This window comes from Podarcis filfolensis (assembly GCF_964270895.1).
Source record: "Podarcis filfolensis genome assembly, chromosome: 1".
Classification (NCBI taxonomy): Eukaryota; Metazoa; Chordata; class Lepidosauria; order Squamata; family Lacertidae; genus Podarcis; species Podarcis filfolensis.
The window spans coordinates 121560180-121695813 of NC_139604.1; the positions used below are offsets into that span (position 1 = coordinate 121560180).

Genomic DNA, 135634 nt, shown 5'->3' on the forward strand with positions numbered 1-135634 from the left:
TTTGTTATTGGTTTCCTATGCAGATTTAAGATAGCCATGTTGCTCTTGCTATAAAAGTGAAAAGTGAAATAAAACCTAAAGCTTTTCCTCTTGCAGAAACTGATGCTGAGGCAGTTAAGGGAGGCTATTCAAGGAATAGTTCAGAGGGCATATTCCTCATTAATCACCCCAGCCATGTTCAACAAGAAGTATTAAAATGGACAGGAGATGTACACAGGAACCTTTTAACGAACACTGGAAAGGAACTTTGTGGAATGAGACTTACAGAGCAATCCTCACCTCTCCTTGAAGGTTGGGTGAAAGAGGTTAGGTTGGAGTGAAAGCCCCCCTCTGATGGTGGAAAAGAGTTTTGCTAGGTGGTGCAGCAAATCTAACCTAGAGGCCCTTGGAAAACCCACTGAAAACTCTGTAGTCACAGATCTATTGTTTCCAGTGTTTCTGCTGGAGGTGGAGGAGAAAAATCTGATATTTTGGAGCGGCCTTGGGCCCACCAGATTCAAAATCCCCAGTGGCGTAGCGTGGGTTGTCAGCACCTGGGGCAAGGCAAGTAATTTGCGCCCCCAACCCGTGGATTTGCGCCCCCTAACCCATGGATTTGCCCTAACCCCAGATGTTGCGCCCGGTGCGGCCGGCCCCCCCTGCACCCCCCACGCTACGCCACTGAAAATCCCCTTGTTTCCCTGAAGGACTGGTGCCAGTGAGGGGGTGGGGAGAGCAAAATAAATGAAAAAATAGCACAGTGGGGAAACAAGCAACACCACACACACACACACACACACACACACACACAATTTGCACCCTGGCTTTCAGGGACTGGAGTGTGCACTGGGGGGGGGGGGGCGACTAGAGTCTGACTCAGGAGAGGGGGGCAGTAGTCTGTGGGGAACTGTACCAGCCAGGAAGCAAGAGTTGGAGGCAGGGGGAGGTTCAGAGCTGGAGGATGGAGCACAGGATGGGGAGGAAGAAGAGGTAGGCCAAGAAAGCGAAGGGCCAGGTGCTCCCCCACCCTCTCCTGCACCACTGTCTCCCAGAACCAGGAGCGGACTGAAAAGGGAGGAACAGAGGAAGCTTCCATGCAGGCGCAATCTCTGGCTGCAGGCACGCAGCCCATTATGGGAAGGTACATAAACTAGAGGAGGGGGAGTGGTCCCCAGTAGCTGCACATGCTCCATAGAGTAGGGTTACCAGACGTCCCTGGTTCCTGGGGACAGTCCCTGGATTTGCAAATCTGTCCCCGGGAAACGTGGCAGCAGCAGTCTCAGCAGCCCAGAGCCAGCCTGCTAGTGCAGTTGGCTCTGGCTGGCTTCAAGAGCTGCTCGCTGCCACCACCACTGCCAAAGGAGAACCAGGGACATCTGGTGGTACAGATCTCCCGCTCCCTTCCCCCTTTGTTTTGACAGATCAGAGGAGGCTCGGGAGTCACAGGTGGGCGGCCGTTGTCCAGGAGGGGCGCAAGGCGTGTGGTTTTTCTGCCAGGTAAGGTGCAAAGCGCTTATTTTGCACCCTGTGAAACATAAATGCGCAGAGTTTTCAAGAAACTGGGCAATGGCCACCTGCCTGTGACTCCCGAGCCTCCCCCATCAGTCAAAACAAAGGGGGAAGGGGAAAGGAGATGGGGGAGGCTCGGGAGTCGCGGGCTGGTGGCCGTTGCCCAGTTTTTAAAAAACTCTGCGCATTTATGTTTCACAGGGTGCAAAATAAGCGCTTTGCACCTTTATACAATATGCATGTGTACTTGAGCCCAGGGTCTTTTGCCTCACCATCCCCACTACTGACTCCTGTTGCTACTCAGCTTCAAAAAAAAAAAAAAAAAAGTGTCCCCGGATTCATTGAAAAACACCTGGTAACCATACCATGGGATGTGGGTGGCGCTGTGGGTTAAACCACAGAGCCTAGGACTTGCCGATCAGAAGGTCGGCGGTTTGAATCCCTGCGACGGGGTGAGCTCCCGTTGCTCGGTCCCTGCTCCTGCCAACCTAGCAGTTCAAAAGCACCTCAAAGTGCAAGTAGATAAATAGGTACTGCTCCGTCAGGAAGGTAAACGGCGTTTCCGTGCGCTGCTCTGGTTCGCCAGAAGCGGCTTAGTCATGCTGGCCACATGACCTGGAAGTTGTATGCCGGCTCCCTTGGCCAATAAAGCGAGATGAGCGCCGCAACCCCAGAGCCGCTCATGACTGGACCTAATGGTCAGGGGTCCCTTTACCTTTACCCATACCATAGAGCAGTGACCAGGGAATAGCTGCCTAGATGCGAGATTGGTGTGTGTAGGTTTTCAGAGCTGTAGAAGCGACTTTAAATGTCAGCTTTGACAATAAAGAGCTAACTCTCTGTCCTGTGCATTCCTTGGTGGGGAAGTGCCCTTGGCACTGGCTGGGGCAAGCTATCACAGTTTTGAAGGTGATGTAGGCTCTGTGGTGGATCTCACATACGCATTTAGGATCGTTCTGTCCGTAGCAGGAAAACCTTATAGAAGGATCTCAACCGTGGGGAATGGCTGTGAGGAACCTCCATTATAATCCCACCTCCAACTAATTATGGAGAAGCAATGCCTAACTGGCCCTACAGAGGTCTAGCATGTGAGCCGCCATCATTAGATCAGGACGTGCAGAAAGAAAGAAAGAAAGAAAGAAAGAAAGAAAGAAAGGCAGAATAAATCCCTCTGGTTGCACCAAAGATATGACAGCAGAGATGCGTGGCTGTTCTCTGCATGAAAATGTACAAGCCAGCAGTGATTCAGCTCTAGCATGGATAGGAGCGCACAGGTCCCTGGCAGTGAGGTAGTTCCTATCTAAATGCCTTTATTGGAACAAACTTAAAGGTCACCCAAAGAGAAGCAACATTATGAGTTCATTAATTAAAAGTTTTAATCTGGCTGCGTTTTAAGCATGTAAAGAAGCGGGGCAAATAATGCTGGTGGAAAAGATGGGGAAGGAAGGAAGTTCTAGCTTGCAGTTTTGTAAAGCTGTGCACCTGCAACATTTTATTTTAGAATCAATGGACTTTGAGAACTTGTTTTTCCTCCTACATAGCCCACATTTAGTCTAGGTCTATGGCAAGCTTTTTTTTTTTGCCCCTGGAAAGTGCTTCTTGAGAAACTAGTTCATTCCAAAAATAAAAGCTCCTCGCAGAAGGATTCTACATGACTGCAGTGTGTTCATCTGAGAACAAATGTAGGTGGTCCCAGCTATGTGTGTGTTTATCCGCACCTGAACACCCTGCAAACTTCCTGGAACAACTGGGACATCCCAATTTTTTTCTCCTCCTGTGAGATCACGGCGGCTATTTTGCGCGATTTTGCGCTGCAGTCTCACCCCGAGAAAAGCGCCTTTGGGGCTCCATGATATTGTGCAGGTCACATGACTCGTGCGGGAGCACAGACAGGAAGACACACGTCCTAATTTTGAGGCTGAATGTGTTGGAGGGTATGCCTCTGCCGAATGACATTGTGGGTGGGCGCACACCAAGCTCACAATCGCCACTTCCATCTTCATTCACCTGGGCCATGTGCAGAGAAGGAAATGAAACAGATAATCTAACCAAAGGGAGGGTTTGCAAATGCATAACAAGTAACCACACCCATTTTTTGGACATCAGGATCTTCTTCTTCTTGTTGTTTAGTCATTTAGTCGTGTCCGACTCTTCGTGACCCCATGGACCAGAGCACGCCAGGCACTCCTGTCTTCCACTGCCTCCCACAGTTTGGTCAAACTCATGCTGGTGTTGGGATACTGCCGGGAAGACAGGCAGGCATCAGGCAGGCCCCCAGTTGGCTCCAACCACCGGCCGGCAGCCGGTCTCCCTTGGAACAGCATCAATCAGCGACACGAGCCTCAGATACGTTTAGAGACCCGTGCACGCTCTATCAGCAGGTGTGTAAATCTTCTCACAGCAGAAGAGGCGGACAGAGAAATGTGTAAGCATAATGTACAGCATTTTATTCAGCGTAGTTCAGGAACAGAGGAAAACATGTCTGCTTCCCTTTGTCTCCAGCAAAACAGCAGTAAGCAAAAGCAATATACAAACGGAAGTTCCCAGCAGATCTGTGCTGGAAGTAAACAGGCATGTGACACACAACAGTCATGCCCGTACCTTTTTAAGGTGGAATGGAACTATTATCTTAACATCTGGTAGCTTCGAGAACGCTGTCCAACAGAAAGTAGCATGTTGAGGATGAGCACGAGTGATTCTGAATTGAGAAAAACGATATTTTCGGGCTACAAATGGTTTCATGTGCACACAGCCTAAGTCTTAAAATGGATTGGTGGATTTTAAAAAGACATAGTCTGTTCACCATTGTGTTCTCCTGCTCCTGTTCTTTTACATGTTTATTCTTTGCATTGTTGGCCCTTAATGTTGATCACGCACTGCAGCTGCAACCCCTATGCACATTGTCTTGGTGGGAGTAACCTCAACTGAAATCAGTGAGATTTACTTAGCTTCTGCTATGTATTAATTGAACATTAGGCCTTAAGCAGAAGAGCTGGGTTGTTTTTTAATGATTCCAAAGTCTGTGCCGAGTGTACTTTTGTAATTGGGCGGCATGAATGACACCCAATCTACACTGTCCTTGGTGTAGCCTATAACATCACTGAATCTTGCCAGTGAAGGGTGCAGGAGCAAAGCTGGGTCAAACATGCCTCTGAATATATGTGCATAGGATGGGGTAGGGGAATATAAATAATTCTCCCACAAGATTAACATAATGTCCCCTATCCCTATTCAACGGCATTCAACACTGTAAATATTCTCCTATTCAATAGTGCAAATAGGAACGGCTTGCCCATTTAACTGGCAAAGTGTACCTATTTAATTGGTACAACATATTTTCCGTGACCGTGTGTGTCATCCGGCCCTCTGCCAAATTTCAATGGAACAGGGAACTCTTCGGTGACTTGCAAACAAGTGAATTTTGAAGTGCCACTACTGTTTCCTGCAAAAGTTATTTTTTTTAGTAGTTAAGAGTGTCAGACTAGGACCTGGAAAACCAGGGTTTGAATCTCTACTCAGCTATGAAGTTCCCAGGGTGATCTTTTTTTTTAAAAAAAATATTTTTTATTAACAGGCCAATCAAATCACATTAATTCCAAATCACATTAGTTCCAAATTATACAGCCAATTTTTAAAAATTTTTGTTGGGGGTACCCATACTTCGAGCTCCGAAAGGGATCCAAACATCACTCTTGCTGCTGCTTTAATTTCACAGTTCTGTCCAGTTCTGTCCAGATAGTCTCTTTATTATTTTCCTCATCTTCTTGTTGTTATCATATATTCCTTTCTTTGTGATCTCTGATAGTCTCCATAAGCGGGTTGAAAACAAACATATCCTGTGCGGGTTTTACACTCTCCAAGAGCCATATCACATAAAGGACAGACGCCATTTCCTCACCTCCGTAGAGAACATTGCTCCCTGGGTGATCTTGGGCCGTTTGCAGTCTTTCAGCCTAACCTACCTCGCAGGGTTGTTGTGATCTATTCCAAGGATTACCCCTAGACAACTTAAAAGCAGAGGCCTGATAGAGCAAAATTTACATCCCATCAGGGCGCTGTGCTGAGTGCAGATTATTAAACCATACCACCTTACCCCAGCAGTCTGCTTACTTTAATTTTTCTCTTTTTGCTGCTGCAGTCAAAAATCAGAAAGTGCCAAGGCTCAGTGTTTCCAATGGCTGCGAGGTGTGTATTGTGTCTTGGGAGACGATGGAAGAATGTGCCTTTGTAGGTGAAGTCAAACCGTTGAAGAGGTAAAGCCTGCTGTGGCTGCAGAGGCTGATACAGGAGAGACATGTTTTGTTGCAGCTGGGGCAGATGAAGGTGTCCGGTTTCTCTGGGGCAGATGCACCATGGCGCTTCCTCTCTCTGTGTTCCATTTATTTATTTTCCATTACGTTTATTCTCCCATGTATTTCCATTTAAATTACAGTAATTCTTTCTAAATCTGCATCTACACATATAAATTAGTATATGCACATTTTATGCGGACCTGTAACCTCTCTATTACGATGGGTAGGCATCATTCTTGGCTGGCAAGGTGCTAATACTAATTAAGCTGTTCTGCTCTTTAGCAAACACAGCTCCGATGACCCCATCGCTCTGTCTCTTCCTCCCTGGTGTGAAGTGAGACATGCCTCCAGGGGTATTCCAAGGTTAATTCAAGGAGCAAAGGGAATTAATAATACGTTTTAGTGATTCACCTGAGCCATGGTGGAAACAGGCATAGAGAAATCTTTCCCGCTTTCGGTAGGCTTTGATCTGCTTCGGGGAGCTGAAGGCAAGCATCCCTTCTGCAGCCTGTTAAAAAGTGCCGGAGGTATCCAGGCAACATTCCTGCTCCGGAGCTCAGAGAAAAAGAAAGCTATCAAGAAATATCTGCTAACTGACAGAGAGTACAGATGTGTCCCTTTGCCTGGATTGTCCTCTTTCAAGTCCCAGTTCAAGGGAGCAGTGGGTGTGGAAGACTTCAACTGCTGGCACTTCCAGACCCTTGCTAGTTTGGGGCAGGATTCAATCACATGCCAGCAAATTCACAATTAAAGCTGACGTGGAGCTTGTGCACATTTATTGTGTGTAATAATTGAGGCTGTAAAGAAGGTGATGGTAGGTGTTGGGTCTCGAACCTTTGGTGAGTTAAGGACTTCCCCTGCATGCGAAGACAGGCTTGGGTGGATTGAGCAGACGGGACTGTTATAAGAATAGAAACTGCTCCTTTTCCATTATGAGGTACCCAAAGGCCTATATAGAGTCCTTTTTTAGGTTGTCTATCAGTAGGAGAAAATAACAGAGGCCAGCCAGAGACTATTGAGAAGCAAAGCAGCTAGTAAGCCTGATCTTTATTAACTGTTGCAACAGGGTGCTCCCCCACACGCAGGAGAGAGGAGGAGGACCCAGAACTAAGGTGTGCCCGCCCTTTATATAGACTTTTGGAATTGCCCACCCTCAAACTCCAGACCATCCCCAGAAACATCATACCTACATCACAGAAAAGGCGGTCTACAACAGAAATCTGAGCGCGTTGTTTATCTCCTGTCTGGCAAGTTACCTGATCGCATTATCTGGGTTTTGGCCAGTCTTTCGTTATTATAACTACTTAATTCCTGAATCTACGTCACAGGTCACAGGCTCACCCTGTTCATATTTTGAATGTGCCCTTAAGACAGGATTTGTGAGGACAGGATTTGTGAGGAAAGAGACAATGGGGAGGTTTCTCACTTTGACCTTGCAGAGAAATATCTGAGGTCAATTTGTTCAGGACCTTATCTATGGGGTTTCAAACATGTGGTTTATATACAGTTGTGAATATATATATATATATATATATATGACCTTAAAATTCTTATAACAGGACCAATAATGGGTCCTTTGCTCCTTTGCACTAAAATGAATGGGCCCGAATAATATAATTACTCCTGCCCCTGTTCACTCATTCAAGACATTGCTATTCTCCTTCATTATTCAAATGAGGAAACAATCTACAGGAAACAGGACAACAAAACAATAAAAATTATCACAAAACCAGAACACTACCTTAAAATGCCTGCTGGGACAAGGAAGTCTTCATCCATCATGTGCCCGAAGTTCAGCAAGGAGGGTAATGGCAACCTTACGTACGTAAATTGCATGATTTCCCCAGAGCAAGACACATAACTTTGGTTTTGCCCAAAGATGAACAGCAGCGCAATAGAAACCTGAGCTTAGAATGCAGGGTCACGCTGCATTAACACTCCCCAAGATTTTGCTTTTCCTTCAGATTTCCAGGAAAGCCCCAAAGCCCAGCACAGGGCAAGACATGTCTCTGTCTCTGCCAGCTTCCAGCACACAACAACAACAACAACTCTGGCTACTGTTCTTCTTCCCAGGGGAGTTCAGGAAAATGCCTGCCCCTTTTCACTTGGCTCATTCTTTGAGATGCTGACGAGCACATAACTGGCCACCTAAAGCCATTACAAAGGGACTAGTTGTCAGGCTTCCCTAGGTTTGTAAGGGTGACAACAGTCACGAAATTAAAAGACACCTGCTTCTTGGGAGAAAAGCAATGACAAACCTAGACAGCATCTTGAAAAGCAGAGACATCACCTTGCCAACAAAGGTCCGTATAGTTAAAGCTATGGTTTTCTCAGTAGTGATGTATGGAAGTGAGAGCTGGACCAAGAGCCAATGAGAAAATGGATTTGCCAGGTCTTCCCAGATGGGTACAATATCATGAGTAGTGAACCTGCTGTGAATCTGCACCCACCCCTTTTTGGGCAAACCTATAAGCTTCCAAATGGTTTTCCCAGTAGTGATGTATGGAAGTGAGAGCTGGACCATAAAGAAGGCTGATTGCCAAAGAATTGATGCTTTTGAATTAGGGTGCTGGAGGAGACTCTTGAGAGTCCCATGGACTGCAAGAAGATCAAACCTATCCATTCTGAAGGAAATCAGCCCCAAGTGCTCACTGGAAGGACAGATCCTGAAGCTGAGGCTCCAATACTTTGGCCACCTCATGAGAAGAAAAGACTCCCTGGAAAAGACCCTGATGTTGGGAAAGATTGCAGGCACTAGGAGAAGGGGACGACAGAGGACGAGATGGTTGGACAGTGTTCTCGAAGCTACTAACATGAGTTTGACCAAACTGGGAAACAGTGGAAGACAGGAGTGCCTGGCGTGCTCTGGTCCATGGGGTCATGAACAGTCGGACGCAACTAAATGACTAAACAACCACAAAGGGTTACCCAGGGCATCATCCAGACTGACCCCCACAACTCCTAACAATACATTTGTTTGAAAGAAAGTCAGAATCTGTCCCGTCTCGTGGTACCTAAAACTATTATCTCAAACAGCTCCCCACCACCACCTCCAGCTTTCCAGAGTCCTTTGAATCTCCCTTTGTATGCAGTGCATTTGGAGAGACGACTTAATACTCCATTTAAGAGGGTGAGGAGGGGGGAACTGTTTGAAAACAACATGGATTCCAAGGGGGCCTATTAGAGAGGCATTAAGCAGCAAGACGAAAAGGCAACGCTTGCATCTGTTCTTTGGTAAGCTGTAAATCGCCCGGCCTCCTCCAGTGATTGGCAGAGTTCATGGTTTGTTGGGTAATTATTGCCCTGCATTAGATGCTAAGCTGCTAAATAGTTTCATTTTGCTTTGTAAAAAGGAAAGCCCCCCCCCCCAATTGACAGTGAGCGGCTAGAGAGCAGTTCAAGATGAATTGTGGAGCAAAATAAAACAAAACCCGTTCCTTAATCAGGTAATAGTAATAGTAATAGTAATTTATTATTTGTACCCTACCCATCTGGCTGGGCTTCCCCAGCCACTCTGGGTGGCTTCCAAAAAAATATTAAAATACTGTAATACATCAAACATTAAAAAGAGGGCTGCCTTCAGATGTCTTCTAAATGTCAGGTAGTTGTTCATCTCTTTGACATCTGATGGGAGGGCATTCCACAGGGTGGGTGCCACTACCAAGAAGGCCCTCTGCCTGGTTCCCTGTAGCTTAGCTTCTTGCAGTGAGGGAACCGCCAGAAGGCCCTCAGCGCTGGACCTCAGTGTCTGGGCAGAATGATGGGGGTGGAGACGCTCCTTCAGGTACCGAGGTCTTTGGTCTTTCAGATTTCAACAGCGCCCTGTGCAGGGCCAAAATTGGACAGCCCTACAGCCCCTCGCCTTCTGTTCTGCTCAATTCAGTAACTACGCTATAGCTGAAATGCCCGGCAGTGCCCTCTCGTGTTGGCGCCCGGTGCAGTAGAACCAGTTGCACAGCGCTGAATCTGCATCTACCTTAATAGTAATTCAGTGCAAGCTTTAAAAGAAAACTAAGGACCTTTAGGAAGGTAGAAAGCTGCTTTATAATGAATCAGACCGCTGGCCTATCTAGCTCAGTGTTGTCTACACTGACTGGCAGAAGCTTTCCAGAGTTTCAGGCAGCAGCCTTTCCACAGTGTCACCTGGAGAAACTGCAGATTGAAACTGGAACCTTCTGCATGCAAAGGAATTCTGGCCCTTTCCCTTCTCTCCCCCTCCCCCCCCCCCCCCCGTTTTTGAGGCCCTGTCTCATTGGCTGCTGAGTACAGTGTCACAGTTTTATCAACTATAGCCAGGGTGGCCACTTTCTCCTCTGGTGGCAGCAGCCAAGAAGGAATTGAGACAATTGTGAAAGTAGCAGGGGATGTCCTCTTTTCCCGGACACCACAGCTCTGACTTCCCCATCGTTGGTGACTTCTGATATTACCTGTATTTAAAACACACACACACACACACACACACACACACAGAGAGAGAGAGAGAGAGAGAGAGAGAGAGAGAGAGAGAAACAGAAAGAGAGGAAAAGAGGAATCTGCCAACTCAGGTGTGCCAACTCTGTGGGGCTGAGGGCTCTACAGCCCCCACAATGTCCGCTGGGATGGGGCTCAACCTCTTCCCCCAACCTTGAGGAGGCCTGGCGGGATGTTGTCGTGTGCTGTGCAGCATCAGGAGAAGCTGTGCGGACCAGCGTGGCTTGGCACATGAATGCCGCATTGGGAGGAGGCCAGGTCAGGCCCCCCCCCCAATGTTGGGTGCAACTCGACACCTGTGAGCTGCCTTACACCTAATCGGATCACTGTCCCAGCTAGCTTAGTAATATAGACCAGGACATCATCATCGTCATCATCATCATCATCATCATCATAATTTATTATTTATACCCCACCCATCTGGCTGGGTTTCCCCAGCCACTCTGGGCGGCTTCCAAAAGAATATTAAAATACTGTGATACATCAAACATTAAAAGCTTCCCTAAACAGGGCTGCCTTTAGATGTCTTCTAAAAGTCTGGTAGTTGTTGTTCTCTTTGACATCTGGTGGGAGGGCGTTCCACAGGGCGGGCGCCACTACAGGCAGCATTTGTGCAGATTTCAGGCTGGGGACAATCCCAGCTCTACTGGAAGATGCCGAGAACTGAAACTGGGACATTCTGCATGCAAGGCAGTTGCCTTTTCACTGAACTACAGCAACATGCATTTTCTGTATCGCATCTAATTGCACCCTAAGTTAGTAACACATAGCTGTCAACTTTTCCCTTTTCTCGCGAGGAATCCTATTCAGAATAAGGGAATTTTCCTTAAAAAATGGGAAACGTTGACAGCCATGTATTAACAGCTTCAGTCAAGCAAAGTGGCCCAGATTTTTTAAACACACAGGAGAGAGAACCCTCTGAATCCAGAGCGTTTTGTGAACATTGTTTCAGAACAGACAAGAATAGCTGCAGCAGCAACAAGAACAGGGCTTGCGTGCAGATAACATCAGATGCCATCTAGATTTGTCAAAATTTGGCATCCCTTGCTATACACACGCCTGCAAAAAGTGCATATGAGTCCATGGGGGGGGGGGGGAGAGAACTGGATGGTTTAATGAGGTTGCTTCTAATTTTTCCAGGAGTTACCACATAAACCTAGTATTAACGTATTTTTCGCTCTATAGGATGCGCCCGACCATAGGACGCACCTTGTTTTAGAGGGGGAGAACAAGGGGGGGAAATTCTCCCCCTCTCTGCGCAGCGCCCCTTCAGCGAAGCGGCAGGAGAAACGGAGCCCCTTCCATTTCTCCTCCTGCTTAGCTGAAGGGGCGCTGCGCCTTAGTTGAAGGGGCACCTACCCTTCAGCGAAAGGAACCCGAAGCCTCCGGAGTGCAGCCGGAGCTCCCGCTGCGCTCCGGAGGCTTCAGGCGGCTATCTGGAGAGCAAGAGGGGTCGGTGCGCCCTGACCCCTCTCGCTCTCCAGGCTTCAGCGAAAGCAACGCGAAGCCTCCGGAGCGTGGAGAGAGCGCTCCCACTGCACTTCAGAGGCTTCATGTTGCTATCGCTGAAGCCAAGGAGCCTGCATTCGCTCCATAAGACGCACACACATTTCCCCTTGATTTTGGGAGGGGGAAATGTGCGTCTTATAGAGCGAAAAATACGGTAGCTGAAAAAAGGCAAGACCATTGCCACAATAAACCAGCTAAGCCCAGTCTGCACATTCAAAAGCTTTTTCTTAACTACCACCATCAGTCGGTAGAGCACAAGACCCCTAATCTCAAGTTCGTGGGTCCAAACCCCACATTGGGCAAAAGATTCCTGCACTGCAGTGGGTTGGACTAGATGACCTTTGTGGTCCCTTCCAAATCTACAATTCCACGGTTCTATTATTTCAGGCTGCAGGCATTACGGTGCATGTTAGAATGCTCCCAGGTTTAAAGCAAGCAAGCAAGCAAACTACTGCATATAAATCCTGGCATTTCAAGAAACAGTAATCAGCTTCTCCCTTCTCCCTGCCATGTTAATTTTCTGCACGTGAGGCAGAGAGTTCTTCTCCCACAGGAGTGCAAAGACGCAGTCCTTCCCTGCATCCTATTACTCAGGAAAAGCTTCACTGCTTGATCCTGCCAACTATATAAACTGGTCCTTGCAGTCGATGGCAAGGGTTGTCTTCTGATCACCAGTGGTCCGCAAGCTTCTATTCATGTGGTCCACGATGTGTCTTATATAAGAAATACTTATAATCTGGATTCTATGGAATTCAAATGGCAATACAGTAGGTTGCATGATAAGAATGCAAATATAATATAAATATAAAGAAGCAATGCAAATATAATTGAAGATGGCCCAGCAGCATTTAGCACAGTGCATTGCAACTGCTCTTAACGAGCAGGGGAAAAATAATAATTAAGTGGTCTGCAAAAACCTTCAGCGATTTCCAAGTGATCCGTGGGGGGCAAAGTTTGGGAACTGCTGATCTCTCTGTGTGTGTGTATTCTGGGTGTGTGCCCCCTCCTGCCCCCCTAGTATTTGCATGCTAGAAGAAAAGGTCAACGGGCTCCTGTGTATTTGCCAGCATTGAATTACAAGCTGTTGGGATGCAGTGTGAAAGCAAGCACATTATTCCCAGCTTTCCACCACCACCACCTACAAGGAAATGGGCTGGCAGCAAGAGCGGTACAGATTGCTTACAGAGCCATGCAGCTCTAAAAGTCACATCGATTTGCTGCGAGCTACGAGGTGACACCCACATCCGTTGCCAGTGTAAGCTCAGTTTGTGGGCCGGAAGGCCAAAACAATGCAGCCCTGCCTCCTTCTTTCCCCACTTCTCCCTTGCACAACAACCCCAGATGCAGCTTCATTGAAGGCTGAACCCGGAGAGGGGCCAAATCTTAAAGCATCCTCGGAGCTGAAGCAAACAACACCGTTTTGCTCCAGGGAGGAAAAGGAGTACGTGGGGAAACTTGCAAACAGGACCAGCTCAAACGACACATCTTAGAATAGAGAGGTTGCATATGTGTCATTCCTTTAAATCTCATCTGCCTCCCGAAAAAAATTTGGGAACTGTAGTTTGTCCCTCGCAGAGCTACGATTCCCGGCACCCTTAACAAACTACAGATGCCAGGAGTCTGGAGTGCTTTAAAGACATGGTGTGGACGTAGCACAAGTTAAACCATTGATCTATCCAACTCAGTATTGATTACACCAGGGTTCGCTGACCTTTCTGAGTCCCGGGACATATGGGCAGCTTCCGTTCTGACTTGAAATGTTCATCTTGGGCTACTCAGAATAATAATAATAATAATAATAATAATAATAATAATAATAATAATTTATTTATTTATACCCCGCCCATCTGGCTGGGTTTCCCCAGCCACTCTGGGCGGCTTCCAACCAAATATTAAAAACAATACAGCATCAGACATTAAAAACGTCCCTAAACAGGTTGTCTTTTAAAAGTAAAATAGTTGTTTATTGCCTTGACATCTGCTGGGAGGGCATTCCACAGTGCAGGTGTCACTACCAAGAAGGCCCTCTGCCTGGTTCCCTGTAACCTCACTTCTCGCAGCAAGGGAACCGCCAGAAGGCCCTCAGCGCTGGACCTCAGTGTCTGGGCTGAATGATGGGGGTGGAGACGCTCCTTCAGGTATACAGGACCGAGGCTGTTTAGGGCTTTAAAGGTCAGCACCAACACTTTGAATTGTGCTTGGAAACATACTGGGAGTCAATGTAGGTCTTTCAAGACTGATGTTATGTGGTCTCAGTGTCCTCTCCCAGTCACCAGTCTAGCTGCTGAATTCTGGATTAATTGCAGTTTCCGAGTCACCTTCAAAGGTAGCCCCACGTAGAGCGCATTGCAGTAGTCCAAGCAGGAGATAACGAGCATGCACCAGTCTGGCAAGACAGTCCGCGGGCAGGTAGGGTCTCAGCCTGTGTACCAGATGGAGCTGGTAAACAGCTGCCCTGGACACAGCTTCAGAGCTGTCGAAGCGACTTTAAATGTCAGCAGTAGTCCAAGCGGGAGATAACTAGCACATAATGGCAAGAAGCAGCTGAGGGGAGTGCCAGCCTGCAATGGTACCCACCTGAGAGGTGTCGGAACTGCGCTCAGGTGTGCTCTGGCTGGAAAAAAGAAGCAGCCCTGCTGGGAATCCAGGTGTGGATCTGTAACATACAAAGATGTCCTAGCAGGCACTCTCAAGTCTAAGGTCATGCGTTGTCTTCCAGGTGCACAAACAACACCATTCCTGCTACAGGCTCATTGCGTGGCAAGTCCCCTCCCCCATGTGAAATGAAGACACTGGACACATTATTTAAGGTTAATGGGCATAAAAAGGCCACAACTTTATTGATTGCAGAATTGAAAGGTATTGGCCTTAGGCATTGGCTCCTTTCGACTACCCGGCATGGAGACCGGGAAGGGTTATCCACAAGCCGTGGGAGTCCTGTTGAAGTACGCCAACTAGGATCCCACGGGTGTCACCGCTCAGGGGCGTGCCGGGGGCCCTTACCTCCCTAGGTTTCGGACAAGGCAACGCCCCCCGGAGTCCTCTACCGGACTACCCTTTTCATTGGGGGAAGGTGATGGCGCTTCCTTCCCCCCATTCATTTGCATAACAATTCAACCCCCTGCCAATGCCTAACCGCCACTCGAGCAAGGCTCGCCGCCAATACCTTCAAACCTGCAACCAATTCCTAATCCCTGCTATGATGTCCCCCAACCAAATATCGTTTCCAGCATCTGACAGATGCACGCCATCACGTCTGTAGAGGGCCTCGTTGCTGTACTGGATGCTTGGGTGGCCAATGACGCACCCGCCCAGAGCCACCACTCTACACTCCACAGCCCGCCGCTCAGCTGGAAAGGGGAAAGAGGGCGGTCCCCGGGCGTGCCTGGCCTTAAATATGCTAGGCCCCGCCTCCCCAGCCCGACGATTGGCGGGCAGGGTCGAAGGCACGCCCGGGGATTCCCTGTTCTCGCGGGGGCAAAAGGCCAGCCCCCGCATGTGTGGGAGGGGTTAGCCCGCAACCCCCTCTCTTCCCTAAGCTCAGAAATGGCTTTCCTAGGTGGTTTCCAGGCTTTTCAACTTCCATTTACTTTGGCCCACAACATTTGCACTTCTAGAAAGTGATGCTTTTATACGGTGGCTAATTTGCCTGCTAGATTCCCTGCTTGTAGTTTCAGGCCTGCACTATTCAACATTTATTGCGCTCCAATGATGGGCCAGCTTCTAGGAAAATGGAATGATTATTTGTCATGTTTGTATTTAAAATTTATCAAGTTACCTTTTTGTTATTCTCTCGAGGTGTATGGTTTTTTTCTTTTTTAATGTCACTCACATAAAATGAGCATTAAAATGTTTAAGGTGCGTAGACCAGCAGCACATTAACCCATGATCTGGTGCTTAAAGCTATTTTTGTATTTATTGTTAAATGTACGTCCTACCCTTCCTCCCCAAAGAGTCCAGGGTGGCATTATAGAGCAGCACAAAATCACAAAGAAGATTTCATAGGCAGACACACTCTAGGGATAACCGTTGTAGCGTACGGTTACTGACTCACACTTGTGTGCATGAAAGGGTTAACCTGAGCCCTGCGCTCAAGTTGCCAATGTGGGTGTGGCTTAGCAGGTTCTCAGCAGCCTCTGCTGCCACCCCCTTTCTCTCTCTCTCTTTGTGCTTCCTGGAACAAGCAAGGAAGGAGCCATGCAGCCATAGTTCCCTGGCAAGTGAACTGAATCTCTCTAAAGAAGATTTTAAAGCCTGTATCTTTGCTAACCCAAAGATTGTATTATCCTTTTTGTAAGGAAAACAAGTTATTTTCTTTTAAAAGTTGTTTGGAACTGTATTCTTCTTTATTTTTCTGCCAGAGGATGGAAATTTGTTTGCTGAAAACTTGGTGAGTAAAACATTCACATATGCAAGGCTAAGTGTCTGTGATTTATTCTAGCCTAAGTATTTTCATGGCAGACATTTGTTTAAAGGTAGATTAGGGGAGATATAAATCTAACAAAGTTTTAACGTGCTTCAATCAATCATCATTGTGCTTAAACTCTGCTACTGAAGAGTAGGCTCTCTATTCCAAATCTCTTAATCTGACCCCTATGGACTAATGTGGCCATGTGTCCTATGTGTCCTGGTTTAAAGATCAATAATCCGAAAATGAGAGATCAAGTGGGTCTTGAAATTACATCAGCTGTAGGCAGCTGGACAGCAGACTGGGGTGGGATTCAGTCACATTCTGGCAAATTCAGGTTGCACAGTTATAGTTGACTGGGAAGTCTTGCACAACAAACTCATTTCTCCAATAGATCGGGTTTTGTGTTTGCTTTGCAGAAAGTGAGTGAGGGGGAAATGCACCAAAAAGGATGGGGTAACACTTGCTTTGAGACAGCATCATCTAACCTCTCCACAAACAAATCAGGATGATGAATCTTCGTTAAACAGCCAACATCACCTAATCTCCCTGCGAGCAAATGATGATGAACGCTCAATACTCAGATTGTCTGGAAATGCCCCTGGTCACAGTCTTCCCCACTTTCTAATCACACTATAGTAGTTATTTTTCATCTGCATCTGGGCATATAAATTACCATGTGCATTTTTTAATGGAAACCTGTGACCCTCTTTTTTGATAATGGGTAAGGGGCCACTTTACTATTTTAATCAGTTTCAAATGCATGGAAAAGGGGTGGCTGGGTAAACTCATTAAAAGTTGCAAGAGATGGAGTCCACAATGTTATATCCAGGGCTTTTTTTCTAGCTGGAACTCGCCAAAGCTCAGTTCCGGCACCTCTCAGGTAGGCACCATTGCCATATATGAGAATGAGGGAGGCCTTCATGATGAGTTCCAGCACCTTTTATTCGAGAAAAATAGCACTGGTTATGACTGAATGGGACGCGGGTGGCGCTGTGGGTTAAACCACAGAGCCTAGGACTTGCCAATCAGAAGGTCAGCGGTTCGAATCCCCGCGACGGGGTGAGCTCCCGTTGCTCGGTCCCTGCTCCTGCCAACCTAGCAGTTCAAAAGCACCTCAAAGTGCAAGTAGATAAATAGGTACCGCTCCGGCAGGAAGGTAAACGGTGTTTCCATGCACTGCTCTGATTTGCCAGAAGCGGCTTAGTCATGCTGGCCACATGACCCGGAAGCTGTATGCCAGCTCCCTCGGCCAGTAAAGCGAGATGAACGCCGCAACCCCAGAGTCATCCGTGACTGGACCTAATGGTCAGGGTTCCCTTTCCCTTTCCCTTTTATGACTGAATGCCCCATAATTTATATAGCAGATGGACATCAACATCCTGAGCAACTCCAAGGAGATCAGCCAGTGTCTCCAAACATATGCTCAGCACTCAAACCATTGCCTGGAAAAGAGAGCAACTTCTGAAAGTGCAGAATCTATATTTACAATGGGATAATGACCCTATAGCTTAGCAACCACCTTGTGAAACAGGTTCAGCTGAGACACAGCTGAAGAAAAGTCATCCAGGGAGTTTAATGCTGAGCAGATTTGAACCTGCATCCCCCCAGTCCGACATTCTCCACTCTGCCACACTGGCTGTTCCCAAAGAGGAGGCAGAATGCCCATTTCAACATACGGTTGGTGTTATGTACTGAGTTGAATAGGATGCAGAATGCAGCAGTCTGATTGGTTCTAGAACAATAGGATTCAAAATGCAGCAGTCTGATTGGTCCTAGAACAATAGGATTCAGAATGCAGCAGTCTGATTGGTCCTAGAACAATAGGATTCAGAATGCAGCAGTCTGATTGGTCCACAGGAGCTACCCAATCCAGCTCCAGGTGGAAGGGAATCCGCAACCTGATTGGCCTACAGGAGAATCCTGGAATTAGCCAATCACGTGGGGCCCATTGTGTAAATAATGTATATAAGGCAGACATTCTGGGGGAACTTCCATTCCTCCTCACCACTATGGGCTGAATAAAGAGCATGAAATCCACTCTCGACTCTGAGTATATTTTAGTTGGGCAGCTATCTTTACAGCAGGGATTGCCAGCTCAGCAACCTGCCAGTACCTCCAATGGCACCTGTGAACAGTCTCCGTAAATGTCGCCCCAAATATCCATAATGCACATGAGACTTATTGCTTTTCCTGCTCACTTTCTGTTTGCATTCGCTATAATAATAATAATAATAATAATAATAATAATAATAATAATAATAATAATTTATTATTTCTACCCCTCCCATCTCAGTGTCCAGGCTGGATGATGGAGGTGGAGACGCTCCTTCAGGTATACTGGGCCGAGGCCGTTTAGGGCTTTTAAGGTCAGCACCAACACTCTGAATTGTGCTTGGAAACATACTGGGAGCCAGTGTAGGTCTTTCAAGACTGGTGTTATGTGGATTGGTGGCTGCTCCCAGTCACCAGTCTAGCTGCCGCATTCTGGATTTGTTATAGTTTCCAGGTCACCTTCAAAGGTAACCCCATGTAGAGCGCGTTGCAGTAGTCCAAGCGAGAGATTACCAGAGCATGCACCACTCTGGCGAGACAGTCCACGGGCAGGTAGGGTCTGTTATGTACTGAGTTGAATAGGATCCAAACTGCAGCAGTCTGATTGGTCCTAGAACAATAGGATTCAGAATGCAGCAGTCTGATTGGTCCTAGAACAATGCAGCAGTATGATTGGTTGGCAGGAACCACCCAATCATGCTCCAGATATAAGTGAATCCACAACCTGATTGGCTTACAGTAGAATTCCAGAATTAGCCAATCATGTGCAGCCCATTGTGTAAATAATGTATATAAAGCAGATACTTTGAGGGGACATTCATTCATTCCTCCTCACCACTATGAGCTGAATAAAGAGCATGAAATCACTTTGCGACTCTGAGTATATTTCAGGGTCTCAGCCTGCGTACCAGGTGGAGCTGGTAGACAGCTGCCCTGGACACAGAATTGACCTGCGCCTCCATGGACAGCTGTGAGTCCAAAATGACTCCCAGGCTGTGCACATGGCTTAGCCTCTCTCCTTTAAATATGCCACATTTCACTGAAGGCCACAATTCAACAACCACCTTCCCATCTGTTCTGAACAAAGAAGAGGCACAAAGATCTTCTCTGTGTGAGCAAGTACAGTAGAGGCCGATATAGGTGCCTTTCCCCCATTGTTGTGGTGGGGGAGCAACACATGCCTGCACTGTTTTGTGGCCCTGAATTTGAGCTTCATTAATGTGTAATATTGACATTTTTGGATCCCCTCCAAACTGTGGCTCTCTAGGATGTCAGGCAAGGAACATTCCCAGTCCTTCCTGGACGTGCCAGGAACTGAACGTGGGATTTTATTGCATGAAAAGACAATATTTTACTAGGCCTTTCCTGTACCTACAAACTGAACGTTGACTGTCAGTTCTGAAGCTGACTTATTCTTCTTGCATAAAGGCAGCAGACTTGATTCGTAATAATGGGTTTGTTTGGATGCCTTGAAATAACGTCATCCTCTGTGTGATGGTGATGGGTAGATTTATTTATTTATTTTAAAAAGAGAAAAATATGCAAATATCTTAAGACTTGAATAAATAGGAAGGCAGTCCACCAGATGTGGTGGAAATGTCATGGTATTCTAGCAAAATGTCTCCAAAATCCGTCTAGTCTGTTAGAAACCTCTGAGGACAAAACTCAACCTGAGTAAGGATTCTCTTTCAAATGACATCTCAATTATTTCTAATACCGGAGGTTTAAATCTAAAGAAGTTGTTTTCAAACTTTCTTGCTTCAGCTCAGGAAACCATTCCCACATCTAATTATCTGTACCTCTGCAATAGAACTGCCACATCCTGCAGAGGAGCCTGGGAAGTTTTCAAGACCAGAGTTCTTCGATCCTGGGTCCTGTGCTGTGGGATGTTGTTTACTCAGAAGCAAGCTTTGCTGGGTTGATGGGTGGCTTACTCCGAAGTAAACGTACACAGGATCGGAACTCTAGACCTGCAGATCCAAATGCATATAGGAGGTACATTTAAAGAAGATTGGGAAATGTTTATTGAATATATGGGGGAAATTGTGTACATTTGAAAACATGGGCAGCATTAAGATAAATTCAGCAGTGTAAATAAGTTTCGATGGATGTAATAATGGAATACTGAATGGTTTAAAGGTAAAGGGACCCCTGACCATTAGCTCCAGTCGCGGCTGACTCTGGGGTTGTGGTGCTCATCTTGCTTTACTGACCAAGGGAGCCGGCGTACAACTTCCAGGTCATGTGGCCAGCATGACTAAGCCGCTTCTGGCAAACCAGAGCAGCGCACAGAAACACCGTTTACCTTCCTGACGGAGCAGTACCTATTTATCTACTTGCACTTTGACATGCTTTCGAACTGCTAGGTTGGCAGGAGCTGGGACCGAGCAACGGGAGCTCACCCCGTTGCGGGGATTCGAACTGCCGACCTTCTGATTGGCAAGTCCTAGGCTCTGTGGTTTAACCCACAGCGCCACCCGCGTCCCCACTGAATGGTTTAGTATGTATAAAATATGCAGAGATTTATGTTATGCAAAATGAACCATGCAAAGAGAAGAAGGGAAATCATTGATATTTTGAGGTTATTTAAATGAATATTCTAAAATGTAAATCAGAAAATTTAATAAAAATTACAGAAAAACACACAAAAATGCATATAGGAGGGAGGGTTGCTTTAACTCATGGGTAGGCAAACTAAGGCCCGGAGGCCGGATCCGGCCCAATTGCCTTCTAAATCCAGCCCACAGATGGTCCGGGAATCAGCGTGTTTTTACATGAGTAGAATGTGTCCTTTTATTTAAAATGCATCTCTGGGTTATTTGTGGGGCATAGGAATTCGTTCATTTCCCCAAAAAAATATAGTCTGGCCCCCCCACAAGGTCTGAGGGACGGTGGACCAGCCCCCTGCTGAAAAAGTTTGCTGACCCCTGTATTAGGGGGAAGTGTGCACCCATATGATGTACATAAATGCATTACCTTAGGCTTGCAAAAAATGTTCAGATTAGGATGAATACGTGTATTAAGAGAAATGTTTATAAATTTTCATTATTTCCCCCCTTAAAGTTTGCAAACTGATGTGGAAATTGGGTGAACTGGATTGGAAATCTGAGAAAAACCAAAATGGAATAAACTGATAATTTAAGATTCTGGCTTCAGTACCCACTAAGTCATGGGTAGGCAAACTAAGGCCCAGGGGCCGGATCCGGCCCAATCATCTTCTAAATCTGGCCCGCGGATGGTCCAGGAATCAGCATGTTTTTCCATGAGTAGAATGTGTCCTTTTATTTAAAATGCATCTCTGGGTTATTTGTGGGGCATAGGAATTAGTTCATTCCCCCCCACCCCAAAATATAGTCTGGCCCCCCACAAGGTCTGAGGGACAGTGGACCGGCCCCCTGCTAAAAAACTTTGCTGACCCCTGCTTTAACTCTTTGCCCCCCCATTGTCCTGTTTGCACACAGCCTTTTGCACACCGCCAATTTGCAATGGGATGGAAGTTTCCATTGACATAAATGGGGCGGATTCTTACTGGGGTCATGATGGGACGAAGAGTTACATGCACTGCACCTATGAATGGTTAAACGACGATAACAAAACTGTGTGACAAACTTACAAGCACTGAGTGCTTAGGTGTGTTCTGCTTGTCCTGGAATTCAGCAAGGATCCTGGCACCCGCCCTGACTTCAATTTACTAGTCCACTTTAGCCCAGTCATTATTAATATTACTAATTTCTCTGCTTAGTGTGTCGCAAAGTGCTTTCGGATTAACTCTCTCCCTAATCAAAACAGTTCTGTGAAAAGTGGTCCTTAATATAGACTCTGAACAAATGCTTCCGTAGGGGGAGCACGGCAGCGCTCACGGCAACCGCCTGGAGAACGTGGAATGGATCCCACCGAGAAGATCCAGACCGATCCCTCTCTTTTCTGGCCTTTTGGAGAGGGAGGAGGAAAGGCCGGCTCCTTCCTGGTAGGATTCAACTGCTTAGCATTTGACTTGTTTTCTAATATTTTATTTTGCTTACTTTAAATGTTATACCACACTTTACACAAGCCACGCGCATGTGTGTGTGCATGTTTTGCAAGACAGAGTTTTTAAAATGCACAAAATAACACAACCCTTAAAAATACATATCAAATCACGAAAGAACAATTACTAATAGCAGCAGGTCTATCCTGCTCCAAACATTTGCTGATAAAGTTGTGTCTTAAAACTATAAAATGATGGTGACAAATGCACCTCAGTAGGGAGGTAAAGTAAAGGTAAAGGGACCCCTGACCGTTAAGTCCAGTCGCGAACGACTCTCGGGTTGCGGCGCTCATCTCGCTTTATTGGCCGAGGGAGCCGGCGTACAGCTTCAGGGTCATGTGGCCAGCATGACTAAGCCGCTTCTGTGGAACCAGACCAGCGCACGGAAACGCCGTTTAACTTCCCACCGGAGTGGTACCTATTTATCTACTTGCACTTTGACGTGCTTTTGAACTGCTAGGTTGGCAGGAGCAGGGACCGAGCAACAGGAGCTCACCCCGTCGTGGGGATTCGAACCGCCGACCTTCTGATCGGCAAGTCCTAGGCTCTGTGGTTTAACCCACAGCACCACCTGCATCCTAACATACAGTGGTACCTCGGGTTAAGAACTTAATTCGTTCTGGAGGTCTGTTCTTAACCTGAAACTGTTTTTAACCTGAGGTACCACTTTAGCTAATGGGGCCTCCTGCTGCTTCGCCATCACCACACAATTTCTGTTCTCATCCTGAAGCAAAGTTCTTAACCCGAGGTACTCTTTCTGGGTTAGTGGAGTCTGTAACCTGAAGCGTCTCTAACCCGAGGTACAACTGTATTACCATTGTAGAGGCCTGCTCTCCCCTCCTGTGGTTTCCAGCCACTGGTATTCATAGAAACACAGACAGGGATGCCAACTTGAATAAAATATTGGGGGGTGGCCCAAGGAAGACCCGCCCCACATAATCCATCGCGGCACCCCCCCCCATCTGAATGCCAATGCCCATCAACCTTGAGGGGCGCGGGCGAAGGGACCTCAGCCCCTAGGAATCGGCTGTGATCACAGAAATGGACAGTTGGAAGGGGCACCCAGAGTCATCTAGTCGACCCCGCACTACAGGCACCTGAACTAGGTCGTCCATGGCAGATGGCCAACCAACCCGTTTGGAAACCTCACAGGAAGGAGAGCCCACGGCCCCTATCCTGGGAGTCTGCTCCACGGTGAAGCGGCTCTTGCTGCCTCCAACTGCGGTGGCGGAGGCGAGCTGTCGGGGCTAGCAGTATTATTATATTTATTGGGTTTATATACCGCCTTATACCCGGAGGTCTCAGGGCAGTAATAATAATAATAATAATTTTTATTTATACCCCGCCCTCCCCAGCCAAGGCCGGGCTCAGGGCGGCTAACAAGCAATAATAAAAACAAGTTGAATGAATACAACTTAAAAACAAGATTAAAATACAACATTAAAATATTGAAATGTAGCCTCATCACAGGAGGAGAAAGGAAAAAGAAAGAAGGGGAGGGAATCAAGTTGATTCTAAGCCAAAGGCCAGGCGGAACAACTCTGTCTTACAGGCCCTGCGGAAAGAAATCAGATCCTGCAGGGCCCTGGTCTCATGAGGCAGAGCGTTCCACCAGGCCGGAGCCAGTGTTAAAAAGGCCCTGGCTCTGGTTGAAGCCAATCTAACTTCCTTAGGACCCGGGACCTCTAGGGTGTTGCTATTTACGGACCTTGAGGCTCTCCATGGGGCATACCGGGAGAGGCGGTCCCGTAGGTACGAGGGTCCTAGGCCGTGAAGGGCTTTAAAGGTCAAAACCAGCACCTTAAATCTGACCCTGTACTCCACCGGGAGCCAGTGCAGCTGGAAAAGCACTGGGTGAATATGCTCCCATGGCAGAGACCCCGTGAGGAGCCTCGCTGCAGCATTCTGCACCCGCTGGAGTTTCAGGGACAGCTTCAAGGGCAGCCCCGCGTAGAGCGAATTACAGTAGTCAAGCCTGGAGGTGACCGTCGCATGGATCACTGTGGCCAGGTCGGGGCGGGAAAGGTAAGGCCGTCGAGAGCCCTCTGCTCCCGGAGAGAGAGGGGCTTGGGTGCCTTCTTCCAGTCTCCACGTCGGGGAACTTCGCCAACCCCAGCAGCCTCGTCCGCACTCGCTACGAAGCGCCCGGCAAGAGACGGCGTCGGGTGGAGAGGAAGAGGGCGCGCCGGGATCGCCAAGGGAGGAACCCAGCCCAGACGTGGGGCTGCCGCTCGCCCGAGGGCTCGCCGCCGCGCACAGCTCTGCCCCCACCCCAGCCCGAGGGTGGGGTTTGCTCGCCTCTCCTCCGCCCCAGCTCTCCACTCCGCCCCCTTTCCTGGAAGTCTCCGCGCTGCTTCGCGTGCCACGATCGAGGCGCAGCGGCTGCCAGTTTTGCGCGGTGCCCGGTGCTGCGCGTGAAGAGTCGTCGTCTCCCGCTGGCTTCGCTGCTCCGGAAGGCTGCGCGCCCCGCGCTTGGATCGCCGCCCCGCGCCTCCTAAAGCTGCCTCGCCGATTCTTTCCGCCTCGGCTGCGCGCGCGCGGAGAAGGAGAAGCAGCAGCAGCAGCAGCAGCAGCAGCAGCAGCAGCTGCGACGGCGGCGGCGGCAGCAGCGCCTCGGATCTTTGCGCCGCGGACAGGTAAGCGCAAGAGCCGCGTGGATTGCGCCGGACTTGCCTGGGCAGCGGAGGCGTGCTGGTTTCCCGCGTCTCTCCCCGCCCCAGGAAAAGGGGATCGCGGTGGCCGGGTACGAAGGAAGGATGCCGTCCCGGCTCCCGAGGGCTCAGGGAGAAGGGGGAGCGGTGGGGAGGGGCAAGGGAGGGGGACAAGGGGGCCGGGAGGGAAAGGGTGCTGGGACCCGAGGCAGGGGGAGGCAGGAGGCAGGGAGGGATCCGCGTAACTGTCAACGTTTCCGGATTCCTCGCAAGAAAAGGGAAAAGTTGACAGCTGTGGATCCGGAGGCAAGACGAGCGGGGCAGGAAGAAGCGAGTTACAGTTGAGGGGCTGGAAAGGAGGCAGGAAAAGAGGCATTCATAGAGTTGGAAGGGACCCTGAGGGTCATCTAGTCCAACCCACTTCAGTGCAAGAATATGCAGTTTTCCCATATGGGGATCGAACCTGCAACCTTGGCATTATCAGCCCCATGCTCTAACCAACTGAGCTATGCAGACATAGCTGGAGGGGAAAGCGGTAGCTGTTCCTGGCAGGGCTATTTTTCTCTAAAAAGAGGCGGCGGAACTCACCATGAATCCAATCACCCTCGTTCTCTTAGAATGGCCATGGTACCCACCTGAGAGGTGCCGGCACTGAGTTCCTGTGAGTTCCTCCTGAAGGAAAAGCCCTGGTGCTTGGCATGCAGAAGGTCCCAGGTTCATTCCTCAGCATCTCCAGGTGGGGCTTGGAGAGAAGCCTGCCTGAGACCCCGGAGAGCTGCTGCCAGCCAGTGTAGGCGATACTGACCTAGATGTGACTCGCTATAAGGCAGGTATGATATAATGATCCTACTGCCTGATCCAATGCCGGGGGTCTCCCAACATTTGCTCCTGGGAAGCTCATAGGCAGGACACAGGGGCAAGAGCTGTAGCCTCCCCTCACCAGAGCTATCCTTTAGATATGGATATTCTGGTTCACCTGTCTCTGATAATGTTACCTGCAGGTGATTGTCTGGCCCTTTAAAAACAGCAGCAGCAACAACAACAACAACCCTGCGCTGTTGGCCCTCTCTGGCAGCAGCCTTTGGAGCAGGGGTGTGTGGAAGTGTAACAGTGCAGAAGGAAAAAGCAGAGATGGGGAGCAAAAAGAGTAGGTCATAAGCCACATTTACTCCAAAGTAAGCCCTGTTGATTTTACCGGGACTGTCTTCCAAGAAAGCATGCTTTGGATGGCGGCTTGAGGGGTGGAAGGAACAGAGGTGAGGCGGTGGAAAGGATGAGGTAGAAGCAGAAGAATCATAGAATTGTAGAGTTGGAAGGGACCCCTGAAGGACATCTAGTCCAACCCCATGAAATGCACGAATCTCAACTACAGCATTCAGGACACTGGGGGGCGGGCATCCAAACCTCTGCTTCAGAGCAAGCACGGGGGCAGGTGACTGGGGAGCACAAGGGCAAGAGCTGAGTCTGGGCTGATGTAAGGTGCAGAAATTTGAAGGAACTGTGTAGAGAACTGTGCATAGGTTCAGGAGAGCTAACCTGGAGGTTGCCAGGAGCTTTCTCAGCAAATGCCTTTAAACCCAAGCAAGCCCCCCCGCTTCCAGTAGTCCCTACTCCAGGGATGGGCAGAAGGTAGATTGGGATGAACAGGTAGATCTCTGCGTGTTTTGCAGTAGATTGTCAAGGGCTGCTGACTTTCGACTGATTAACATCAGCAACAGCAGGAAAAAGAAGGTGCCCTTTTCCCCTTTAAAGAAACAAAGAGCTCTTCTGGGCTGGCTGCTATTTTTGGGTGGGATTCAGCCATATACTGGCAAATCCAGGTCTCTCCATGGGCGTTGATTAGGAAGTCTTGTGCAACAGACCTGCTTTCCTGAACAGATCAGGCTTCTTGCGATAAGGAAAGTGATGGGAACATTTACTGGCACGCATGGGGGAACTTTGACGCCATGGGTCCTCTTACCTCTGCACAAACAAATCAGAAGGAATGCTCCTTAAATAGCCACCCTTCGTCCGGAAGTGCTCAGAGGAGCAAACGGGAGCGGGATTGTGACTTTTGTGCAAAAGGATGAGTGAGCCCTCTTCAGTTCTGGTTCCCAAAACTTGTTCCTGAGCTCAGGAAGGTGTTCAGAGGCAGTTGGGACATTGTTTTTCTTAATTGGATTGAAGCTGGTTTGAAGGGCGGGGTGGGGTGTGTGTCAAAACACTAGAAGGGACCCCAAGGGTCATCTTGCCCAACCCCCTGCAATGCAGGAATCTTTTGCCCGACATTCGAACCCAGAACCCTGAGATTATATGTCTCATGTTCATAATGACTGAGCTATGCTTCCCAAACCAGCAATAGGAGATGCCTGGATGCAGAATAAACAGGGAGTTTGTACTATATATCTTTTGCACCCGGCTCGAGTTAGTGAATGTAAGAATAAAGGAGGGGGGGAGAGAGTAGATCCAAAAAGTGATAGAATTGGAAGGGATCCCAAGGATCATTTAGTCCAACCCCCCCCACAATGCAGGAATATGCAGTTGTCCCACATGGGGTTCAAACCTGCAACCTTGGCGTTATCGGCACCACGCTCTAACCAACTGAGCTATGCCCAGGGAAGTCAAACACTTACCGTTTTGGCAAGCACAGATCGGTGGCAGAAGGAAGACGTGCAGCCGAGAATGCAGAATGTCAAGACTGAACCGGGGGGGGGGGGGAGAGGAATAAGTGGCGAGGATATGAAGGAAATTGGTAAAGAACCAAGGTTAAGTATCAACAGCAGAACTAGCACCACACATGCATGATGTTAAACAGTAGCTGTTAAACCTGTGAGTTAGGATCATTTTTGTGGTCAGGGATTTTCTTTGGGGAGTTAAATAGGAGGATCTGGTAATTTCCCTTCTCCTAGCACTTACTTTCCCAGAAGTTAAACCAGGGTGATGCCTTCCTCTGGTCTATCATAGGGGTTTGTGTCTTATGTAGAGCAGTGGTGAAAGGTTTTAGGAGAAAGTTAAGATTTCAGCGTCAGTTTGCTAACAAGAATTCATTGGCACGCTGCATCGCCAGCCGGGAACTGGCAGTGCTGTCCAATACATGTCTATTCAGAAGCAAATAGAATTTAGCTCAACAGGGCTTAGTCCCAGAACAGTATGTTTAGGATTGCAGCCTGCGGCACGGAGGAGCAAACAGGGGTGTTGATAATGGGAAGGAGAGAGGAAGAATGAAAACACTTGTGGCTCCTAGCTCCAGTTTTTGAGTGCAACCTTTTATTTGTGGAAATAGGATGGGTATATGGAATCGTAGTCTAATCTACAATCTGCAGCTTTTCGCCCTCAGTCACGAAACATCCTGTGTGTTGCATGAAGCGGAAAGAGAGAAATGGTAAAGATTTGCAACAGACAACCCAAAAGGGAACAAAAATGACGGTAATAGCAAACTGGCTTCTGTAAGTGTCGGAGCGAGCAACTGCTGTCTGCGTGAACATCAGTGAAATAATTGCATGTCTCCAATTTGCCATTATTGATAGTTTGCATAGTACTTGCAAACTGAGCACAGAGAAGTTGTAACTATAATTATCAGCTTGTCTTGCGTGTCCCAGCTCAGGAGCCCCCAGAAGGCGAACCAAGTCTCAAAGCGAAGGATTTGCCTACAGAACTATTGGAACGCGTTCTGCAGTTGCAAAGCCAGGCTGGCTGCTGAACATATCCAAAAGGGACCCCCCCCCATTCCAATTCTGATTCTCTGTATTTGTGTGATGTATGGGTTTGTAAGCACGTGTTTCGCTCTCAGGCATGTTCGGTTTCAGTGCGAGCACCTAAAAATGTACATGGGTGAAATAGTCCACAATGTGATGTGGCAGATCCTAGTACCACGTCTTTCAGGTTTAAGGCCAAGGATGGTGACGGGAACATATAAAACAGCTTTCAGCAACCCTGTAGGGCATTTGGCTTCAACTCCAGACTGTATAAATCTTTCAGCCCCAACCAGCAACAGTCACAGCGTAGCCTAAAAAAACAAACCTGGAGAACACCTGGCTGGCGAAGGCTGGTGTAAAAGTTAGGGATGCTGCTAGTAGCATCCTTCCAGCCGCATCTTTTTTGAGCCATTGTTTAGCATTGGTACTTTGCAAATTGCACACCCGCCTCTTCCTTAGCCTTGTGAAAGCAGAAAACGAGTGGGCGCAGATTCCTGTGCATTGTATTATGGCTGCTTGGAAAAGGCATTGTGCTCCTTCCTGTAAGTGCTTGTGTACCTTGAGTACATAATATCTGAAAGAACAAATACAAGCACATAAAACTCCCTTACACCAAGCCAGAGCTAGGTCAGGCATAGGCAAACTCGGCCCTCCAGATATTTTGAGACTACAATTCCCATCATCCCTGATCTGTTAAGTAGAGATGATGGGAGCTGTAGTCCCAAAACATCAGGAGGGCCGAGTTTGCCTATGCCTGATCTAGGCCAGTAGTGTCCACTCTGGCTGGCAGCCATTCTCTAAGGTTTCAGAGCTCGTCTTTCCCACCTGTACCAAAGTGCCTGCAAGTGCATGACAAGTATGTTCTCCACCGCCATTCCACAAAATGAGGAGGGTTACATGCATTGTATTTGTTAGAATGTACTGCCAGCAAGAAATAATGTGCAAGGAGTGGTTTCTTTTGGAGGGGGGGGTGGCAGTGGGAGAGAATATTAAGCAAAGTGTTTGGCAATAATGGTGGTTGCTCTGGAAAAAAGTCTCTGTGGTTGCATCAAGAAAATGTGCTGCCCAAACATCCTTGATGAATGACAGCAGTGTTTAAAAGATGGATCTTTGAATGCTAGGAATGCGAGAAACCTGAAGCTTTTACTTCTCTCGAGTTTCTTGCTTTGGCTCACTCTGTGTTCTCAGTTCATGTCTTTGGAAATTCCACACCATGTCTCTGATATTTCTGCTTTTCTGAACCACCTCTGAGTTTGCAGGTGTTACTTGGCCAGGGGCAGAGCTGTACATCTTGCCGCAGGTGGTAAAAGCAGCACTGCCACCCCCATCCCTCACCCCCATTGTGAACTCGGGGGGGGGGGGCGCATTTGTGGCAGTGGCACTAAATTGCCACCTGCAACATGCAGAATATATATATATATATATATATATATATATATATATATATATATATTGCTGATTGATGCATTTGCATGGTGCAGAAGTGGCTCCTAAACTAGAAGCTACCAAAATATTATTATTATTATTATTATTATTATTATTATTATACTAGAAATCTCTCTCTCTTGATCCCCCCACATTCCACTCTTTCAAAAGCCCCCACCCCAGTTTTGTTCAAGAGCCCCGGGGGGGGGGGGGGACGGACAGACGGACGAAAGGAATGTGGTTTTTTTGCCCAGCTTCCCATTTGCTCCCTGCTTTGCTAAGACTCACCAGGCTGTGCTCCAGGGCCCTCTAGTGGGCTGCTAAGGAAGCAGCGGCGATGGCAGGAGCCTGCCAGGAGGAGGAAGTGATGGAGCAGCGATAGTGCCCCCCAGAGGAACAGCATCGCCAGCGCAGCCTGCGAGTTTGTAGCGCCCGCTCTCAGCCTCTCTAGCTGGTCTCAGTGGCCCAGCCAGGCACTGCCGGACACTGCTGTTGCTGCTGCTGGCAGGGAGCTCTGTTCACTCCTCCCCTCCCCTGCGAAGCTCCTGCCAGGTGCCACCTTGAGTGCTGGCACTGATGGGACCTGCCCATCAGTGAAGACATGCAGTGCTTGAAACCGACTGCGCCTTGCTCTCCCCAGCCTCGAGCTCAGTGCAGTGGCGTAGCTTGGGGGGTGCAGGGGGGGCCGGCCGCACCGGGCGCAACATCTGGGGTTAGGGCAAATCCATTGGTTAGGGGGCGCAAATCCACAGGTTAGGGGGCGCAAATTACTTGCCTTGCCCCGGGTGCTGACAACCCACGTTACGCCACTGGCTCAGTGCACTGCCTGCTGTGGCCACACAGCCAAGCTGAGGATGGCCTCTCCCCTAGATGCTAAAGCGGAAGTCTGCTGCTGGATGGGGGCGGATGAGGGGGCAGTTTGCACAGTCTAGGAGTCAGACACTCAGAGTTGAGCCCCACCAGTTGCACTGGGGCTTCCGCAGAGAGGTGCCGGGGGATAAAGAAGCAGAGCAGTATGCTGGTTGTTTGCCATAATCAACACTAATAAGCAGCAGGGTTGCACGCCTCCCATGCAATCTGGTGTTAGTCCTTGCTAGAAAGGCTGTGCGTTCTTCTTTAGTCTACCTGCTGCGGTTCAGGGTGGGGCGGGGGGAGAGCCAAACTGAGAATCCAATTTAGTGGCGCTAAGAAATGCCGCCCCAGAGGCCGCTTCAGCTGCACACTTCCAGGTGGGGAACAGGGCAGCACTTCCGCAACAAGCCAGTAATCTTGCCACCCCCTAACATGCCCCCCCCCAGCAATGTGCCCGCTTTCACCCTCCCAGACCTAGCACTATTCTTGGCTTCCTTCCCTCCTTCCAAAAAACCAGCAGCTGCACAAACTGACATGCATTACAGCAGTGGATTAGCTTGCGGGTGTATCCCGTTGAAAGCAGTGCCGTGCAGAGATGCACCTGGGTTTAAATGCATGCTCTTGTGTGTACATCCTGCCTCTTTTCCCTCCCACTCTTCTCCACTTGGTATGTATAGGCAGTGCTTTTTTCTTTCTAAAAAAAATGTTTAGGGACACGGGTGGCGCTGTGGTCTAAACCACAGAGCCTAGGGCTTGCCGATCAGAAGGTCGGCGGTCTGAATCCCCATGAAGGGGTGAGCTCCCATTGCTCTGTCCCAGCTCCTGCCAACCTAGCAGTTCGAAAGCATGCAGTGCAAGTAGATAAATAGGTATGTGGGTGGCGCTGTGGGTTACACCACAGAGTCTAGGGCTTGCCGATCAGAAGGTCGGCGGTTCGAATCCCCGTGATGGGGTGAGCTCCCGTTGCTCGGTCCCAGCTCCTGCCAACCCAGCAGTTCGAAAGCACGTCAAAGTGCAAGTAGATAAGTAGGTACCGCTCTGGCGGGAAGGTAAACGGTGTTTCTGTGCGCTGCTCTGGTTTGCCAGAAGCGGCTTAATCATGCTGGCCACATGACCCAGAAGCTGTACGCCGGCTCCCTCGGCCAATAAAGCAGATGAGCGCCGCAACCCCAGAGTTGGCCATGACTAGACCTAATGGTCAGGGGTCCCTTTACCTTTACCTTCATTTTTCTCCTCATATTGAAATACTGCCCCTCAATGAGGCCAAGCTTAGATTCACAAAATGTTTAGGGTATGCGTACCCCTGCATACCCCCAGGGAAAAAAACTGTGTACAAGACTTTAGGCATCTTAACCGCTGATCCTTCCCACAACTGAAAGTAAACTGGGTAGAACTGGGTGCAAGGAAGGTTTGGGGAAATGTTTTTTACCACACCAGGGTCACCACCACCACAACTATGTCACAAATGGAACCTGGCAAATTACCACGGCATCTATGTTTAGCGTTCATTTGTTCCACCTTTTTCCCAATTCTTCAGAAACGCCAAAGGCTCCAAATTCAGTCAGCCCAGCAGCGCTCTCTTTCTCCCTTGCAGTTAACCTGGTGGTGTGAAAAAAAAAGCAAGCCTCACCCCCGCCTTCTGACATTTTCCCATCAGGTTGGCAAATTTCACACCTACAATTACATTTATAGAAATAATGAATCCACTATGCCCTGTAAAACTGGCAGCAACATTCATTTCTGGTTGAAGGTATGAACTTTCTCCCTGTTTTGACAAAGTCCCCCCCACCCCGTGATATTCTCGAGAGGAAGCTGGTAAGACGTGGGTTGAGCGAGGTAACTGTTAGGTGGATTTGTAGCTGGTTGACTGACCAAAGCCGAAGGTTACTCATTAATGGTTCCTCATCATCCTGGAAAAAGGTGATAAGTGGGGTCCCGCAGGGTTCTTTCCTGGGCCCCTTGTTGTCCAGTGTCTTTATAAATGACTTGGATGAAGGAAGTGAGGGGATGCTCATCAAATTTGCAGATGACACTGAACTGGGAGGGGTAGCTAATGCCGCAGAAGACAGAATCAGAATTCAAAATGACCTTAACAGATTGGAAATCTGGGCACAAGCTAACAAAATGAATTTTAATAGGGACAATGTAAGGTTCTGCACTTAGGCAGGAAGAACCAGATGCACAAATATAGGATGGGGGACACCTGGCTTACTAGCAGTACAGGTGAAAAGGATCTAGGGGTCTTGGTGGACCACAAGCTGAACATGAGTCAACAGTGTGATGCAGCAGCAAAAATAGCTAATGCTATTCTAGGCTGCATCAACAGAAGTATAGTGTCCAGATCAAGGGAAGTAATAGTACCACACCTGGAATACTGTGTCCAATTCTGGGCACCACAATTTAAGAAGGATGTTGACAAGCTGGAAGGTGTGCAGAGGAGGGCAACCAAGATGGTCAAGGGTCTGGAAACTAAGCCTTATGAGGAGCACTGGAAGAAGCTGGGTATGTTTCACCTGGAAAAAAGGGCTTGAGAGGAAATATGATAACCATCTTCAAATACCTTAAGGGCTGTCATATGGAAGATGGAGCAAGCTTGTTTTCTCCTGCTCTGGAGGGTAGGACTTGAACCAATGGCTACAAGTTGCAAGAAAGGAGATTCCAACTAAACATTCAGAATAACTTTCTGGCAGTAAGAGCTGTTCAGCAGTGGAACAGACTCCCACGAGAGGTGGTGGAATATCCTTCCTTGGAGGTTTTTAAGCAGAGGTTGGCTGGCCATGATTCTATGACTGCCAGGCAGAAAAAGCACTGTAAGAATGTTCCCGTTAATTTGCGCAGATACCTGCTTGCATTTTCACTTCCTCATGTTAGGGAAAAAGCTAGCATTTCCCCTGTATGCTAACAGGCTTAGGGGAGTTGGGTGGGTGGAGGATTAAAACCCAATCCCTTAAATTGCAATAGTTTTGATTCTGCTGGACATAAGCAGTGAGAACCCATTTTCTATATTTTGGAGTGGTTTTAGGAATTGTCATTTTCATGCCATTAAGGGAGTGTGATTGAGCTATTGCTGGCTGTGCTGAGCACACATTTCTTCTCTCCCCCCCCCCCCACTGCTATCTCCGGCAGTTGTTTTGCGGAGTTTAGTAACAGCACCAAAACATGCACAACTTTGTGAACAAAAAAAGATTGCTGATGCCGCTGTTCTTGAGATGGGAGAGTTGCGGTTGGTACCACACAACCACTGTTAGGACATAGGAAGACACCTTACACTGGCTGCGTTTGCCTGTAATGCTGAGCCAAGGTGGGTGGTTTGCTTAAACCACAATGTGCAAGAGTTGCATGTTGGCACATGCAGTTCAAGGGCTTCTCTTTGCACGATTCTCTTCCTCCAGCTGGAAGGAAACAACCAACCAACCAACCAACCAACCAACCAATCAATCAATCAACTGGCTGTCTGATGTCTGAACCAGCATTTGTGCCTTGCTTCTCTCCGAAATCCACAACCAGTGGGAAGCCAAGAACAAACCTTGGCTTCACATTGTGGTTTGGAGAGTAGCAAACCATGAATGTTGGTTTGGATGTCATGCTAAGTCCAGACTTACTCCTGGATGGGCTAAGGGAAAAGCGGAATGGGAGCACTCCAGAGCTCAGTCATGCAACATCATTGTTTAAACCATCGTTAGAAATTCAGATATATAAACTAGGCACCGAACGGCTCCTTAAACCAGGGTTACAGTCGCCAAAATGGAATGCCTAGTTGCCGTTTTTCAGCCAGACGGCTCAAAAGTCAATACAACTTCAATACTTTTGGTTCCTGAATTTCGTTCCAATTGCGCAGCTAAAAGATAACGGATAGAATTATACAGGATGTGTTGCTAGTGTGTGGAAACAGTCGAGATCCAAGAACCCCCAGGCATGCACGCCAGACGGTGACAACGTCAGACGCCATCCTGACACCCGGGCATCTTCACTTGGTGTGAAATGCGCCTTGTGCCCTGGCGAATTTTGAACCTTGGTTTAAACCAGTGTTAGTCAATGTGCAACTCTCCAGGTATTGCTGGTCTCCAGGTCTCATCAGCATGGGCAATGAATCATAGAATCATAGTTGGAAGGGAGCATGAGGGTCACTGAGTCCAGCCTCCTGGAATCTTTCACCCAACATGAAACCCACAACCCTAAGATTAAGAGCCTCGTGCTCTGCCAACTGAGCTATCCCCAAGGGTCAGGGGTGACTGGAGTTGGAGCCCCACAAAAAAATTCTCTTTTGTTGATTCTCATCTGTAACCCTTTATTTCGATGTTTAGCAAGTGGATATTTTGTCTAGCTGGTAATGATGTTTCAAAACGTGGGATTTTCATTGTATCTTTGTAGCTGTTTTCCATGCGCAGCGTTTGTTCTGAGTCTTAAGACGATGCCCTAATTCGTAAGGTGTTTTACAATGTGGGATTTTGTTGTACTTGATCTTTATTGATGACGTGTTAAGATATGTTGTAGGTCACTTAGAGATCCTCCCCTCTCTTAAAATGCAAGCAGCAAATAAATTCCTAAATAAATAAAAATATAGTCTGGAAGGTACCACGTTGGCTGCCCCTGGTTTAAACAAACCACGTGCCACGACTTAGCATAATAATAATATTTTATTTATATCCTGCCCTTTCCAGCCGAAGCCGGGCTCAGAGCGGCTAACAACAGTAAAATGATACAACTTTCTAAAATCATTTCATTATAAAATCAGTTCAAATCAGATTAATGGCAACCATTGGGCTAGAGTTCTGTGAGGACTGCCAAAGGAGGGGGTCAGACTGTGCCTTGGCCAAAGGCCTGGTGGAACAGCTCTGTCTTGCAGGCCCTGCGGAAAGATGTCAAGTCCTGCAGGGCCCTAGTCTCTTGTGACAGAGCGTTCCACCAGATCAGAGCCACGGCCGAAAAAGCCCTGGCTCTGGTTGAGGCCAGCCTAACCTCCCCGTGGCCCAGGATCTCCAAGATGTTTTTATTTGAAGACCGTAAGGTCCTCCGTGGGACATAGCAGGAGAGGCGGTCCCGTAGGTACGAGGGTCCTGGGCCGTATTGGGCTTTAAAGGTCAAAACCAGCACCTTAAACCTGATCCTGTACTCCAGCGGGAGCCAGTGCAGCTGGTATAGCACCGGGTGAATGTGATCCCGCAGTGAGAACCCCGTAAGGAGTCTCGCCGCGGCATTCTGCACCCGCTGGAGTTTCTGGGTCAGTCTCAAGGGCACGTAGAACGAGTTACAATAATCCAGTCTGGAGGTGACCGTCGCGTGGATCACAGTGGCTAGGTCAGGGTGAGAGAGGTAAGGAGCTAACTGCTTAGCTTGGCGGAGATGAACACAGCCACTGATTCAGACCATTGGTGTATCTAGCTCAGTATTGTCTGACCAGAGTCTTCCCCAGCCTGATCTGAAGATGTTGGGAATAAATCTGGGACCTCCTTTATGCAATGCATGGGCTCTTATTGTCTTGTTGACTTCTGTCTCCAGCCTTCCAACTTAGCAGCTGCCACACCTGGGGAGTGGAGGGCCCCTACTCTTAAGTCCCTATTTACCTGCACTTACAAAGCCATCCCTTAATTTGCCACCACTGAGTGATAAATCGTTTGACAGAAGCCGGGGATTGAAAGAACAGTTTTCTCGACTGAAGTGCCTTGAAGCGGAGGTGGAGGAAGGGAGCAAGGAAACTTGTGCGTTGCCCGCCTACACGTAACCTGGACAAAGGCAGCGTTTTATGTCCCTTAGCTTGGAGAGCAAGACATTCAGTGCTTGGTGGGAAGAAAGGGGAAAAATGTCACACAGCACAGCCTTTTGAGAACCGATTCCTGCCCCCGACACACACCTCCGAAAGCAAAACAGAGCCTAGACGGCTGATTTTGGAGTCAATATTATGGGTACAGAGGACGCTGCCTGTGGGTTCTGTTAAGCAACAGTCGTTTTGCAGGCACACCCCCACCATGCAGCTAAACTGTTTAACACAGATTCAAATGAATTAACCTGTGCAACTGATGAGCCCACTTTTTTTACATGGATGTATGACGGTGCCTTACATAAATGTATGAGTCAGGCCACGCTGGAAGCAGATTAGATAGACCTTGATAACTCTCCAGCTCAGCGTGGCCTCCTTGGACTTGCAACGACTCTCTTAAGCTCTGCTAATGGGGATATTTTAATTGGGCATGCTGGGAATTTTGCTGAAGATCTCGGAGTTCGTTTGCTCTGCCTCTGAGCTGCTGGACCCATCGCCTTTTCAGCTGGGACAGATAGTTGGTTAGATGCAATCTCCAATACCAAGGCGCCAACCACTGGACATTATTATTATTATTATTATTATTATTATTATTATTAATACCCCGCCCATCTGGCTGGGCTTCCCCAGCCACTCTGGACGGCTTCCAACAAAATATTAAAATACAGTAATGCATCAAACATTAAAAGCTTCCCTAAACAGGGCTGCCGTCAGATGTCTTCTAAAAGTCTGGTAGTTGTTCTCTTTGACATCTGGTGGGAGGGCGTTCCACAGGGCGGGTGCCACTACCGAGAAGGCCCTCTGCCTGGTTCCCTGTAACTTGGCTTCTCGCAGTGAGGGAGCCGCCAGAAGGCACTCAGCGCTGGACCTCAGTGTCCGGGCAGAACGATGGGGCTGTGTGTGCCCATCTTGAAACTGAACAAGCTGAGGTCTCAATACGTGGAAGGCTATGGATTCTGTGAACTGCCCTGAGATCTTATTATGAAGGGCAGAATATAAATCTTTTTCTTTTTTTAATACATGGCTGCCAGTGTTTCCCCCCACCCAACATTTCAAACTTTTGTTGTGGGTTGGAGTTGAATTTCTGAAGAGGGTTTGCATTCACTATCTTACCTTATGCTCATTATTCCCAGCTTAAGCCCTACAGGAAACTGGCACCGAACGATGCCTAGAGTGGAGGAATTGAAAAATAAGCGATCCTGCCAATTTTGTCTAATCATGCGCTATCTGTCTCTCTCACCTTTAGCTCCTTTCTACTGAGAGTTTTTTTTCAAACTTCGCCTGGGATTCAAGAATCATAGGTCCAATTTTGGGATTGCCAAGCCGCCTTGTGGATATAAGTTGCCATCCTTCCTAGAGGAAATGGGCAGTGGGGTGGGGTGGGGATGCCTCTGCAACCCCCCCTTCAGGCATGCATGCTCATTTACATGTGCTAATTGATTTATGCAAGGAAACCTACTTAAAAGAAACTGTTGTGCGAGATGTAAGAGCAGGGAGGGGAGCTGTCAGAATAAGTACAAAACAAGCCAGGTGGCAAATCAATGGTGTCTGCTTCTTCAAACGCTGTTTGTTGAGGATGATTCTAGTCTCCTTTCTGATGTTTAAAGCCTTAGCATGGCTAGGGATTCAGGTACCATGAGGAACGTCCAACATCCTGGCTATTTAGAACATCTGTGGAGGAGGTCCTTCCCTGGTGCCCCTGTCATCCGAAACCTGCTTCAGGTGTTCTCGAAATTCAGGAATCCCTGGTCCCCATCACTTCTGTGAGTTGCAGGGCGTCAGCTTTCACTCGTGGTGGGTTCCTTCACTACGCAGAACTCTTATTTCCCAGAGTTCTCCATTGCAGAGAGAACATCTACAAGTCCTGGAGGATCCGTGCTTCTGACAGGTGGCCTTCAGCTCATGGACGGCAACGGCAATGGAAGGGAGAGGGGACCAAGCTGGCATGCTCCTTGCTGAGATCCTCTCCTGGATTAGAAGGCTAGAGATAAAGCGGGATGCAGGTGGTGCTGTGGGTTAAACCACAGAGCCTAGGACTTGCCAATCAGTAGGTCGGCGGTTCGAATCCCCGCGACGGGGTGAGCTCCCGTTGCTCAGTCCCTGCTCCTGCCAACCTAGCAGTTTGAAAGCACGTCAAAGTGCAAGTAGATAAATAGGTACTGCTCTGGCGGGAAGGTAAATGGCGTTTCCGTGCGCTGCTCTGGTTCGCCAGAAGTGGCTTATTCATGCTGGCCACATGACCCGGAAGCTGTACGCCGGCTCCCTCGGCCAATAAAGCGAGATGAGCGCCGCAACCCCAGAGTCGGTCATGACTGGACCTAATGGTCAGGGGTCTCTTTACCTTTACCTTAGAGATAAAGCAAGTGGAGACCAGAGTAAGGGCCTTTTCAGCTGCTTAGCCTGGCTGGATCAGGCGAAAGGCCCAAGTCGTCCACTGTCCTGTTCTCACAGCGACGAACTGAATACATATGCGAAACCCACAAGCCAGACTTGCAATGGGATATCCTCTAGGCAAAAACCCTTCTTAGCCTCCCAGACTTTGGAATTATTTTTCGCATACTTCTTAAACACCGATGGTTTTATTGTGCGATGATGATGTGACTGTGTTGTATGTATAGGCACTTTTAGTGCTTTTGCTGTTTGCTTATGAACCTGCGCAGGTCAATATATAAATTCTCCCAATAAATAAGGATAAAGATAAGCAAACAAATAACTCCTGATAATTTTCGAGGGGAAGATAGGAGCACAAGTGCCAGCCTCCTGTGTGGCAGTACTTTGTCCTGTTACCATAGCAACCGCTGAGCCTCCTTTGCATAGGGCATCCAAGTTCTGCGCTGCTCAGTAGGCCTCGTACTTCTGGCAGGCCATTAAGCAAATCAAGCCTGGTGTCCTTTGTCGTATTTCAGGTGTGCTCATGGACTGGTTTGAATTTGGAAAAGTTGTGCCTCTTCTTGTCAGCATCTGTCTTTGCCCACAGCCTGTAAACAGAACGTCTTCAAGGGAAAGGCACCTTTCTTGCGAGGAAAGCTCGAGAATGAGATGGGCTTGGCTGGTGAGGAAGGGCAATCTGTCCATGCTCAGAGGCGCTTCTCGGTCTGTCCATCAATCTCTCTGGCATGGGGGTGTGCGTAAGCCCAACCAAATTAATCAAACGAATTCCTATTTCGCATTTATTTATTTATGAAAGTATTTATATACTGCTTATAGTGTGGTCTGGTAGAAATCAGCTTCCTGTTTCTTCCTGGGCAGTGCTTTCTTGAAGGCATTGTCTAACTACTTTTGAAACTTTAAAAAAGAATTCTACCAAAGAAATGGGCGGGGGTGGGGGGGAATAAGGCATGGTTTTATGATAAAGCTACACCAAAAAGCAAAAGCAAAAACCATTTGCCTAGGACTCCCAATGCCAAATGAAGCGCAGGATCGTGACCTTAAAACCACACATCAAGTTGCAATAATCTAATGGTGGCAGGCCTGTCATTTTCAGTTCATTCTCTTGCTTTTACATTTACCTTCAGCACATGGGCTACAGTTTCTTGCTTTGGAACCCACAGGGCTGGGGTTTTTTTTTGTTCATTAACAATTTCCTTTCTTTTTCACCCCATAGTCGAGTGCAGCCTTTTCTGTGCAACTGAACTAACTTCCGAGACACTACATTACATTGCTCTGTGGTAATCCTTAGTACATTGGAAACTCGGTTTAAATTGATTTTAGCTTTTTGTAAAAAAAAGAAAAGAAGAGAAAAGAAATCACAACAAGACATCCACCAATTCCTTATAATGGTACAAACCTAACCATACATACATTGTTCGGAATAAACTCCCATAGAACAGAGAGTACCTATTATAACTGTAATCTGTGGGTTCAGTCTGTAGTTAATTGCAATGATTGACAGATGTCCCATTAAATTTTAGCGAATTGCACTCTAACCCATCTGTCTCTTTCCCTGTGTTCCTGCTAGAGCTGAGTGAATATTGCCTACCCATATTCAATATTATTTTTGTCGCTGCCATAAAATGCTCTCTGCTTTTGGCATTTGTTTATTAGGTGACTCACAATATTGGTCCAAGTTGGTCTGCGTTCTGAATTGCACACGGTCAACAACGATGCGACGGCACCCACCATTGTCGGTGCGGCATGCCGTATGCTGTCTTGACCCATGTGACTTCTTTTCTGGTTCTCGCTGACTTAATAAAGTTCTGCATTTACGTGCAACTATATGGTGCTTCTTATGGTCTGTGCAGGTGGAAGTGAACAGAGTCAGGGGATCCTGTGCCCCAGTTGATGGAGTGGCCTGCTCTGCGGCTTTCAGGTCTGACAGAGCAAGAAGTGTTTTGGTTGAGCATGGGGAATGAGCATTGCGTGCATATAAGGCCAGGTTGTGGTTGATCCAAGCAAAATGTAAGCGTAATACAGTGGTACCTCTACTTATGAGCACCTCTGGTTACGTATCCTTCGGCATACGCATGCGGCAAACCTAGAAGTATTTTTCTGGGTTTCGCCACACGCGCATGTGCAGAAGCAGTCTACTGCGCCACTCACATGCGCAGAACAAGCACCTCCGGTTGTGAAAACCTCAGGATCTGACCGGAGCTCTGGAACAAATCCCATCCGCAACCGGAGGTACAAATGTCAGGAGTTCAGCCTACACTCGAGTAGGACCTTGGCGGAGACACATGCATGACTGGCATGTTCCCTCCCTCCTGGTCTTTCGTTCGGGAGCTTCAAAAGCTTTCTTCAGCCCGAACATCTCAGCGACCGATGCCAACCGACACCGGCACACTTAGGGATCCGCAGAGTCTTCGCGCCTTGCGTGACAGACCTCAGCAACTCAGCATTTTGGCTAATCTACTTTATTTACATATAAACACACACGGAGCACTGCAACATGGCTCCCTCTCTCTCTAGCAACAGACAGCAAAGAGAAAAAGAACAAAGGACAACAGTCCCACTTCACGGAACACAGTGTCTCTGTCACTTCCCACTCTGTGGAGTCAAAACATATACCATCATGTGAAAGACAAAAATCCCATGACTGCAATCATGGAGCAGGAATTCTAACAACCACTGTATGCATGTTTCCTGGGTAGGAGGAATGGCTGGTGGAGAGGGGTGCTGCTGTGGACATCTCCTCTCAGCAGTGGTGTTGCTCCTTCATATCTGGATGGTGGGGCAGAAGGCAGAGAGGTCATGGTGGCTCAGTTGCACCAGCAGAGCCAGTCTTTGTGACCAAACTGTCCTAACCTTGCTACCACCCCACGCCCTGACGTCCCAGTTAACTGTAGGCAGCCAGGTGGTCATATATACAGCAGCACCCCTCCCCTCCATCTGCTCCAACCGTTTCATTGGATTGCATGAGGCTTATTCCAATGTAACTGTGCACATAGGATTACAACCTTACAGTGCAATCTTACACGTGTGATACGGAAGCGGTCTTTTCACTAGTGACACCAGTATTCTGGAAATTTTCCAGTAGTCTAGAAAATTTCAGCACTCCCTGCTGAAATACGAGGCGTCATCTCTATTGGCATTCCGCCGGCTTTTGAAGACACACCTGTTTACACTGGTCTCTCGACCCGAGTCTCTTGTTCTACTCGCTGTATTGTCTTAATGGGATTGTTTTATTGTAAGCTATATTTACTCGAGTCAAAAGCGCCATTGAATCTAATGCACACCTTAATTTTCGCAGCATAATTCGGCCTCAAAAGGTAAGCATTAGATTCGAGTAAATATGGTATTTTGGATATGGATGTTTATATTTTAATGCTTGTGTATTTGGCCTTTTTACTTCTTAAACCACTTAGAAGTCTGATTATATTTCATTGCCCATTGTTGTAGACGCCAAGGACACAACCCAGTCAAAGATTTCAGGACTTCAGTGGGGGATGGAAGTACAGTGGTACCTCAGGTTACAGACGCTTCAGGTTACAGACTCCGCTAACCCAGAAATAGTACCTCAGGTTAAGAACTTTGCTTCAGGATGAGAACAGAAATTGCACAGCGGCAGCAGGAGGCCCCATTAGCTAAAGTGGTACCTCAGGTTAAGTTTCAGGTTAAGAACGGACCTCTGGAATGAATTAAGTTCTTAACCCGAGGTACCACTGTACTGAACTTCAGCCAGTTTGTGCCCCAAGATTTTAGGAGTATGTATCACCAGTGAACATACCGTATTTTTCCGTGTATAAGACGCCCCCATGTATAAGACGACCCCTATTTTTTTAAACCCAAAATTAAGAATTCAGTTATTTAGCTTTTTTTTGGGGGGGGGGAGAAGGTCACTTCCGCCAGTCACTCACCTGCCTGCCCGCCACTGCCGATCGCTTGCCACAGCCACTGCCAATCGCACACTTTGCCACAACCACCAATTGTCTGCCCTCTCGCCGCCACCAACAGCCCACCCGCCCACTTGCCACAGCCGCCAATCGCCTGCCTGCCTCGCCACAGCCACCAATCGCCTGCCCAATTGCCACAGCCGCAGCCAATCGCCATCAGACCTTGCTGCAGCCACCAATCACCCGCCCAGTCACCGCTGCTGATATCCTGCTTGCTGCTGCCATTAATCGCACATCTCCCCTTTGCATTCACTATCCATGTACAGTGGTACCTCGGGTTAAGTACTTAATTTGTTCAGGAGGTCCGTACTTAACCTGAAACTGTTCTTAACCTGAAGCACCACTTTAGCTAATGGGGCCTCCTGCTGCCGCTGCGCCGCCGGAGCACGATTTCTGTTCTCATCCTGAAGCAAAGTTCTTAACTGGAGATACTATTTCTGGGTTAGTGGAGTCTGTAACCTGAAGCGTGTGTAACCTGAAGCGTATGTAACCCGAGGTACCACTGTATAAGACAACACCCAACTTTTGCCCAATTTTTTTTTTAGCAAAAAGCATTGTCTTAGGCACAGAAAAATACAGTAATTTGCTCTTTTCTTGCCGTAAATAATTTGCCTCTGTAGCTTAACTGTGTGGGATGAACGAAATGGAACATTATTTGCTGGTCAGGGGTCAGGGACAGGAGAGAGAGAGAGAGAGAGAGAGAGAGAGAGAGAGAGAAGCAGACATTTTGGAATCTCTTCTGCTTCTTTTTCTCCCCCCTCCCCACATTTTATTTCCCTCCCCTGTCTTGACAATTGTCTGGTCCTTGCTTATGTTCTGAAAGACTTGCCCACACAGCCTTCTGCTCGGGGGAAACCATGTACAGACATTTGGTCGTTGCACTTCAAGCTCAGTAAAGAACAGTGAGCAGCATGCATCTCTGTCTGACGGAATGGGAACATTTGCATTTCTAAAACCCTGTCCAAAATTAAAATGAAATGAAGAGGAGATGGTGGTGGAGGAACTAGGATCATGTCTGCCACCACCTTCCTGTAGGTACTGGAAAAGGTAGCACAGTCATAGAATAATAAAATTGTAGCATTGGAAATGAACCCAATGGCTATCTAGCCCAAACCTTTGCAATGCAGGAATCAAAGCTAAAGAATCTCTGGCAGATGGCCATCCAACTTCTGTTAAAAAATCTCCAGTGAAGGAGAAAATGATGTTGATGATTCTTCTACCATGGCATGCTAGGAACCTGGGAAACAGGAAATAAAATATATGTATGTGTTGTTCGCAACTGGACTTAACCGTCAGGGGTCCTTTACCTTTTTATGTTTCAGTGCAAGGGGGGGGGCTTGTTCAACCAATTCTGCTTCTGCACTTAAAATGTTTCTTCACCCTTGAATGTTGAAAGAAATCGTAAGTTAATCGAGATATAACTTAGTCCAGTAATGGTAGTGAAAGATGCATGCAAACTATTAAATAATTGCAGAAGAGATAACTTTTTGGGACAATGCTCTGGTTAGCATAAGAAAGAACATCCTAGAAGTTGCCATGTTCAGCTCAATGGGGCATGGGGTTTTTCATCCCCTGTTATCAGGCTGCCCTTATTACAGACAAAGAAAATCCCCTGTGTTACAACATGAAACAATCTGATCAACAAAAGGCAACACGTGGGCTAATAATGTACAGTCATACCTCATGTTACGTTTGCTTCAGATTGCGCATTTTCAGGTTGCGGCCCACGGCGACCCGGAAGTAACAGAATGGGTTACTTCCGGGTTTCGCTGCTCACGCATGCGCAGGCATGCAAAAGGACGTCACGCGCATGCGCAGAAGCAGCAAAGCGCAACCCCCGCGCGCACAGACACACAGATGCGGGTTGCGTTCTTTTCAGGTTGCGAATGGGCCTCCGCAACGGATCACGTTCGCAACCAGAGGTACCACTTTGGCAATATTTATGAAACACAATCGTTTCTTAATTCATAAACAAAAGCCATATAATACGTGCAAGAAGTCACAAACTAATAGAAGTCAAATAAATACTCCATCAGCAGGAATGCTTAGAATGGTGTGTAACCACAAAGAAGCACTGAAGTTGAGGCAGAAAGCCTTTGCGAGGTTCGTATATCAAAGTTTGGTTGAGAATGAACTGGAGCCGGGTGGTGCTGTAAGCACAGCAGCAACAAACAGCAAACAGAACAGTTCTTCCGGAATAATGAACTGCTTCAACGATATTTCTTCATCAGCAAGTTAATAGTCCCCAAAGGTACATAAGGTGATTGTGGATCAGTTCTCACTCAAAAGTGTACTACAGTTCATTATCCCAGCAACTTCAATTGTTTCTTTGTGGTCACACACCATTCTAAGCATTTGTGACTTCTTTCACGTATTACATGGCTTTTGTTTATGAGTTAAGAAACAATTGATAGTGTTTCATAAATATTGCCAATACATTATTAGCCCTTTTGTTGATCAGGCAGCTTGAAATTGCATCTGGTCCATTGTTTTGTTTTGAGCGCAAGACATTGCCCTGGTTCAGGTGGCACGGTAAGGCAAACTATGGCTCAGCGCGAATGCTTTGGTTCCAAAAGGGGAGATCGCAGTTGCTGCACCACCACCCCGATCCTGTGCTGTAGAGAGCTAGGTCACAGTTCGATGTAGCGTGTTTGTACCTGGACTCATGGTTTATCTCCTCCAGACAAAAAGGGTGAACTGTAAATCCCAGAACAAACCTTGGCTGCGGCTCATGGTTCGTCTGGAGCAAGGCAAATCACGAGCCCAGGTTTTGGCGACGCACTTGGCTGCGAGCTCTAAGTCAAGCTGCAACTTAGCTCGCAGCAAGTGCAGCAGCAGCAGAATTAAATTGATTTCTGAATTTTGAATTTTATTGTTATTCATGAGCCAGTGTGGTGTAAGCGATAGACTCGTAATCTGGGGAACCGGGTTCGCGTCCCCTCTCCTCCACATGCAGCTGCTGGGTGACCTTGGGCTAGTCACACTTCTCTGAAGTCTCTCAGCCCCACTCACCTCACAGAGTGTTTGTTGTGGGGGAGGAAGGGAAAGGAGAATGTTAGCCGCTTTGAGACTCCTTCGGGTAGTGATAAAGCGGGATATCAAATCCAAACTCCTCCTCTTCTTCTTCTTCTTCTTCTTCTTCTTCTTCTTCTTCTTCTTCTTCTTCTTTTTATACTGTATTTTATGCTGCTTTGGTTATGACCTTGGTTATGACCAAATTTGGTTATGACCAAATTGGAACTCTTAAGTTTGGGAAAATAAAAAGTTAACTGTATTAAAGAAAATACATACTTGATAAGAAATATCCTAGTTCGAGCTAAGGCGACAATACAAAGAGCTGTGCCTTGTTCTCAGACGCTTCCCATCAAAAGATACCCTGCCCGTCTGGCTGGGTTTCCCCAGCCACTCTGGGTGGCTTACAACATATCTAGAAATATAATAAAAACATCATTCCTTAAAAACTTCCCTAAACTGGACCGCCTTCAGATGTCTTCTAAAAGTCAGGTAGTTTTTTATTTCCTTGACATCTGAAGGGAGGGTGTTCCACAGGGAGGGGGCCACTACTGAGAAGGCCCTCTGCCGGGTTCCCTGCAATTTTGCATGAATCTCCCCCCGAAAAAGAACATTTTTGAGGCTGCGATCTTGTGTGGCACCCCAAATTGCATGTTTCTGGCTGCTGTGCCCTTGAAATGTTTGTTTTTTTTGTTTTGTTTGTGGGGGGTGTTCTGCAGTGTGCAATCAAAATGGCCGCAATCCTCACGCGATAAAAAATGGGAAGATGGCATCTGGGAAAATGGCGTCCTGGAATTTGGCTTCAAAGTGTTGGAGGGTGTGGGTGAAAGGACAGCCTAGGAAGCTTGGAGGTTCGTCTCTCTATCTGCTTTCTCCCCATGAGGACTCAACAGCCTCCAGTACAAGCTGAGTTGCATTCCAACGCTTGCAACACACCCTGTGTTCATTCACACGAAGCCATAGTCTGACTTAGCATTATGTTCTTAATTTGGAGTGCGCACAAGAACATAAGAAGAGCCCAGCTGGATCAGACCAGAGGTCTCTCTCATCTAGTATCCTGTTCTCACAGTAGCCAACCCAGTGCCTATGGGATGCCTTCAAGTTCCTTGTTCATCTGTTTATGGGCATCAACCAGCTTTTTAAGGACACAAAGGGTCTTGTCTTGTGCTCAAAGTCTTGAGCCGGATGAGACTGTGGGCGAGGAGATTATGACAGTGGCAGTTAACATAAACAGCAGTTAAGGCTGATGCAGCAAAGGAAAATTACAAGATTAGTTTCCAACATGTTGGGTTTTTCTAATTGTTGTTGTACCGATAAGAAAGAGAGACAGATTGCCTTGCTGACATGTTTAAACATTCGAAAAACTAATTTGGAAAGAAAAGGAGGTACTCGCCCCCAAATATGGAGATTATGGGTTGTATTCAACTAAGTGTTACTCAGAGTAGACTCACTGAAATTAGATGACCTAAGTTATTCGTGCCCATTAATATCTATACCATGAGTATTATTAGTATTAGTTTGTACTTTATTAGCTTTATACTTCACACTTTCCTGCAAAGGAGCCCAGGATGGAAACCATATCAATACAATTAAAACCACTATTTAAACAGTTTAAACCTAAAATTAATGACTTGCTCTCAAGCTAATAATTTCAGGGTTTCCATGCATAGAACTTTCAGCCATCAAATGCCTGGGTAACAGGAATGGTCCCATCCTGGGAGACTGAGGCACCTCACTAGGGAGGGCATTCCACCAATGTGGGGGATACCACCAAGAAGACCGTTTCACAGCTCACAGCCAACCAGGCAACCTCCAGTGGAGCCACCACCAACAGGGCCTCTGTATGGCCAACATTGACCACAACCCATTGCACTGTCAAGGGGTAGCTACTTTTCAGCCATTTCCAATAGCAATCAACGATGAAAAAAGCCGATTCCGCATCAAAGTGGACATTCATTGCAACTTTCAGTAAGTATGCCAGTCCAGGTGTGGGCAGGCGGTTGGTTGGGATCTACTGTTAGATCCCTGGGCAATTTGTGGTATATCTGCAAGTTGCTTCACTCCAGTGACCGCTGCAAACTAGGCTACTGAAATGAAGAAAGTTTGTGAGGAGGAGCAGAAAGTGAGGAGTGCATTTTTCAGAAACTGTTAACAGATTTGAGCCACGTGTTTGAGCCACATGTTCAAAAGCACCTTATTTATTTCTTTATATTTAGGAAAATGCACAGAGCACTTAACCAACCCCCTCTTAAGCTGTCTAAATAATAAAATAATTACCAGCTAAAATTCTAGGGATGTGTCTTTCCTCCTGAGCTCCAGTTGAGGTAGACCTTGAGGTTCTAGTAGATCCTGTAAGTCGCACTTGTACACTAGTCTGATTCCCCCCCCCCCGAAAATAATTTCAGCCTTATTTTTGTGGTGACCTAGTTTTACCTCACAAATATATGCAGCTTTCCATTGTGGCTCCTGTAGTCTAGGATTTGCCTTCAGTCCTGAAATGCCCCCAAATTCTTTTCCCTACGTATCGCTTGTTGTCTCCGAATAATGACGATGAGATAAAAACCTCTTCACTTAAGTTCTTATGTAGCTCTGCATTTTAAAGTCTAGAAGTTAAGAGTGCTACACCCAGGTTTTTGCAGCATGAATGGAGATAAGCATGAATGATGGATGAGTGGTTTTTCATTTGTCGGAAGTCTAGTTAAAATTGCCTCAGAGTGTTCTGTTTATATAGGCTGAACACGCACCAAACATTTAGAACACAACACTATTGTGAATGGTCCTCCTTGCAATCCACGGCGTACATGTTTAGAAAATTGTGGCGATTTTCTTGAGCTGCTATTGCGAATCTGGCCACTTTGTTTGTATTGTAGCCTGAAGGAGCATCTCCACCCCCATCGTTCAGCCTGGACACTGAGGTCCAGCTCTAAGGGCCTTCTGGCAGTTCCTTCACTGCAAGAACTGAGGTTACAGGGAACCAGGCAAAGGGCCTTCTCGGTAGTGGCGCCCACCCTGTGGAACGCCCTCCCATCAGATGTCAAGGAAATAAACAACTATCTGACTTTTAGAAGATATGTGAGGGCAGCCCTGTATGTTGTTGTTTAGTCGTGTCCGACTCTTCGTGACCCCATGGACCAGAGCACGCCAGGCACTCCTGTCTTCCACTGCCTCCTGCAGATTGGTCAAACTCATGCTGGTAGCTTTGAGATCACTGTCCAATCATTTCGTCTTCTGTCGTCCCCTTCTCCTTGTGCCCTCAATCTTTCCCAGCATCAGGGTCTTTTCCAGGGATTCTCTTCTCATGAGGTGGCCAAAGTATTGGAGCCTCAGCTTCAGGATCTGTCCTTCCAGTGAGCACTCAGGGCTGATTTCCTTCAGAATGGATAGGTTTGATCTTCTTGTAGTCCATGGGGCTCTCAAGAGTCTCCTCCAGCACCATAATTCAAAAGCATCAAGGCCCTGTATAGGGAAGTTTTTAACATTTGATGTCTTACTGTGTTTTAATTTGTTGGAGGCCGCCCAGAGTGGCTGGGGCAACCCAGTCAGATGGGTGAGATACAAAGAATAAAATTATTATTATCATTATCGTGCTCTGTCTGTCGGCATGCAGAGGGTCGCAAGGCCAGCCGGCTAGCCCCAGCTGGGTCCTCTCCTTCCATCCGTCCCACTGCGAAGACCCACCGGCCTCTGCTCCGACGTAAATCAGCGACCTATATCAGCAGAGTAAACTGCGCACACAGAATAGGCGTGAGGCTTGTGGAAGCATACTTCAAATATGGATTTATTAATCATAAATCAGGACAAAGAAACATGTCGTCTCTCTCTTTGTCTTCTCGGTGAGAGAGTCAAAAGCAAAAGCAATAACACAGCGGAAGTTCCACTAACGCCAGCAAAACAGTGCTAGAATGTAAACAGACATGTGACATGAAACAGTTCCATGTCTCCTCCTTAAGGTGGAATGGAAATTTCCCAACATTCAGTAGATCACAAGTAATATCAGTTAGGCTCCAACCTTCTGTAGATCTCAAAAAGTATCCCAAAAGGCAAGTTCTGAGATCTCTATACAAGGGACAATGCAAAAGGTATCTTCTACTGTATCTTCCACCTCCCCAGTACCCCAAACATGTATCTGCTGCATATTGGAGAATCCTTTCATTCTTTCCCTCGAAAGAAGATAAAGTCATTGTTTGGAAACCAGGGGCGGTAAAAGCTTTTTCTGAAGCAAACAAAAGTAAGAGCTGTTGAAAATATGGATCCCTCTTCAATAAACTAAATCAAGGGGGAAACGCTTCGAGTTGGCTGGCAAGAACGTCTTCATGAGAATCCACCTCAAAAATTCTGCTTCTAGTTTGTCCTTATGGACTTGGAGAATCTGAGCACCCCCAACGCAAGATGGCGACAATCGTAACCAATGAAGGACCCATCTGTCAGCATTGCCCTTGAGCCAGTGCCACCGACTGGACTCATTCACTTCAGCCCCGACTGGGCTAGGCGAGCTGGGTAGCACTTCCAGAGACCACCTTCTGCACAGGAACAGGTCAAAGTGCTGTGGACTCACAGCTTAGAGTTGTGAACTCCGGATTCACTTCCACAAGAAGACAGTTGTCGAACAGCAGAGTATAGCAGAGCATAAACGACTCGGAGAGCAGCTCTGTAGAATATCTTCTTTATTCTATCTACAACTATAATACACAACTATATACAGAGCTAAATAAGGTCTAAACGAAAAATGCTGAACTGCACTGAGTGTCTGCAGCTGCTCTTAGCAGCAACCTTATCTATACACACGATCTCTCTCTAACACTCAGTCTCTCTCTCTCTGATGTGAGGCTGGAGCGGAATAAGTAGAGAGCAGAAACCGCCCCCTCCTCTCTGGAGAATCAGCAGAGAACATCAGCAGATTCTTGGATATGGGAGGGGTGAAATCTTCTCACCATTCACCCGTGGCAAGTTGTTCAATGAAATGGTGTGTCGATATACTGATAAACAGAGGGTATCTATTGGTATACAGAGGAGGCTAAGTTGCTGAACTGCTTAATATTGTGCCCATTTCATTCATAGGCAAGTTAAGCATGGTTAGCCCTGCAATGTTGGTAGGCCTGGCCCCAAAAGAGATGACCTGAAAGAGGCCCCTCTGCATATACAGGTAGCTAGCAAGCGCTTGGGAAGTGCAGGTAAAGGTAAAGGACCCCTGGACGGTTAAGTCCAGTCAAAGGCGACTACAGGGTTGCGGTGCTCACCTCGCTTTCAGGCTGAGGGAACCGGTGTTTGTCCATAGACAGCTTTCCGGGTCCTGAGGCCAGCAGGACTAAACCGCTTCTGGCACAACAGAACACCGTGACAGAAACCAGAGCACACAGAAACACCATTTACCTTCCCCTCTGCAGCAGTACCTATTTATCTACTTGCACTGGTGTGCTTTCAAACTGCTAGGTTGGCAGGAGCTGGGACAGAGCAATGGGAGCTCACTCCGTTGCAGGGATTCGAACCGCAACCCACAACCTTGCGATTAAGAGTCTCATGCTCTACCGACTGAGATATCCCAGGGATAGATTTTGTAACCCTTTCAGCAGAATTCACTTCAGATCAACAAATAGTTGGGGACAGGGGGGACATGGAGATGTACAGCACCCCAAAAAGGTGCCTTGCATCCAGCACTTGAATGCACACCACCCAGTGTGTACATGCCCTTGGAAATACATGTGGCATTTATATTTGTATTTACAAAGTGTGCTGTAGAAAGCCTCTTCTGTTTTCTCTACTGCGGAAAGAGATGGCTTTGCCTATTAAAGGCATTTTTCAACCCCCAGAAGATTTGTAGGATCCCCCCCCCCACTATATTATCCAGAAAGAGCAGCCTCCCACTCCCTTTCGCTCTCTAGAACATGCAGTGTGCTCCATTCGGAGACATCTGAATCTTCACATCAATAAGTTGGTTTATCTCCCTGGCTTTTGGAGATAAAACCAACATCATTAGAGCTAATCTACACATCTGTGTGGAGGAAGGTATCTCCGGCCGTATAGAAACCAGGGGGAACTCAAGCACAGCGTGGGTGGGAGTAGACAAGAGCGGCTTCTGGAAACAGAGAATAGAAAACAACTCTCTAATTTGTAGTCCCTGACATTGCTCGCTTTCCCCAGTTGCTTAGGAGAGAGAAGGGAGGAAGAGAGAAGAGATTTGAATCCAAAAAGGAGTGGGAGGTTTTAAACAGGATCCCCCACACGAGGGAGAATTTATCTCTGCTGGGTCGTGTTCGGAGAATAATTTTACACATTTTATATCATTGCCACCGTTGGTTTCAGGAACCTTCCGAAGTGCTAAATGTTCATATCTGCCCGCCCTTCCCTCCTGAGAGAGTAACCACAGAGAAGCACTCAGCACACAGCAGATAAGGATCGCCACACTGGATCAGAGTGAGCCAGAGAACAGACTAATTCAGCACTTGTACTGCAAGAGCCTCTGTGGGGATTAGAGGGGCCTGAATTCATATCCACACTTGGCTATGAAACTGATGGGGAGACCTTTGGCTATTTAGCCTTTCCTACCATACAAAACTGGCGTAAGGGTGAAATGAGGTAACACATGAATGCTGCTTTCAGATCCTTGACAGTAGGGTGGGGAACAAATGGGGTGAATGCCTGCGACAAAAGACAAATAAGACAATTAAGACTTGGCAGATAGTTGTTTATTTCCTTGACATCAGATGGGAGGGCGTTCCACAAGGCGGGCGCCACTACCGAGAAGGCCCTCTGCCTGGCTCCCTGTAACCTCACTTCTCACAGGGAGGGAACCGCCAAAAGGCCCTCGGAGCTGGACTTCAGTGTCCGGGCTGAACGATGACGGTGTATACTCCTTCAGGTATACTGGGCCAAGGCCATTTAGGGCTTTAAAGGTCAGCACCAAAACGTTGAACACCAAAACGCCTGGTTTATGGAATTCACTCCCACAAAAGGTAGTGGTTATCACCAACTTGGATGGCAATAATAATAATAATAATAATAATAATAATAATAATAATAAATTTTATACCACCCATCTGACTTGGTTGCCCCAACCACTCTGGGCAGCTTCCAACAAATGAAAACATCAAACACAGCAAAAGATCAAGCATCAAAAACTTCCCTATACAGGGCTGCCTTCTAAAAGTCATATAGTTATTTATCTGTTTGACATCTGATGGGAGAGTGTTCCATGGGGTCTGTGAAGGCCCCATGGAAGGCCAAGAAGGCCCCCTGTCTGGTTCCATGTTTCCTCACTTCTCATGGTAAGGGAACCGCCAGAAGGCCCTCGGTGCTGGACCTCAGTATCCGGGCTGAACGATGGGGGTGGAGACACTCCTTCAGGTATCATCCTTTAAAAGCTGATTAATGGGGGATAATGATATCAGTGGCTGCTAGTCGCAATGACCATGTTCTACCATGGCTGAACGCCAGTCTCTGGGAAGCACAAATCAGGTCCTGTTTGTGGAATTCCCATAGACCTCTGGTTGACCACTGTGAAAACAGGAAGTTGCTGCATGGACTACTGGCTTCATGGAGAAGGTTCCTATGTTCTTACGTATTCTCATCCAGATAGATTGTTCCATGCACAATAGCAGCTTTTGTAACTGCTTGCCTTTTCAAAAAGCAACATGAGGTCAACTGGACCAGGCAGAATTTTGGCGGGTGCTGATATCATGAGCAGAAAGCTTTCTCCCAGGGCTTCTGTCCCTGGTCTCATTTTCAAAACAGATGTAAGCAACTTGAACTGGGTGATGAATTTCACAAGGAGCAAAGATGTCATCGTCTTTGATTTGATAATTGGGTGAAATTGCCTGGAGCTTTCAGCCGAATTCTGGAAGGGAGTTGGGGGCGGTGGCGGGGGGGTGGGTTGTGTTAGGAGGAACAGGATTATTAATATTAGCTTGGAAACACGGAGGTAATTGCTGTGCACTCGCACAACCCGAATGCTGCCTGTGTGTGCTCTCGCTCTCTCTTATGCTAATGGGCCCGGGGCTTGGTCAAGGAATAGGCATTAGAAGACAAGGGACAATTTTGCCTAATCACCCTCTTTGAATGAAATCAGTGTGTCGTTAATCTGCTATTATGAATCCTGGCAAAAGAAGGGGTTCCTAAACAAGAAGGTTTGTTTAATCGCTTGGGCTGGGATCCAAGTCACCGGAGGACATGCAGCGCACAAACTGCTGCTATTCACTTTGGCGAAAACGCCTTTTCTGCGTCTGAGGAAATAGCTGTGGCTGGCATAAAAATACTTTTGGCAAAGGATTCCTTGGGGGTGGGGAGAAGCAAAGCGTGTGTGCTGAGCAGCTTTCATGACCGCGGCTTTTCACGTACTTTTCAGAATGCGGGAACTTCAAAGAAGCAAGGCCCGGCTGTAATTCTACCGGGGGGGAAATAAAACTGGGCTTATTCAGTACCCATGTGGCAGCGATAACCCGTTCAGTGGCCGTCGTGTGTGGGAACCTGGGCTGGAAAGGCTATGAGGGGAAGCAGCACCAGGGGTGATTTGGAGGGGAGACACAGCCGGTGGGAGGAGGGATGCGAAACCCATCGTCACCTGCCGTCCACTTCCATCTGTAACTCCCAGCCTGCTGGGGTTAGAGAACCACATTTCCATCCACGGGCTGGGAGATCGATGTGGAATATTGAAAAATTAAAGGTAGGAGTATCTACCAAGTAAACAATGTTTAATGCTTGAGAACTACCCACCCGCCGAAAGGATAATCTCACACCTTCTTTCTTATCTTTTAGGCTCCAGGCAAAGTCTGTCTTGCTTACTCAAAGTTTTTTTTTTGGGGGGGTGGTGGAATTAATTTCATTTACTGCATTGTCTGGTTTTTTTAAAAAACCATTCTGTTCATTGCTTGGTTTGTCTTATTGGTTCAGCTTCCTAGCTGCTGGTGTTATTTCATTTTGTTCCAATTTACCGTATTTTTCGTCCCATAGGACGCTCCGTCCCATAGGACGCACCTAGTTTTTTTGGGGGGGGGGGAATAAAGGCGGCAGGCTGCTATCCGCAGCGTGGGGAGCCCTGCGGGAACTCCCGCGGGCTCCCCAGGCTTGCTGATAGCTTCCTGAAGCCTGGAGAGCGAGAGGGGTCAGTGCACACCGACCCCTCTCGCTCTCCAAGCTTCAGCGAAAGCCTGTATTCGCCCCATAGGACGCAAAAAGATTTCCCCTTCATTTTTGGAGGGGAAAAAGTGCGTCCTATAGGGCGAAAAATACGGTAGTATGTGCTTTGGGGGTGGGGGCTATCCTTTTCCGTTTAAATAATTGTTTAGATCAGGAGTGGGAAGAGTTTAGGCCTTGTGAGATGGACTTCATTTTCTTTGAACTAGAATCCCCAAATCCACCAACTCGAGTCTGTTGACAAAGCCATACACTTAAGAACTTCAAAGTTCTGAGCCCAGGAAATGGATTAACAGAATTGAATGGAGTCTTGAACCTCCTTATTCCTTGTTACCCCAAATGCTCTTCATTTTAGCAGTGTCCCAGGTTTGATCCATGACATCTCCTGGTAAGTCTGGGAGAGACTCCCATCTTAGACCCAGTGTAGACAATACTGAGTTGGATGGACCAAAGGAAGGAGAAGGAGAAGGAGAAGGAGAAGAAGAAGGAGAAGGAGGAGGAGGAGAAGAAGAAGAAGAAGAAGAAGAAGAAGAAGAAGAAGAAGAAGAAGAAGAAGAAGAAGAAGAAATTTATACCCCACCCATCTGGTTGGGTTTCCCTAGACACTCTCGGCAGCTTCCAACAAAATATTAAAAATACAGCAAAACATCAAATATTAAAAGTTTCCCTAAACAGGGCTGCCTTCAGATGTCTTCTAAAAGTCAGATAGTTGTTTGTTTCCTTGACATCTGATGGGAGGGTGTTCCACTGGGCAGATGCCACCACTGAGAAGGCCCTCTGCCTGGTTCCTTGTAACCTCACTTCTCACAGTGAGGGAACCACCAGAAGACCCTTGGTGTCTGGGCTGAACAATGGGGGTGGAGATGCTTCTTCAGATATATTGGGCCGAGGCCGCTTTTTCACATTGGCAGCTTCTTACCTCCCTATGATGATTCAGCTTTTGGGTGGAAACACCCCAGGTATTGCAGACTACTCAGCATCACCCAAAATAGCTTTGCCCGGTAAGCCTTTACAAAGATAAGGTGACAATACCATTTCTACCCATGAAAGGAGAGTTGGTTGGTCCCAGCAAATTTATACACAGGAACTGGCATTTGGTTTTCTTCTTGGCTTTGGAATTGTATGAAACTTCCAACGCAGGACTTTCTTCTCTCCCTGTCCATCACGTTCGTCACACTCATCCTTCCTTGACATTTCTCCAAGCTTCCTCACTTTCGCTACATCCTCTGATTCACTCCAAGGTTGTCATTTTCAGATACGTCGAGTGTTTGACGCAATTTGCACAAACACTTCCTCCCCAAAGCGAACATTGGCAGCAGGCATAGGTTTTTCTGGAGACAGCATCCATTCATGTGCTTGGAAGGTAAATGTGATATTTATGCTCAGATGCTGTGGCTATTAGCATGTGCTCAACCTCCTCTTCCTGTTTTTGTCAAAAAATAATATTATTTTTTTAAAAAACAAAACCTCCAAAAAACTGCTTCATGTGTGGTTTAAATTCTCAAAATTAGATCATGTGTCCTCCTGGCAGACTGCACTCTTGAGAGCATTTGTACCCAGTTGCAAACTTAGCTCCTTTCCATAAAAGGTAAAGGGTAAAGGGACCCCTGACCATTAGGTCCAGTCGTGACCGACTTTGGGGTTGCAGCGTTCATCTCGCTTTACTGGCTGAGGGAGCCAGCGTACAGCTTCCGGGTCATGTGGCCAGCATGACTAAGCCGCTTCTGGCAAACCAGAGCAGCGCATGGAAAGGCCGTTTACCTTCCCGCCAGAGCGGTACCTATTTATCTACTTGCACTTTGATGTGCTTTTGAACTGCTAGGTTGGCAGGAGCAGGGACCGAGCAGCGGGAGCTCACCCCGTCGCGGGGATTCAAACTGCCGACCTTCTGATCGGCAAGTCCTAGGCTCTGTGGTTTAACCCACAGCGCCTCCTGTGTCCCAGCTCCTTCTCATAGAAAAGAAATAATGCCTTTGTGGGGTCGCAGAATCATAGAATCATAGAATTGGAAGGGATTGCCAAGGTTCATCTAGTCCAACTTCCTGCAATGCAGGAATCTCAGCTAAAGCATCCATGACAGAAGACCACGGGTGGCCATAGATGGTTCACTGGCAGAACAAGAAAGCTGCATCTATCTATGTTATTGTGCAAACACTTGGTAGCTTCAACAAACTACCAAGGATTAGACAAATTCATGGAGGAATGGGCTATGGATGGCTACTAGCCAAGATAACCAAACTCTACCTGTGGCGCTGTGGTCTAAACCACTGAGGCTCTTGGGCTTGCTGATCGGAAGGTCAGCAGTTTGAAACCCTGCAACGGAGTGAGCTCCCGTTGCTCTGTCCCAGCTCCTGCCAACCTAGTAGTTCAAAAGCACACCAGTGCAAGTAGATAAATAGGTACCGCTGCGGCGGGAAGGTAAATGGCACTTCCGTGCACTCTGGCACTCGTCACAGTCCTCCGTGCACCAGAAGCGGTTTAGTCATGCTGGCCCCATGACCCGGAAAAGCTGTTTGTGGACAGCTCCTTCAGCCTGAGAGTGAGATGAGCACCGCAAACCTCATAGTCGCCTTTGACTGGACTTAACCGTCCAGGGGTCCTTTACCTTTACCTTTCTTACCTTTTACTCTACCTCCACTGCTGGAGGCACCAATGCTTCTGAATATTGGTTGCTGGAAATGACAGGAGGGGAGAGTGTTGCTCTTGAGTTCAAGTTCTGCTCGCTTGTTTCTTGGTTGACCACTGTGAGACCAGGATGCTGGACTTCATGGGCTATTGGCCTGACCCTGCAGACTGTTCTTATGTTCTTACACTATTTTCTCATGTAACTATATGTGATAGTTTCACTTCCCAAGTGAGGGCTGTCTACCAAGCACATATTCTGAACAAGACCACAGGTCCGTGCTAGAAGACTTTGAAGGTACTTGCTTTCACTGAATAGTATAGCAACCATTTTTCCTTTCCGGACAAAGCGCAATGGCAGCAGATCCATGGGTTTAAATCCAGGTCTGTGCCATGGAGGGAGGTGTCCTGTTTTAACATCTGAAGCTACACATGGCTAAGGAGTGCAGAAACCTTGCCAGGCCCACTGCTGACCTCTGCAAAGCTCCTCTTCCAAAGTGATCCCCCCACCAAAAGAAAAACAAACAAATCAGTTATAAAAAATATTTTTTTTTAACTAGGCCTGCAGGTAAGTAAAAATGTCCCAAAAGTCCCCTGCTAGAAGACAATAAAGGCTGCATATGAGCAGCTCATCCGTCGAAGGAGAACTAAGTCCTTTGCTTCATTAGGCACTATTTATTGCTTTCATTTCCATTGCTATGGCTACTATTTATTACTGGCAATTTTAGCATTTAATAGTAATGTGAGAGATGGTAAAAAGTGCCATTAAAATGGGAAATGTTTTATTGTGCATGAGCAATTAGTGTTTTAAATTTTAGACAAAGACGGGAAGAAATTTGCACAACATTGGACAGTGAAATGGGGCCTGGGTGAAAGATTAATTTTACATCTTGTGAATCATCTCATATTGACTGAGTTCATTATGGATGAAGTTCAGTGGCCTTCTGACAGCACTTAATGATGATTTCAGAATATCTTTTTAAATTTTCTCTAATTCGTAGGTTTCTGTCTCTTTGTTGCCAGCTTGTTGTTGTTGTTTAGTCGTTTAGTTGTGTCCAACTCTTCATGACCCCATGGACCAGAGCACGCCAGGCACTCCTGTCTTCCACTGCCTCCCGCAGCTTGGTCAAACTCATGTTGGTGGCTTCGAGAACATTGTCCAACCATCTCGTCCTCTGTCGTCCCCTTCTCCTTGTGTCCTCATTCTTTCCCAACATCAGGGTCTTTTCCAGGGAGTCTTCTCTTCTCATGAGGTGGCCAAAGTATTGGAGCCTCAGCTTCAGGATCTGTCCTTCCAGTCAGCACTCAGGGCTGATTTCCTTCAGAATGGATAGGTTTGATCTTCTTGCAGTCCATGGGGCTCTCAAGATTCTTCTCCAGCACCATAATTCAAAAGCATCAAGTTTTCGGTGATATTGCCAGTTACAGGAAGCTTAATAGATTTCAGAACCAAAACTGACTTCCATTTCACCGTGCCTTAGTCCAGAAACATTAATTAAGGTTGGATAAGCCATACACAAAAGCATAAAATCACTCTCTTCTCATGCAAATAGGCAAAGTAAGCAGAAGAGACCCGTGGGGCTGTGCTTTTTGCCTTGGGCCTATGGTTGACCCCTCAGCTCTTCCTCTGCCACCCATGAATTGGCGTGACTGTCTGAGGTGGCACATTTCCTTTGTCCTTTGCAGGCTCCCCTGGATCCTGGAACCCTGACTAAGATAGGCCCTTGACTGAGGTAGGCCTCACTACTCCCTTTCATAGTGTGAGCCGATGGTTTGTTTTTAGAAACTATGGTTTGGCACACAGTCCGAACACAGCCTCTTCCTCATCTTAACCTGCCTTATGCAATTTGTTGTGAGAATAAAAAATAATATGAACCCTGAAACCTGCCCCCCCCCCGAATTGTCTTCTTCTAACTGCCCTGTCAATATGCGAACTTTTCACATGCACTGTTTTATTGTGGAGAGCTGAACCCGTCACTTCCCGTCCTGAAGTGGTACAGTCCAGAAAGGACTAGGGCTGCCACACGTCTGGGATTTCCTGGATATAGATGGGATTTGTCTGTTGAAAATGGCATCTGGGCGGAATTTTCAAAGAGTGGCAAAAATGTATGGGAAAACGAGACCCATATCGGAAGTGTTGATTTTTTGATAATTTTTTTGGGTGAAATTGCTAAAAACTATATTTGGGGAAGGGACGCGGGTGGCGCTGTGGGTAAAACCTCAGCGCCTAGGACTTGCCGATCGCATGGTCGGCGGTTCGAATCCCCGCGGCGGGGTGGTAAACGGCGTTCCGTGTGCTGCGCTGGCTCGCCAGATGCAGCTTGTCACGCTGCCCACGTGACCCGGAAGTGTCTGCGGACAGCGCTGGCTCCCGGCCTATAGAGTGAGATGAGCGCACAACCCTAGAGTCTGTCAAGACTGGCCCGTACGGGCAGGGGTACCTTTACCTTTACCTTTTTATATTTGGGGATGGGGGAGATTTTGTAGAAAAAAAGCTCAATGACTTTTGTGTCTGGATTTTCACTTTTTAAAATATGGCAGCCCTAGAAAGGACTGGAGAATGGGCTATTTCTGCATAGTGCCATCAACCTTCAAACCATGATGGATCAAGTGGTGCTAGCATATGCATTTATTATTATTAGTATTGCAAATATGAAACATCAAAAAATGAAAACATCATCAGCTGACATTAACAATATAAATAATCTGTCATTCCTGACTTCGTATAAGCGGTCCATACGTCCAAACTGAAATCCAGATATTGGCAATTACAAGATGTAGAAAGGGCAGTGAGATTTTCAGTCTACTGAGAAATGGATGGTGAGTGTTTATCCTTCCAGCCTTGAAGTATAAGTCTCTTTGAAGCCCTAAGGGCTCTCAGCATTCACTTCTGTTGCCCATCTGTTAGTCCTCACATCGCAGGAATATAATTTAAAAGTGTGGGAACATCCGCAAAGATCAAGGATTTTTTCTAAACCAAAGTTTACAAGAAGAGTAATTATTGAACTGAAAGAAGGCACTACAGGACACAGCAGGACATATGCCTGAAAGAGGCATGGTCAACATTATGTTGCCAGCTTCTCTATGAGGAACCAGGGTTTTTTTTTTTTTCTTATAAAGGCACTGTGGGCTGTTTTATTATTATCCTTATTTGTGCATGTGAGTGTAAAGGTAAGGTAAAGGTGAAGGAGCCCTGGACAGTTAAGTCCAGTCAAATTTGACGATGGAGTGCAGCACTCATCTCCGAGGGAGTCAGTGTTTGTCCGCAGACAACTTTTCCGGATCATGTGGCCAGTATGACTAAACCGCTTCTTGCGCGCAGAACACCATGATTGTGAGGGAATTGGAGGCAGAGAAGGGGGAGAGAATGGGGACTTACAGAGATAAGCCCCCGTTAATTAGGACGAGGAAGGTGACGAAGGGCTGTCAGGAGGCAATGAATCTGAGAGGGGGGGTCCACTTCCGGGGCCCAGCCACTCTCGTAACAGAGGAAGGAAGGGGGTTGGGCTCAGGAAATGGATATGCTGGGGGAAACCGAAAGCTCCTTCAGTCGAGGCAACTGACTCACCATGATGGAGACTGACTTTTAGAGCTCTTGTAAATAGCGAGAAGAAACCAATAAATCTTTGTAAATATGGCTGGATTCCCGGACTCTTATCTCTGCTAGCACCCACCAATCATTCCTGACAATGATGAATAGCATTTACCTTCCCGCCACTGTGGTACCTATTTATCTACTTGTGCTGATATTCTTTTGAACTTCTAGGTTGGCAAGAGCTGGGACAGAGCAATGGGAGCTCACCTTGTCATGCGGATTCGAACTGCCGACCTTATGATTAGCAAGCTCAAGAGGCTTGATCTTTGGCCAAAGTGCTACCAGCATTCCTCTATGTGTGTGCACACACACACAGCCAGTGCTTTTTTTCTAAAAAAATATGTTTAGGGGTACTCTCATTTTAACTCAAGAAAATCACCATTTTATAGTTCAAATCGGGAAAAATAAATACAGTAAATGGACAAAAGCACAAAGATTCACAAAATGTTTAGGGGTATGCATACCCCTGCGTACCCCCAGGAAAAAACCTTGGTTTAGTGTGGCATGGCAGCAAAAGAAGACCACAGAGGAGCTTGCACAATCTTGCTAAGCTGATGTTTGGATTAGTCTGCTGTGCGAACCAAACCACTGACAGTGGCTCTTCAAGACTGACCCTGTGACCTTGCGCAGGCAAAGCATATCCTCTACCACTGAGCCACAGCCCTTCCAAAGTTGCTTCCAGAAATGCCATCATATTTTAAACCTTTGCTTTCCATGTGCAAGTAGGGCTCTTGTTTGCCAGAATTCAATCCTGGGCCCTGATTTTGAAAGCCATCCTTGCAACATGTTAAAAAGACGACAAAGGAAAGATGCCCGTTGCACAACTGCAGAGTGGCATTTGTCACTGTGGAGTTGCTACAGATCCACCCCGACATTGGATGGCGCTGTGGTCTAATCCACCGAGCTTCTTGGGCTTGCCGATCGGAAGGTTGGCAGTTTGAATCCGCGCGACGGAGTGAGCTCCTGTTGCTCTGTCCTAGCTCCTGCCAACCTAGCAGTTCGAAAGCATACCAGTGCAAGTAGATAAATAGGTACCACTGTGACGGGAAGGTAAATGGCATTTCCATGCTCTCTGGTTTTCGTCACGGTGTTCCGTTGCACCAGAAGCAGTTTACTCATGCTGGCCACATGACCCAGAAAACTGTCTGTGGACAAACACATGCTCCCTCGGCCTGAAAGCGAGATGAGCGCCGCAACCCCATAGTCACCTTTGACTGGACTTAACCGTCCAGGGGTCCTTTACCTTACCTTACCTTTACCCCTTACATATTTAAATCATTTATTTATTTATTTTAAAATCTTTGGTTTTAGAAATTCAGCCCTCTCATTACTACAGGCTGGTATGCACACCACATTTCTCTGCTCCTGAAGTGATTAAATTCTCCCTGCCAATGTTTCCCACCAAGCCGCAGTGCCAAGTTGCAACAATCTGTATTTCCTGGAGACCACACTAGCCAGAAACTGCCAGCTCCCAAGCATCCTGTGCTCCTCATTTTTTATTCTGCCGGTTGTCCGAGAGCTCTCACCCCATCGCTTCCCATCTCCTATAAGGGAAGCATCTTATGGTTTGAGCTTAGTCTAGGACAGTGGCTTCAGTCCCTGCATGCCTCCCCATCCTCAGGGATTTTGAACCTCCTGGTGACTGACAGTCAGCTATAAAGAATTCTTAGCATGGAGCCCGTTTGTTATCTTGCAACTGCATGGATGGGCAGGTGCAATTCCTCCCCATTAGCCATATTTCTGCAGAGTATTTTTCAGGAGATACCTCGATATTTAAGCCTCGCTGCTCTTGCAGACGGCATTATCTACTCCCGTGCTCCTTGCCCACCTCGCCTCTTCCCTCGGGCAAGCACCTCTGTGTGGAGTTCGTGAGCCGTTTTTAATTCCTCCTAGATCAAACCTGATCCTCTGCCACGTATCTGGTTTTCTGTTCTTTTTTTTCTGGAATGGCATAACATGCTGCCATCTTACGCCACAAAATTCCCCCTTTACGTGCAACAGAAGCAGGGAAGAGAGAGGAGAATGGTCTAATTTAATCAGCATAGAAGCTGATTCATTCAGGCATCTGTTGTGGCTGTGGCATGCAACATTCTCCGCTTTCCCCCTCCCAGACGGAGCCATTTGTCTTTCCTAATTCTGGGCATGTCTGCAGCAGCTGTTTCTTAAGGGATAGGTCCCGTGGCGAGCAGCTGGGATGCCAGTAGCATCTCATTGCAGGCCCCTATCTGGTCTGCTCATGAGGTTTTTTGCCCTTGGAAAGTTAGTGCTGATCGGGATTCAGGCCCAGTTTATTAGCCCATATCAGACCTATGATTGCATCCAGGCACCAGCTTAGGACATGCACACAGCCTCTCTTGATGCAGATGTTACAGAGAAGTAGAGCTGGGTATCATTAGCATCCTGCTGACACCTTGCCCTAAATCTCCTAATGATATGCTTCACAGAGTCCGTGGCAATGAACTGGATGCATATCAACATGGTGAGCAGCCCGCGAGGCTTGACAGTAATTATTATTTGTCCTGAAAACATTTGCCTTCGGAATCAAAATGATTTTTTTCCCCCCACACTAGAATCTCAACAGTGCAGAGTATTGCTCAGGAGAGTGGGTGGAGGGTGGGAGTAAAAATTGTGGGGCTTGGTAACTCTTATGATTACGGATACACATGAACGCCTGCTGTTTTGGTGCTGAATGAGGGACAACTTGAGGGTTTGGGTAGGACAGGGCAGGAGGAAGAATGAATCTGGCCAAAGGGCCAGGTAGCTATCTCCCCCACACACCTTGTGGGCTGCATTTGACAGGCGGGTGGAGCCAGACACCCGTCATAGTGTGATTTATTTTAATTTTCATTCTTTGCCCACACGTGTCTTCAGAAGGCCCTTTCAAAGCTCTCATCTTGCCCAGCATTTTGCATAGGCCTTTGCAGGCACCACCAATCAGCTGTTCACCAGTGCCGGCAAAACGCCTTTCAGCTGAGTCAGATTTTTACCTGCCCTACACTGGAGGCTGTGCAGCAGCAGCTCCTGGTCACAATAGCTATCTTCTACCTCTGCTCTGAATACCAGTTGTTGGAAACAAGAGGCGGATTTAGGGCAGTGCACAGGGCGCTGAGCTGAGAGGGCACCTTCGGGAAGGAGTCGCGAGGGCTCTGGCAGGGTCCTGACTGCATGCTCAGCTTTGGAAAGAAGACTAAAGGGCTCTTGGACCCTCCCAGAGCCTCGTGCCCCTTTCCCAAAACCTGGCACCTCGCTTACCCGGCTTTGGGAAGCAACAGAGGGGGCTTAAAGGTAAAGGGACCCCAGACCATTAGGTCCTGTTGTGACCAACTCTGCGGTCGCGGCGCTCATCTCGCTTTACTGGCCGAGGGAGCCGGCGTACAGCTTCCGGGTCATGTGGCCAGAATGACTAAGCTGCTTCTGGCGAAACCAGAGCAGCGCACGGAAACACTGTTTACCTTCCCACTGGAGCGGTACCTATTTATCTACTTGCACTTTGACGTGCTTTCGAACTGCTAGGTTGGCAGGAGCAGGGACTGAGAACAGGAGCTCACCCTGTCGCGGGGATTTGAACCGCCGACCTTCTGATTGGCAAGTCCTAGGCTCTGTGGTTTAACCCACAGCGCCACCCGCGTCCCGCAGAGAGGGGGCTTAGGGGGTACCAAATTTTGGCCTCGCACAGGGTGCCATATTATCAAGGTACACGGCTGCTGGAAACCACAAGAGGCGAGAATCGCTCTTGTACTCAAGTCCTGCTAACGGGTTTCCCACAGGCATCTGGTAGGCCACTGTGAGAACAGGATGCTGGGCGGGCCATTGGCCTGATCCAGTGAGCTCTTCTTATGTTCTTATGGTGTGGGGCAGGTGGGTGTGACTTGGGCGAAGTGGCCTGGCAGGCCCAATGGAGAGCCCACAAGGCAGAAGTTCTCCACCTCTGGCGTAGGGAGAATGGTTGTCCTGCCATCTGGTTGTCCTCTGCTCCCGATGTTCAGCAAGGGAACTTTTGATTTATTTATTTTTATTTCAATATTTTTATTAATATTTTGCTAAGAGAATTTCGTTTATGAGAAGACAGAGTGAGAAAAAGAAGAAAGTGAGTGAGAATGAAAAAAGAAACAATAGTGTTACATTACCATACGTTAATATACAGATATGTATGTTCTTATTATCCTAATACACATATACTTTTCGATAACCTAATATATTCTGTGCCAACTCATTCCAAATAGCATTGTGTTTATCCAAAGAAAGTCTGTGCCTATAAGGTGTCTGCTCATTTGTTGCCAGTGTTGTCATGCCACCCCGTTAGGGTGTGTAGAATCCATTTTCTCTGTCCCGTTGTCCATTTCCGTACAATGGGTATATAGTTCAAGAGCATATTCACCTCTGAAAATCTTACAAGTGTCCATCACCTTCTCCCGAAACTTAGTAAGTGTGGGAAAGTAAAAGCATATGTTTCAAAGAAGCATTGTCCGTGTAACTTCAATCTCTTTCCTAGCGTAGGAGTTGACAGCTGCATTCCCTTGGGGGTCATCTGTTGGGGCCACGTATTGGTGGTGGATAGGGCTGAAGTCAAATGGAGCAGTTGAAAAAGGCTGGCATGGACAAAAAAGAGACCCTAATAATGTGGGTGAAAACAAAAAAAATTTTTTCCTGCCAGTAGCACCTTAAAGACCAACTAAGTTAGTTCTTGGTATGAGCTTTCGTGTGCATGCACACTTCTTCAGATACACTTCTTCAGAAGTGTGCATGCACACGAAAGCTCATACCAAGAACTAACTTAGTTGGTCTTTAAGGTGCTACTGGCAGGAAAAAAAAAATTTTGTTTTGACTATGGCAGACCAACACGGCTACCTATCTGTAACTGGAAATGTGGGTGAAGATAACAATATGTTTGGCGTGGTAAGGCAGAACATTGTCTACTAAAAAATTTTTATAGACTTGACCTTGACTCAGATTAAGTCCACGTCGACTGTGTACAATTGTCCTTAGCACAGAATTCACATCTCGCTGAGGTCATTACCGCTTTCTGGAAGGGCGCCAGAGCAGGTGGGGAAGGAGACAGGTGTTGGCAAACTTAACCCCGAATGTGTTCCCTTGTAATGAAGGGAATGAGGCCGGGGGGGGGGGGGGGGAGAGAACTGACAGTTCACCTGTTTCATAAAACAATTGCTCCAGGCTGTTCCGTTGGGCAGAACCTCAAAACACCCTAGAATAGCATCAGCGTGCCTGTGAATTCCAAGCATACCTCATAAGGGTAGGATTCTTAAAGAGCTTTGCATAACAGAACCCAGACAGAGGAGCAACCATCTGGCAGAGCTGTGAGCAGGGTGGTTCAATTGCATTTCTGCAAGGTATTTATTCTGTGCTGAACAGTTCCCCCACAGTTCCATTAAATGGATCTACAGTTGTTATTATGCTGCTGGTGATGATTGATTGATTGATTGATTGCTCACTCTTCGCCCTGAGATCTAAGGGTGGGACACAACCGTTGAACGTACAACATTACTAACAGTTCGAAACAAATTATAGCCTCAAGAATAGAGTAGCATCTAAAAATATGCACCTCAAGTGTCAAAGGTTACTTCACTCGTATAGTGTAAATATAGATACATAAATTCTAAAGGGGCACAGAGTTTTGTAATGTATATGTATATCAGGGTAGGAAATTCAACTCAGTTCTTACTTTAATGTGAACCCATCAGTTTCACAGTTCCTGAAATATTCACCTCTCCAAATTTTGTTTTTTAAAAAATGTTTAGAAAAATGTATATACATGGGGAAATTTTGCATACAGCGTTACGATGCATTAGGTGCAAGTACTTGCAACTATGTGTAAACTGGGGAGAGCTGCATAACAAAATGTGCAAAAGCAATTATTTTTGTGAGTTGTTGGGTTTTTTTATATAATGGAAAATGATGTAGAAATGTGGCAAGCTGAACTTAAGACTGGGAAAATGAGAGGCGGAAAGAAACCAGCGTTGACACATTTGGCCATCCCTCGATGTAGATTTTTAAATTGTGTATGGAATTCATCCAAACCTCTCCTAATTGCAGCATGACGGAGGTGATGAACACCCGCGAACCTGTTATGGAGGAATTTACCTTGAGCCAGCCTGAGGAAGAAGGAGGCACCTCCAGCCAGGTAAATGTAGGCAAATTACACACCATGCTACAGCCAACTCATTTTATCTATTTAATGTTTGTCAAAAGTATTTAGCTTCCTGGAGCCACTGAGAAGAGCATGCTACAGGTACACTGTATATATAAATAGAATTCTTTTAAAAAACGTTTTATAAGGAGTAGGAGCCGGGCTTTCTTCTTTCCTTCTTTTGCTGTTCCTTTGAAGCCGGGGGGGGGGGGAATTCATGTCGGCTTCAATGGCAGCTAACAATGTTTCATCATAGCCCAGGCAGAGCAGTCAGCTGTGCAGCCACATCGACGTGTCATCAGTTAAGTGAAAACCGAAAAGGTATACCCAGGATCTACAGCAGGGTTAGGGAACCTGTGGCCTTTCAGATGTTGGACTCCAACTCCCATCAGCTTCTTTCAATGGTCAGGGATGATGGGAATCATAGTCCAGAACATCTGGAGGGCCGCAGGTTACCCAGTCCTGATTTATGCATTGGAACAGTCAACACTTGGAATGGGTACCCCGTTCTGGTTGCAGCAATTTTGGACAGCTGTTTTTGGACCTCTGCTTTAGAGACTGGAGAGCTGCTCTCTGTCCTGGCTGGTGTCCATTTACAGGGGATTAACATGCAAAAGAATAAGGTGAGAATGATGCCGTCAGAGCAATCCATAGGCATCCCAAGGTGTTCCCCAAATGAACTTTTTTCAGACTGAGTTAATAACCACAGAGGTTTAGTAGGCCAGGCTTTTACCTGAGTCGAGACCTCAGTTTCCCCCCAGGACCTAACAGTAGTAATTCAGTAAACTTTTGCAGTTTGGTTTAAAAGCATCCATGGTTAAGTCTAATCCTACTCAGGGGTAAGCTTTAGGCAAGTGTGGATAGGATTGCAGTCTTAATGTCTTTAAAGCAGGGGTCAGCAGCCTTTTTCAGCCGTGGGCCAGCCCACTGTCCCTCAGACCATGTGGTGGGCCGCACTATATTTTTTTTTGGTGGGGGGATGAACCAATTCCTATGCCCCACAAATAACCCAGAGATGCTTTTTAAATAAAAGGACACATTCTACTCATGTAAAAACACGCTGATTCCTGGACCGTCCATGGGCTGGATTGAGAAGGCGATTGGGCCGGATCCGGCCCCAGGTCCTTAGGTTGCCTACCTCCTTTAAAACAACATACAGTTCTTTATAATAATTTATGCCTTTATAGAAGCCTTCCATCAACCTGATGTTCTCTAGATGTTTTGAACTACATCAGCCACAGCCAGTGCGTGTTCAATAAACAAATGAATAAATAAGGATCCTCGTTTGGAACTCATCCTTGTCCCCAGTGTAAATCCTATTATACACAGTGGAACTTACACCAAATTAAATGAATGTAGAATTGCACTGTTACCATGCTAAGCATGTGTGCTCAGAAGTTAAGCCCAACTGAGTGTAAAGCATTGCAGTTCTTAGAGATTTAAGTTTTTAATTAATTTGGGGTTTGGAACAAGGTACGAAAGGTATGAGCACTTCTTACCCAGATGTTGCCACAGATCTGGATGGCATCTTTTGGGGGAATTATGTCTGATGCTAGAATATCACATGTTTCTTCACGCCTCTGATATTACTGGAAACAATTCCTATGCCTACTGTGTGAATTCTTCTCAATATGTGTTAGTTCTAGTAAATGTCAGAACTTGGATTGTGGTTTATATTTACTGGTAATTCTTAAGAGTTTAGGCAGCCTACTGGGAATTGTCATGAATGTATTGAGGTTTAACATTTATACGCCCATGGTGCGTGGCAAATTTCTTCTGCCAGCAAGTGATGAGAATGAAGATGACATTTTGCTGAGAGCTGTCAGGAGGACTTGAAATTTACTGATAGACCTTCAAATATTTCTGACCAGTTCCTCTAAACCTCGGAAGAAACTCAAGAACTACAAGTAAATGTCACGATCCACCAAGTTTCTGGAACTTAGTGCAACAGAACATGTACACCCACACAGACATATTAACTTACTAAGTGTTTTTCTTCTTCTTACGGTTCTCTCCTTCAGTGGTACTTGGGTATAGAGGACTCATGTAGTCCTTCACAACAGAACGAGCTTTTATCATTTTGAGTGTTACACTTAAAAAAAAAAGGATTCTTGCTAACTGCATAGGCAGCTCTGAGATTGAGAATAGCTACCATTGCCACTCAACAGGTGGTCAGGCAGACAACACATATTTATTCAGGGCTGAGGCCAGAAATGTGCTCGAATGAATGAAGCATCTTTTCCCTTGCAGAGCTGCATTCATTCTCCTGAATAATATGATCCGACAAGTGGCATTGACAGCACCAAGATGAATGAGAAAGCATATAATGGTGGTGGCCTGGGACAGAGTGTCGTATCTAAATAAGTCCTACTCGGGGTAGACCCCTCATTGAGATCCGTGGACTTACATTAGTCATCAACTTGAATCAATGGATTCAGCCATCCCTACTGATATTGATGGATCCATTTCAAGTATTTGCTACCTCCACTGTCAGAATGCTAGCTTACAAGAGTCTTCTAGTTGGCCACTGTCAGAAGAGAATGCTGGAACTGATGTTCTAGCAGGCTCTTCTTATATTTCCAGCTATTTATTTATTTGGCTCACTGGCAATCCGCTCTGCAGCTACCAAAATATATTTGTTAATTGAGCATACACTGTGCTTTGTGTTGGGGATTGTCACGCATTTTCACAGCGGGTTATTAAACACCAGTTGTTGTTGTTTGCACTGCGCCATATTCTTCCCCAGAATGATGAGGTGTCGATAGCAACGCATCACAGCAAACGACTGTTGCCCCAAGAAACCATGAAACCATAACGCAGCACCGCTAGTAAAGCACAAAGGGTTGAAGATGAAGGTCTTGATTTAGTAGTGCAAACGTTGCCTTTTGTTACCAGAGACCGAGTGTGAATGTTAAACCGTTTTTTCCTTTTCAATTGCCTCCATGGCAACCATGTCTGGTCGGCAACTACTTTAGCCAGCAGGCAATGTGGAGGCTGTGGGTGGAGAGACCCCTGGCTCTCGTTCCAATGAGAAAGGCTTCAAATCATTAATTTGTAGAGAGGCAACCACGTGGGTGCAAGGAAGGTTTTCTTTAAAACTCATTTTCTCAATGTTCTGGCATGTTTCAAGCTGACGTGTTCATCCTTGAGTGAAAAGGACTCCGCATCCAAATTGAGAAAATAAACCTTTATCAGTTAAATCCACTCTCCTCCAGATTACTCTCCAGTAAAATAACTTTCTCAACAAGGCATACAGCCACAGGAAGACATTGCATTCAAACCTACTGGTCACGAAGTAGCTGCCCCTTCCACAAACATGATAGGTATTTATTTATTTTAAAAGTAGGTGTTGTTAGGGCTTGCCGATCGGAAGGTCAGCGGTTTGAATCCCTGCAACAGGGTGAGCTCCCATTGCTCGGTCCCAGCTCCTGCCAACCTAGCTGTTAGAAAGCATGGCAAAGTGCAAGTAGATAAATAGGTACCACTCCTGCGGGAAGGTAAACGGCGTTTCCATGCGCTGCTCTGGTTCGCCAGAAGCGGCTAAGTCATGCTGGCCACATGACCCGGAAGCTGTACACCAGCTCCCTCGGCCAATAAAGCAAGATGAGCGCCACAACCCCAGAGTTGTTCATGGCTGGACTTAACTGTCAGGGGTCCTTTACCTTACCTTTAAATGATGTTAAGACCTTTCTTCTTTTTTGAAATTTGGAAAATCAGCTTGTTAATGAATCTTTGCTATTGTCTTTGGCCATTTCAAATCCTTTTGGTGTGTGAAGCAGAAAATACAAATGGTTCTCAACTTCCACTCATTACTATGGAGCATGATCCACAGAAAATTCTCCTCCGTGCTCCTCCTTGAGCTGAACAGGAGCTGCACAAGATCAACCCTCTTGCTTTTGTGTAGTTCACCTTCATTTTCATAGGGCATGTCCTGATGAATTCTCCAGCGGGTCGATGCACCCAAGAGCCAAACTTGTCTGCCCCTTGCTCTCTGTTGAGAAATGTAAAAAAATAATAAATAATGTAAAAAATGAAATGAAATATCACCTTAGGCTTTTCCAGAGGCACACGAAAAGTACCCCAAGCTGTCGAAAAGATTACCCTCCATTGTGGTCGAGCCATCTGAGACGGGGGATGTTGAAAGTGGAGAACTTCGTTGGCCACCGGACGATCTGAAATCCATGGAGGACAAGAAGGCTCTTGCTGCGCAGAGGGCTCAACAGCAGAAAATGGATCTGGAAAGTATGGGTCATTTAATTTAACCTCTACCAGGGGGTGGGAGGGGAGCCTGAAACGGCACTTTCAAAATGGCGGAAGGGTATGCCATGCCTATATAGCAGCTCACTGTTGTGCAACATCTCCTGGAAAAGAATAGGACAAGCTGGTGCCTCTTCATTGACTGTCCCTAAATACTGCCCCTAGTTGCTGCATTGATTAGTTGGTTGGTTGACTGTATTCATAGGTCACCTTTAATAGGGCAAAGCTTCTTTCTTCACCCTTAAGAGTACAGTGGTACCTCGGGTTGCATACGCTACAGGTTACAGACGCTTCAGGTTGCAGACTCCGCTAACCCAGAAATATTACCTCAGGTTAAGAACTTTGCTTCAGGATGAGAACAGAAATGGTGCAGTGGCGGTGCGGCAGCAGCAGGAGGCCCCATTAGCTAAAGTGGTGCTTCAGGTTAAGAACAGTTTCAGGTTAAGTACGGACCTCCGGAACGAATTAAGTACTTAACCCGAGGTACCACTGTACTGAAGTAATAAAGTAACATAATCATAGAGTCGGAAAGGATCACAAGAGTCATCCAACCCCTTGCAATGTAGGAATATTTTGACCAACGTGAGGCTCAAACCCACAACCCTGAGATTAAGAGTGCCATGCTCTTCCTGACTGAGCTATCCTGCTCTCATAGGGCTGGTTCTTTCTTTGCCCCTCAGAGACACGAAGTGCCATGGAACTTGCTTTGCACCTCGTGAGTCATGAAATGTGACGGACCCTCTTTTACTTCACCCTCAGAGGGCGACTGGAATTCATTCTTGCTCTTTCCTCGGGCGCAAGAGGTCCTACTCTTCATCGGGGAGGAAGAAGAGCAACCCTTCCTGGCTCCCCTCAGAATCCCGTGCGCTGCTCTGGTTCACCAGAAGCGGCTTAGTCATGCTGGCCACATGACCCGGAAGCTGTACGCCGGCTCCCTCAGCCAATAAAGCGAGATGAGCGCCACAACCCCAAAGTCGGTCACAACTGGACCTAATGGTTAGGGGTCCCTTTACCTTTAGTAGAAGAACAGTTCTCTAGCATTTCTATGGTCCTCAGAGGTTTCGATCGCTTGTGTAGTTAAACACATTCAGGACTGTAGTAAAAGGGGTCATACCTCGGTCTACCTCTCATTCCAGACTGGCATCTTGTAGAGTAGAGCAATGAAGTGTTTCCAGGATAGCACCCTCACAGTAGCGACCCAACACAGGAAGGTTAGGTTCCAGCCCACAGATTGTTGATAACACAAGACCACTTATACTCTCTGTAGCGCAGTTATTTGCCTCTGACGCACCTCACAAGTTCATTGAGCTTGTGACCTTTACCTGCAGGTGGAAGACAAGAACGCTCATTTAACCATTTCTTGACTTCTCTTTCTGCAAGGATGCGCTTATGCACCCCTCTGACACATTGAACCACTTTGGGAATTGCAATTCCGCAAGGGGATTAGGGCAGTCTCCTAACAAGGCTCAGTGCCACTGATAAATGACACTTCCCAGGATTCCTTAGGGGAAGCCATGACTGTTTTAGGGTACAGCAGCACCTCGCGTCTGCGCATGTGCGGGTTGCAATTTGGCACTTCTGCGCATGCGCAAAGCGCAATTTAGCGCTAATGCACATGTGCAACCGCTGAAACCTGGAAGTAACCCATTCCAGTATTTCCGGGTTTCGGCGCGTCCGTAACCCAAAAAAACGCAACCTAAAGTGTCTGTAACCCGAGGTATGACTGTACTATGATGTTGATTTAAGGGTGTTGTGCAGATGAAGCCCCCATATAAGACAGCTTTCTGTGTTCCTATGAAGAGGCTGAGAAAGGGGTAGATGACCTGAGTATTATTATCCCTTTGGAGCTGTATCTTTGTACTTTTGTCCTTCCCGGGGGTGACACTTTACATTTTTGGTACCCCCTCCCTTTTGTTCCATTGGCACTTTTAAAAACCAAATTGATTAGTTTAAAAAAGAGAAAGGGGTAGATAAAGTCAGGGACTGGTATCTTGACAGTGCTGCAAGAGTGTTGATCTTAGCATGAAATGGGGACTGCTTCAGGCGGCTGAATGTTGCAGACGAGTGAAAGTTCATCTGAAACTAAACAGCCAGTAAACGTTTTCTCCTCCAGGTGCTTCGCCACATCAGGACATGGGAGACAGTACAGAATCCGCTGAAACCAGAACTGAGGGTGATGACTGAGGAACACTTCATTCAGTGGGCCAGAAGTCGGAGATTTGGTGTGAACTTAATCAGAAAGCTAGCATATTCTGAAGACATGTCAGAGTAATCTATTTAAAAATTGCAAAAGGGTTTTTTTTCCTTAAAAAAAAAATAATTAAGTTAGTATGTGACCAGGAATTTGTAGGCTTTAGAACTGTTCCTTTCAAAAAGTTTACCTTTTCAGGCTGGCGTTCATATCATTTAAATCTCCTTTGGGAGGAAGCGGATCGCATTGCGGAAATACATTCCAGTGATTATTAAAGTAAACACGAAACATGTAAACTAAACATGAGCAAGCTGAATTTGTTGCAGTTAGCACTTTTAAATGAAATTGCCTTGTTCGAGTAAGGCTACGATCAGCAATCCGTGGCAATGCAGAAAGGGTTTGCATGGCTACAGAACTCTTTAAATCTATTAAGCCTCTCTTCTCTTAGCCATTTAAAAACTAGCACTGTGATATTATGGATAATTGATGTAATATAATGGCACCATTTGACTTTGTACCTTTTTTTTTTTGTATAGAGACACGAGCTTAACTTTTGAATCTGGGCTATATAGAATATTTAGGACTGCCTTTTAAGTGGCGCAGAACAGGGGAAATATACTTAATCCCATTGCCCAAACTCTCTTTTTGTGTGCAAATCGAAATGAACCAGCCTTTTACTGACGCAGTGTATTTTAAAGACAACGAAACAAAAGTTTAAGGAGTTCTTTATCAGTGTGCATTTACTAGGTGTTCACCAGTGCTTGTGAATCGAATCAGTTCTGTGTTAGTTTGGTTGGCTGGGCTTTGCTTACAACTTGTGCAAACGATGCTCTCGTGGGCCAAATTCTGCCGTGGTGTAACTGAGCGCCCCCTGCCAAACCAGGGGAACGATTGCTGCTATTTACATCAAGGTCGAATTTACTCCAGGGTGTTGATAGGAAATATTGTTGCTATTTTTATGACATTTTAAATATACAAATATATATATCTACACACACATCTATATATATAATTATAGATATATACACCCTGCTGACTTTTTTACATACATTTTTGGGGTCTCAAGACTGGCTGGAACAGGTAAGGGGTGCATCTTTTGCCTAATTAGTACTGTCCCTCACACCATAATGTCTTATTTTGACTATTTAGTCTGCTGAGGGTTTTGTGCGTGTGTGTGGCCAGGTCTGAGGCGTTGGTAGAGGGGGCGGAAAACCTCAGGCCCCGGGGGTTGAATGTGTCTCTCCAGGACTCCCTGTCCCTGCTGCCCTCTGGACTCTCACTTGGCCACGCCCCTAACCCCACAGGCCACACTCCTCCCTGGCCTTGATCCGTGGCCTCCTCAAGTGCTTTTGCCTGGCTCGAACTGTGACAATGCCTCTTGCTTGCCTGCATGGAAGACAGAGAGCTGTGGCTGCAGGAACCTCTGACTTTTGTGTGTGGCTGGAATGTATTATTATTATTATTATCATTATTTATTCAATTTATACCCTGCCAAAGATCCCAGGGCGGTGTACAACATTAAGAAGACATTTTACAGAGCACAATAATGAAAACATAATAAAAAGCATAACAATGGACAGAATCATACTAAAACAGTCATAATAACAGTCCCCCTACCCCACAACTTTAAGATTAGATTATTCAGTGGGTAAAAAGGAATGTTTTTCCTGGTGCCTAAAGACATTTGATGATGGTGCCTCTCTGGGGAGAGCATGCCACAACCAGAGCCACCGCAGAAAAGGCCCGTTCTCATGTTGCCTGCTATTTGAAAGTACGAGTCACATATCCACTGGATTTTTGCCTCTGGTACCATCCACCACCGCCATTTGAATGTTCCCTGTGAGGATATGCAGCCATTGGGTTGAAAAAGGTTCCCTAAATTGGCAGGTGCCGTGAACAGAGCCACTGATACTAGCAGCCTTATCTGCACCGTAAGCTTAAGCTGGCACAAGAGTTCTGTGTAGTTTCATGAGTGACGCCTTGTAATCTCCTAATTGTCAGCCCTCTCATCAAGCCACAGTTCCCAGGATTCTTTGGGAGGGAAGCCATGACAGTTTGACTGGGGTGAAGCTGATAGAGGTTTGTATGGTGTGTGCTTTGACAGAGGAGCCCGGTTGCACCTCATTCTTGCCCTCATTTTGATGTCCTCATAATCTGTTTCGGCACGAAGGACTTTTCATTCTCAATGTACTGTTGATCTAATATTTTGAAAACCTTTGATGACCAAAGTTCTCCAGGACATGGTGGAAACCAAAGTTCACTCTTTATGTGCTTGGGTACGGGGGAATCAAACGCTAAAGAAAATGTAATCCTCCGCAAATGATGGGCCTAAGTCAGTCATGTCTATTCCTTTCAATAGATCTATGTATGACTAACATTGCACACAACCCAAAGTCTTTTCCTCAGTCATCCTTTCATGCTTCCCCCCATTTTGCATCACTTGCTTCCCTGCCTCCCCCCTTTCAATGACAGACCCTGAAAAATGCTGAAGAAATATCTGACATTGTAAGTGTAGCAGGCGATTTAGTAACATCTCCAGTCCTCTGTGTAAACAGCTTTTTCCTCCCACCAGAGGCGGTTTAATAACAATCCTCTGTATGAAGTTTTTTTTTCTCCCACCTCTCTTGAAAGCCCACATACGAAGGGTTTTTTTAGAGTGCTTTAGCTGGAATTGATGAAGGGTGGCATGGAAGGGTACCTATTGGCTAGTTCCTGTAACGTCACCAACTCTCCCAATAGTGGCTTTTAAGTGGGGTTGTGTCTTTTTTTAAAAAAAGTAAGATGAAGAATTAACACATATGTCCATAGACATGTGCACAAATGTGCATCTGCTGCTTTTTCTTTTTTTAAGGGATAACTCAGTTTACAGAGGCTTCACCCTGGTGTGACTGCTCTTAAAATGCTGCTGCTTCTCTGTTCATCCTATACTGAATATACAGTGCTCAAACTCTGTTATATATTGTGCAACAGAATAAAGCAGGCCAGTTGAACAAACTCACAGAACCAGGGTTTTCTAGTCTCCAAACTTTGGAGTTACCGAATTCTAGATTTTTCTACCGGTAAGTGATACAGACTAATATTGCTCCTGGCTCCTTTCCACGATGTCTTACGAACTTGACATTTTCTCCCCAGTGCATGGGGAACTTATTGACATATTTGACCAACAAATGCTTTAATAAGACAGTTTTTTATACATTCTTAGTAGCTGGATTTTAATATACTTACTTAAAGACTTCTGTGCAGTAGACATTTTAGTAGTAGAGGGGAAAGAAACATTTTCTCCATGAAAGCAACCTTTTAGTGTGTAAAGGTGCGGTTTATTTTGGGGGCACTGAAGGTTGGTGTGCCCCCCTCCCTTTAAAAAATAAAGTAGTTGTCCTGGAAAACAATATGTTAAATTCAGTTGAATTTTGCATTTTTATTGTCACCAAATGACCTTGTGGGCTGAATGTGTTTTGCCAAAGAATATCTGGAACCTCCAGCTTATAGTGTAATCGTTCAGGAGTGTCTCAGAGGCCTCCTTGGTACCTGACAGTTCTCTCCTGTCTTTCTTTCACCAGTTGCTCTGAATAACTTTGCACTGACCAAAAATAAATGGGGAAATACAACATATCAGAATATCCCTCCAACTACCAATGTAGTCCATGTACGCCCTGTGGGGAAAGCATCGTACAGTATTCCCGGGGGGGGGGGGGGCAAAGTATTGACCCTTGGAAGACATCCTTCCACCTGCCTCATGTGTGCACAACCTCTGCAATCTTGCATGTGGCTTGAAACAAGAATGATCTAAGCCAGCCTTTCTCAACCTGTGGGTCCCCAGATGTTGTTGAACTACAACTCCCATCACCCCTAGCTAGCAAGGCCAGAGCTCAGGGATGATGGGAGTTGTAGTCCAACAACATCTGGAGACCCACAGGTTGAGAACTGCTGATCTAAGCCAAGGAGGGGCACCCCATGGCCCCCCAGACTCCAACTCCCATCCGCCCCAAACATAGCATGGCCATTAGTCAGGCACAGTGGGAGTTGTAGTTCAGTAAGGCAGGCCGCAGGTTCCCCATCCCTGCTCTAAGTTATTTGCAACCTTCCTGTGCTTAAGGAGGTACAGGGGTTTGAAAGACCAGCATCTTTGTGCGACCACCATAGGAAGCATTCATTTCAAGAGCTTCTTCAGGCATCTCGCTCCCTCTAAGTCTTCTCCCCATTATTTCAAGGGGTTGCGTGACTTTGTGGGGAAGCGCCTGCAGGCATGCGAAGTTGCAAAGCATGGATCTTTTCCTGGATTTGCATGCTACACCGTTGTTGTTCTTAAAGAAGAGAATATAGCCATGCTTGTCAACAAGAATGCATCTCAGCGCAGCCTTGAGAGCCATGGGTGTGTTTAAACATTGAGGCTTGGAGCTGCTTAGCAATCTTGAGAGCAGGGTCTCCAAAGCTCCACAATACTCCACTCCCATTTCCCTTTCGATACTTGGCTTGTTCAAGGAGGCACTTTAGCAAATGAGACATCGTGATTCAGAAGAGGGGGACACTGGAGTCGGCTGTTTCTTAGGTGAGGTTCACTTCCAGAGTAAATTAAGAGCTTATCGTCTAAACCACTGAGCCTCTTGGGCTTGCCGATCAGAAGGTCGGCAGTTCAAATCCCCGCGACGGAGTGAGCTCCCGTTGCTCTGTCCCATCTACTGCCAAACTAGCAGTTTCAAAAGCACACCAGTGCAAGTAGATAAATAGGTACCGCTGCGGTGGGAAGGTAAACGGTGTTTCTGTGCGCTCTGGTTTCCGTTAACAGTGTCTCGTTGCACCAGAAGCGGTTTAGTCCTGCTGGCCACATGACCCAGAATGCTGTCTGTGGACAAACACTGGCTCTCTCGGCGAGATGAGTGTCACAACCTCATAGTTGCCTTCGACTGGACTTAACCGTCCAGGGGTCCTTTGCCTTTTTATAAGAGGACAGTCCAGTGCTTGTGAATCCAAATAGCCTGCATTTCCTCTCTAACACTTAAAAGAAAACCCTGCTATATGCATTTAGGAAATTAATAGCTTCTGACCCTCATCCCGTTAAAATCAGTGGTGTGACTCATAGTGCAAACCTACACGTTTACCCAGAGAGATGTCCAACTGTGTTCAGTAGGGCTGTCTCCCAAGTAAGTGTACATAGGTTTATAGATTAATCCCCATTGAAACCAATTGGTAATGATGTACAACTGCATCAGAACTGTCACTTCTTCTCCCTGACTTCGAGTGGTTAGGTGGAGCACACCTTACCTGCCTGCCCACCAGCACACCTGCTCCAGCTCCAGCCCCCATGCCCTGGCTGATGATGACAGGGTATGACTTTTTAATGGGGAATCACATCCTGCTATCCATACATGCATAGGCTCAGATTGCTTGGCCAGTTTGCCAGAATTGGCCTGAGTCACTGCTCAGTTCGAATGGGTTTACCTTAATGTATTTTCCCCCTTCTCTTGAAGAAAATGCATGAGTATAGGATCTATTTTTTTTGCAGTTTTCTGCGTTCAGGGTGGCACAGAACACCCTTCTCATATTTTACCCCTCCAGTTAATGTACTGATCCTGGACTTAAATGTTTTAACACTTAAGTACTTTTTTTTTTTTTACCTCCCTCTCAGTGAGAAGCAGTGTAAGATCCTGTGCAAGGAATTGAGAAGAGAAAGAGGGGAAACTGTTTAGGAAAACAAATCTTTTATTGAAATCGCATATATCACATTGTTTTATCAGTGGTGTTGTCTTGTCCGATAAACCTAATGGTGGTTCCTGTATTATTATTTTTGCTTCTAGATAAAAATGCTTTGTAGAAACTTAAAAATGAGAAGAAAATCCCCCTTGAGATGTTTGATCATATTTTTGTAGTATATTACATGCAGTGCATTTTTTTTTTGAAGGGTGGGGGGGGAGATTTTATGGAATAATATATTGTTGAAACCTGCTCCTTTGTAGTTCTTTCATTTTTTTGTAAATTGCCATCTGTATATAACCTTCAACAATTGCGTGGCCTGTAGACGTATTTGGTCAAATAAAAAGCCTACAATGGAGCTGATTTGATGAGCTGGTATAATAAACATTTCTTTTAAAAAAATTTGATCTTCTTTTTAAAAAATATTTATTTCCACTCTCCTCACCCCACAAGCTGTTCTGGGAGTCCTCCCAACCTCTCCTCAGAGCACACCCCCCCCAAAAAAGGAGCTCGCTCCCCACATTGCTGCAGTGGTGTAGCGTGGGTTGCCAGCACACAGGGCTACACAGAGATGGGGAGGGAGGGAGAGAAACAGACAGAGTACGCATGCTCATTCAACTGCCTAACAGCATCCACATCACCCAGGAGATCACAGCCACAGAGATAAGAAAAGAAGAGTTGTTCCTTTGTCTGGAGTGGTCACTTCCTGGTTCCCATGGAGAAGCCGTTTTCAACAGAACCCAGCAACAGAAGTGTCATGAATGAGCCAGCTCCCAGGAAAGGTTTGCAGTCAGCTGGAAAAAGCAGCCAGGAACAGAGAGGGTTAACTGCTAGGCAGGCTGAGCATCGGCTAGTGCCAATTCCCCCGCCCCTTGGAATGCCAGTTGACAAGGGAATGGCTGAGAACGGGCACAACCCAGCCAATACTCTCAAAGAAGTGCAAACTGGCACAAACAGAGAAGGAAGCAGTTTGTCAGAACGGGAAGAGATTGGAACTGAGCCAATCCCTCCTAAGAGTAGGCTAAGGGGAGGGCTGTTAGACCGGAAACAAAGCAAGAGGTGCAAAGTGACAAAGTTCAATATCTTCTGTAACTGGAAGGAATCTTCAGAAGGGTCATCGTGATCCGGGAGGCTGTGTTAGAGCCGTACGGAGCTATCTGTTGTTTTGACAATAAATCATCCTTTTACGCTTACTGTGTGATCAAGCCGGGGACTGGACCCCTGACAGAAAGTGTGCAGCACCGGATGTTGAAATTTTGTGCCCCCTAACAATTTTGCGCCTGGGGCAACTGTTCCATGCCCCCCCCACTATGCTGGGCATGCAAAACTGGCATTGCTGGACTCCTGGACATACAGTGTTATTTTTCTTTCAAAGATCTTAACATGCGGGGCACAGCTCTCCCACCTAGAAATAGCATTACCCCTTCTTTGCTGCCGCCCCAGTTTATTATTATTTTTTCCTGATGCTGCCGCTGGTAACTACATTTGGGGACTGAAACCCACAGTTCTTCTTTTAAAAAAAAAAGCCAAGGCAAATTCTTAATCTGTCTCGGTGTCTCAGACACATTGAGAAAGAGCTTGTCCTTTCCATTATAAGGGACATGCGCCTATTTTAAAACTTTTCAAAATCAGCACACTACATAAGATTGTGCCAGCATATTAGGAAGTCTATTAATTCTGACAGCCTATGAAAGGAGCCCAAATCTTAACCTTCTCTTTAAAAAAAAGAGAAAAAAAGGATTACAACAGTTTAGACTCCCCCCCCCCTTAATGAATGAACTGGTAATTAAATTTATGAATCATACAAAATACCAACCAGCTTCTCCCATATTATTAGACATATGCAGTACTTTTGGGTGCTAATATACTTAAACTTATGGGACGTGGGTGGCGCTGTGGGTTAAACCACAGAGCCTAGGATTTGCTGATCAGAAGGTCAGCGGTTCGAATCCCTGCGACGGGGTGAGCTCCTGTTGCTCGGTCCCAGTTCCTGCCCACCTAGCACGTCAAAGTGCAAGTAGATAAATAGGTACCGCTCCAGCGGGAAGGTAAACAGCATTTCCGTGCGCTGCTCTGGTTCGCCAGAAGCGGCTTAGTCATGCTGGCCACATGACCCGGAAGCTGTACGCTGGCTCCCTCGGCCAGTAAAGCGTGATGAGCGCCGCAACCCCAGAGTCGTCCGCGACTGGATCTAACGGTCAGGGGTCCCTTTACCTTTACCTTTTATGCTTAAACTTAAAATAAACTGCAGATATTGCTAGGGGGCAGGGGACTGACTTGCACTCAGCTAATACAAAGTCCAAATATTACTTCCCTGCTCTCCTTAAAGTAGCGTTATTGGACCTATTAGATATCAGGGTCAGAAAGAGTGAGTGAACTTGCTTTTTCTCTTGTGTTTTTTCTTGCCCCATCAAGCCAACCCACACAGTCCCATCAATGCTAATGATCATTTCACTGCAGGGGAACAGAAACAGCCCATGGACACGACAGTTCTCTGACTCTCTCAGGTAAGTGGGAGCATTTCTGTCTAAACGCACAACCAACATTTTTTTTTTTCTCATCCTCTGGGACTGATCAAGACTTTGACTCTTCTATGTGGGAGCATATAGTGAAGTCATTTGGCTTGCAGGCAAGGCTATTTTGATCATTTCCTCTCCTTTTCATGAGGAAAAATGCAGTAATCAGAAAACCAGCCAAACAGCTCCTTGTGCTGATGTAGCAAATCACTTTTTTAGACTTCTTTCCGAATCACTTTGGGAACAAGGCAGGGAGACATTAGCTCTGTGTGTGTGTTCAGCACTGGAGAGGGAGGAAGGGCTGAGACACACGCCTCTTTGTCCTCTTTGGAATTCATCTAGGATCTCACCGATGAATAAGCCACTTTATTTAACTTGGAGTCTGACTAAAAATAGGTACGAGTTCCTTAGACCTTATTTAATCTGCTGGTTCCTGACACATTTTCCCTGCTTTACTGACTGACTTTGTCATGGGAACGCGGATGGGAGACGATACAAAGCAGGCTTTGCCAACATGGTGCCCTCCAGATGTTTTTACCTGCATCTCCCATCACCACCACCCCCAGCCAGCATTGTCATTGGGAGCTGGTCAAAAAAATCCAGATGGCTCCAGGTTGTTGAAAGGCCGATGGAACGACTGGGGACAAGCTCAAACTTTATTCTGAAACATCTGCAGAGACCCAGGTTGGTGAACCTGGATTTAAAGGACAAAGAGCTCTTAGATGCCGCCACAAAACAGTTGCCCAGCTTTTTGCTGTGGCGGTTTGTGCATTTTCTACCCTTCAGGGAAGGCTGTTTAGATATTTCACTCACACAGCACTTTTATATTTGTCAATACTTGTCTTTCCGAACAGGCCCAAGAACCCAACTTCTCTGGGCAGTTTAGAATAAAGGTTAAAACCATAAACAATAGCTAAAATCGAAAACAGCATTAAAATCTGTGTTTTTAATAAGATTGCCAATAGAGGATACCAGCAGAGTGAAAGTTCTAAGGGGCATGAAAATGTTTTCTAAAAAGCCTGGAACGCCCCCCCCCAAATGGTCTCTATCTTGCACCTAAAAGCCACAGCATGGATACCAGGTGAGAAACTCCAGGGAAGACATTCTGCAAATGGAGAGCCACCACAGAAAAGGCCTCGTCTTTAGCTGTTTGTTTGAAACATGGAGTTGGAAGGGATCCTGAGGATCATCTAGTCCAATCCTCTGCAGTGCAGGAATCTTTCGCTCAGCACAGGGTTTGAACCCTGAGATTAAGAGTCTCAGGCTCTACCAACAGAGCTATCCCTAAGGAGTTGGTTTCTGAGTCTTTGAAACAAGTTAACTCAGTGGTTCTCAAAAGGTGCAGTGAGCCCCACTGGTGTGGAAAAAGAGAATGGCAAATGTGGCAGGAAGATTCAAGGGCAATCAAAGAAACATTTAAAAATTTCAGAATAACATAGCATAGCACAGTATCAGTGCCAGATTTACGTATAAGCTAAACAAGTTATAGCTTAGGGCCCCACTCTCTTGGGACCCCCAAAAAAATTAAAGGAAAAAAACCCTGGATGTACATTTCCAAAATATAAGATAAAAAACAAACAAAACCTACATACAGCAACAGTGTTTTGTGTTGTGTAGGCTCCTATGATGTAAGTAATGGGCCCCGCCTGCTAGCCTGCTCCCTAAAATATCACTGGTTTGCTCATTTCTATATATAGGGTGCCTACATTCTGCATATGCAAGTGGCTTTAGATACCTATTAGGTCCATAAATTACCATATAGCATATATTCAATACAAAAAACAGCGACAATTTGTTGCTGACAATGGATAGCTGGACATATAAAGGGCCCCATTACCTTCAGTAGCTTAGGGACTCATCAGACCTAAATCCAATATCAAAATAATATTCTTTATTTGCTGAATATGGTTAGATGTGGAACAGGGATTTTTAACTCTGACAAATATGAAAGATCAGAAAAGAGGAGTGAAAAATCAGCGTGGCACGAGCAAATTTTTGCTCTGAAAGTGATTAAAAACTTTAGAAACACTGGGTTAACCTATTTATATTGTTTTATGTGATGTTGCATGCATTGTTGTTGTTTTGTATTCACTTATAGATATTATTATAACGTACGCAGGTGGCGCTGTGGGTTAAACCACAGAGCCTAAGACTTGCTGATCAGAAGGTCGGCGGTTTGAATCCCCGCGACAGGGTGAGCTCCCGTTGCTCGGTCCCTGCTCCTGCCAACCTAGCAGTTCGAAAGCACGTCAAAGTGCAAGTAGATAAATAGGCACCGCTCTAGAGGGAAGGTAAACGGTGTTTCCGTGCACTGCTCTGGTTCACCAGAAGCGGCTTAGTCATGCTGGCTACATGACCCGGAAGCTGTACGCCAGCTCCCTCGGCCAATAAAGCGAGATGAGCACTGCAACCCCAGAGTCGGTCAGAGGTCCCTTTTATAGATATTATTTCTACTTGATTCTAATACTTCTTAAAGTGTTCATGTGATTTCCTGTTAGCCACTTATTAGCCACTTTGGGCACAGTGAGGCGTACAAATGGAGAGGCGGCCATGACTCAGCAGCGGTCTCAGCTGCACCTTGCGCTGCTGGAAAAGTTCCTGCTTTCGAGCACAACCGAGCCCCCGATAAACTTATTAAAATTTCACAAAGAAAGTCCTAAGCAACGACGCCTTCACCAAAGGCACCTTGCCCAGCGTGGCGCAGCTGCTTTCATTAACACCCACCAACAGACTGAGGGACTCGGAGAGCGCAGAGCTTCCTTTGGCATCTTCCTTGCCAGCTTTATTCCGGCTGAACTTTGCCGGCTGTGTGAAGACGGTCATAAATGTTTCAGAGGAGCCTCATTAGCCAGCAAGCAAAGAATGAAGGCTGGTGATAGAAGGCGAGGGAAGGGCGATTGCCGTTTTGACCTCTTTCTCTCAAGGTGGGGACTGCCAAGCTGCATCTGGGATTCAGGGATGAAGAAGACCGCAGTGCAGTTAACATATATAGAGAGAGAGCAATTACAAACCTAAGAAAACGGCAAACAGGAATATTAATAAAAATAAAAATAAAAATTTATTTGTATCCCGCCCTCCCAGGCTGAGGCCGGGCTCAGAGTGGCTAACATCATAAAAGCAACACAATATGCATAAAAACAGACATCAATTAATTAAAATACATCTCATAATTAATTCAGACAAGTGAAAATGTGGGCAGGTGGCAATTAGCAGGTTGGAATTGAGAGTGGTTAATACTTGCCAGGACCAACTGTTTCCACTGATCATACAAGGACCTGTGAGTGGGTTGGGGGCCTCCTTCGGGCTTGTTTTATACAAAGGAAAGTAAGTCAAACTTCATCCTGCCCAAAGGCCTGGTGGAACAGCTCTGTCTTGCAGGCCCTGCAGAAAGATGTCAAATCCTGCAGGGCCCTGGTTTCTTGTGGGAGAGCATTCCACCAGGCCGGGGCCACAGCCGAAAAGGCCCTGGCTCTAGTCGAGGCCAGCCTAATTTCCCTGGGGCCCGGGATCTTCAAGGTGTTGTTGTTAGCAGACCGTAAGGTCCTCCGTGGGACATACCAGGAGAGACGGTCCCGTGGGTACGAGAGTCCTAGGCCGTATAGGGCTTTAAAGGTTAAAATCAGCACCTTAAACCTGATCCTGTACTCCACCGGGAGCCAGTGCAGCAGGTATAGCACTGGGTGAATGTGATCCTGGAATATTCAATGCTGAAGGGCAGTACTTGCGACATTAAAATATGAACTGTGTGGGAATGTTCAGGGATGCAAGAGAGGATATATTGATGATTATATCCTTTTCGACTTGTATTAACAAGTTCTACAATTTAGCAGAGTAACATTCCCCTTTTTAAACTTGCACAGCGGATGCATTTGCTCAGGCTCTCTATAGCCTCTAAAATACGTTTTCCTTTTGGTAATTCCCCATTTAGTCCCTCATAAAAAGATAGACATGACACAGTCTTCTATAAAAGTATAAAAAGAGTTTACTCACACATTCTGTTCACAATTGGATCCCGGAAAGCAGACTTAAGTTAGAAAAATAATATATACCTGGAAACTATCCCATAAGGAGACAGCTCCTTTGTCCTCTCTTGGCTGTAAGCCAAGAGAGCATCTTAGGCTAAGCAGATGTTGCTTCTTTGACGAATGTAGTCAGAGAGAGAGAGATGGCTGACCAGTCCTGCTCTTTTGTTACCTGGGCAGATGAGGTCACGCCCACCTCTAGTCACGTGCAGAGGAAGTCTGTCCCAGCCTGGGAGAAACAGGAAGTTCCGACTGGCTGGTCCAGACATCCCCTTTTATGTCCACTCTAGGGATGTTGTACTTGACTGCTCTTGTGTTTCACATCCCACAAACTGCATTTATGGAAGGATGGAAGCCTTTTTCAAACTATTTAAAGAAATATTATAATACGATGAATTCACCATCAGGATTTGAACTATGAGCAACAGAAATAATTTTATATCATTGTATTATAGTTACGATATAAAAGGGCAAAGACAGGGTGCAGCAATGAAGCTTAAAAAACAACAACACAGAAAATGGAATTGGAAGTTGATAAAACAAAAGATTTTTTTTTAAATGTACAGTGGTACTGTACCTTGGTTCTCAAACTTAATCCGTTCCGGAAGTCTGTTCCAAAACCAAAGCGTTCCAAAACCAAGGGGCACTTTCCCATAGAAAGTAATGCAAAAAGGATTATCCATTCCAGACTTTTAAAAACAACCCCTAAAACAGCAATTTAACATGAACTTTACTATCTTATGAGACCACTGATCAATAAAATGAAAGCAATAATCAATGCACTGTACTATAAAATAAATAAGACAGTATTGTAGATGATAAAAAGTTAAAAAAAATAAATTCTTACCTGCACTGCATTGTTTGGATGGGGGGCTTTTATCCATTTCTGCAGTCACACAATCAATCAATCAATCAATCAATCAGTCAATCAGTAGCCAAACTGGGTTCCACACAGTCACAAAAACAAATTAACCAAAAAAGCTTCAAAAGCAAAATAAATAGCAAAAACCAAAGCGCCAAACTTAATCCGTTCCAGAAGTCCATTTGACTTCTGAAATGTTCGAAAACCAAGGTGCAGCTTCTGATTGGTGCAGGTACCCTGGAAACAATAGCTGACAGCTGCATCGGATGTTCGGCTTCCAAAAAATGTTCGAAAATCAGAACACTTACTTCTGGGTTTTTTGTGTTTGAAAACCAAGGTGTTTGAGTACCAAGGTGTTTGAGAACCAAGGTACCACTGTATTGGAATTCTATGTGAAACTTGTAGAAATTTAATAAAATATATTAAAAATAAACTATGAACTACATCAGATTTCGTTGCCACCCCTATCAGTAAGGAATCCAAGAAGTCAATGTATTTTGCTTCACTGAGACACCTTTCCTGTGCCTTTTTTTTTCCAACCCAAAATTAAGAAGCAGCGGTTTCTGTGCCTGACATTCTGAACGAGGGTTTAAAATTAATAGACTACAGAGTAAGCCTTGTAATGACTAGATAATATGACATGGAGCACTGTCACTTTGCAAATTAGGGAGTGCCATTAGAGGCTGTGTAGGAACAAGTTCACCATGGGAAATTTATTGTCTGCAATTCCTGCAAAAAAGTGCAGGTTTGAAGAATAAACAGTAGCTGGCAGATTAATATGAATATATGATACTTTCCAAAGCACATCATCACTGTGTGAACTTTCAGGGCAAAATGTTCAAACGTGGTGGTGCTAGTACAAAAAATTTAAAATAACTGCTGAGTTTGTTGCTCACATGAAATTCATGTAAGGGGTGGGGGAGGGAATAGCACAGAAATACAGTATTTCAAATATACAGTGGTACCTCGGGTTAAGTACTTAATTCGTTCCGGAGGTCCGTACTTAACCTGAAACTGTTCTTAACCTGAAGCACCACTTTAGCTAATGGGGCCTTCTGCTGCTGTCGCGCCGCCAGAGCATGATTTCTGTTCTCATCCTGAAGCAAAGTTCTTAACCTGAAGCACTATTTCTGGGTTAGCGGAGTCTGTAACCTGAAGCGTATGTAACCTGAAGCATATGTAACTCGAGGTACCACTGTATTCTGTTCCAGTCAGCGCCAGTAGAATTGGGGCAAATTCAATGTTCCTTTCGCCTCCCCCACTTTTAAAATGATGTGCAGTTAAGAGGTTTTTAAGGTATAGACTTGAAAAACGCAAAGTGTCAACAAGAAGCTGAGTGGGAAATTGCAATCACATCTGTTACACTTAGCTGCTGTAGTGTGCAATGCTTCTGTTCAGGGTTTCAGCCAGCCTTGCCCTTCGATATGAAACTCCATTCCATCCTGCCATTTCCCATTCCTACTCTCCCCCAACAGTCAGCCAGCATTCTATGCCCACTGAGCATGCTTGCTGATCTAAACACGGTTTATACCTAGGACTGTGTTTGCCAGAAATCATAATCTTGGTCTTAAGAGTAATTTATAGATAGGCTTTCATGTTTACAACATGTGCTGATACACCTCCAAGAGATTTTGAAGTCCCAATTGGGAAAGAGAGAAGGGCACTAAATCATATGCATATATTTCTGTTCCTAATTCTTGGAGGGGTGAGGAGTTTTTGTTGGCTAAATATGGCACCAAAACATTAATATAAAAGTTTTTAAAAAGTGGGAGCCAGAATGCAACTTTGCTTCACTCCTTGCAACATTTTAAAAGCACCAGTCATCCCACCAAGTAAACTTACTCTGACCCTCTTTTCTCAGATCAATAGTAAATGTCTGAAGTCGGTATTGGTGATTTGAAATTTCTCCCGCCGTCTATTTCGATTAACAGAGTTGAATGCAGCAGAAAGATCAATAATGGCTATGCGTTTCTTTTGTTGTCCATTGTGGTTTTAGATTTTAAGCCACACTTACAGAAACAGCAATTACCTTGAAAGGCAGCCCATATATTGATTTAAAAACAAAGAAACAAAAAACACAGCATCACTTATTGTTGTTTTTCTGCCAGCTAAGCTGCCGTCATAGGCAGAGAAGCATTTTAAGGTTTACTAGAAGACATCCATTGCTTGCCACATAACCTCATTGCTTAACTTGCCCCTAAACAGCAGGGGCGGCCCTTAACTCAGTGGCAGAGCATGTATTCTGCATGAGCCAGCCCAATACATTTTGCTGCCTGAAGCGATGGACAAGATGGCATCCTGCTGGCCATTCCACATACTTCCTTCCACATGGCTATGTAGGCAACAGGACACAGTCCTCCACCACCGCTGAGGCCAGCTGCCTAGCTTATGGGATGGAGGTCACATCCTCAGTGGCACACACAACTCTGTCCTCCCGCCATCTTGTTCTTGTGCTACGTTCCCCACGCTGCCTGAAACACCTGATTCACTTTGCCAAATGGTAGGGCCGGTCCTGTAGGCCAGCCAGCATGTCCTTCCATGCAGTTGTGCCTGGGTAGGGCTTTAAACTCACCCTCCAACATTTCACAGATAAAAATAAGGACAGGCTTCACAATATCCCAACTGTCATAGTAAAGATCACTGTCCTGAACATTTTCCCCACCCTCCACATAAACACATAGCGCCAAATTACCAAAAAGGCAGAGTAGGCACTGGCCTATGCGCCCCACACCTTTTAGGGCCCCATGACAACGGATCAAAATAATATTGATTTGATCTTGAAAGAAAATTGCAATTAAGCTTTCTTAGTTCAATGTTATTCCACTAGAGCAGGGATCGGCAACCTAAGGCCTATGGGCCACAAGTGGCCCACAGGGGTTGTTTAACCGGCCCATGAGCTGCCCCTGAGCTGAACTGCCAGTTCATGGAGGAATCTCCAATGGAGTGAACAGGCCCCTGCACTAGAGCTCTTGCACAAGAGTAGCCCCGAGATTTCGACTGCCTGGGAACCTCCACTGGGTTTAATCCGGCACAGTACACACAACTATACAATGCTGGCATCTCTACGGTGTATTGTAATTTTGCTCTGCAATAGCGTGCTTTCCACAGATTTTTAAATATTTGACCTAAAAAGCGTTTGGGTGGCCTTGGGCCTTCTTCCTGGTAAAAATGAAGGAAAGAGGAGCAGCCTTGTAGAAGAGATTCTGCAATCCATCCCTGGGGGGAATTTTCTCTGCCAGGGGTCAGGAAGTGCTTGCAACCTCTGCGATCTTCCCTTGCCCTGCACCAGGTGAGTTTTGGGGCTGCTGAGCACTCTCTATGCCTTTGCAAGACACAAAGCACACACACACACACACACACACACACACACACACACACACTGTCAGGGGTCAGGCTGAGGGGTAGAAGAAGAGAAGAGTATGGATCTGATATCCTACTTTATCACTACCCGAAGGAGTCTCAAAGCGGCTAACATTCTCCTTTCCCTTTCTCTCCCACAACAAGCACTCTGTGAGGTGAGTGGGGCTGAGAGACTTTAGAGAAGTGTGATTAGCCCAAGGTCACCCAGCGGCTGCATGTGGAGGAGAGGGGACGCGAACCCGGTCCCCCAGATTACAAGACTACCGCTCTTAACCACTACACCACACTGGCTCTGAGGAGGAATGGTGGGAGCAAGGCTGGGATCCTGAAGCTCCACACGAGCAGGAGGATAGTATTGACCTAGAGCAATGGTTTGTGGAGGGACACAGTTCGGAGACTGATAGTTGGGCCGAACTGGAAGGAGAACAACAAGGGGAAGAAGAACGGGAGGGGAGAGAGCTGGTTAACTCTCCCTCACTAGAAAGTGTGCAGCCTATCAGTCCTAGAGCTAGACGATTGGATTAGGTGGCCTCTCAGAAGGTTTATTGGTGGAGAGATCACGTGGCTAGGAGACAGGAAGATGGAAGTAGCTAGAGGGAAGTGGGAGGAACTCAATTGGGAGCACCTGCACAGTAAGAACAGATGCTGAATTTTGTGCTGTGTTTAATAAACCTTTCTGATGCTGGAAAAAGACTACTTTCGCTCTGTGCTGGTATCTACAGAGAAGGGGGAAAGGTAAGCCTTGCCTAACAGCCTGACACACAACACAGCCCTTGCAAGTGACTTCAACATTTGGAAAAGGCCGGTCCCCTTTCAGGTGCAGCAGCAAGATGTTGTGTTTGCCCACAAGAGGCACCCACATCCCCCTTTGATATATGCACTCTAGAGATCCTGGGAAGGGAGGTAAACCCTGAAGGATGATCATTCTCGCAACTCATGCTAAGAATGTTCACAAGACAACCTCAGGCCAGCAAAAGCAGGTTTGTACCCTGGCAATCTGGAGCAACCCAGGTAAATAAGGACAGTTCTAGCATGGTGAAACCAGCACAGAATGTTCACTTTCCAAATGTATTTCATGAAACGCACCATCAGTTTGTGTCCAGAAGGGTGAACAAATCAATAAAAGCTGCTCTTTGAGGTCAGCCAGTGCTCAGGTGAGAAGTAGCTCTCTTGTGAACCTGTTTTCTTCCCTCACCTCTCCAGCCAAAACCTTTAAAAAAAAATCTGCTTTTTCAAGCGACGTTTATAAATACCTTCTCACATTTTGTCACGGCCATATTCATAGGAGTTCCGTTATCAGTTTTTCCTGCTTTTTCACAGTTTGGATAATTATACACTGCACTGAGCAAAGTCATCTGAGATGTGTTGATGGCACAGAAATAGCTGTTTGTGTCTAATGGGGTGTTTGCAGAAAAGGAGAGTGAAACGTAAGCGGAAGAGAAAAGGGGGAAGCCATTGATAGCTTATAGGATAGGTGGCCTGAGGTGCCACTGACCTTTCAATCAGGCCAAGTGAAAATCATTAGCAGAGAGACCCTGCTATGCAGGGAATGCAGCAGCCGCAGCAGTGCTCTTCTGGTGTCCTATGAGTCGTTAACATTGCTAGACTTGTTCAGCAGAATCCCTGAACCTGATCTTGTGTAGGAATAAATGAGCTTTCCACCCCAACAATGAGTTTCAAAGCTTTAGTGCAGAATAATCTTAAAACACACACATATAAGCATTACAGTGGTACCTCAGGTTACGTACGCTTCAGCTTACAGACTCCGCTAACTCAGAAATAGTGCTTCAGGTTAAGAACTTTGCTTCAGGATGAGAACAGAAATCGGGCTCTGGCAGCGCAGCAGCAGCAGGAGGCCCCATTAGCTAAAGTGGTGCTTCAGGTTAAGAACAGTTTCAGGATAAGTACGGACCTCCGGAACGAGTTAAGTACTTAACCTGAGGTACCACTGTATATGAACAAAACAACAAAGTAACGCACTGCAAACAAGCAATGCAGTTCAGTCCTATGTCACAGAATCATAGAACTGAAGAGTTGGAAGGGACCTGAGGGTCATCTAGTCCAACCCCCTGTGATGCAGGAATCTCAGCTAAAGCATCCATGACAGATGGCCATCCAACCTCTGCTTAAAAACCTCCAAGGAAGGAGAGTCCACCACCTCTCGTGGGAGTCTGTTCCACTGCTGAACAGCTCTTACTGTCAGAAAGTTTTTCTGTATGTTTAGTTGGACTCTCCTTTCTTGTAACTTGAAACCATTGGTTCAGGTCCTACCCTCCAGAGCAGGAGAAAACAAGCTTTCTCCATCTTCCATGTGACAGCCCTTAAGATATTTGAAGGTAGCTATCATATCTCCTCTCTCTGTCTCCTCTTTCCCAGGCTAAACATACCCAGCTTTTTCATTTATGCAGTTCAGTAAACTTTCCTCTCTCTGCTCCCAGAGAGAGATCCTAAGCTTTTTCATCATTGTTCTGTGGGTTAAACCACAGAGCCTAGGACTTGCCAATCAGAAGGTCGGCGGTTCGAATCCCTGCGATGGGGTGAGCTCCCGTTGTTCAGTCCCTGCTCCTGCCAACCTAGCAGTTCAAAAGCACGTCAAGGTGCAAGTAGATAAATAGGTACCGCTCCGGCGGGAAGGTAAACGGTGTTTCCTTGCTGCTCTAGTTCGCCAGAGGCGGCTTAGTCATGCTGGCCACATGACTCGGAAGCTGTACGCCGGCTCCCTCGGCCAATAAAGCGAGATGAGCGCCGCAACCCCAGAGTCGGTCACGACTGGACCTAATGGTCAGGGGTCCCTTTCCCTTTACCATTCTATGAGCCATCTCTGACCTCTCAAGTTTCCTCTCCTGCTGTGAGATCTGAAGTTCAGGTGTCCTGCGATGTATCAAAAGGTAGTTTAGCTCACTGAAATGAGAAAACACCAGCTTTCCACTTTCTTCAATTAATGTTCTTGGTTGTTTGTTCTAATGCTCTGGTGGGCATCATAAGGCCCTCCAGTTAGGAATGCGATAGAAATTGATTCAGTTAACATCTGAAGGTGAATCTACCTAATCCATGGTTTTCAAACAATACAAGAATTGGAACACAGCCATCCTTTGAAATTCACACTTCTCCAAATTTTGTGATGCAGTTTCTGCTCGGACAAAGTGTGCACAAAAAATACATATATTTGTGAGAATAGCTACAAACATGTGTTCTGTTGTGGTTTTAACTGTAATTTTTTTTTTAGTGATAATTTTATTGTTATGTTGTTGTCATATATTCACTGCAAACTGAAATTACTGTAAAGGATAATGCAGGATTAAAATGACTGTTGAAAGATATGTAAAAGCCTTTTCAAGTTAGAATCCAGCCAGCCTCTCCGTTGCATATTTCTATCTAAGCTCTTTTTTTTTATTACAAATCTTTTCTGAGTAGCAAGATAATTTCAGATAGAGATTGTGGAAGCTGATGAGCGGAGCCTTTGGGGGACACTTGTGCAAACTGCAGTTGAAACAGGTGATATTTAAACAGAAGATGTTAAGGAGATGAATCGAGATTGACAGGTTTGTGTCACCATGGCAACAACCTCTCATGAATACCAGGATCAAATGCTGAGGGTGCATCGTGCAAACAAGCATTTAATCAAGAGATATCATTGCCATCCTACTTCCTCCAATTTTATCTCTGCCTCGCAGTTCTGAGAAGGGCCTTGGGTTTATACGAACCCTCAGAGATTTCTAAGAAAAACACACAGCAAGCGCATTCAGTAAGTCAAAAGGATTCCATATCTCATATATGGTGTATCATTTCCAAGCAGGTTAGCAAGATTATTTCAAGTGACACAGCAGCTACCTGCAAGTAGCTGTAGCTCAGGGGCAGAGAGTCTTTGACCCTCTGGGTGTTATTGGATTCCAACTCACATCATTCCAGAATCACTGGCTATGCTGCCTGAGGTTGGGGAGAGTTGAGTTCGCCAACATCTGGATGGCCACTAGTTTCCTGCCTCTTCCGTTACAGCTCCAGCTGTTACAAACCGTGGCGGTGATGCAACAGGAGATATCAGTGATTCACGTTTTCTCTTCATCACGCGTCTCTTCACACTTCAGCACCATAATAATGTACGAATTTGGGTGGGGGGCATTAACTTGTGACCCTGGTTTGCTGTGTCAGTTACTCAGTTTGTGGGGTGGCACAAAACATGGGTTTCAGGGCACTGTTGTTGTTGTTTAGTCGTTTAGTCGTGTCCGACTCTTCATGACCCCAAGGACCAGAGCATGCCAGGCACTCCTGTCTCCCATTGCCTCCCGCAGTTTGGTCAAACTCATGCTGGTAGCTTCGAGAACACTGTCCAACCATCTTGCCCTCTGTCGTCCCCTTCTCCTTGTGCCCTCCATCCTTCCCAACATCAGGGTCTTTTCCAGGGAGTCTTCTCTTCTCATGAGGTGGCCAAAGTATTGGAGCCTCAGCTTCAGGATCTGTCCTTCCAGTGAGCACTCAGGGCTGATTTTCTTCAGAATGGAAGGGGACAACAGAGGACGAGATGGTTGGACAATGTTCTCGAAGCTACCAGCATGAGTTCGACCAAACTGCGGGAGGCAGTGGAAGACAGGAGTGTCTGGCGTGCTCTGGTCCATGGGGTCACAAAGAATCAGACACGACTAAACAACTAAACGACAACAAGCCACCTTGAGCATGGTTTGAGCTATGGAAAGGCAGCATACCAACAAAAGGATGGATGGATGGATGGATGGATGGATGGAGTTGACCACTGTGAGAACAGAATTCTGGACCAGATGGGCCTTGACTTGATCCAGCTGTGTTTCTTCTTACGCACTTACACCATAACAGTTGCAGAATTTATCCCACCCGTTTAATGCAGTCCTTTATCCTCATCCATCTAAGATGCGGAAGCCAGTTGAAAACAGCTTTTCATGTAATGCGTCCTCTCGACCTCTCCTTTCATTGTGCTTCACGAAGGGATTGAAGAGGGTGGGTATAAATAGGAGACGGGCACAATAGAGCAAAGCATCTGAAATAAACGCCGAGCAATTAGTGCAGGAAGTTCTGGTCCCATCAAAGGAACAGAAACATCTCCCGCCTCCGTGGTGCGGTGATGGCACGTCGCCCCAAGAACCACTTTCTTCCCATCTTGCAGAGGCGCTCTCAGGTGCTAAATTTGAAAAGAAATCCCTGGGCAGAGCCAGCAGTCTAGCAGCAAAGGCTCGTACTGGATTAATATCAATTATTTGTAAAGGGCAAATGTGAAGATAAAAACACCATGGTAAACATTTTCATAAGTCATGATGGGTGCTAAGGATGTGCAAGACTCTGGAGAGGGGCAAGGGTTTTCAGGGGGACTCAGCGACCTCACGATGCTGTCCTCACGCCCTGCTGCAACAAATGGCCCAACTGTGTGGGATGCTAAGAATGTCATTAGGAGCACAAGAAGTGGCCTTCCCCTGAGTCCGACCCTTGCTCCATCTAGCTCAGTACTGTCCACACAGACTAGGAACAGCTCTCCAGAATTTCCAGGTTAGGAATGTTCCCATCCCTACCTGGAGGTACGAAGTGTCAACATGCAGAGGGGCTAGGAGGCCAGCTGGCAAGCCCAGCTCGGATGTCTCCTTCCATTGGCCCATGCTCCAACAGTAAATCAGCGATCCGAACTTCAAAAGCCAGGGCGTGCAATTAGCAGAGTGTGGTTCGCACACAGAAGTAGGCGTGAGGCGTAAATCATGCTACAGCTACAGATTTATTACACATAAATCAGAACAAAGAAACATGGTGTCTCTCTCTCTCATGTCGTCTTGGAGAAAACAGCTAAAGCAAAAGCTATACACAAACGGAAGTTCCCAGCAAGCTGTGCTGGAATGTAAACAGATGTGTGCCATGCAACAATTCCACACGTCTGTTCTTTAAGGTGGAACGGAATTCTCAACAGGAAGGGATTGAACCTTCTGAAGGCTAAGCAAATGGCCAAGCCTCTATGAGCTAGAGTTCTTCCCCAAACTACAGCAGCGTCCCACCCCTTGGTTAGCAGAATGGACAGGGGGGCCTGGTTTCCATAAGTACAACTGCATGCAGGATGGGATACTGAACCTTCCCTTTCCCACCCTTGTTTCTGCTGCATTTGCAGCACGAAAGTGACCTCCCCGGACTGCAAGCCTGGGCAGTGTGTGCGGAGGTCCTGGGCTGCCCAGATGACAAGCCTGGCTGATGTGCTCCAAAGGGAAGCCCCGACATGCTGGAACGCTCTGTCACAAGAGACCAGGACCCTGCGGGACTTGTCATCTTTCTGCAGGGCCTGCAAGACGGAGCTGTTCCACCAAGCCTTTGGCCAAGGCACAGTCTGACCCCCTCCTTCTGTAATCCTCATAGAACTGTAGCCCAATGGTTACTATTAATTTGATTCTGAATTGATTTTAGAATGTATTTTAATTAATTGACTGTGTGATTTTATTTTTACTTGTTGTTAGCCGCTCTGAGCCCGGCTTTGGCCGGGAAGGGCGGCTTTGGCCGGGGAGGGCGGGATACAAATAAATAATAATAATAATTATTATTATTATTATTATTATTATTATTATTATTATTATTATTATTGCCACCAGCTTGGCTGCAGGAGTTGCCGGAAGGTTACAAGGCGCCATCCAACCATCTGAGGAACTCTGGATTTGTGTAAGGTTTACTCTTGAGCCTTTTCCACCCTTGAAGATATCTCGCAAGGCAGCAGAGGTGTGTGTGTGTGTTTTAGTAAATGAATGTGGGAGTTGAAGCTGAAGGCAGCCTTGACATTCTGCTGGGATTTTGCCTGCTGATAATTGGGAGTGAGAGAGGCACGCAAGTTGAGGGGATTACTTGGGCAGAGATGAATCTGGAGGTTGTGAGTTCCACGCACTGCTCCGGTTTACGGTGAATTTGTTTTCATTTTCTCTCAGATAAACACACTGTCTGCTGTTAACCCTGGGAAATTGTCAGTGAAACCCACACTTAAAAGGCTTGAACACCTACCCGATGCTACGTGACAACAGGATATTACAGTGCTGGAAATGTCTGGAGGGGAGACAGAAGTTGCCTTGCCGAAAGGTGACTGGGGAGAGTCTGGGACAGAGCAATTTCAATGTGGAAATGTCAAGAACGTTAGAACAGCCTCGCTGGAGAAGTCCAAGGCCTCATCTATGCTATTCCAATTCCTAAATTGAAACTCAGAAGTTTCTGGGAGTTTGCAAGTGAAGCTAGTGACTTTCTCTGCCACTTGCTCATAGTGTCTGCTTTTCAGCTATGCATAATTTTTACATGTGCTTTCATCCGTTTTTTTTTAGCTCATTGCCGATTTTAATTATAATTTGAATGTTTTCAGTAGCTGTTGTTTTTACTGTTTTATTCTTGTGGTAAACCACTTTGAGGTAGGTTGGTTGGTTGGTTTTCACAATCAAGAGGTATATAAATTGTATGAAGTAAATAAATAAAGGTACACTACATCTGAACATGAAGCTTCTATTTGGCTATCCTATATACAGTGGTACCTCGGGTTAAGTACTTAATTCGTTCCGGAGGTCTGTTCTTAACCTGAAACTGTTCTTAATCTGAAGCACCACTTTAGCTACTGGGGCCTCCTGCTGTCGCTCCACCGCCGGAGCACGATTTCTGTTCTCATCCTGAAGCAAAGTTCTTAACCCGAGGTACTATTTCTGGGTTAGCGGAGTCTGTAACTTGAAGCGTATGTAACCTGAAGCATATGTAACCCGATCAGCTCCAAGCGGTATGGCCCAGCGGTCAGGGAAGTTGTAGCTGAACGACATCTGGAGGGCTACATGGAAGCACTGATAACAGGGAAAGGGTTTGCCTGACTTGTATGGATTATGTAATCAGGAACGTAACCCTGCAGCACAAAAGGGCAAAAGTACAGTTCAGTAATTTCAATTGCAAATATACACGCACTGTGAATGCCCTCAAGGCTACCAACAGCAGCAGCAGCAGCAGCAGCAGCCATGGCTTCAGTTACAATAGGGGATATTATTTAAATTTATTGGTCACCTTTTTTGCCATGCAGCAACTCCAAGCAACTTTCAATAAGCTTTGAAAGCATATTCCCGCCCCTCAAAGAATTCTTGGCACCGTAGTTTTTTAAGCCTTTCTGGGAACAGCAGCTCTCTGATGGGTAAACTACAGTACCCAGAATTCTTTGAGGGAAGGAATGTGTTATAAAGATCTAGTTGTGTGCACAGCATATAACATGCATCTCTATGCTATACACAGATTCAGAACAGAATCTTTGCTTCAGTCACATCAACTTGACCAGGCTCCCCTTCTCTGCTGTATAGGAATAGCAAGATCCTTTATTCATCAAATCAGCACCATTCATGAACCAGAAAGAAAGGCATCGCCACATCTGAGGGAGAAACAAGGTTAGCAGAAGGAAACCTAGCAGGGGACCAAATAACAGGGACAGAGTTTGGTAATGTTTCATAATATTGCGCCCTGGGCGAGGCCAAGGTTTGGTGCACCAAAATAGATCTTCTCAATCATGGATCTTCTCAGTTTCGCGCCCCCTCAGCTCAGTACCTGTGCGGGGAACTGCTCACAGCGCCCTAAATCTGACACTGCCAAAGACCGACCAATGAAGACTGTGCATGCTCAGTGGACAGAGAATACTGCCTGGATATTGACAGGGGGAAGGGAATGAAATGGTGTAGCTTGGTGTTATGTACTGAGTTGAATAGGATCCAAAATGCAGCAGTCTGATTGGTCCTAGAACAATAGGATTAAGAATGCAGCAGTCTGATTGGTCCTAGAACAATGCAGCAGAATGATTGGTCTGCAGAAGCCACCCAATCCAGCTACAGGTGGAAGTGAATCCAAACCTGATTGGCTTACAGGAGAATCCCGGAATTAGCCAATCACTTGCAGCCCGTTGTATAAATAATGTATATAAAGCAGATATTGTGGGGAAACTTCCATTCCTCCTCACCACTATGAGCTGAATAAAGAGCATAAAATCCACTCTCGACTCCGAGTATATTTCACTTGGGAAAGGGCATGGCTGGCTCGCACCATGAACAGGATGGCTGGCTCTGATAGAAACTGCAGGCCAAAATATCTGGCCGGTACCTGGTTGGCAGGCTATGGTGCTGTATCTTCCATGAATTCAACACTGCATCTTGCCTGTATTGCCGGGGGTTGGACTCAGGGCCGGCCCAACCATGAGGCAAGGTGAGGAGACTGCCTCAGGTGGCAGGATCCACCAGGGCAGCAGATCTTGATGTCAAACTGTTCTTCCCGCCTTGTTCCTGAGGTAAATCTTTCCTCACCCTTCTTCCTTGTCGCCATTTTGGGGTCCGCCTCAGGTGCCATATCTTGGGCCATCCTTCGTTGGACTAAATGGTAGATCTTTCCTCACCCTTCTTCCTTGTCTCCATTTTGGGGTCCGCCTCAGGTGCCACATCTTGGGCCATCCTTCGTTGGACTAAATGGTAGATCTTTCCTCACCCTTCTTCCTTGTCGCCATTTTGGGGTCCGCCTCAGGTGCCATATCTTGGGCCATCCCTCGTTGGACTAAATGACCCTCGAAAGTCCCTTCCAACTCTACAATTCTATGATTCTTAAAATGAACCTGTCAGTATAGAAGCCACAGAAGCCACAGGCTTTAGGGAATGAAACGGGGAGCAGGTGAGGACTCCAACAGAGACATATTCTGTGTGATCCAAGGCTTTATATCAATTTTTGTCTCTTTGCTAAATGTCACCCTCATCAGTTCCCTATTAAGCCAGCTCAGCAGAGCACACCATTATTTTTTAATGCATCCAATTACTCGGGGCCTGATCCTTGTAAGCCTTTGTCCGTGCCTGTGGCCTTTCGTTTCACTCAGTCGTGCTTTCCAGTAGTCGCCACCACTGTCCTCCACAGATGTTGAATGGAAACTGCACAGATATTCCTTGCCAAAGGACATTATTTACATTTACATTCTGCACGCTCAGAAAAAGGACAGACCTTTTCCTGGCTGCCACTCAGCAAACACCAAGCAGTTGCTCTGTGGTAGGTAGGCAGCACGGCCCCAGAAAATAAGAACTATTTTTACTGTAGAGGAGATTCTTGCTCATAATTCAGAAGTTTACCAGAAAAATACATTTCTATCTGCTTGACAAGGAGAGATGTTTAAAGCAGATTTCTTTCATCCTGTCTTTGGTCACATCCACACCATGCATATTATTATTATTATTATTTTATTTATTTATTTATAACCCACCCACCTGGCTGGGTTTCCGCAGCCACTCTGGGCAGCTTCCAACCGAATATTAAAAACAATACATTGTCAGACATTAAAAACTTCCCTAAACAGGGCTGCCTTCAGTTGTCTTTTAAAAGTAAAATAGTTGTTTGTTGCCTTGACATCTGCTGGGAGGGCGTTCCACAGGGTGGGTGCCACTACTGAGAAGGCCCTCTCCCTGGTTCCCTGTAACCTCACTTCTCGCAGCAAGGGAACCGCCAGAAGGCCATTCGTGCTGGACCTCAGTGTCCGGGCTGGATGATGGGGGTGGAGACGCTCCTTCATGTATACAGTACCGAGGCCATTCGGAGCTTTAAAGGTCAGCATTAACACTTTGAAAGTAATATGATACCACTTTAAACAGTCATGGCTTCCCCCAAAGAATTCTGGGAGCTGTAGTTTGTTGAGGGTGCTGAGAGTTGTTAAGAAACTCCTAGTCCCTTCCCAGTGCTACAATTCCCAGAGTGGTTTAACAATCAATCCCTCTTTCCAGGGAACTCTGGGAATTGTAGCTCTGGGAGGGGGATGAGGAACTTCTAATAACTCTCAACACCTTGAACAAACTACAGCTCCCAGAATTCTTTGGGGGAAGCCATGACTGTTTAAAGTGGTATCATAGCACTTTATGGTGTGAATGCGTCCCTTGTTGAGCAGTGAGCATGCAGCCCTTTCAAGTACTGTTGGACTACAACTCCCGTTATTCCTGAACATTAACCATAGTGGCTAAGGATATCTGACCCCCCCCCCCTCTCTTGCCATGCAAGCTTAACTTTTCCATCTTGAAAGTTTGCTTCAATACCTGTTGAAAATTGTGTGGGACATTAACAACAGCGGCAAGAGTATTGTTAGCCCAGAAATGGAAGCAAGAAGAGATTCCGACGAAAGAAGAATGGCAAACAAAATTAATGGACTATGCAGAATTAGATAAAATGGCAGGAAGGATTCAAAACCTGCGGGACCAGAGATTTACAGAAGATTGGAAGAAATAGACGAACTATTTGAAGAGCAAGTGTAACCAACAAATTACGCTAGTAGGATTACAAGAAGCTGTGTAAGGAAAAATGTGTGAAGCATTGCAAATTAGAGAAAGAATAGTGATATTAGTTATGAGTTAATAATAATAATAATAATAATAATAATAATAATAATAATAATAATAATAATTTTTATTTATACCCCACCCTCCCCAGCCAAGGCCAGGCTCAGGGCGGCTAACAAGCAATAATAAAAACAAGTTGAATGAATACAACTTAAAAACAAGATTAAAATACAATCTTAAAATATTAAAACATTAATATTTAAGAAGTGGGAAGTGTGTAGTGATTAGATTGGAAAATTTACAGATGAGATTGATGGAACTCAAAAAATAGTATAAGATGTTAAAATATGTTTAATTACTGTTGAAAATGATATGCTGAAAATTAATAAAAAATTACTTTAAAAAAATTGTGTGCGACATTATTGCAGTCAAACTAACAAATCACGTTTTGTCAGATAGGCGCATGGAGATGCTGAGGCTCACAGAGCTTTCCTGCAAAATTTGCTAGAGAGAACTCTGTAAGATCACTTCCCTTGTCTGTCTTGGCAGGAGGCTGTAACACTACATCAGGCATAGGCATAGGCAAACTCAGCCCTCCCATCATTCCTGACCACTGGTCCTGTTAGCTAGGGATCATGAGAGTTGTAGTCCCAAAACAGCTGGAGGGCCGAGTTTGCCTATGCCTGCCCTACATACTTCCTGCCTGCCTGGACATCTTTCTTTTTCTTCGTTATGCTTCCAAGCTGACCACACGTGCATGTCTGAGCTCTGCAGCTCAGACACCATTTTCGAATTTACATTTTGTACTTTTGTAACTTAGATAATAGTTTTAAACCTGCCTTCATTTTGCTACTGTGATTGCTTCTTCAAGACCTAGTTTATGTAAGTAAATACTACTTTTATTTTTTCACAAAACCATTTGTGTGCAATTGTTTTTAAGGGGGACGGAAAGGGCTAATACAAGGAAAATCCAGTCTGCCTTAAAGCATCCTGGATTATTATTTCTAGAAGGTTAAATCAACCTCGACTTAGCTTCAAAGTTTGAGCTGCAAAGGATGGCCCTCTGCTGATCTCACTGAAGTGAGCAAGGAAAGATAATAGCTAAACAATATATCCTCTCCTAGTGTCAAAATCCACTCCTACACTCGGGTGGGGGGGTGGTAGATGTGTCGCTTCCACCAACAGTGACCAGAATTTATTTGTATGTTTTCCTTCTCACAGTTAAACCATTACAACATCAAGAGAGTGATTTAATTACGAAAAAATGACAACATTTGAATAGTCACAAAAAATAATTGAAAGCATCAGTATACAATAACATTAAACCACCTTGTCAGGGAACTGCCATCGGCTCAGGGGCGAGAGGGGAAAGGCCGGGTGGATTACAGAGAGCCCCCAAAGATCGTGGGAAGCAGCACTTCCTCAGCGGAGGAAGGTAGCCACGCTTCTAGTGGAGCGGAGATGCAGGGGGCAGAGGAGGCAAGACGGTGCCAGGACACCTTGCCGGAGCAAAGCGGGGAGGAGGGAGGTCCCCCGTTACCCAAGCCTTCCTTGCGCAGAAAACTTCCGCGCAGAAAGGGGAGGTGCAGACTGGGCGTCAAGAAACTACTCTGCTGGGGAAGGTTTAAGAACCGCCCACTCTCAGATTCTGCCAGTGAATGAGCAAGACATGGAATACAGGCACTCTGCCTTCTAAAGATTTTATCACTAATAAGAAAGCCTTAGAACACACTTTGGAGGCATATTGCCTGATTGCTCTCGAGCAACCAACAAACCTATACCTCTAACACACCTCCTCATAATTAACAATAAATTATACCAATAAAGATACAAAGACATAATATGCTGAAGAATGCAAGCTGCTGTTACATCTGCAGCTTGCATGCCCTCCATTCACAAGTTCCTTCTCGAAACATCTCACTAGCAGCACAAAAGCTTTGGATGTGTGTGTGTGAAAACTCTTTTTATCCCTTTTCATTTCTTCTCGAACCACATCAGAGCTGATGCGTAAGTCGCCCCCTGCTCATTCTCACCCCCATTCTAAAACCCTGAATGCTTGCCCAGGCTTTATGACTAAAATGTCAATTTCAAAAGAACCAAGTTTCGTTGTATTCTCTTTCTGTTTTGTTTTCTAAAGTGGGATTTTTCAGTTTGATCCTACACATACCCCTTGGGGAGGACTTCATGTTGCACCCCGTGCTTGACCTCGGATAGATGTTCCTGGAACACTAATGGCAGAGCGGTACATATTGTGTGAGCTTCAAAAGAACTGAATTCTCCTGGAAGGTAACTGGAATTGCGCCATAAGAAAATATAAAGGGTACCATTCAATTTCAGGCGCTAGGTTTTCTGTGGGAGAGTTATGAGGGGGTGGTGAGAGAACATGGCACACTCTTGGATGAAGCGGAATGGGGAGCCAGTGGCCCTCCATATGGGGCTATACTATAACTCCCATCATACCTGAACGTTGGTGACATTCCTGAAGGCAACCCTGTATAGGGAAATGTTTGGTGCTTTACTGTGGTTTTATGATTTGTTCGAAGCCTCCCTGAGTGGCAGAGGCAACCCGGTGGGATGGGTAGCATATAAATATATTAACAGCCATCTGTTGGGGGGGAAGAAGCACCAAATAAAGGTTATTGTAAGGGAGAAAAGAGTGAGCTAGAAGAGAGAAATTGAGCAGTTTCTTCATAGTAGCTAGATTCATCATAGTAGCCTCAGCTCAGTATACCTGAAGGAGCGTATCCACCCCCATCGCCCAGCCCGGACACTGAGGTCCTCCTCCAACGGTCTTTTGCTAGTTCCCTCATTGCGAGAAGTGAAGTTACAGGGAACCAGACAGAGGGCCTTCTCGGTAGTGGCGCCCACCCTGTGGAACGCCCTCCCACCAGATGTCAAGGAAATAAACAACTTTCTGACTTTTAGAAGACATCTGAAGGCAGCCTTGTATTGGGAAGTTTTTAATGTTTGATGTTTTATTATGTTTTTAGATATCTTGTAAGCCACCCAGAGTGGCTAGGGAAACCCAACCAGATGGGCAGGGTATAAAAGATATTATTACTATTATTATTATTATTATTATTACTACTACTACTACTACTACAGTGGTACCTCGGCTTACAAACGCTTCAGGTTACAAACACTTAGGGTTACAAACTCCGCTAACCCAGAAGTAGTACCTCAGGTTAAGAACTTTGCCCCAGGATGAGAATGGAAATCGCACAGCGGCAGCACGGTGGCAGCGGGAGGCCCCATTAGCTAAAGTGGTACCTCAGGTTAAGAACAGTTTCGGGTTAAGAACGGAGCTCCGGAACGAATGAAGTTCGTAACCCGAGGTACCACTGTATTATTATTATTGGATTCATGGTCAAACCAGCTCACTCAGTTCTTTTTCCACTGCCAATCTTTTGTTATTAGTGATCAAATCATATTCTAACATGGACATGATCCACCCAATGTGAGATATAGTCAGGCTGCAATCCATGGACCTCCGTGGAGCTTCCTCCTTCTGAATTAAACTGGCCCCCACAATCCTGAGGGCGAGATGGCGCCCCTGCCAAGGGGGCAGTGTGGAGGGTGTTCAGAGGCTTTGTAGGTGCCAGCAGAAGACCTGAAGGGTGCCATATTGATAAATCCTGCACTAGCACATGCTGGTGATGAATGTTCACAGGCCTCTGTGAAGCCCCTCATGAGACATCTATGTGGCAGGAACCCTCCCAGAATGAGAAAGAGCCATGGATTGATGCCCCTGAAATTCCACATGGCTTGGCTGGACACCTAAAATCTTGCTCGAGGTCCAGGTTTTGTCAAACTGCAGTGACAACTCATATATATATATTTGATCAGGCACAACCCATTTAGAAAGTCTCCCCAGAGATGCCGTTCTCTTCAGCACCGATCCTTAAATAGAAGCCTGGCTGTCAAATTGTGATAGATAAGTATCGGGCGCCCAGAGTGCAAATAGCAGCGCTTTCATTTTTCTGTCCTTTGGCCAAATTAATGCCATCCGAGCTATGTGGCACCGGAAAGATCGCCAGCAGGCCGTTCATTTGAAAAATTGCGATATCGCTCCAAGCAGAGAATTTCTGAAGCTGCTAGACAACTTCAGATTTTGACTCAGAAACACGATATTCCCTTGGCAACCAGAGATCACGAAAAGATAAGGCAGGACATGACGATTGTGCCCAAAGAGGATGGTTGGTGGAGAGGTGAACCGTGTGGACGGTTTGGTTTAATGAAGGCTAACTGTGTGGTCATTTCTCCATCTTTCTCAATATCTCAGGTGGGAAAGGAACCCCTCTGCTGCACATGAGAGGCAAGAAAACCTTCACAGAAGGTCACTGTGCTGGTCCCGGGGGGGGGGGTGTTACTGTGCGGCGTGGTCTGAGTCCGGTCCTGGGTCGAGGGTCTGGTGGCTGTCTGTCCAGGGCGAAGCGGGGTCCAAGGCAAGGAGCCGGGCATGGTCAGGAACTCTGGAAGAGCAGGTCAAGGTGCTGGCAGGAACAGGTTTCCAGCGATGTTGCTCCCGCAACCTGGGACTGGGCTGACTGGCCTTCATCTCCTCTGGGGCCTAGGGCGATCCCGGCCCAAGGTGACTCGCCTCTCCTGGCCTTAAGGCGAGCACTCCTCCTGCGGGAACTTGGTTCCCTCTGCCTCTCTGTCCTGAGCCTCTGCAGCTCAGGAGAGGCTGGAGGGTTACTGGACCCAGAAGCAACCTCACCTTCCCCTGACAGGGCTGGGAGAGGAGCACCTGCAGGCAACGGGTCCTCAATCACCTCCGGAGCCAGAGTGGATTCATCTGGTGTCTGCTCCTGAGGATCTGGCACAGGTGCGGGCCCTTCAGATTCAAGCCCCTGCCCTGGCTCAGCCGGCTCTGGAGGCTGGGATTCTTCAGGTTCAGCCTCTGAATCAGATTCCCAGGCCATCACAGTCCTACTATCACAACAGTCACAGAGCAAAACTGGCTGTGGAATTTCACCACCAAATTATCCTGCTGAAAGTGCAGTGGGAACTGGTGTGTTGGCTTGGGCGCCTGTGTTCTGCCCCACAAGGCGTAACGGGCACCAGTTGCCACTGTCTAGAGCAGGCATAGGCAAACTCGGCCCTCCAGATATTTTGGGACTACAACTCCCATGATCCCTAGCTAGCAGGACCAGTGGTCAGGGATGATGGGAATTGTAGTCCCAAAACATCTGGAGGGCCGAGTTTGCTGGTGCCTGGTCTAGAGTTACAATGGATGTACACATTAGACTATGTACACATTGGTGGCTTAAGATGCAGCAAGGTTGTTTGGTTTCTGCCACTGCGTTTCAAGTCATATTTCCACCTTGATGTACACTGCAGACCCCTTCATGGATCACTGCCTTGCCGTGGCGAAGGGGCTTGAATAACTCAGAGAAGCTATGAACTATGCCGAGCAGGGCACCCAAGATGAACAGAGTTTTGACCAAACGTGATCCACCTGGAGGAGGAACCGGCAAGCCACTCCAGTATCCCTGCCAAGAAACCTCCATGGACAAAGACAACAGGCATATAAAAGTTATGACGCTGGAAGATGAGGATAATGTTCTCAAAGCTACCAACATGAGTTTGACCAAACTGCGGGAGGCAGTGGAAGACAGGAGTGCCTGGTGTGCTCTGGTCCATGGGGTCACGATGAGTCGGACACGACTAAACGACTAAACAACAACAACAACATACACTGCAGAGAGGAGGCGGGGGTGTCTCCCCCCAGCTCACATTGCCTATTTGTTTGCCCTGCCCCTGCAGCACCCTGCACCCCAGAAGCGAAGCAGTCATCTGTGCATGTGCAGCGGCTGTCTCAAATGTGCACACCTGGCTTAACTTCAGAGTGAGTGTGTGGCTTCCATTCTCTTGTCAGGTTGAAGCCGGTTTGAGGAAAAACACATCAAGCAGCATTTCTCAAGAAATGACAGGATCCATATGGGTTGTGCCGGAAGTCATGCGCGTGCCGCTTCAAAAACCAGCAGCGGGAGCGCACTGGATGTGTGCAGAGCTTTAGCCTACCTCCACTTACTCTTCTCACACATTGTGGGGGCAAATGAATAGCTCCCACAGGTGGGATGCTTCAGGACAGGCAAACATGCCATGGGAAAATGAGATGGAGAAGTCATGGCCACATGGCCCTATGTATTGTTACAAAGGTTGGGTGCCTTCCCCTCTCTCAGCTGAGCAGTGGCAAAAGCCCATGGGGTCCCAGGCACTCACTCAGGGTCTATGGTCCTTTGGAGAATGGAGACACGGCAGAGACTGTCGTAGCTTTAAGAAATACGGTTCCTTCACCTATTTACGCCTTCAGTCTGCATGGAGGGAGTCCAGATCTTTCAGCATGGTCATTTCAAGAGGAGCTTGTCCCCTACAGCAGTGCAGCTGGCCTTCAGCCAACCTACCCAAGATGGATTCCGGTCTTCTTTCCTTCCTCTTCCCAGTCACCCTTGCTCAAGACTCTCTTTTCATGTCACCTCACACCCAGTTACCTGGCAAACTTCCAGACCACTCTATTCACACCTCAGGGTGGTTGGGGGGGGGGCTGTTCTCTTGCATTGCCAATAGCCCTCATCGGCCCTGTATTGTTTCGTAATGGTCTTAAATTGGCCAGCTTGCAGAAGGGTGGAGCCACTGCCCGCTACTGAAGTTTTGGTGATTTATCCCAGAAAAGCTCAATAACTTTTGTTGCTCCCCTAAAAAAAGCTGAACAACTTCTATTTCCTACAAAGAGCTGAACAACTTTGGTCTGCCCCGGGCACTGGCAGGAGCTGCTACGCCACTGAGAATCCCCACACCAGGTGCCCCCAAACTCAGCCCTCCAGCTGTTTTGGGACTACAACTCCCATCATCCCTAGCTAACAGGACCAGTGGTCAGGGATGATGGGAAATGCAGTCCCAAAACAGCTGGAGAGCTGAGTTTAGGGGTGCTCTTAACCCAGAAGCCTTCTGCTCTGGGACACTCTTATTCAAAAGGCCCAGAAGCAAGAGTTTCATCTTTCGATTTCCACCTCCACTTCCGTGCTCGGATGGGCATTGTAACAGGGATGCCTTTGTTGCCTCATTTCCTCCTCTGTGCTGTTCCGTCCTTTGGCGACGCGGCCAGCATCTTTGCCAGCAAAGCAGATAATTGCATTTGCCGCACCTAAGTCACGCCATGCCGTCCTTGATCCAGCGCCGCTTCTGCACGACGGTGCAGTGGGAGGGTGGCCTTGCCCCGTGTTCTTTGCGCGGACGAGGCCCCGGCGCTTTGAAATGGAATAATCATTAAGCGAAGAGAAAGGCAAGCGTGCCTTTGTTTGCCTCCCACGTGATCGCTCTTGAATCACCATCTGGTTGGCGCATCATGCCTTTTAGTCTTCTAATGACACACCAAGTCCCGGGAGTTAAATAGGATTAAATACTCACCATTCAGAACTGGCAGGAGGAGGCACCATTAATCAGATGAATCACGGGGGGAAATTAAGCTTGCTCCTTGCATTACGAGACGGGGTTCGTGCAAAAAAAAAAAAAGGTGGGGGAGAGAAAGGAAATAAACGGGGCTTTTTTATTTTTACAAAAAAAAAAATCTATAGCATTTTCTCCAAGGAGACAAAGCCTACACAAACTCGATTGTGTACATCTCTGCAGCACCCACCACCCTTTCCCATACTTATGTATGAATTGGAGGAACAGCCTAGTAGGGTGGTCTTCCGTCCATTGGTTTGCATGCAGAATCAGGCTGCTGACCCACAGTTGAGGACCACCGACTCCTGCGATTCTTCTGGGCAAGAGGAAGAGTGGCTAAGCCCCAAGGAGCCTGAATCCAGTGGTGAATGTTCACAGAAAACACATGCAATGCTCGTCTCTCCGCAACCCACGCAGCCATGCAGTTCACGATATATTTTCCCTGCGCCTCTCAGCGATGAATGTGCGGCCTGATGGGGGCTTAATAACTTCACACACAAACACACACACACCTGCTGAGTCCTTCACAAAGGCGATTCCTTTCAATGGAGGACTGTTTGGTGCTCCTGGAATATGAGACCCATTCCTACCCCCTCCTCTAAAGAGATTAAGCGACTTAACGAGCAGCACTTTCCACACACATTCCTGGAGGCTTTTGACATTGTAATTGCTGATCAGGACCTGAACTGTACATGCTAGTAACTTAGCAAGAGGGAGTTACCATGCCAACTCACACAGGCTACCGTGTGTGTGTGTGTGTGTGTGTGTGTGTAAGAACACACACAAGAGTAGGCAACGTTCCCTCAAGATCTTATGAAAGGCGATAGGAAAAAGCAGCAGCACCTGAAATGCTCCTCCCTCTTCATTCGTTAGCTACAGGGGACAAAAAGCTTCATTTTTAGGAAGCTAAGGTGAAAGGTAAAGGACCCCTGGACGGTGAAGTCCAGCTGAATTTGACTATGTGGTTGCGGAGCTCATCTCGCTTTCAGGCCAAAGGAGTCAGTGTTTGTACATATGACTAAACCGCTTCTGGCACAACGGAACACCATGATGGAAGCCAGAGTGCATGGAAATGCCATTTACGGGACGCGGGTGGCGCTTGGGGTTAAACCACAGAGTCTAGGGCTTGCCGATCAGAAGGTCAGCGGTTCGAATCCCCGCGACGTGGTGAGCTCCCTTTGCTCGGTCCCTGCTCCTGCCAACCCAGCAGTTCGAAAACACGTCAAAGTACAAATAGATAAATAGGTACCGCTCCGGTGGGAAGGTAAATGGCATTTTCGTGCGCTGCTCTGGTTCGCCAGTCATGCTGGCCACATGACCCGGAAGCTGTACACCGGCTCCCTCGGCCAATAAAGTGAGATGAGCGCCATAACCCCCGAGTTGGCCACGACTGGACCTAATGGTCAGGGGTCCCTTTACCTTTTAAAAATAAATAAATAAATAAATAAATGCCGTTTACTTTCCCACAAGAGCTGTACCTATTTATCTACTCACATTGGTGTGCTTTCAAACTGCAAGGTTGGCAGAAGCTGGGACAGAGCAACAGGGAGCTCAGCCCATCATGCGGATTTGAACCGCCGACCTTCCGATCAGCAAGCCCAAGAGGCTCGGTGGTTTAGACCACAGTGCCACCTGCTCCCTTTTAGAAAGCTAGCCAGGTGCTGGCATTTCACCTTTACTATGGCCTTCAATAGCCCTTCCTCAAACCAGGAGCCCTCCAAATGTTGCTGAGCTGCAGCCCCCATCATTCCTGGCCATTGGCCACACTGGTTGGGGCAAGTTGGGTGTCCAAGATATTTGCTGGTTTCCCAGCAAGACGAGAGCAGCAGGACAAGAGGAAGTTTGGAGCTTCGAAACAGTCATTTTAAACCTTACCCTGAAGACCAGCATACTATCCACTACACCAGGGATTGCCAACCTTTCTTGGTCCTATGAGCAACTGTGGATAGTTCCATCGGTTAGAGTGTGGTGTTGATAACGCCAAGGTTGCAGGTTTGATCCCCATACGGGACAGCTGCATATTCCTGCATTGCAGGGGGTTGGACGAGAAGACCCTCAGAGTCCCTTCCAACTCAATGATCTTCTGTGACCAATGCTAATATTATAGCAGGGGCAAATCACTACTGATTGCCTTCATCTCTGCAAACCTGGCCAACGCATACCGAGACAAACCTGCAATGGAAACAATATTCCTTTGTCATGTATTCATTAAGCAAAAACAGCGAAGGAGTTCCAAGCATTGACTTTATTCAGCGCCCAACATGCAGGCACATAGTTCCTTAATTCAAGAGTTCTGAGAGTTTGGCAAGGATGAAGAGTAGAGATAAATAAAATCTATGATTTGCAAATGAGAGAAGCTCTCTCTCTCGCTCTCTCTGTCACACACATACAAAGAGAGAGACAGAGAGAGAAATGAAGTGCATAACTTATCCTATTGGCACGATTTAATTTCAGCAGGAGAAGGGGGCCGTGTGGGTGTCAGAGAGGGCCCCTGCAGGTGCCCCATTCACGACCCTGCTCTACATGGTAACGGCTCTCTGTTTAGCTCCTTCATCCCAGAACGATGAGCTCCAACCTCTTACCACATCCCACCACAGCAGAGCAAAAATGTTTATTCCATGATGAAGCTAGGGACTGTTCACTCCTTATAAATAACCTATAAGGTGGTGGAGTTTTGTCCCTGGGGAATTTTGGCAAATCACTATAACGCTTCCCGCTGCTTAAAACCTGAATCCTGCCTATGTGTGCACAGGTAGCTGTTAGCAGACTGCAAAATAGAAGGCCTATTCAATTAACTGCTGGCATGGCCCTTTTTCTGGCAGCAATCCTGAAGTTCTTGGCACTCGGTGAAGCCCGAATACCGCCAAAGTGGCTTGTGCCTCCATGCTGGACAGTAGATGGTGTCAACATTGCTGTTTATTTATAAGGTGTCTCTAGCAGCTGCATGTAAATGGAACAGCATGTTCTGTTCTGCGGTTCCCAAGGGCAAGAGAGGTTTTGGTTACGACGCAAGGTGGGATTGGGAACAGGTTTGCTGGCTTTGCCTTGGGGTGATTGTTGGGTCTTGGTTATCTTTATTAATTGGCGTGGTTTTCTGAAATGGAAAGAGACAAAGCCTTGGCTACCTTTGAAGGTGACCCGGAAACTACAACTAATCCAGAATGCGCCAGCTAGACTGGTGAGTGGGAGCTGCCACCAAGACCATATAACGGTCTTGAAAGATCTAAATTGGCTCCCAGTACATTTCTGAGTACAATTCAAAGTGTTGGTGCTGACCTTTAAAGCCCTAAACAGCCTCGGTCCAGTATACCTGAAGGAGCGTCTCCACCTCCATCGTTCGGCCCGGACACTGAGGTCCAGCGCCGAGGGCCTTCTGGCGGTTCCCTCGCTGTGAGAAGCCAAGTTACAGGGAACCAGGCAGAGGGCCTTCTCAGTAGTGGCACCCTCCCTGTGGAACGCCCTCCCACCAGATGTCAAAGAGAAAAATAACTACCAAACTTTTAGAAGACATCTGAAGGCAGCCCTGTTTAGGGAAGCTTTTAATGTTTAACAGACCATGGTATTTTAATATTCTGTTGGAAGCCGCCCAGAGTGGAACTCCAGCCAGACGGACGGGGTATAAATAATAAATTGTTGTTGTTGTTGTTGTTGGCACTTGCTATTAGAGCACAGAATTTAGCTGGTTAGTCGGTGACTCGTTTTTGCCAGGATTTATGTTGTTGTTGTTGTATACCCCACCCATCTGGCTGGGTTTCCCCAGCCACTCTGAGCAGCTGGGAGGTTAGGGGGGAGGACCCCCAGCTGTCATCATCCTCTGTCTGGCTTTGTCTAGCACAGTGCTTCTCAAATGTTGATGTTGTTGGACTACAACTCCCATCATCCCTAACCACTGGTCCTGCTAGCTAGGGATGATGGGAGTTGTAGTCCAACAACACCTGGAGAACCAAGTTTGAGAAACACTGCTCTAGCATATTCAGGACGAAATGTCTCAACAACCGTTGTTTTAAATTATTTCATTTTGACCCCCAAGTGCTCAGAAAATACTTCTACAATTTCTACTTTTAGTTAAGTATTTTTATTTATTTACTGCATTGGGGGGCAGCGGCTGCCTCCCATCCCCAGCTATGCCCATGAGGGTATGCCAAAGTGAATTACAGTAATAGAGTATGAAATACATTTTTAAAAATCAACAAAAATACAAATATGAAACCTCGAAAAGTAAAAAATTGTCACATAGGAAGGATACCAGTAGAGACCATCAGTGCTGCCCATTCAATAGAAAAAAATTTGGCTGGTGAGGTCAGCACCAAGCAAACTTCCTTGTGGACTTCTGTGCCACAGAAAAGGCCTGTTTTCTCATTGCCACCCTCTGAACCTCTCTCAGAGGGGCACACAGAGAAAGGCCTCAGGTGCCGCAAAAGCTGCCCATGAGGTATTGGAGTAATTTGGTGATCTAAGGATCTCAGGATTGTTTTTCTTTTTTAAGTATATAGGGTTGTATCCAACACTAGTCCTCCTCAGAGCAGACTCATGGGGCAGTTTTCAACTAGGTTTGACTCAGAGTAGACCCCCCCGAAATAAAGGAACATGACTACATAGGAGAGGTGCAAGGCAGTTGGAAGGAAGGTTGCTGTGGTGCGGACACATCAGCAGAGCCAGTCCAACACTCCTGCTGGTGCATTTGCACCATGCTGACCTCCCAGCCCCTGCCGCTGCCTCCCTTCCTCCCAGCAGGCAACCAAGACCCACCTGCTGGGAAGCCAGCACAGCCGCTCCACCCCAGCTGGTGAGTTGCTTCTCACCACAGGAGCCTCTGTAGCTCTCCACCTCTGTTGGCAAGATCTTACCAAGAGACTAGGAAGATCCTGTTGCTGGTTGCCTTCTTCAAACGGTAGCTGCAATTTCAAAAGAGGCAATCTCCAGTATGAAACATAGCTAAATCCTTTCCTCTCGTTTGGTCAAATTGCCAAGGAAATAGGAAAGATGACACTGTGTTTTGCTTGGGGAGGGATTTGATTTTTCATGAGGGTTACTTTGGTGGGTGCACCATCCTACCCTCCTGAAATATGAAAATGCAGCGTTGCTCTACAAATCCCTGCTTAGTCCGCCAGGTTCTGCACCTATGCCAAAGCAATTATATTAATTGTGCGCAGTGATGCAGAAGCTTTGTTCCCATCCCGACAAGGTTCCTGGTCATGTTGTGATCTACCATACGTTAAGTACTTTGCAATAATTCTGGAACTGTGTACCCAACAACCAAAAGCCTGTAATCACAGCTTTAGAAAAATGCGAACAGATTGTTAGCAGTGGATGGCAAATGAGAGCTGGTGTGTGTTTGTTTAACCAAAAATAATACCCCCACCCCACCCCCAAGAATGTTTCTTTGCATGAAATGGCCTGCTCTCCTTAGCCGTTGATGCAGAGTGAAGCAAGTTCAACCATTTGATGGCAGGTTAAATGGGTCTGAGAAAACGAACAAGATTGACACTTCTGTGCACTGTGGTGGAAAGGTAATCTCCCACTTGTCAATCATTTCTTTCAGTGCCAGTGCAACAAATCAAATTCAAAGGGAAGCAGAAATGCAGGTTTTTGTGTTTTTTTAAGTCCACTATTTCTGCGTGCAAGCAAAAGTCCTTTCCCATGCTGAGATGATGATGACCCTCAAGGCATCGCTGCCACTTCTGTGTGGTGGAATCTCATGTTGCAGAGCTGCTGTGGCAACACTGTGGCCGTGATGTGGGTTGCAGTCCATCCCTTTGGTCTTTCCCATGTGAGTGGCACTCACTGGGATACAGGGTACCGATCTGGTGGGGAGGATTCCTACCACTACCTCAGCTCACTGGTCCCACTCACATAGTTTCATTATCCCTACACGCGGGTGACGCTGTGGTCTAAACCACTGAGCCTCATGGGCTTGCCGATCGGAAGGTCAGCGGTTCGAATCTGTGCAACAGGGTGAGCTCCCGTTGCTCTGTCCCAGCTCCTGCCAACCTAGCAGTTCAAAAGCATACTAGTGCAAGTAGATAAATAGGTACGGCTGTGGCGGGGAGATAAACAGTGTTTCCGTGTGCTCTGGTTTCCATCACGATGTCCTATTGTTTCAGAAGTGGTTTAGTCATGCTGGCCACAGACCTGGAAACCTGTCTGTGGATAAACATTGGCTCCCTCGGTCTGAAAGCAAGATGAGCACCACAACCCCATAGTTGCCTTTGACTGGACTTGACTGTCCAGGGGTCCTTTACCTTTACCTTTACTGAACACTGCAGCACCTATAGCTTGTGATATGGACCAAGCAATATCTAAGAATTGGTGCCCCCCTATGACCCTGCCCAAGCATTAAAAGGACACGCGAGGAGGTAGCAGAGAACTCTCCATTGCTCATGCACCCAGCATCCATTCCCCAACACATTTGGCATGCACAAGAAGAAGCCACCGGAGGCAGGTCCTTCAAGAAAATGGGGCACTGCCTTATGAATCTCAGTGTACGTTCAACTACCCACCACTGACCTGCCTTCTTATTTACATCTAGTCCAGGGGGTTGTTCTTGGCCACCCAATTCCTCTTCCTGTCACAGACTAGCTGGATGGAGAGGGGTGGTGGGAGGCACCAGCTGGGGAACCCTCATGGGAACCCCCAAAGAAAGAAGGCTTAGATCCAGGGGATCGGTGGTCAGGGGGAAAAGAGAGAGAAGACTGAGAGGAGGAGGATGTGTCGGAAGCTGAAGAGGAAACAGGGTTTAGTGAGCAGGAAGAGGCTGTGGCAGAGAGCAGTCCAGAGGCTGAAGCAGAGGCAGGGCCAAGAGGTTGAGCTGAGACAGGCTGCTGAAGAAGCCAGGGTGTCTGCCCCGCCTGCGGTGACCAGCTCCCCTCCCCCCTCCCTTCCCAAGTCCAGAAGAGGGGTGAAGAGGGTGGAGCAGAGACAGACGTGTTCATGGAGTCTCAGGTTCCTCAGGACCCAGGGGAGGAGGAAGCTTAGGCAATTGTGGGAAGGCAGCGACCTTCAGTCCTCACAACTGCCTCATTGGGGCAAGGTATACCAGGGAGAGTTGCTGTGCTCACTAGGCCCGGACTCCTGGGCTGTTTTTTTCTTTGAATAAATAGTCAACATCACTGATGTCATGTGAATTATTACTGATCTGCTCTTGGCGCCCACCCCTAGCACCTCCTCAGACTCAGTGTTGACCATGTAGGACTCAGCAGGGAAGGGGAGGAGGGGACAAAACTAGAATTCTATGGGCCTGCCTGTTCATTGCCTCTGGCTCCACCTACTGTTGGCCTCCAGCCTTACACCCTGCCAGTCCCAATGGACGCCACCCGCCCCTGAAAAGAGCTATGCATGCATACTGAGAAACACCCACAGAGTTTGTTGATGTAAGGGCAGAACCTGATTGGCCCACGTTCCTCTCCTTCAGAGGAGCTTGCTGCTCATCTGTGGTACCCCCTCTCAATCATTCCTGGGGGACAGCCAGGAAACTCCTTAGTGCATCCTTTGAATGCATGGCAGTGATGGTCATCGAAACCCCTCCAATATCTTCAATTGCCCCAAGTACTGCAAGAAGTAGGCTCTTGATGAGCTAATCAAGAAGGCTTACTCTTTCCCTTCTCCTTATTAAAGTAGGCTGAGTCAAATGAAGCACTCTCTGCGCTGGGCTATTAGTCAGTCCAGCTCGCCAGGTTAGCCTGACCAGCTCCCTCCAGAGTACTGATGGGTTCTTAAATTAAAGGTGATTAGACAATAATTGATTAGCTTGGAGAGGAAGGGAAATAGCTAGTTTTTACTGTCTGGATGACACACAAGGCAATACAGATAACCCTCGTGGGTGATTTCTTCACTGGCTGCAGAAGTGAGCTTTGTCCGTTTAAAATAGAAATCAATAATGTCAGGCTGGCCAAAAGTTACAACAATGACTAGTTTATGTCAGGTGTATTATGGCAGGGAGGGCCATGAGAAGACTGGAGAAACAGTTAGAGTATACTGTTAGAGTATATTGGTGTGATGGCCTGGGATTCAGACTCAGAGGTTGAACCTGAGGAATCCCAGCCTGCACAGGAGTCCCTGCCTCCAGAACCAGCTGAGCCAGGGCTGGGGCTTGAGCCTGAAGGGTCCTCACCTGTGCCGGATCCGCAGGTGCAGGCACCAGCTGAGTCTGCTCTGGCTCCTGAGATGATGGAGGACCCATTGCCTGCAGGTGCTCCACTCTCAGCCCCGTCAGGGGAAGCTGAGGTTGCCTCTGGGTCTGGTAACCCTCCAGCCTCTCCTGAGCTACAGAGGCTCAGGGCAGAGAGGTGGAGGGAACTAAATTCCCACAGGAGGAGTGCTCGCCTCCAGGCTAGGAGAGGCGAGTCACCTGTGGACTGGGGCTGCCCTATGCCTCGGGGCAGATAAAAGCCAGTCAGCCCCAGTCCCAGGTTGCGGGAGCAACGTTATTGCTAGCCTGTTCCTGCCTGTACCCTGTCCTGCTCTTCTGCCAGAGTTCCTGACCCCACCCGACTCCCCGCCATTGACCCAGCTACAGCTTTGATGGACAGCCTCCATACCGCACCATCAACCTCGGACTGGACTTGGACCTCGCCTCTTGGTTAGCCCCCAGGATCAGAACAATTGAACTGGCTAGATTAACAGAGGCAATTAGAGATCACACTAGACAAGAGTTTCAAAAAGCTTGGGGGAAATGCAGAGAATACTTCACAAAACAGTGCCCTAAAATACATACCTGGACTTGTTTCGATTAATGTCTGTGGGAGACTTTGTGGATATTTAAGTTATAATTAGAAAAATCTTAGTAATTATTCCTAAAGGAAACAGCTTATAAGAAGTAAACAAGGAGGCCAGATACAGGATAAAGGAAGTCTTTTATTTGGTTGTTTGTATTGTTGTATGTTATGCTTATTGTATGTTATGCTCATGTTTAATGCGGGTGGATTTCTGTATTGGGGGGTGGGGGGTTTATGTTACTTTGTAAATAAAATTTCCAATAAAAATTAAAAAGAGAGAGAGAGGAGACTGGAGAAAAACCCCACAGAAATAAAATGTGTCTGATGAACAATGCACAGATTGTGAATAATACTTTAAGGGCAAATTTCTATTTATCTGCTAGCATGCCCCCAACTAGCAATGACAAACCTAGACAGCATCTTAAAAAGCAGAGACATCACCTTGCCAACAAAGGTCCGTATAGTTAAAGCCATGGTTTTCCCAGTAGTGATGTATGGAAGTGAGAGCTGGACCATAAAGAAGGCTGATTGCCGAAGAATTGATGCTTTTGAATTATGATGCTGGAGGAGACTCTTGAGAGTCCCATGAACTGCAAGAAGAACAAACCTATCCATTCTGAAGGAAATTAGCCCTGAGTGCTCACTGGAAGGACAGATTGTGAAGCTGAGGCTCCAATACTTTGGCCGCCTCATGAGAAGAGAAGACTCCCTGGAAAAGACCCTGATGTTGGGAAAGAGAAGGGGATGACAGAGGACGAGATGGTTGGACAGTGTTCCCGAAGCTACCAGCATGAGTTTGACCAAATTGCGGGAGGCAGTGGAAGACAGGAGTGCCTGGTGTGCTCTGGTCCTTGGAGTCACGAAGAGTCGGACACAACTAAACAACTAAACAGCAACAACAATGCCCCCAACTTCATGTGTGTGCTAAGCAGTGTGCAAACAGCTTTAGCATGACTGGGAGACCTTCTCCCATATTCCAAGGGACACGGTCATTAAAACTTTCATTTAAACTGAAAGCAGGGGTTGGGGGGAAGCAAGGTGTATCCTGTCCATCTAGCTTAGTATTGTCTACACTGACTGCCAGCAGCTCTCCAGGGGTGAAGACCGGGGATATTCCCAGCCTTACCTGGAGATACCAAGGATTGAATCTCTGGCCTTCTGCATAGAAAGCAGATGCTCTACCAATGAGTTATGGACTTTCCCCACATGCTCCAGAGCCATCAATATGCCCTTCTCTGTTGGTTTAATAAACGTGCACTGAAGTTCATTGAATAGCACAAAGTGTACTGATGTGCACAATACAGCCATTTCATCAAAAGCAGGGCTAGTCAGAAAATTTGGAGACTGCATATTATCTTGTCTGGCTGGCTTTTTATAGCGGGGGGAGGGAGGGGGAATCTAATTGTATTTTGTTTTAAAGGGCACTCAGTAGTGATGCTAGCTTGCATGGTTACTATATGTTGAACTTAACTTGGTTACTGTTTCTTTAATTCAGAAACGCTAAAGTATAAGGTTTCAGAATTACCGTATATTCAAATGAAAGGCATCGTTTCTCTTAAGTGTGAAGTATCAAACAAAAGGCATAAACAAACAGAAAGCACTTTAGAAAGCCGTCGTGTTAATATTAACAATCCTCAACATAGGTAGCAGATACGGATGGTGAAGAAACTTACAATATGCAACAAATGCCGCTTATTACTAGAAGGAAGCAGCCAAGTTTAATAGTTTCTTTTTCTTTTTGGCCAATTATTTTACTGATTTTCCAAAATATTACAAATCGTTACCGAATTGATTCAATTTAATACAATTTCCCAAACTGCTTTCCCACTCTCCTTACAAGATATGTCCAAGATAGACCCCCGTTGTTGAATTAGTTCTCAATTGATCTCTAGTTAATATTACTCTGTAACTGCCAATAATATTTTCCATCAGCTGCCTCTTTACACCCTGCCATCAGCAAATAAAAGAAATAAAACTTAGTGTATATATTCTATAACAGCATGTGCGGTATATCAATAAGTTCTTATTTCCAGATTTCGACTAATACTTTTTTTCCCATCCAAACAGGAAATAGGATACCTCCTCTTACAAACACAGCCAAAATGATTAAACAAAAAATAAATACACATCCCTGGTGTTGAAATCCAGTATCACAGGTGCCCAACCTGTGCCCAACTTTCGGGGTGCCCGGAGTGCATGCGTGATGTCACACACGTGTGACATCATATGTGATGTCACACACGTGTGTGACATCATGCAGCATGAGGAGACGGTGAGGTCTGCCATAGCTGCAGAGAGGCCTGATGGGGCCCACTGCAGGCCACAGAATATTAAGGGGGCCTGACCCCCTCTTTGAAAAATTGGGGGGCCCTCAGCCTTTTGCCCTCCCCTAGATGGCACCCCTGTCCAATATTTCTGGGACTGGAATACAGTTCTTGTTGCCAGGAAGAAATCCACAGAAGGTTCATCCTGAAAGGCAAAATATCCCCTAGCTTTTGACACAACCTGGCAAGGCTGTCGTTGTTGTTGTCTTCTTCTTCAAATTTGGCCTTCAGTATCGGTCCCACTAATTGACTGGCAGGCCGACTGAAACTCCGTAATCCACCATTTAAATGGATTACAGTTGACAGCCCTAATTATTATGCACTGACAGAACACCCCCAAAAAAATAAAAAATAAAAGAAAGCATTGTTGTGTGCAAATTGAATCACATATTTGGGCCAGCTTTCGCCTAATGAGAATGTGTCTAATTTCGCAGCATCCCCAGAAACATTAGTATGATGGACTATGAAGGACAGCGCTGCAACCAGCAGAGGTGTCATGGTGAAGAAATATGGTGGAATTATAGAGTTCAGCTCCCTTCATTTGGGTCTGAATAGAGCCAATGGCTTCCTTTCCCGTTACAGATTCTTCTTCTTCTTTGGCAATCACTCGTAGCTGAGTAAGATTGTCTTCCATAAACGCAGTCTTAACAATGAGTAGATAAGTGACTGTGGAGGCCAATTCTGGATCCACACGTCCTTCAACAGTGGGGACGTTGGTTTCCGGGCAGGAGTTGATCACGGTGTGGATTTGCCAAACGTCCTTTCCTCTTAGCATGTTTCTCCCTTGCATCCTGAGTTCGAGTATCTTCAAAGCCCATGACACCTTTGGTAAAGGCTGTTCTCCAGTTGGAGCACTCACAGGCAAGTGTTTCCCAGTAGTTGGTGTTTATACAGTTGTACCTCGGGTTACAGACGCTTCAGGTTACAGATGCTTCAGGTTACAGACTCTGCTAACCCAGAAATAGTACCTCGTGTTAAGAACTTTGCCTCAGGATGAGAACAGAAATCACGCGGTGGCAGCGGGAGGCCCCATTAGCTAAAGTGCTACCTCAGATTAAGAACAGTTTCAGGTTAAGAATGGACCTCCAGAACGAATTAAGTTCTTAACCCGAGGTACCGCTGTACTCCATTTTTAAAGATTTGCCTTGAGACAGTCCTTAAACCTCTTTTGTTGACCACCAGCATTACGCTTTCCATTTTTAAGATCGGAATAGAGTAGTTGCTTTGGAAGACGATCATCAGGCATCCGCACAACATGACCAGTCCAGCGATTAATTACCTCAGCACTGCCAAGATGATTGTTTTATCACCTGCCACTGCTGTTTTACCGAGTCACTGAGCCTATATTGAACGCAGCCTACCTCTAATTGCCTTGTCCCTCCCTGTACTTCTGCCATTTTATTTCCTCCTGACCCCACTGCAGACAACTCAAATTACAATCCCTCAAATTGCGGTCGTAAGGAAATATACCTGCAGTTGAGGAGTACACTTCATGCATCTGATGGAGTGGGTGCTGTTCCACTGCAGCTCACACCACAATGAAAACTGGTAGTCTTGAAACTGCCACAAGACTCCTGGGAACATAAGGAGCTATTGTATACCAAGTTAGAGTTTCATTCCATCTAGGTCAATACAGTCTACACTGACTGGCAGCAGCAGCAGCAGGAGAAATCAGCCACTGAAGTCACACAACGCTTGGCTCTGCGCTCGGCCTCCTCTACCCCCTGATTTTTTCAGACATTGGGGGGAGGCAAAATGGTTTGGCCCCCAGGAGTTGGTGCCCCCGAAACTGGGACATTCTGTTCTACATCAGTAGATGTAGATTCTTGAGCATTTCCTCCTGGTCACGTACAAAATGTTATTAGGGGAAACGCACAAAGCTGCAGTATTTTATACACAGAAATCTTTGAATTTATGCATTGCATTTAGGGAAATCTGAGGGGGAAAGAAAACCTCAAATCAATAAATACAGCTGACTGTGTGTGAGTGTGTGTAGACTATGCAACGCTATCATGCATTTGTGAGTATTTTGGAATCATCATTACTGTTGTGATTGTGCAGGTGTGTGAAATGGGGTATCCCAATGTGTATTTTAGGGTCCGGGAACACACAAACTTTTGAGTTCGGGGCTACATAAACTGCCCCCTTTTTTTAGTGTTCCAAATTTCTGAGCAAATTAGGAATGTGCAGCTGCACAGATCCCCCACCCCCACCCCACAGGTATCCCCTTTGCCAACTGCCCCAGGACACCCCTTCACCCAAATGCACAAAATGGGGAGACTCATCAGATTTCAGAAGGTTCTAGCAATTCAGATCAATGCTTTCCCCCATCCCCATTAGAAGCCAGGCAGGAAGTGTCTTTGGAGGGAGGCGTTTTTGCTCCAGAGGACCCCTCCCCATCTCCCCAAATCCCCTTCCTCTCTAAGAATCTAGTCCTGTTCATTTTAAGCCACAGATAGTGCCACATTGCAGGATCAGATCTCCCTGCATCTCTCTCAAAGCAGGCGCCAAAGAGGAAACTCCCGCTACACATACAGGTGGCGGCGGCTCAGTGACGCTTCAGGTTCCCAAACGAAAATGGCAATGAAAGGCCATTGCAGTGTTGCAAAGAAACTGGGCAAGGACCTAAGAGGTTTGGACGCAGAGCAGACCCTCCCTGTTGTGTGAGGTGTTGCTGAGTATCTTTTAAGAGCATGCAAATGAGAACCTGAAGTAGATTATGGCTTCTCTCTTTCCCTGGCCAGAAGATGGAAGGAGCCTGAATATATATAAAGAGAGAGAGAGAGAAGTGACCATTTTTAACAACGTATTATTTCGTTCATTGGAGGCTCTTGAAGAAACCAAATATGCTGCCATCGTGTGGACTGAACACAGCAGCAAGTTAGAACAGCCGTCATGCATAGACAGTGCCAGATAAGTCATTTCACAAGCCCTGTGCATTGCTAGAGTCATTAAGAAAGATGTTGAACAATACCAGATCCTTGTGGGGAAGCTGCTGAGTGCTTATTTCCAACACAGTTTCTTCAATCCATTAATTACCCCTTTTCAAATGTGACTTTTGTTCTGATTCTAATTCTAATTCTACGCAGAATTAGACAAACTGACAGAAAGAATCCGAAACCGGCGGGACCAGAGATTCACAGAAGACTGGTGTAAATTTACGGAATATTTGAAAAGTAATTGTGATGATCAGATTACGTTTGTAGGTTTGCAAGAAGTTTTGTGGGGTGAATTATTTGAATTCTTGCAAAAATGGATAAAGAGGAGGATTGTTAGTTAAGACAATTAAAGGCAATATGAATTTAAGAAATGCAGAAGAAATAATAAGAATGGTGGATCATCAGAGGTGCTGATGGAAGTCCAAAAAGATTGTGTAAGATGTGAAGTTTTGTGGTATGTGCGACAATTAATATACTAAAATTAATAAAAATCATTATTAAAAAAAAATCGAATGTGACTTTTGTTCACACTTCGGTTTTCTGTTTCCCGCTAGTTTCTTTTAAGCACACATTTCTCGGGCTTGGTTAGCGAGGAGCCATTTGGCTTTCCCCCAAGGAATCCTGGGAACTGTAGTTTGTTAAGGGTTCTGGGAATGGAAGCTCTGCAGTACGGTTCCTAAGATTCTTTGGGATGTGAGCTGAGTCCAAGGGCATATTCCCAACAAGCAGAAACATTTGATAAGCATGTGATGCAGTGCTAGGGAGGGATGTGGCTAATGGATAAAAGGCATGACCTGGGGACGGTCCCAAGGGCCGAATAGAGAATTCTGGAGGGCCACATTCAGCCCCGCCCCCTCAGCTCCCGACCCCTTCATTATAGGAATGCTGTGCTATAAATTTTACTGACTGCAGCCATTGCATGTATGGGATGTCAGCGGATGGGAGGGGGATATTGTCTGCTGCTGAAAACTTGTGATGGATAGGACTCTTGTCAATCAACTGTCACAGGTAGTTTCCCCGAAGATGCCAGAGGGATGGGCAACACCCACCCCTGTGTGGGTGATTCATTGTGTCCCTGTCACTCCTTGCAATCAAACTAAGCTCCAGGAACGCAAAAACTTGTATCACGATAATAGCTCCTGTTATTGCTACTGTAATTCAAGGTTCTCTTATAGCCCCTACACAGCCAGAGTTTTGAAACAGAAATATGTACCGTATTATTTTTGACAAGGAATTTGACATGTGGCCTGCCCAATTTCGAAAAGGCTGAAAGATACAAGGAGCATGTTGCTGCTACAATAAGTCTTGTCCCACCTTCTTGCCAGATGCGATACCAATAGATCTATGGTATCTTTAGTTGGAACTTACAGGACTTCTAAAGGAAAATATAAACTATAAATCTTGGACTTTTCCCACACTGGACAAATTAACCCAGTTAAAGTGCTGGGAATACTACTACTACTACTACTACTACTACTACTACTACTACTGCTACTACTACTGCTACTACTAATAATCATAATAATACAGTGGTACCTCGGGTTAAGTACTTAATTCATTCCTGAGGTCCGTTATTAACCTGAAACTGTTTTTAACCTGAAGCGGGATGCTGGTGGTGCTGTGGGTTAAACCACAAAGCCTAGGGCTTGCCGATCAGAAGATCGGTGGTTCGAATCCCCGCGACGGGCAGTGGCGTAGCGTGGGTTGTCAGCACCCGGGGCAAGGCAAGTAATTTGCGCCCCCTAACCCGTGGATTTTAGCACTCGAGTCTCTTCCACTAGTGGTGCGAGTGCGAGCGCGCCCCCCCCCAGATGTTGCGCCCAGTGTGGCTGGCCCCCCTGCACCTCCCACGCTACGCCACTGGTGACGGGATGAGCTCCCGTTGCTCAGTCCCTGCTCCTGCCAACCTAGCAGTTCGAAAGGATGTCAAAGTGCAAGTAGATAAATAGGTACCACTCCGGCGGGAAGGTAAACGGCGTTTCCATGCGCTGCTCTGGTTCGCCAGAAGCGGCTTAGTCATGCTGGCCACATGACCCGGAGCTGTACACCGGCTCCCTTGGCCAATAAAGCGAGATGAGCGCCACAACCCCAGAATCGGTCGACTGGACCTAATGGTCAGGGGTCCTTTACTTTACCACTTTAGCTAATGGGGCCTCCCACTGCTGCCACGCCGCCAGAGCACGATTTCTGTTCTCATCCTGAAGCAAAGTTCTTAACCTGAGGTACTATTTCTGGGTTAACGGAGCCTGTAACCTGAAGCGTATGTAACCCGAGTTACCACTGTAATAATATATTACTTATACTTTGCCCATCTGGCTGGGTTTCCCCAGCCACTCTGGGCGGCTTCCAACAGGAGAGTAAAAATACATTAAAATATCAGTCATTAAAAAAAAACCTTCCCTAAACAGGGCTGCCTTCAGATGTCTTCTAGAAAAAGAGTTTGGATTTGATATCCCGCTTTATCACTACCCTAAGGAGTCTCAAAGCGGCTAACATTCTCCTTTCCCTTCCTTCCCCACAACAAACACTCTGTGAGGTGAGTGGGGCTGAGAGACTTCAGAGAAGTGTGACTAGCCCAAGGTCACCCAGCAGCCGCATGTGGAGGAGCAGAGATGCAAACCCGGTTCCCCAGATTACGAGACTACCGCTCTTAACCACTACACCACACTGGCTCTCAATGTCAGATAGTTGTTTATTCCTTTGACATCTGATGGGAGGGCATTCCACAGGGTGGGAGCCACTACTGAGAAGGCCCTCTGCCTGGTTCCCTGTAATCTCACTTCTCGCGGTAAGGGAACCACCAGAAGACCCTTGGAGCTGGACCTCAGTGTCCACGCCGAATGATGGGGGTGGAGATGCTCCTTCAGAGCTGAGGCCGTTTAGGGCTTTAAAGGTCAGCACCAACACTTTGAATTGTGCTTGGAAATGTACTTATAGTTTCAATGCTGTTTAAAAGGCAGTTGAATACTTGGATTGTCCAATTGGGGAAGGGTCGTAGCTCACACAGCCTTGCATGTAGAAGATCCTAGAGCCTAATCCTGACATCTCTGGGGAGTCCTGGGAAAGAAGACCCCCCTGTCATATTGCAGAGAGCTGTTGTCAGTCAATGTGTCCGGGCTGAATGATGGGGGTGGAGACGCTCCTTTTCGTATACAGGGCAAAAGCCATTTAGGGCTTTAAAAGTCAGCACGAAGATCTCAAATTGTGCTTGGAAACCTACTGGGAGCCAGTGTAGGTCCGTTATCAGTCCGCATCTCTGCTGGAGCAACATCCTAGCCTGCTTCTCTTGGGTCCCTCCATCCAGCCACTCTTTTCCTTTCTCCACTTGGATCTGTCCATGGTAATTTCCTTAATTTTCCTTGCCTGCAGTCTCAGCCCATTTTCCTGGGTCTTGCTATGGTCTCTCTCTCTCTCTCTCTCTCTCTCTCTCTCTCTCTGTCCAAAGACCCATAGAACAATTTACTTTTACAAATTATCTAAAAAGACAACAAAATGAATTGGACTCCCTGTCAGGTTTTGAATAAACATGCACAAATGTATTGGTTGACAACATGGCGGATAGATATGTAAGGATATGTACAATTTTATAATATGCAGAGGAAATGTGTGAAGAGAAATCAGGGAGAGGAGCTGAGGGAAGTCCTTGGTGGGGGGGTGGCGGGAAAAGGGGGAAATAATGTATGTGGTTATATGGTTTGATAATTTGTTATGTAGAAATTGATCGATAATTTTTTTTTTAAAAAAAGACCCATAGAACAATTTCAGAACAAAATACAGTTAAGACAGCCAACCATGAAAGAGAGAGAAACCGAGGTGGTCCTTTTGCTTTGTCTCACGCTTGATGGTCTTTGTTTCTTTTGACTTCCGAAAGAAACTTTGCCATGGCCAGTGTAATATCACTAGACCTGTCATCCAAAAGATATTTAATATGGGAGGCTTCAGACTTTCCTGGCAGATTTGCCAGTAGGGGTTTGATCACTTGGTCCCTTGCTTGCTCATACTGCCCACAATGCAGAAAGATATGCTTCATATAATCGACGTCCTAAGAACATAAATGTAAAGGGACCCCTGACCTTTAGGTCCAGTCGAGGATGACTCTGGGGTTGCGGCGCTCATCTCGCTTTATTGGCCGAGGGAGCCGGCGTACAGCTTCCGGGTCACATGGCTAGCATGACTAAGCTGCTTCTACCGAACCAGAGCAGCGCACGGAAACACTGTTTACCTTCCCACCAGAGTGGTGCCTATTTATCTACTTGCACTTTGATGTGCTTTCGAACTGCTAGGTTGGCAGGAGCTGGGACCAAGCAACGGGAGCTCACCCAGTCGCAGGGATTCGAACCGCTGACCTTCTGATCGGCAAGCCCTTGACTCTGTGGTTTAGACCACAGTGCCACCCACGTCCCTAAGAACATAAACAAAGCCTATTCTGATAAGGGATGCCTCTCAGTCTACCATTTAGCACTTCCGAAGGAAATACATTTAGTCTGGCTTTGGTAAATAAACACCAATAGGTTGGTACAGACAGGTTATATGATATGAGGATATCTGAAAGTCGTACCCATATTGGATTCCTGCTGCTACCGGGCCACAGATTACATGGGATCGAGATCGCAGGTCGCTATGTGAGATGTCCCAAAGCCTTTGCCTCAGGGATTCAAGGGCTGTATCATAGCCCAGATGATACAAGAGGAATTGTGGCAGTCCAATCGAGGTGGCTTTTCTGGCCATAGTTTTCAGCCATGGGCTGATAAACTCCTTGTTGGTTAAATGTAGGAATAATCCCTTCCCCAGGCCAAATACTGAAATCTTGAGCCACTATCTCAGGGCAGCCCACCATGTTTGGTGGAGAGTGGGCATTCACCTATTTCCAAAAATAGAATTGAATTTGTGACACAGTTTGGGACCTGTAATAGGGACCGAAAAAACTTTCCCTAGAACCCATCTAACTTTGGAAATGAACCGTTGTACCAGACGTTTGAAGTGTAGAGAAGTTGGGAAGCCGATTTTGCATTAAAGACCCTTATGGCTGATGGAACATACTGACCTCCCCTTGTAAAAAAGAACAGGGCTGCAGTAAAGGATGCCTGAGATATAGCAGATAAAGTTCCCTGAAAATTAAAGAAAGGAAATTGAAAAATAAGAGTGGGAGGGAATTCTGAATAAATATTCTTTTTTCAAAAAGAATGCCAGGGGTCTTGTTGAGGGACAATGGACCATAGGAGGGGATCTGCTAACCAGCCTGGCAAACCCAATGCAAAGAAGGATGTGGGGATGTCCTGCTGAGTCGTGATCAGGGCTTGTGAGACTTCCTGCTGCTCAAACCACTGTTAAGTCTGCTTTGATGTGCTGAAGCCAGGTTGCTACAGCCAAAGTGAGGGAATTCATTCCATTGTTAGAGCCTTCCATGATTTTAATTGGTTGGTGCTTAGGCTCAAACTGCTTTAATTCCGTGCGCCTCCCAGAATGCCTTTCCGCATAAAGACAAGGGTCTGAAAGCTCATGCTCAACTCTATCAAGCAATGTTGGTCCAGTAAGCTTTGTCATCTTCTTTCTTACTTCATGGATGGGGGTGCTGATGGCCCAGGTGGGATGCTGCAAACGCACTCACTTTTCACGCACAGGCCTCAAGGATCCATTCAAAGAAAGACAAGAAACACAGCCCATATTTTGACTGGGTGGAAGGCAGGTCTGCACCTAGAAATTTGCTAAGAAAATGAGCCAAGTGCACACTGGATTGCAGGGTAGAGCCCTGGGTGGGCGGAAATGGTGTTTTTCTATTTGTTAAGTACAGTCATACCTCGGGTTGAAGTAGCTTCGGGATGAGTATTTTCGGGTTGCGCTCCGCGGCGACCCGGAAGTAACGGAGTGTGTTACTTCCGGGTTTCAACACTCGTGCATGCACAGATGCTCAAAATGATGTCACGCGCATTCACGGAAGCAGCGAATCGCGACCCGCGCATGCGCAGATGCGGGTTGCGTTCTGCTCAGGATGCGAACAGGGCTGCGGAACGGATCCTGTTCGCATCCAGAGGTACCACTGTACACAATCCTGTGCACCTTTGCTTTGAAGTAAAGTTCTGTTATGTCCAATGGGGCTGCTTCCTTCGTAAGAGTGGCAGGCTTACGATCTTAAACACGTTTTATGAAATACGAATTGACCGAATAAATGTGTGTTTTAAAAATGAAACACATTTATTAAATAAATGGTTTCATCTATACACACACACAGCTTTATTGCGGTCCGTAGACCCAAAATACACAGTACAACAATAATATATATCAACAGTTACTGAGGTGTAAGATCAGCCTTGCTAGCCAACAGAGGAGCTTTAGCCTGTACATACTGATTTCTGATTTTTACTGCCTCTGAGAGGAATTTTGCTGCAGTCAGTGTAACAGTATCAAACTTATCCTCACGTTGCCCTTCCTGAGCCACTCTGTGAGGTGGGATCCCAGCCTCACAAAGTGAATTAAGGGTTGGCCCCTGAATAATAGCAATGTAAACAAGAGGTGTTTATGAATGAATGGAGTTCCTTCATAAGAAATAGAGAAGGTCAGGGTTAGGGATGGGAGGATCTGTCCATTTCGCTTCTTTCAGTTTCTCTCTCCTCCCTTCTTAAATTCAGTTCTCCATATTTCTGCCGCATATTTGTCAATGTAACAAAATCCCCACAAAAGAAGAATTTTTTTGGTGTGAATTTCTCCTAACAAGCACATTTTTTGCACAGAGTTTTAACTCCTGGGCACATTTTTGCCAAAGCAATTTCATAATTCCCATAGAAATCAAATTGCAATATTTCTATAGGACTCAAATTGAAGTATTTCCATAGAATCGCAGAATTGTAACACACACACAAACACAACAGCAACAACACTGCTCATTCCATTTACCTTTGCTGAAGAGTGTTTTTAAAAGTCGCGAGAGACCATTGTAGAAAGCACACCAGCGCCCTCTAACATCTTGCAGGGGATTGTTTTAAAAGGAGGTTTGAAACCTGCCATATCTCAGCTGAGCTTTCAAATTCCAGATGAGAAACCACCAATGAGCACACTCACTTAGACCATGTCAGACAGCTGCACGTCCCCATTCTGACAGCTCCTTCTGGCCAATTTGTAAAAGCCCATTTGGGCAGCCATCAAGCTGTGGTATGAAATTGTAGCGGGGAGGATGGAGAGGTGTGAAGTTGCAGGCTCTCCGCTCTAACAAGTTTTGGAGATCTTTCTGGTCATTACCACCTGCCTCTTGTGCTTGTCATATTCACGCCGCCACAGCCGGTGACTTTGAAACACAAACTTGAGAGAAGAAGAAGCCTCTGATTGTGTCCGGGCCGCAAAGCAGAGATGCTCAGCAGTAGGGAAAACATAGAACTTTTCTGAATGCCTCCATAAGCTAACTCTGAGGATCAAACCATGCACAAAAGGTAGAATGCATTTTTCAAGACTTGTTGAGAGCGGAATTTTTTGGCAGATGGGAGGATTTATCTTGTCAGGCTGCAAAGCAAAACCAAAATATCAATATTTTCCTCTGTCACTGTGGCTACGTGTTCAAAAAGCCCAGGGAAATCGCAGATCACGCTAGCAGGTTTCACCAAGCGGATGATGGCAACTTAGCAAGGTTGATTTATTGGGACCAGTCAGCATGTTGACTCCTATAAACGGGTGTGATACAGTCCAGTTGGTTGCCTGTTAATTGCCTGTCAACACCTTTGGACAATGAAAGAGAAGACCCTAACACACAAAAGAAAAGGTGTGAGATATTGGCCTCCTTAAAGAAAAAAAAGAAAATGAGGGCCTTTGCGTGAAAGTCACATAGAGGACTGCATGTGATGATAACTGGCGCTTGATAGCTACTGGTTTGCCTTGGTCTGGGGTCAATATGGCACAGCAAAGGCAGGGAGCGAGAAAAGATGGGTTAGAAATGAATTTGCTAGGTGGATCAGAGCCTGGAAAAAACTTTGCTTGTGGCAAAAAGGGAATGATGTGCCTAATTTGCCGTGAACACAAACAGCAATCTGAGATTGCAATGCCCATTGTGACGGACTGGGTATCCAAAACCATAGTGCAAAGAGGAGGCAGAGGCATATCTAGCGGATGGTGAAACCGGTCCCCAGAGGGGTGCAAAAATCACCCCATAAATCCTTCTCTAGTTATCTGTGTAAGGTCTTGAATTTAGATCTCAGATCTGAGCTGTAGGAGAAATGGCAAGACAGCATGAAGGGGGAGACTATGGAGTGCGTGGCATATATGTTTGTGTGTCGTGCCACTGCTGTCGTGGCGAGATCAAACACGGGAGAAGCTTCCTGTCTTTCTCATACTGCGGCACAAAGTGTGTTTTTTCTGGTGAGGGTGGGGGGGTGCCAATACAGTTCCTAGCCAAGGGTGGATTGGACCCCAGGTTTGCCTCTGAGAAGAGAAAGCTAGAATCTGGCACTGAAAGCTACTATTGACAATGGTATGGGTCTTTCTGCAGCCAAACAGGAGTGCCCCTTTATCATTGCATCTCTGTGACGCAAGCCTTATGTTATCAGCCTCAGCAGTACATTTAGGCAATTTTAGATTCTGCCTCAACAGGAACAGGGAACTGAATCCAAGCAGGCAGACCAGATCCTTATCTCCCCTTCCTTATTCCATAGAAACCCAGAAGCCCTGGAATCCTGCACTTCTTGAAGATTGGGGTGGCATGCAACAATATTTACAAGCTGCCAATTCCTCCTCTCACCCACAGTAAACAAGTGATCTGGCATTGCTTATTTTTGTCTCAGATTTGTTTGTTTTTAGTACAGTGGTACCTTGGTTCTTGAACTCAATCCATTCTGGAAGTCCGTTTTGACTTCCAAAACATTCACAAGCCAAGGCGCGGCTTCTGATTGGCTGATTGGCCCTGGAAACAATGGCGACAGTCAAAACTGACATTTGGCTTCCAAAAAATGTTCGCAAACTGAAACACCTTCTTCTGGCTTTGCAGTGTTCAGTAGCCAAGCCATTCAGGAACCAAGGTACCACTCTACTGCCACTGTTAGAAGATGCAAAATGCAAATAAAAACCCCCATTAAACTGTAAACCATGGCCAAGTGCCAATTGCGCTTAACATAATTGCATGCAGTGAGCATCTCGAACACAAATTGTGGATTTTTTCCCACCATGCAGCATCATGGAATGGCAGTGATAGGGTTTTAAACACCATCTTCAACTCCTCGAAAGATTCCATCAACGCTGTCTCCGAAAAATTTGTATGCATCACTAGGGAAGACACACAAACTAATGTCAGTGTACTGGAGCAAAGATCATGAGTGTCAAAGCAAGGATTCTTCAACATCAACTTCAATGGACTGGTCATGTGGTTCAGATGCCTGATTATCGTCTTCCAAAGCAATTCAACTCAAAAAATGGAAAGTGTAATGCTGGTGGTCAACAAAAGAGGTTTAAAGAATCAAGGCAAATCTGAAAAAAGGAAGTATAAACACTGGCAACTGGGAAACACTGGCCTGCAACTGGAGAACAGCCTTTCCCAAAGGTGTTATGGGCTTTGAAGAAGCACGAACTCAAGACAAAAGGAGAAATGAGATAAGAGGAAGGCACGTTTGGCAAACCCTCTCCCAGATCAACTCCTGCCCAGAAACTACGTCCCCACTATGGAAGGATGTGAGGATCCAGAATTGGCCTCCAGTGTCACTTAGGGAGACCACATTCATGGAACACAATCTTACTTGGTTATGAGTGATTGCCAAAGAAGAAGGGTTTTTTGTTGTTGTTGTTTCTGCTTTTTAAAAGTGGCATTTAACTGCGTGACAGGTTATTAAAAACACTTGTTTTTAATTTTTGAATAAAGTGCCTACCTGTGGAAGCCCTGCTAGTGGCACAGAAGGATAATGGTGAGCCAGTGGTGTTTGTGGAGGAATAATGAAAGGTAATGCTTGGCTTGCTAAACTTGTGGTGAAAATGTGAGATGGAAAAAGAAGCCATCTTACTGCTGAGAGTGAATCTGCATCTAGGATGCATACACACACACACACACACACACACACACACACACACACAAACCCACCCTCTTCAAAAATGAACTATTTGATCTGGATTCAGGCACAGTCTCTATGGAAACCCTGCAAGGCCATTTCTGAATAACAACATTTCTGGATGAGAGAGATGAACTTTGTAGCACCAGCGGAAAGAGGGAAGGAAGAGTAGAAGATGAGACAGAGGATGGAAAAAGATATGTGGTCAAACTGTAAGTTAACCTGCTGCAGTAACAAAGAAATATGAAAGGCACAGATATATTCACCTTCATAAGGGCAGTTAAAAGCAGGTTGTAGCACATGGAATTGGATGTATCTCATCTCCTATAGCATCCGCTGGCCCAACTGTATTATATTTATCTGTGAGAATTTTACGACCCCGCTCTACAGTCCAAAAAAAATCGCTCCCAGACCACCTTCCAAACCGCCCACCATCTAAAGAGACATGACACAAAAGGAAAATGAACTGGGAGGGAGAAGGAAATAAGCATGCGTGGGATCAAGTTCTTAGCTACAAGTTGTTCTTAAGACTGACCCACTGAGATGCAAAAGTTTGAAGGGGTGAGGCAGTTCGATTGTGCCAGATTCTGCACCCTGAATCTCTCAAACAATATGCGAACAGTGGGGTCTACAGTTCCCAGGTGTCTTCGGAATGGCTGTATACCAGCTAAAGCATAATGAAACTAATATAATAACGTATATTTACCACCAAGTTTAAAGCACCTGATGCTTGATTTTTATTTTTATTTTATTTTTTGTGATGTGGCATCCAGCAATACACTAGTAGTGCCTGATAGATTAGAAGCAAGGATTGGCACCTCAGCAGTCAAGAGTAGCTTTTGCCTTGCTAAAATGTGTTCTTAAACTCTGATACCGGCTCCCTCTTGTCTCTGTGGAAGGTAGAGAGAAGTGTGTGTTTGTGTGTGTGTGTGTACGTGTGTACGTGTGTACAAAGGTGAAATTTCAATTAGTTGCTCCACCCTCTCTGATAAGAATTTCTCAGCCACTTCAGTAAATAACTTTTCCTAGCATTATCAGAGGACAATTAGTTTAAATCTGCAGCACAGATATGCCCTCATCTGCTACTCTCCTTCAACGGTGGAGAGAACAGCCTTTATTGGCTCCCAGTACGTTTCCGAGCACAGTTCAAAATGTTGATGCTGACCTTTAAAGCCCTAAACGGCCTCAAGTGCTGGCTAAAATGTACAAGATATTACTAGAGTGGCACACAAAGGACGAAGAGATAAAATCGGTTATGATTGACTGGGCCAAAGTTTTTGGATATAATATACAAATGGAGGATTGGGAAAAATTATGGAAAGAAGGTTTAAGATTCACTGCATGTACAACAATAAAAGAATCATAGAATCATAGAATCATAGAATCATAGAATCATAGAGTTGGAAGAGACCACAAGGGCCATCGAGTCCAACCCCCTGCCAAGCAGGAAACACCATCAGAGCACTCCTGACATATGGTTGTCAAGCCTCTGCTTAAAGACCTCCAAAGAAGGAGACTCCACCACACTCCTTGGCAGCAAATTCCACCGTCGAACAGCTCTTACTGTCAGGAAGTTCTTCCTAATGTTTAGGTGGAATCTTCTTTCTTGTAGTTTGGATCCATTGCTCCGTGTCCGCTTCTCTGGAGCAGCAGAAAACAACCTTTCTCCCTCCTCTATGTGACATCCTTTTATATATTTGAACATGGCTATCATATCACCCCTTAACCTCCTCTTCTCCAGGCTAAACATGCCCAGCTCCCTTAGCCGTTCCTCATAAGGCATCGTTTCCAGGCCTTTGACCATTTTGGTTGCCCTCCTCTGGACACGTTCCAGTTTGTCAGTGTCCTTCTTGAACTGTGGTGCCCAGAACTGGACACAGTACTCCAGGTGAGGTCTGACCAGAGCAGAATACAGTGGCACTATTACTTCCCTTGATCTAGATGCTATACTCCTATTGATGCAGCCCAGAATTGCATTGGCTTTTTTAGCTGCCGCGTCACACTGTTGGCTCATGTCAAGTTTGTGGTCAACCAAGACTCCTAGATCCTTTTCACATGTACTGCTCTCAAGCCAGGTGTCACCCATCTTGTATTTGTGCCTCTCATTTTTTTTGCCCAAGTGCAATACTTTACATTTCTCCCTGTTAAAATTCATCTTGTTTGTTTTGGCCCAGTTCTCTAATCTGTCAAGGTCGTTTTGAAGTGTGATCCTGTCCTCTGGGGTGTTAGCCACCCCTCCCAGTTTGGTGTCATCTGCAAATTTGATCAGGATGCCCTTGAGTCCATCATCCAAGTCGTTGATAAAGATGTTGAATAAGACCGGGCCCAAGACAGAACCCTGTGGCACCCCACTAGTCACTCTTCTCCAGGATGAAGAGGAACCATTGATGAGCACCCTTTGGGTTCGGTCAGTCAGCCAGTTACAAATCCACTGAGTGGTAGCATAGTCAAGACCGCATTTTACCAGCTTCTTTACAAGAATATCATGGGGCACCTTGTCAAATGCCTTGCTGAAATCAAGGTAGGCTACATCCACTGCGTTCCCTTCATCTACCAGGCTTGTAATTCTGTCA

General features: G+C 46.5%; 1 protein-coding gene and 3 long non-coding RNA genes across 5 annotated transcripts; 2 read left to right on the forward strand and 2 right to left on the reverse strand.

Moving 5' to 3' along the window:
- The first annotated feature begins 24613 nt into the window (after window positions 1-24613).
- LBHD2 (LBH domain containing 2) lies at window positions 24614-74187 on the forward strand. Of its 2 annotated transcripts, none has more exons than XM_083621885.1 (4): window positions 24614-24885; window positions 67345-67432; window positions 71491-71680; window positions 73809-74187. In XM_083621885.1, exons 2-4 carry the CDS (start codon window positions 67346-67348, stop codon window positions 73877-73879), a joined length of 348 nt encoding a protein of 115 aa, XP_083478011.1. In that variant the 5' UTR covers window positions 24614-24885; window position 67345; the 3' UTR covers window positions 73880-74187. The 2 variants fall into 2 exon arrangements, with proteins under 2 accessions (XP_083478011.1, XP_083478010.1); XM_083621884.1 differs by lacking the exon at window positions 24614-24885 and adding an exon at window positions 66530-66641.
- LOC310766403 lies at window positions 65423-66434 on the reverse strand. Its single transcript, XR_014550133.1, has 2 exons — window positions 66234-66434; window positions 65423-65882 (listed from the first exon to the last, which is right to left on the reverse strand). It is a non-coding gene; the product is annotated as an uncharacterized lncRNA (long non-coding RNA).
- A 2472-nt stretch (window positions 74188-76659) lies between the features above and the next one.
- Window positions 76660-80033, reverse strand: LOC310766572. The gene is made up of 2 exons (XR_014550263.1): window positions 77838-80033; window positions 76660-77692 (listed from the first exon to the last, which is right to left on the reverse strand). It is a non-coding gene; the product is annotated as an uncharacterized lncRNA (long non-coding RNA).
- Window positions 80034-96264: 16231 nt separating this feature from the next.
- LOC310767051 lies at window positions 96265-97675 on the forward strand. Its single transcript, XR_014550596.1, has 2 exons — window positions 96265-96348; window positions 96925-97675. It is a non-coding gene; the product is annotated as an uncharacterized lncRNA (long non-coding RNA).
- The last annotated feature ends 37959 nt before the right edge of the window (window positions 97676-135634 follow it).

Excerpts from the sequence above, each read along its gene's own strand:
- LBHD2 (XM_083621885.1), top strand. The coding sequence starts at position 67,346 with ATGACGGAGGTGATGAACACCCGCGAACCTGTTATGGAGGAATTTACC. Across the intron at positions 67,433-71,490 it reads AAGGAGGCACCTCCAGCCAG|GCTTTTCCAGAGGCACACGA; the intron begins GTAAATGTAGGC and ends ATATCACCTTAG. Across the intron at positions 71,681-73,808 it reads GCAGAAAATGGATCTGGAAA|GTGCTTCGCCACATCAGGAC; the intron begins GTATGGGTCATT and ends TTTCTCCTCCAG.